Consider the following 108,108-nt stretch of genomic DNA (forward strand, 5'->3'; position numbering starts at 1 on the left):
AGTGTGCACAATATACTATGATATTCTTTAAAAAATGTACACACATATATATACACTGTGCAGGCATAAAACCTCTAAAAAGACATGGGAAACCATTAACATTATTTCCTAAAAGGAAGGAACCTGGGGTGCCTGGGGATAGGGTGGTCTGGAAGGGAGACCTAACTTTTCAGCATGCTTTTTTGTACCTTTTGAACTTTGTATCGAGTACAACATTTAACTTTTTTTCTAATTTAAAGAAAGAGAAAAGGAATACTCTGTTGCTTTTTCTTTAGTTTTATTTGAAGAGATCATCTGCATTTTTTTCTGTAATAAACTTAAAAGATATCCACCCATTGTTAGATTTATTTATTCTTTAGCAATTTAAGTATTAAAATCACAGTTTTTGTCTCAATCCTTAATAATACTATATTCATTATATTTCAGATGTTTAGCTTTCTCATGGAGAAAAAGAAATACAGGCATAAACCTATATACTATCCACCTGCTGGTCCTGCAACATGATTTTAATCAAGTGTTACTGATACTTGAACAATTTCTATGATGTCAGCAAAGATATCAACAAGAGTGATTATAAAGTAGGTAGCCTTATAAGTCAAGAGTTATGATCTTTGATCCACTGCTCAATCCATTTCAAGATCTGATCTACATTATTTTCTAGCTCTTCTGGTTTATTACTGGGCAGCTGATGCACGATTTCTTCCTTGTAGGATGCTGTGGCTTCTTCATAAAGAACTTGAAAAATCTCACACTGAATATTGTCTGTTAGTTTCTTCTCATTATAACCCCTAGAAGGCAGGGAGGTTAAGCAAACAAAAAGCAAAATAAATGGCATTAACTGGAGTTTTAGAAACATACCAGAAACTGGACACTTTTCAATACGTGAAAAATTACAAAAATGGTCTCTTCACCTAGAGAGGAGTGACTGGTACCTGTTTATATGACAGAGTTTCTTGACACTAGGGTTAAACTAAAGATCACGAGACCAGCATTTAGGTTTGTTTGAATTTTTCTGCCCACAATTTGTCAGCTACTCAGTAAATTCCCAATGAATTAGTAAATTAGCAAAACTCTCATAACCAAATATTCAATTCATATCAGCCAAAAAGTAGAAACAACCCAAATGTCCACAACCTGACAAATGTATTTAAAAATGATATATCCATACAACGGAATATTATTTGGCAATAAAAAGAAGTACTGGTATATGCTACAATACGAATGAACCTTGAAAACAAACTAATTGACAGGAGATAGGCATAAAAGTCCACATCCTGTATGATTTCATTTATATGAAATGTCTAGTATAAACAAATCCATAAAGATAGAAAGTAGACTATTGGTTGCCTAGGGCTGGGGAACTGAGGGTAAATGGGGAGTGACTACTACTGGGTATGGGGTTTCTTTTTGGGGTGACAAAAATTTTCTTTTTTTTTTTGAGACGGAGTCTCACTCTGTCACCCACGCTGGAGTGCACTGGAGTGATCTTGGCTCACTGCAACCTCCGCCTCCCGGGTTCAAGCAATTCTCCTGCTTCAGCCTCCTGAGTAGCTGGGATTACGGACATGCACCACCATGCCCAGCTAATTTTTGTATTCTTAGTAGAGATGGGGTTTCACCATGTTGGTCAGTCTGGTCTCGAGCTCCTGACCTCATAATCCGCCCAACTCAGCCTCCCAAAGTGCTGGAATTACAGGCGTGAGCCACCGTGCCTGCCCCCAAGATTCTCTAAAATTGGTTGTGGTAATGATTGTACAACTTTTTGATATGCAAAAAAAAAAAAAAAAAACAAATGAGCAACTGATATATATACTTACTATGTACCCACAAAACTGGAAAAAAACCCTGAATTATGTACTTTAAATGGGTGAATGTAAATTACATTTCAATAAAGAGGGTATTTTTGTTTTTTGGTTGCTTTTGAGACAGGCTCTTGCTTCGGCACCAGGCTGGAGTGCAGTGGTGCAATCACAGCTCACAGCGGCCTCAACCTCCCAGGCTCAAGCATTCCTCCCACCTCAGCCTCCAAAGTAGCTGGGACCACAGGTGCATGGCACCACACTTGGCTAAATTTTTAATTTTTTTTGTAGAGACCAGGATCTTGCTATGTTGCCCAGGCTGGTCTCAAACTCCTAGGCTCAAGCAATCACCTTGCCTCAGCCTCCCAAACTGCTGGGATTACAGGTGTGAGGTGTGAGCCATCCTGCCTCCCCCTCACCACCCAACCATGCCCAGCCTAAAGCTGTTACTTTTTTATAACCTTTTCAATAGTTGAAAATACTAACTAGCTCTCTCATAGTTTTTTTATACCTTAGTCATACCCTTGGCTATATATGTAAAACAGTAATTTTTAAATCAAAATTTTAAATTGTCTTGATTGAAAAAAAGCATATGTACCATATAGTCCCTATTACTTTTCTGCCCCAAAACTTTTAATGGCTTTTCACTGCCTAAAAAAAAGTTTTAGGTCTAGCCCCAATTTTACTTTTTCTATGTGTATATTTGCTGCCATACTAGTCTGTGCAAGGATTTACAAGTATCCCAAACAAGAGTGGTCAGAGTTGACTATAATCAGTGAAAATCACAAATTCTGACCGCGACCTTAAGCAAAATTCTGGAGCTTTCCTTTCTGAGATTGCCCTCTAATTTCTCTAGGATCCCCATATTCCCACAGCTTTGATAAAAAGACACTGGGGAAAAAAGACTTCCCTCAAAGTTTCTCTTTACTGGTTTTTCCGCATTAAATCTGATGCTCTATTTGTGGGTTTGACTCAGGTATCTGTTAAAGACTGTGAGATGCTGGTTTATTTTGCTAGTTTTTCATAAGCTTTCCTATTCCTGATGCAGGGATAATTTGAGTGGGTAGTGTTCAGTCAGTAAGCAAAGAATATGTTAGGGGCTTGGCTGTTTTCCTAGCAAAGGTTTACATCAAAAAAAAAAAAAAAAAGGCATGGCTAAACAGGGTCTCGCTCTGTCGCCCAGGCTGGAGTGCTGTGGCATGATCTCAGCTCACTGCAAGCTCTGCACAACCTCCCGCCACCCGCTGACTTAACACCATTCTCCTGCCTCAGCCTCCTGAGTAGCGCCCACCACCACGCCCAGCTAATTTTGTTTTGTATTTTTAGTAGAGATGGGATTTCACCATGTTAGCCAGGATGGTCTTGAACTCCTGACCTCGTGATCCACCCACCTTGGCCTCCCAAAGTGCTGGGATTACAGGCCTGAGCCACTGCGCGTGGCCGGCTAAATTGGATTTCTACACAGTACATTTTACTCAATCAGACTGTCAGTTGAGATATCAATTTACTCAAAAAGTACTGCCCATATTTTAAAGCAGTCATATTTTCAAACAAAACCCTTTATTAGCTGAGTGCTATGACTCACACCTATAACCCCAGCACTTTGGGAGGCCAAGGTGGGCAGACTGCTTGAGCCCAGGAGTTCAAGACCAACGTGGGCAACATGGCGAGACTCCATCTCTACAAAAAATATAAAAATTAGCCAGGCATGGTGGCATGTGCCTTGGTCTCAGGTAGGAGGCTGAGGCACAAGAATTGCTTGAACCAGGGAAGTGGAGGTTGCAGTGAGCCGAAATCACACCACTGCCCTCCAGCCTGGGTGACAGAGCAACACTCTGTCTCAAAACAACAAAAAACCCCAAAAAACAAAAATCCTTTATCATGGTACTACTGGCCAATTTCAGGAATCTGAATAAAAGTTAATATTATGCTTTAAGAATCGGATGTTTTTCCTTTCTTACCTTGTTTCAAGTCTTTCGTACAATACATTGGTATCTGTTCTCAGCACAAAAACTATATGAAACCAGCGTTCAGGGAAGAAATCACAACCATGGTAATCAACAATAACTCCACCTTCTCTCATTTGGTTATCTAACTCATCAACTACCTGCAAGAAAAATTAAAAAAATAAAATGCTTCTTAAGAAAACTGAAGTCAACTTTCCTATGAAATTCAACAAATGCATACTTTATGAAAAAGTCATACTTACTCTGTCTTCATCTAAGATGGGACAATCATACTCTTCATCATAGCCATCATACAACTGCTCTAAAAGAGATTGAGAATTCTTGTTGAAATAATATTTTCTAAGTAACTTTAAGTAATTTTCAATTAATTCTAGACTTTAGGAAAGGAAATGTATCATCAATTATTCTTTCAGATACAAGGGTGTGTACTAACAAAATAAATGTCATATAGACACCAAATATAAAGGAGTCATACTAACTGATAAATTGGAATTTTGTCTAGAGGGAAACTTGGATAGCAATATCTCTGAAACTGCTTTAAATATCAAAACTGAAACCAACTAAAAAGAGTGAATAGGCCGGGCGCGGTGGCTCAAGCCTGTAATCCCAGCACTTTGGGAGGCCGAGACGGGTGGATCACGAGGTCAGGAGATCGAGACCATCCGGGCTAACACGGTGAAACCCCGTCTCTACTAAAAAATACAAAAAACTAGCCGGGCGAGGTGGCGGGCGCCTGTGGTCCCAGCTGCTCGGGAGGCTGAGGCAGGAGAATGGCGTAAACCCGGGAGGCGGAGCTTGTAGTGAGCTGAGATCCGGCCACTGCACTCCAGCCTGGGAGACAGAGCGAGACTCCGTCTAAAAAAAAAAAAAAAAAAAAAAAAAAAAAAAAGAGTGAATAGCCAACTTCAGAATTTGTGGGGTTATTAGAAGAGGACTACACTATTTTTGTTGAACTACAGATTGGTGGAAAGAGGAAACACCTGAACAGATACAAACACACTCACATACATTTGAAAGCAGATTAATGTATCAAAAGCAGTAACAGGCCAGGTGTGGGGCTTCGTGCTTGTAATCCCAGCATTTTGGCAGTATGAGGTAGGAGGATCTCTTGAGTCCAGGAGTTCAAGACAGCCTGGGCAACATGTTGAGACCCTGTCTCTACAGGAAAAAAAAAAAAAAAAAAAAAAAATTAGCCAGGCATGGTGGTGCACACCTGTAGTCCCAGTTACTTGGGAGGCTGAAGTGGGAGGATTGCTTGAGGCGGAGGTTACAATGAGCTGAGATCACACCACTGTACTCCAGGCTGGCTGACAGAGCAAGACCCCGTCTCGAAAAAAAAAAAAAAAAAAAAAAAAGCAAGAAAAAAGCAATAACAGATTCTTGATTTCAGAACTGAACCCTCTGTCACTGAGCTCACATCCTCAACGGGGACTGAGAAGGGTCAGGACTCAGATGCTTCCGAACAGTATCTTTACTTCTAGATTTCCAGCATCCCAAACTGTCATTCCTCATAAGAGTTAGTCTTATTTCAGAAGGCAAAACAAAAATAACGTTCAAAGTTACAAGGGAGGCAAATTTAAATGTAATATAAGAACTTTCTGGCCGGGCGCGGTGGCTCAAGCCTGTAATCCCAGCACTTTGGGAGGCCGAGACGGGCGGATCACGAGGTCAGGCGATCAAGACCATCCTGGCTAACACTGTGAAACCCCGTCTCTACTAAAAAATACAAAAAACTAGCCGGGCGAGGTGGCGGGTGCCTGTAGTCCCAGCTACTCGGGAGGCTGAGGCAGGAGAATGGCGTCAACCTGGGAGGCGGAGCTTGCAGTGAGCTAAGATCCCGCCACTGCACTCCAGCCCGGGCGACAGAGCGAGACTCCGTCTCAAAAAAAAAAAAAAAAAAAAAAAAAAGAACTTTCCAATAAACCACAGCTGGCTTTCAAAGGAAGTTTTCTTTCAGGAGGTAAGACACACCATCTTACCCTTAGCCCCTGCCCCTAGGAGGTATTAATCTAAGGCAGGCTTAGATCATCCACTAACCATCTCTGAGAGCATGTTATATAGCAGTCTTCCCACCTCTTTCCCCTTAATATTTTGGTACAGGTTGAAATGAGGTTAAAGTGAACATAAATTCTGAAGGGACACACGAGTAGTCTGATGGTCACTGGGGGGCACAGAAGCAGCTGTAACTCCTTGTCTTGCCTGGAGGGTCTGTGGACTGATTCTGGGCACATAAACCACCTTTCTAGCACCCTAGTGTGGCCTCTGCCTCCTTGGGCTATTGCTCACCTACCAGAAACTCTATCAACCTAAACAATTAAATTGTCTTGGTGTGAAGAAAACTGGTTAACATTTTAGAAAACAATCTAAATCCTTACTTTATACTACAAACTCCAGATGGAGCTACAAAGGAATGATTCATTTGAGTTTGTTGAGTGGCAGAAGAAATAAAGATTGATCCAGTCATTTAAAATGTTGACTCTCTGTTCCTTGAGAAATAATAAAATTCTAAGAAAAGTAACAGAATGGGAGAAATAACAAAGGACTGAAATGTAGATAATATGACGACCTTAAAACCAAAATAACAATAAATTGCTCAATAAACAAGAAAATAATTCACACAAGATGGAAAAGTGGAAAAAATCAGTAAACACACATGAAAAGATATTGAACTTTCCTAGCTATTAAAGAGATGCAAATTAATATGAGTCTATATTTATGCCTGTTATATGTTCAATTCATTCAGAAATTTACAGTACCATTTAATTTCTAATTGGACAAAATTAGAAAATAATAAAAAATGCCAAATAAGAAAAGTTAAATCTTGATTTATCAACTTTATAAATTATGTAATTAATTTTGTAATAATTATGTAATTAAAATTAGGTAAATACATATTATAGTATTATAGTTAATATAGTTTAAAAATACTATGTAGTATAGACTAGACAGCAACATGAATGCTCACATACACAAGTGTAAAATATAAAAAGCAGAATTCAAAGTTGTCTTTACTAGGGACAAAGATTAGAAGAAAAACAAAAGATTTGGAGTAGTTTTCCATATACTATTTTTACAATATTGTATATTTTTTTAACAGTACCACAAAATCTAAGAATACCTATAGCTGATTCTGTACTATGTGGTAATCTTGAGTAGATAAACATGGAGGTTCCTTTATACTTTAAATCTTTGACTTTTAAAAGATGACTCTGGCCGGGCGCGGTGGCTTATGCCTGTAATTCACTTTTGTGAGGCTGAGGCGGGTGGATCACCCGAGGTCAAGAGTTGAGACCAGCCCAGCCAACATGGTGAAACCCCATCTCTACTAAAAATACAAAAGTTAGCCAGGTGTGTTGGCGGGCGCCTGTAATCCCAGCTATTTGGGAGGCTGAGGCAGAATTGCTTGAACCCGGGAGGCGGAGGTTGCAGTGAGCCGAAATCATGCCACTGCACTCCAGCCTGGGCGTCAAAGCAAGATTCTGTCTCAGAAAAAAAAAAAAAAAAAAAAAAGATGACTTGAACCAATATATGCTGTCTAAAATAGATGTGTTAACTTTCAGGATTAGTCTTTATTTATTTATTTATTTTTTTAGATGGAGTCTCGCTCTGCCGCCCAGGCTAGAGTACAGTGGCGCGATCTCCGCTCACTGCAAGCTCCGCCTCCCGGGTTCACGCCCTTCTCCTGCTTCAGTCTCCCGAGTAACTGGGACTACAGGTGCCCGCCAGTGCACCCGGCTATTTTTTTATATTTTTAGTAGAGACGGGGTTCCACAGTGTTAGTCAGGATGGTCTCAATCTCCTGACTTTGTGATCTGCCTTCCTCGGCCTCCCAAAGTAAAGTCTTTATTTTTATACGGGCAGGGTCTCAGTCTGTGGCCCAGGCTGGAGTGCAGTGGCACAATCACAGCTCACTGCAGCCTCGACCTCCTGGGCTCAAGTGATCCTCCCATCTCAGCCTCCCGTGTAGCTGGGACTACAGGTGTGTGCTGCCACACCTGGCTAATTGTTCCGTTCTTTGTAGAGGTGAATTTTTATATTTTTTATAGAGATGAGGTCTCCTTATGTTGCCCAAGCTGGTCTCGAACTCCTGGGCTCAAGTAATCCTTCTGCCTTGGCCTCCCAAAGTGCTGAGATTACAGGTGTGAGCCACCATGCCCAGCCAGGATTAAAGTCTTTATACTAACGCTGAAGTGCAGAATTTGTTAAATCATGTTAATATATCATTTATTTATTTATTTATTTATTTATTTATTTATTTATTTATTTATTTTTTTTTTATTATTTATTTTTTTTGAGACGGAGTCTTGCTCTGTCGCCCGGGCTAGAGTGCAGTGGCCGGATCTCAGCTCACTGCAAGCTCCGCCTCCCGGGTTTACGCCATTCTCCTGCCTCCGCCTCCGGAGTAGCTGGGACTACAGGTGCCCGCCACCTCGCCCGGCTAGTTTTTTTTTTTTTTTGTATTTTTAGTAGAGACGGGGTTTCACCGTGTTAGCCAGGATGGTCTCGATCTCCTGACCTCGTGATCCGCCCGTCTCGGCCTCCCAAAGTGCTGGGATTACAGGCTTGAGCCACCGCGCCCGGCCTCATTCATTTATTTTTGAGACAGTCTCGCTCTGTCGCCCAGGCTGGAGTGTAGTGGTGCAATCTTGGCTGACTGCAACCTCCGCCTCCTGGGCTCAAGTGATTCTCCTGCCTCAGCCTCAGCCTCCCAAGTAGCTGGAATTACAGGTGCGTGCCATCATGCTTGGCTAACTTTTTTTTTGTTTTTTTGAGACCGAGTCTTGCTCTTTCACCCAGGCTGGAGTGCAGTGGTGCCATCTGGGCTCACTACAAACTCCGCCTCCCGGGTTCACGCCGTTCTCCTGCCTCAGTCTCCCTAGTAGTTGGGACCACAGGCGCCCGCCACCATGCCTGGCTAATTATTTGTATTTTTAGTAGAGACGGGGTTTCACCGAGTTAGCCAGGATGGTCTTGATCTCCTGATCTTGTGATCCGCCTGCCTCAGCCTCTCAAAGTGCTGGGATTACAGGCGAGAGCCACCACGCCCAGCCAATTTTTAAAATAGAGACGGGGTTTCACCATTGTGACCAGGCTAGGTTCAAATTCCTGACCTCAAATGATCCACCCGCCTCAGCCTCCCAAAGTGTTGGGATTACAGGCGTGAGCTACTGCGCTCAGCCATGTTAATGTATTTTAATAAAATAGTGTAATCTAAACTTTTACTTTTTTATTTTTGAGACAAGGTTTCACTTTGTCACCCAGGCTGGAGTGCGGTGGCACGATTTCAGCTCACTGCAGCCTCAGTCTCCTGGGTTCAAGTGATCCTCCTGCCTCAGTTCCCCCCAGTATTTGGGACTACAGGTGTGTCCCACCATGTCTGGCTAATTTTTGTACTTTTTGTAGAGACACGGTCTCACCATGTTGCTCAGGCTGAATCAAACTCCTGAGTTCAAGCAATCTGCCCGCCTTGGCCTTCTAAAGTGCTGGGACTGCAGGCATGAGCCACCGCGCCCGGCTGTAATCCAAACTTGTAAACACTCATTCCAAAAAACATTTATCGAACACCATATACCAGTGACCTAAGGGATTATGAGCACATAATTTATAAAGTGAGCAAGTAGACAAACAATCTTTCCCTCGAAGAGTTTAAAATAAAATGGGAGAGGACAGACAAGGCACCTGGAAATATAATATTTTAATGTTACGGTTCATGGTGATATGGGAGCAATAAGGATGGGCACCTAACATAAACTTGGGATATTAAGGGAGGCTTCCTGGAGGAAGTGACCTCTAAGCATAGACTTGCAGTAGATACATAAAAAAAAAAAACACTAGGGAAAACTCTTCTAAATAAAGAAAACAAGATATTCAAAGGTAGAGACTAGGAAAGAGCAGGCCCTTTCAAGTGAGGGAAAGTCAGAACAATGAGAAAATAAGTGGTAAGGGGTCAGGTAAGCTGAGGTCAGATCAAAAAGGGCCTTGAAGGCTGCATGAAGGAGTTTAGACTTTATCCCAAGGCCAAGGAAAATCATTAAAGGATTTTCAGCATTAAATGACATGATGAATTCCAAATTCAAAAAAAAAACATTTTTTTTTTTTTTTAATGCAGAATGATTTGGAAGGAACCAAATCCAGAAGCAGGGACTTCTTATCAAGTCTACCACAGATTTTTAGGTAAGTGATGATTGTAGTCTGTACCAGAGAAATGAACGGATCCTAAATTTCATTTCAAATTTCAAAAAAAGAATAAATTTTATGCTACTTTAGAAAGTTTCGATTGGAAGCCAAATTTATACTTGCCTATACATAGGATCTTAAGCAAAGATCAAAAAGGTTGATTTGTTTAAATGACTGAGAAATTAGAAAATTAAATCAATTTTCTAAACAAAGTTTTGTGGTTAAAATTCCAGGTACAGATACATTACTTTCTTAAAAAAATCAACTGTGGGGCCAGAGTTAAAAGGCTTAGCATGGCGGTTTGTGCTTATAATCCCAGCACTTTCAGAGGTCAAGGTGGGGGGATCGCTTGAGCCTAGGAATTCGAGATCACCCTGGATAACACAGCAACACCTGACCTCTACCAAAAAAAAAAAAAATTAGCCCAGCATGGTGGTGCCAGCCTATAGTCCCAGCTACTCTGGAGGTTGAGGTGGGAGGACTGCTTGAGGTTGGAGTGAGCCGGGATTGCACCACTGTATTCCAGTTAGGGTGACATTGACTCCCTGTCTCAAAAAAAAAACTTTTTTTTTTTTTTTTAAATTTTGAGACAGAGTTTCACTCGTCGCCCAGGCTGGAGTGCAACGGCATGATCCTGGTTCACTGCAACCTCCATCTCCTGGGTTCAAGCGATTCTCCCGCCTCAGCCTCCCAAGTAGCTGGGATTACAGGCGCTCGCCACCAAGCCTGGCTAATTTTTGTATGTTTAGTGATGGGGTTTCACCATGTTGGCCAGGCTGGTCTCGAACTCATGACCTCAGGTGATTCGCCTGCCTCAGCCTCCCAAAGTGCTGGGTTTACAGGCGTGAGCCACTGCACCAGGCCCCACAAAAAATTTTTTTAAAGTTCATTCTTACCTTAAAAAACCTTCCCAGCTGCTGCTGTTTGTCAAACTGTAAAATCATGACATGTTTAACTGCCATCCTAAAACATATACACTCAAGTGAAAGCTGTTCTTTAATCATATTGGGATGCTAGTTATTTTGATACTGCTGCCAATACTTAAAATTTTTATTTTCGTATTTATTCTTTTGGAAACATATTCACCACATTTACCTCAACTCAACAAGAAGCTGGTAACTCTAAAGCAATTAGAACAAGACATTAACTGGTTTAAAGTGACTGGGCGCCTTTAAAATACCTGGTTTTTTTTTTTTTTTTTGAGGCGGAGTCTCGCTCTGTCCCCCGGACTGGAGTGCAGTGGCCAGATCTCAGCTCACTGCAAGCTCCGCCTCCCGGGTTTACGCCATTCTCCTGCCTCAGCCTCCCGAGTAGCTGGGACTACAGGCGCCCGCCACCTCGCCCGGCTAGTTTTTGTATTTTTAGTAGAGACGGGGTTTCACCATGTTAGCCAGGATGGTCTCGATCTCCTGACCTCGTGATCCGCCCGTCTCGGCCTCCCAAAGTGCTGGGATTACAGGCTTGAGCCACCGCGCCCGGCCAAATACCTGGTTTTTTATGCAAAAAGAAAAGGACAATTAATTCTGCATAGTGAAGTTAGAAAGCTAAAGATATGACATTGGAGTTGGGCTGCTAAGAAGTTGTAAGGAAGATAAGGGAACCTATAGATAAAGAGAACAGCATGCATACTCGAGGTGGAAAATTCCTAGTGTTTGAGAACAACAGGGTATGATGGCTACACTGAAGGGGACACAGGGGAATGACTGCAGGTGAACTGTGGCCATTTTATAAAGAATCTCCTGGGCTGGGCGCGGTGGCTCAAGCCTGTAATCCTAGCACTTTGGGAGGCCGAGACAGGTGGATCACGAGGTCAGGAGATCGAGACCATCCTGGCTAACATGGTGAAACCCCGTCTCTACTAAAAAAATACAAAAAAAAAAACCTAGCTGGGTGAAGTGGCGGGCGCCTGTAGTCCCAGCTACTCGGGAGACTGAGGCAGAAGAATGGCGTAAACCCAGGAGGCGGAGCTTGCAGTGAGCCGAGATCTGGCCACTGCACTCCAGCCTGGGCGACAGTGAGACCCCATCTCAAAAAAAAAAAAAAAAAAAAAAGAAGCTCCTATATTTCCTTAAGGAGGATAGACTATGTGAGTAAAAAACTCAAATCATGTCATTCTCCTTCCCTGCTTTTAAGAAAATGATAGTGTAGAAGAGGGAGGAAAGAGTTACTGAAGAGGTCAAATAAGAGATTCTAGGTAGGATTCTAGGCATAGCACCAGTGGTCTTGATGAAATAGGGGTACTGTAGGGATGTGCTGGAGAAACCATCAAGATTTAAAGGCCAAGTGGATCTTTGTGAGAGAGTGAATGTGTATTTATATGCTTGGGAGGTAGAAATCAGAGGAGTGGGCAAGTACAGTCAAGGATGCCGTCAAAGCATGTGCTTTAAACATACTTTAGAGGTGTAAACATCTGGGAACTATCCACATGGTTATGTCTAACAGGTGTCTAGAAACTGGGCTGTTTTAATTGTAAATTTAAGTCATCAGCACAAGGGAGTGAATAGTCCTGAATGAGTGAGATTACTAGTGGCAGGGGCAGAATCACAATATGGCTGCAATGAAATCACGGGGGAAATGAGTGGAAGGGGAAGGATCAGAGGCAAAGATGGGGAGAGAGCAGTGTCAGAGAGGCCAATAGAGGAGTTAGTTTCCAAGGCTTCCAGCGGGAGTTGATAAGGGGAGAGAAAAATGGGATTCAGAAAAGGATAGAACAGGGATCAACATTTTTTTTTTTCTGTAAAGGGCCAGATCATAAATACCTTACGCTTTGCAAGCTAGTCTTTAGCTCCGAAGTCATACAAAAACAACAGTAGCTTGCCAACCCCCAGGTTAGAGAGATATCAAGATTCTAAGTGTTCAAAGCCAAGCTATGCTTTACAGTTTCTACCGGAAATGGATCCAATGTCAATATACTACTTTGTCTAGACCTATGGGTATCCTGCAGTTAGGAATAGGCTGAAGACTGAAAAACTGCTGCCAGGAAAATTAAGGATGCTAGTAAGAGTATAAAAACGATTGTATATAGAAAAGGATGTCAAATAAGGAGGAGTCTTGAGACTGGGAGAATAGGGATAAGAGAAGCATTCTTATAGTCATACCACAGTAAGACTCATGGTTTTTGTTTTTGTTTTTGAGATGGAGTCTCGCTCTATCATCCAGGCTGGAGTGCAGTGGTGTGATCTTAGCTCACTGCAAGCTCTGTCTCCCAAGTAGCTGGGACTACAGGCACCCGCCACAATGCCCAGCTAATTTTTTCTATTTTTAGTAGAGACCGGGTTTCACTGTGTTAGCCAGGATGGTCTCAATCTCCTGACCTCGTGATCTGCCCGCCTCGGCCTCTCATAGTGCTGGGATTACAGGCTTGAGCCACCATGCCCTGCCCACAGTAAGACTCCTAATAGTTTTCTCTTTTTTTTTTTTTTTTGAGACGGAATCTGTCACCCAGGCTGGAGTACAGTGGCATGATCTCGGCTCACTGCAACCTCTGCCTCCCAGGTTCAAGTGATTCTCCTGCCTCAGCCTCCCGAGTAGCTGGGATTACAGGCGCCCTCAGCAACGCTGGACTGATTTTTTTTTTTTTTTTTTTTGAGATGGAGTCTCGCTCTGTCTTGCTTAGGCTGGAGTGCAGTGGTGTGATCTCAGGTCACTGCAGCCTCTGCCTCACAGGTTCAAGTGATTCTCCTGTCTCAGCCTCCCGAGTAGCTGGGATTACAGGGGCCCACCACCGTACCTGGCTAATTTTTTGTATTTTTAGTTGAGATGGGGTTTTACCATGTTGGACAGGCTGGTCTTGAACTCCTGACCTTTAGGTGATCCACCCACCTTGGCCTCCCAAAGTGCTGGGATTACAGGCGTGAGCCACCGTGCTAGGCCAAAGTGCTGGAATTTACAGGCATGAGCCACCATGCCCGGCCAGTTTTCTTAAACTTACTTCCCCATCTAATTTTTTTTTTGCCTTGGTTTTGGGAGTAAAGATGACCTCTCTCAATTACTAGTGCAATTCCACATGATCACTAGGATGATACTAAACTTTCAGAAATGTTTAAAACTAGGGTTTTCTTAAAGCTTTGTTTTTTTCTGACTTTAGTGAGCATCAGAATAAGCCTCATTTCTTTACAGCAAGGTTTCTCAACCTTGTTACTAATGACATTTTGAGTCTGGTAATTGTTATTAGGGGAGACAGGGAACTGTCCTGTGAACTATAGGATCTGTAGTAGAATCCTTGGTCACTAATCACTAGATGCTAGTAGTAAACCTGGCCATCACCTCCCCCTCTATGTGACAACTCAAAACATCTTCACACATTGCTATACCCCCAAAGGGCAAAAATTACCTAGTTGAGAATCACTGCATTATAGATGATTGCCTGGTTTCTCTTAAAATATATCACCACTTGAAGCAAAAATGAGGTTAGCTGCCTCAAAATATTTCCAGATATATTCAAACAAGATTTGGGTTAAAAAATCTGGTATGTCAAACTTTACAAAGTACCTCATCAGGACAGGCGCGATGGCTAACACGGGTAATCCCAGCACTTTTGGGAGGCCAAGGTGGGAGGATCACTTGAGCCTGGGAATTAGAGACCAGTCTGGGCAACACAGTGAGGCCTTGTGTCTGTAGTCTCAGCTACTGGGGAAGCTGAAGTGGGAGGATCACTTGAGCCCCAGAGACTGAGGTTGCAGTGAAGGGAAATTGTGCCATTGCACTCCAGCCTGGGCCACAGAGCAAGACCCTGTCTCAAACAAACAAACAAAAAAACCCCACAAAGTACCTCCATCAAACTCCATGTCAAGTCAGACCAGAAATCTTTTATCTGGCATTATAGGCAGGAAAAAAAAAACCCCACTTTTCCTTTAAGACTTAGATCCCATTTCATGAAATAATCTCACTAATACAAAGACAATGGTTGGGACTATATGCAACTGACTAAAATGGTGTTGAGTACTCGAGGTACACAGAGGCTCTTGTCTGTAATCCCAGCACTTTGGGAGGCTAAGGCAGAAGGATCACTTGAGCCAAGGAGTAAACCAGCCTAGGGAACAAGGCCAGACCCTGTCTCTGTAAAAAAAAATTTTAAATTAGCCAGGCAGGTGTGTGCCTGTAGTACCAGCTACTAGGGAGGCTGAGGCAGGATGATCACTTGAGCCCAGGAGTTCAAGGATGCAATGAGCTATGATCAGGCCACCACACTCCAGCCTGGGCAACAGAGCAAGACTGTCTTAACCAAATGAAATGGTGTGAGTACTGGTAGGAGAGGACCTAAAGACGAGGAAGACAAGTGCCTTACGCTGGATTGTCCTTGGTCTGGTGTCACCATTGCTCTCAATGCTATTAATGCTCTAATTAGTTTAGAAATGTTAAATTAAGTGAAAGTAACATGAGAATGCATGAATGAAATTGACTATTATGTGACTCAGAAATCACTTGCCAAAAATGGTGGTGTTCAACAATGAGGAACAAAACCAGATTTCATAGATATAAAACGTAAAGGCTGGGCTGGGCACAGTGGCTCGTACCTGTAATCCCAGCACTTTGGGAGGCCGAGGCGGGTGGATCACGAGGTCAGGAGATTGAGACCATCATGGCTAACATGGTGAAACCCCATCTCTACTAAAAATACAAAAAATTAGCTGGGTATGGTAGTAGGCACCTGTAGTCCCAGCTACTAGGGAGGCTGAGGCGGGAGAATGGCATGAACCCAGGAGGCAGAGCTTGCAGTGAGCTGAGATTGCGCCACTGCACTCCAGCCTGGGCAACAGGCGAGACTCTGTCTCAAAAAAAAAAGAAAGGCCAGGTGCGGTAGCTCACACCTGTAATACCAGCACTTTGAGAGGCCGAGGTGGGCAGATCACTTGAGGCCAGGAGTTCAAGACCAGCCTGGACAACATGGCAAAAGCCCATCTCTACTAAAAATATAAAAATGAGCCAGGTGTGGTAGTACACACCTGTAATTCCAGCTACTTGGGAGGCTGAGGTGTGAAGATCGCTGGAACCTGGGACATGGAGGTTGCAGTGAGCTGAGATTGTGCCACTGCACTCCAGCCTGGGCAACAGAATGAGATTCTGTCTCAGGAAATAAAATAAAATGAAATGGAAAATGAGTATTTGTATGATAGCAAATAAAGATCTAGGTTTCAGAAACTATAACCTTGATAAATTGATGTTCTTTTGGATAAAAAAAATTTTTTTTAATTAAAAAATATAAACTATAACCTAATTATCAGCCCTGGATCAAAAATGAACATGATACTGGCTTATAGTATCAGGAATATGAAAAACAAAGATGCTCAAAATTAACCTGCAAAAAGAGACACTGATAATTTTTTTTTTTAAAAGTGGAGACATACTGGGAGACACTAAGGGTCCTTAATATAACCAAAGGGACAGAAAAATGGGACCTAGGAAGTTGGACAATTGAGGAAGATAATCAAAGCAGGTTAAGAATTCACTATGAATAAAAATCCTGACCAACTGGTCTCTCTGAAGAGGAGTCATGGTTATACTTCAGCAACTGAGAGAACAGATCACAAGAGTGACGTACACCAGAGATCATACTATGATCTATATATCTGAAGACACTTGAGATGACATTCTAGTGGTCAATAGACTATAGTACTGCAAGTTGCTGCAACTGTCAACTGTTACTCCTCTTGGTGACAACAGGGAGAAAATTGCTTTTAAAAACAACTGCCAAAGCACCAACAATCAAAGTAATGAATGACAACTTTATTTTTCTTACACTTTTAAGGCTGATGAAAAACCTTCATTTCAATTGAAAAGTATAGTAACTATTTACTCATTAAATATTACTGAAGTTTTCTAAAACACAACTTGAAAACATCCAGCATGCATGTTTAATATCAGTACAATGAATTCAAGACCAAGTATACATGTTACATGCAGCAAGGCTAGATTACAAATTATCATAGTCATCATCATCATCATCGTCATCATCATCATCTTCACGTTTTCTTTTCAATGCATTTGATGATTCATTGGCAGTATTTTGTGATGACACCATATTAGTGGTAATAAGAATGTTTTTGGACCCAATTAATGATGGATTAATCAGAACATTCTGAACTGCTGAGGTTGCAGGAATTGAAGCTTTTACAGCTGGAGACTGCGAAGTAGGCATCTGTACTGTAAACCTTTGACCTGTGAGGGACATGGGAGTCCCTACTTTAGTTGAAACAGACATGGTCTGTGGGGTTGGTGTGCCTAGTGTGGGAGTACTTGGTCTGCTAGTAACTGAACCAACACTTAACCGCGGGACTGTTATTCTTCCCGCAGAAGTTGATGCCTTTTTCTGTAAAGATTTCAGCCTATAGTTTGGAGCTGTTAAGCAATATCTATCAGGTGGCAACCTAGGACCTGAATATGGCTTGATCAGTGGCAAAGGGGTTTGATTTCTTTGCCTTGCGATATCTAATAAAAAATCTCTTGGGGGAGGAGAGGTAAAAGACTGGTCAGCGCGGCACTGGATTGCCAATCGCACATCATCTGCATCAACGGTAGCTTTCTTAGCATGGCTTGAATAAATTTTTGCATCATCTAGAATTGTGGTCACATATCGGAAGGCAAACTCCAACATCTGATTTATAACTCTTGGCTCATATTCTGTAATCCCCATATCCTTCAGGATTTGTGCCATCATCTGTGCATCTTTCGGCATGCTCTTGGGAGAAGCCATCTTGCCAGACTCCATGATATCCGATGATCAGACTTTAGATCATTTGAAAAAAATATGTACATTAGATCAATCTGAAATAGTTACTTTAGTAGCAACTGTCAGGAACTTAAAAAAATTTTTAATCTATGTTAAACTGTAAAAAATTTTTAAAAATTTAAACCATATGTTTTCTTAATTTTAATGAGGCATACTTAAAGTCCCTTTAATTTATTGAGTTCCTACCATGTACAAATCATTGTCAACTATAAAAAGATGAAGACACAAATAAGGGAGTGATAAAAGATTAGGGGAAAACAGGGTAAAATAAATAAAAACATCTATCATCTTAGAAGATATGCAGTTGCATGCAAACCTCACACTAATCTAAGATACCATAGCATAGTCATGTACTACACCTGAGCTCAAAACAATCTCTTTCCAGTGAGACCAATACACTCACTGTGTTCATATATATGTTCAGCAGTACCAAACCTTTGTTTGCTCAACTTGAAAACATTCTCCTTATTCACAGTCTACCTCTCCGAAATCCAGTCTCTTCATAGGAGCCTTCCCAACTATTCACAAGAATTGCTAGCCATTTTCAAGGCGGAAGGGAAAATGCTCAAAATAACCAGGACATAGCATTAGACACTTAATATTTCTGTGGATTCCCTAAAAGAGTATATATTCTTTAATGGCAATCTCGGTTTTTTGTACCTTCTGACAATACCCAGCACTAACACTCCACTATCAGACTTAAAAAAAAACAAAACAAATCTAACACCAAAGTGTCCCTTACCTTCTCGAGCTAAATCACCAACATTAATGTATTTCAGTCCCGATTTTGACGCAAGTTCTTTGCCTAGTGTAGTTTTTCCAACCCCTGGTGTACCTGTAAGACAAGCCACAGAAAAACACTGTGAAATACTACTTATCACACTGTAGCCCACCTTGTGCCCTTCCTTTTTTTATTTTTGAGGCAGAGTCTCACCTGGCCTCTGCCCTTAAAGATCTTGACGACTGAAATGAAAAATTTCCTAATTAGCAATAATATGTTAAATTTTTTTTTTTTTTGAGACGGAATTTCGCTCTTGTTGCTCAGGCTGGAGTGCAGTGGTGCGATCTTGGCTCACTGCAATCTCCACCTCTCAGGATCAAGCGAGTCTCCTGCCTCAGTCTCCTGAGTAGCTGAAATTACAGGTGCCCACCACCAGGCCCAGCTAATTTTTGTTTTTTTTTTTTTTTTTTGAGACGGAGTCTCGCTCTGTCGCCCAGGCTGGAGTGCAGTGGCCAGATCTCAGCTCACTGCAAACTCCGCCTCCCAGGTTTACGCCATTCTCCTGCCTCAGCCTCCCGAGTAGCTGGGACTACGGGTGCCCGCCACCTTGCCCGGCTAGTTTTTTGTACTTTTTAGTAGAGACGGGGTTTCACCGTGTTAGCCAGGATGGTCTCTATCTCCTGACCTCATGATCCGCCCGTCTCAGCCTCCCAAAGTGCTGGGATTACAGGCTTGAGCCACCGCGCCCAGCCAATTTTTGTATTTTTAATAGAGACAGGGTTTCACCATATTGGCCATGCTGGTCTCAAACTCACGTCATCTGCCCGCCTAGGCCTCCTAAAGTGCTGGGATTACAGGCGTGAGCCACCATGCCTGGCCATATGTAAATTAGCATGTACTACGACCTAATAAAAATTTCCAAAGCTAACTGAATGTCAGAATATTACCCAGTGTATTGATTCTCCAGGGGTGGGGCTCAGCAAATTCTGATGCCAATTCAAAGTACCCGCTGCTACCATGGAACTGCTCAGAATAAAATTAACCACCTCGTGCTGGGCGCAGTGGCTCACGCCTGTAATCACTGCACTTTGGGAGGCCAAGGCAGGAAGATCAGGAGGTCGGGAGATCAAGACCCATCCTGGCCGACATAGTGAAACTCCATCTCTATGAAAATACAAAAATTAGCCGGGCGTGGTGGTGCATGCCTGTAATCCCAGCTACTCAGGAGGCTGAGGCAGGAGAATCCCTTGAACCAGGTGGTTGGAGGATGCTGTGAGCCGAGGTCACGCCACAGCACTCCAGCGTGGCGACAGAGACTCCGTCTCCAAAAAAAAAAAAAAAAAAATTAGCCACCTCGAATCAATTACAATAATTTATTTACCTTTTTCTTTTTTTAAAGTCAAGATAACTCTTTGTTACCCAGGCTGGAGTGCAGTGGAACTTGGCTCACTGGAGCCTCCACCTCCTGAGCTCAAGCAATCCTATCTCAGCCTGTTCAGTAGCTAGGACCATAGGTATGCACCAGCATGCCCTGGTTAATTTTTGTAGAGACAGGGTTTGGCTATGTTGCCTAAGCTAAGCTCAAATTCCTGAGCTCAAGCCATCCCCCCACCTCCACCTCCCAAAGTGCTGGGATTTACAGGCATGAGCCTGTAAATGCTTTAATTTACAGGCTCATTTGCTTGGCCTATTTGCTTTAATTTAAAAAGATTTAAAAACCATTCATGGCCAGGTGTGGTGGCTAACGCGTGTAATCCCAACAATTTAGGAGGACAAGGCGGGAGGATCACTTAAGCTCAGGAGTTCGACACCAGCCTGGCCAACATAATGAGACTCTGTCTCAAACAAAAACAAAAACAAAAACTGTTCATGCTAAAATGTAAGCAGTCTGAAAGACACCATATTACCTCTGACCCCCTGCACCCTTCCCTAGAGATAACCACTGTAAACCAGTTTCCTATACAGATAGGTATATATTCCCAAAAAAACCCTATTTATGTTTGCATATAAATGTACATGTACGTACATACTCTTTGTAATAAATACAACATATATTCCTTGTACATAAATGACAATACTATATACATTGTTCTTTACCTTCCCCTTCTGATACCTATTATAATTACATTTCAAGATCATCAAATTCATAATTTTCAGCTATTCAGGTTTAACATCCCTGAAATTAAACTTGAGCATAAACATAACAGGGATAATACAGTTCCCATATCTAGGAGAATAACAGTCATCCCAAGTCCACTATAATACACCAAGTCTGAAGTCTGGACTCAACATGTTTTCAATAAAATGCTCACATTTCATTGTCAAGACATTTTCAATAAAATGTTTTGACAATGACTTAATAACCAGGGCACTATGATCCACGCAAAAAGATGTAAAAATCTTCCGCTTAAGGAATCTAAAATGCTAAACATTATTTGTGGGGTGGTTAATCTGCATCTCTCAGAAACAGACATGTCTTGTGTGCTGCCAACAATCTTACGTTTGGGTGAATGATGTAACTGTACTGTTTCCACAGAGCCTTTTCTGTACGTTGCAATAAAATCTACATGCATTAGATTTTTCCACGAATGGCCTACAATTTAATAAACACTTTCAGGACTAAACGGCTAGCAAAAATATTCGTTAAAGTCGTTATGCAGCATTTTAGTTCTCTTTACTGATAACACGCACCCTGAGTATGGCTTCAAAGACCCACTCCTACGCGAGAAACGACCCGAAATGCTCACTAGATGCCCTCCTTTTAAGGGGCGGAGGGAGCCTCTGATGTAACTCAACAAAAGCATACAGTAATTTCGTCACGCCACAAACATCTGAACTCATTTACCGAAATCTAATCTGAGGCGTTTATCAGAAGCAAAGGAAAAAATAAAATACGGCCCACGGAGGCCTACGGAGTGAGGCACCCACCATTAATGGCACTACCGGGAAGCAGATATGGCCTTACGTTATTTCCCTGAAAACCTCAAAGCCTACCCTGCCAAAGAATTAACAACCCATTTTACAAACGAAATACCAGATTCAGAAAGACTAAGCAGGCCGCCAAGCAGGAGAGCTGGATCTGCCGACCTCTCTTCACCTCCCCCGGGAGCCTCAGGCCAACGGAATTAACGTTCCGCGTCCCCTCCCCCGCCTGCCGCAACGCCCGTGAGGGTCGGCTCCCGGGACGCTGACAACCGCCTCGTGGCCCTCTGCCGGCCTCCGAAGACGGCACTGAGAAGCTCCTACCTGGGCGCCCGATGCCCAGAACACTCCGCGCCCCTCGCCTGCCCCCGCCCAGCCCCTCCCGGCCGCGCGCCCTGACCGGTGAGCAGGATGTTCGGAAGCAACATGGTCCCCGCGGCGACGGCTCCGGGCGCCTAACTCACGTGCCCTTTGCTCTACGGGGAGGAGCCGGAAGGGGCGGGCGGCAGCAAAAGCCCATGGCCCCAAGGGCCTCGAGGCCTACCGCGGCGCCCCTAGCCTGTCCCGGCGACCCAGCCGCGGCCCACTGGTTACCTCACTTTCGATGACACATTTCCATCGCAAAGTTGGAGGGTGGGCATAACTCGGGTCGGTACTTCGGGTCAGGCAGTGCGCTGGATGTCTAAGTAACACACTCCTTCGGAGGTCCCCGCCCTTCGCTTGCGTCGCTGATGCGCCGACCAGTCTGGAAGGTCCCCGGGAGGCCGTACCTCCGAGAGGCTCTGCGTAAAGCCCGGGTAGGGCCAGGTGGCTGCCTTTTCACCTAGGGTAGACCTTGGTCGCCTCATCTGTTTGCCCAAAAGGGGATGCAGCTCCGGGAAAGTAAGGCCGCCGCGGCTGCGGCTATATTATGTGTATGTCTTAGAGACGCGAGTCTATCTGCCTTCGAGCTTTGCTGGGCTCTCGTCGCTCCTCCTCCCGACCCGCCCATCCCATCCGGGGATGAGAAGATTGAGGGTGCAAAGCCCTGTCCCGCAGCGGGGATTTGCGAGCTCAACCCGGCACCCCACTGATTATAGGATTACGTTGAACGAATATTTGAGTTTAGTATTCCCTGTTCACTGTGTGGGGTGGTGGTGGGTCGGCTAGGAATAGTCTTGAAGGTCTGCCTCTGACATCTCATTTCAGGAACCTGGCATCTTCAGGGACAGTTATTTGTTTTTTAGAGGAGGTAATTGTCAATCTTGTTTTCAAGGGTGAATAGAGCCCTGACCGTGACAATAGTCTTCTTTTCTTTTGGGGGGATCGGAGTCTCACTCTTGTCGCCCAGGCTGGAGTGCAACCTCCGCCTCCCGGGTTCAAGTGATTCTCCTGCCTTAGCCTCCCGAGTGGCAGGGATTACAGGCGCCCACCACCACGCCCGGCTAATTTTTGCATTTTTAGTAGAGATGGGGTTTCACCATGTTTTGGCCAGGCTGGTCTCGAACTCCTGACCTCAGGTGATCTTCCCGCCTTGGCCTCCCACAATGCTGGTATTACAGGCGTGAGCCACCGCGCCCAGTCCCCGCTCTGCATCTTTTATTTTGAGCTACAAACTATATTTACTCAGATAGATGTTTTTTTTCCACTTGTGTACCTTTTGAAACGTCACAGTCTCTAATCGTGAACGATTTGGGGCAGAGGGCTGAACAATGTGTTTTCTAGTGTGTTGGGGTGTTTATAGGCTATGTGTGCCTCCAAACTGTAAAATAGTCCAGTATACTTTCCGGTGTATAAGTTTGTAGGCCTTAAAATTTTCTTCTGGCTAACTTAAAATTGTTGAATTCACTAGTTTTGCATAAACGTTTAAGCATTTGAAAACACGGTTGAAAACCACAGTGTTACCGAGAAATGTTCTAATAACGTATTCAAATGAAAACAAAAATTTTACAGTAAGACTTAAATTCTTCGTCCACAGCAAGTGAATTCATGGTATTTTACTTTTTTGGGAAATATTGGAAATGAAGAACTGCAACTGTAATTTGAAATAAGGAAAACTTTGATTTTCAGTATAAAAATTGCTCAAATAAAATTGCCAATTTTAATGACGAAAGGTAAGTACATAGTATGTGTGGTTTTTTCTGTTTTTCCTCTGATACATCATTGAGTTGGTGTGAAAAACTCCGATAGTAACACCACAAGTAGATTATTTGATACAGTTATAGTCATTAAAAGTAAAATTATTTTAGAATTTTGATTTCTTGTATCACTTAAATTTACTGTTCCTTTTCACTAGTTCTTGAGCCTTTATTGTGTTGTTGATTATATCAGTATACATTTATTACTATAATTCTGCAATTAGAGTTTTTCTTCATTTGAGGGCTTCTTTTTTTCCCCCCTAGGTGAATTATAGTTTAATGTACTACAGGTCCTGAACTACGGATGGGAACTATTACAGTTTATAATGTCAAAAACTTTTCTTAGACCAAAGGTATCTTCCACAAAGGTATGATACACTAGAATGGCCATGTAATAATTGCCTTAAAATAAATTTTTATACATATTCTTAATAACTTATTACTGCTATCAAAGTAATAGAGCCCAGTATCTATTGTAATTAATGATTTAAGCAAGTATGGTAATAAGTTGTGAAACAAGTGTTCTCTAAAAGTACAACCTTAATTTTGAAAAAGTGTTTTACAGTCCCAGTCACAAAGGCTGAAAACATTTGAATGAAAGAACATAGAAGAGAGAAATATGAGTGGTAGTTGGTGTTATAGCTTAACCAAAAGCCCTACTTCTTAGAAGTAATGTGATTCAGTGTGTCAGTTCTCAGCAAGATAGGGGTTAAAGTGGAATGGGGGTCAGACAGTTTCATGCATGCAGGGTAGCTATTTCCCTAAGTGGTGGCTCTAAATTTTCTTGGATGTTAAGTAAATTACTTAACTTTGCTGTTTATCTTTCTCTTTTTTCTAGTATATGGGAGTCCACATTTATGTAAGAAATGAAATTATAAAATGTATAAATAATTTGCAAATCAGAATTGCTGTCAAAAGGTTTATAATGAAAGATATTTTCATACACTCAAAAATATAGAGGAAAGGGGCCAAAATTATAGTACCAGTCACAGTCTTTTGATGAGGACGAAATGAATCAGGTAGCTATGACTGAAATTTTTTCCAGTGGTCTTCCTTTTTTAATCCACTGCCAATAATATTCCTAACTCTCTGTCTTAAAAGAAGAGTGAAGTGTGACTTAGCATTTGTAAAGTATTTGTAAGCCCTAAATTGCCTCCTCTAAGCCTACTTTCAGCTCCAACTTCTGGTTCATTTTCTTCAAGAGAGGAACATTGTCTAATTAGTAGCTCACAACTATGGCTGAGTATTCTTGAAGGAAAACATAACTTGGTTTCTTTTTGTTAGCCAGGCAGTAGATTCTACAACCAGATCTGAAGCTATGTTTTTCTAGATTAATGCTATTAGAGTGTTAAGAAATCTAGTAAAACTTTCTAATTTCTAATTATTTGTAATAATTAACTAATAATTTCTAATTTTTAGCAAAAAAAAAAAACAACGGGTCTCACTCTGTTGCCCAGGCTGGAGTGCAGTGGGGTGACCATGGTTCACTGCAACCTTGACCTCCCAGGCTCAAGTGATTCTCCCACCTTAGCCCCCCAGGTAGCTGGGAATACAGGTGTGCGCCACCATGCCTGGCTAATTTTTTATTTTTTGTAGGGTTGGGGTCTCCCTGTGTTATGCTAGCTGTTCTGAAACTCCTGGGCTCAGCAATCCTACTGCCTGTATCTCTGAATATGCTGGAATTATAGGTGTGAGCCACTACACCCAACCATTACTAGGTGTTTCTGAGTGACAGTTCCCCCGTGAAAAGCCTGCCTCAATTATAAAAATATTAGTTGCTTCTTGCACTGAAGAAAAATAAAATCCAGTCATAATTACAGATTGCAACGTTATGATCCTTGGTCTATATCTTCACTAAGTCTTAAAGCTGATATGGATTATTTGGATATATGAAATGGTTCTTAGTTTGTGAATGTATTAACCTGGCCAAGGCAGATGTGTTACTCTTACTGCTATTTCTGTTAAATTATTATCATTTGTTTATTTTGTTTTGCTTTTTTTAATAGGTAATTTTAATATTTATGTTTCAATCCTACAGAGTTAAAAAAATCGTTCTAGTCTTTATGCTGGGAAGATTACAATTAATAAAAATAAGTTTATGTTCTTTACTCCTTTAAGGTCAAGTAGACAAGTATGCACTTGCACTTACTGCAAAGTAGAAAAACAACTATTACAGAGAGAGTTTTATTTAAAAAGAGTTAATTTGTAAGATTTTTAGGCCGTGTATGGTGGCTCATACCTGTAATCCCAGCTCTTTGGGAGGCTGAGGTGAGAGGATCGCTTGAGCCCAAGAACTGTTTGAGACCAGCCTGGGTAACATGGCAAAAACCCATCTCTACAAAAAGTACAAAAAAATAGTTGGGCATGGTGGTGCATGCCTATAGTCCCAGTTACTCAAGAGGCTGAGGCTAGAGGATTGCTTGAGCTGAGATTATACCACTGCACTCCAGCCTGGGTGACAAAGCCAGACCCTGTCTCAAAAAAAAATTTTATTTTTTTTTTAGTTTTAAAGGTTATAAATTTATGAGTATGCTGTTTCCAGAGTAGTTCAGTTATTTAGGGGAATAGATGGGAGAAAATGTGATTATATTTACATGATTTCTTTTTTTTTTCAGGTAACAGACTGGGTCGACCCATCATTTGATGATTTTCTAGAGTGTAGAGGCATCTCTACTATTACTGCCACGTCATTAGGCGTGAATAACTCAAGTCATAGAAGAAAAAATGGACCTTCCACATTAGAAAGTAGCAAATTTCCAGCGAGAAAAAGAGGAAATCTGTCTTCCTTAGAACAGATTTATGGTTTAGAAAATTCAAAAGAATCTCTGTCTGAAAATGAACCATGGGTGGATAAATATAAACCAGAAACTCAGGTACTGAAAAGCATGCAGACATCTACATAATTTAATTTCAGGGTGCATAAGGGTGGATGGGAAGCAGAGAGATGTACATTTTCAGATTTTTTACTTATAAGACTCTTTCTAAGTGTTAGAAAAAATTCTGGATTTTTTTATTTTCCAAGGCTCAGATTTTTCTCAATAGTTACTCTGAAGTTGTATTATTAGTTGTCTTAGATTTAATTTAATCCTGACACAGAATTGATCTTTTTTAAAATTTTTGTACTAAATGTAATACTCCGTTCTACTGTCTTCTCAAAATGTATTTCTGAATTTTAAAAAATGTTATAACAACAAACTTGCTAAAATTATCATACAGAGTTATCAACTTAAGAATGTAATTTTTCCATAATATAAAAATTCAAGTATAATCAAAAGGACCATTTTATTATATAGATTGTTACTGATTTGCTACTTCTTTTCATTAATAATGCTTAGGTTCATATGTGCTGATGTACCAAAAAAATCTTCAGTTAAGAAGTTTTGTTTTAAATTTGAAATTTTTGTTGTAGCATGAACTTGCTGTGCATAAAAAGAAAATTGAAGAAGTTGAAACCTGGTTAAAAGCTCAAGTCTTAGAAAGGCAGCCAAAACAGGTAAGAAATGTGTTTTTAAATATTTAACGTCAAGTATTTTTCTTACAGTGTGTTGTTAGAAGTTAAAGTTTTATGGTGATTTTGCTCAAAACAAGTCTAGATCTCCTCCAGTAGAAAGCTCCCTATTGGGGCGTGGTGACTCATGCCTGTAATCCTGGCACTTTGGGAGGCCAAGGCGGGAGGATCACTTGAGCCCAGGAGTTCGAGAGCAGCCTGGGCAACATAGGGAGACTCTGTCTCTACAGCTAATTAGCTGGGCATTGTGCATGCCACTGGTCTCAGCTACCTGGGAGGCTGAGGTGGGAGGATCGCCTGAGCCCAGGAGGTGGAAGCTGCAATGAGCTGTGATCACACTAGTACACTCTAGCCTGGGCAACAGAGCAATACCAAAAACCATAAAAAAAAAAAAAAAAGGCGATAAAAAAGCTTCCTGACTTTACTACTTCCAACTTGACTAAAAGACCCAGAGACTTTGAGTTTTCCCCTTTATTTGTAACTCTTTTTCTTTATGTCTTATTGTTAGCATAAAGAATCAGTAAACCAATTAGGGTACTAGTGTATTTAGCACATCGGATTATCTCAGGCTGAGGAAAGCAGGCAAATTACATACTAGTTTCTCTACTAAATATAGCCCAAAACAGTCATTATTTATTTTAGACTGATACTTTTTGTTTCACTTCCTTACTGCACAATTACCCTGAACCTCCAAGGTAAAATATTCTCTCCTTCCATCAGTCTCTCTTTTTAAATGTTTTTATTTTGAGATTTTTCAAGCACAAAAGAAAATAAAATAATAAAAATACTCATATATACAGAATATACTCATTGTTTCCCACTTAAGTATTTTAAAGTAAATTGTAAACATTGTGACATTTCAGTTAGACTTTTAGAGACTTCAGTATGTCTCTGTGTTTTAAAAAAAAAAAAATTATTTTCCTAATTAATTATGCATACCATTATTCTCTCTAACAAAATTAACCAGGATGCCCTAATGCTATCTAATGATCAATTCATATTCACGTTTCTGCATTTGTCCCCAAAATGTCTTTTGTAGCTGGTTTGTTTCAAACAGGATGTAATCAAGGATCGAACGTTGCATTTGGTTGTTATATCTCTTAGGCATTTTTTTTTCCCCTGAATCCAGTAATAGTTTACTAACCCTTTCTTTTTCTCCATGGCACTGACTTATGAAGGAGACCAGGCCGATTGACTTGTGGAAGTCTCACACTGCATTTGTTAGGTCGTTTCCTCCTAATGATGATTAACTTGTTCTTCTATCCTGCATGTCCTATAACCTAAAATTTTGAATCAAGGGCTTGATTAGACTCAAGTTGAACATTTTTGGAAGAATAAAGGTCATGGTGTATGTTGTATAGTGTGTCAAGTTGGAAAGTATTTGTGGTTCTCCTGCTAGCTTAAGTTTGGTCACTAAAGAGGTGACCGTCAAAAATCTTCATTGTAGAGTAACTTTCCCTCACAACTGGCACATAATCCATGGGGAGATACTGTGGCAGCATGTGAATGCCCAGTTCTCCATCAATCGTCCACCTAAGTGCTGTAGCTTCAATTTTCAACCCTTGCCTGAATCACTTATTTTATTAGGGTTGTAAAATAGTGATTTTCTTGTAGTTCTGTTATTTCTACAGTTATTACTGACATTTTTCTACAAAGAAAAGTTTGCCATCACTAGCTAGGGTTGTTTAGTTACCTTGAAATACATTTCCAACTAGAAAGGCAGGATGAGTTTTGTATCTTTTCCTTTTTAAAAAAATAGGCTTTTATTTTTGGAGCAGTTTTAGGTTCACAACCAAATTGAGTAGAAGGTACAGAGATATCCCACATATGCCCTGTCCCGACACATGCATAGCCTTTTCCCTTTACTAACCTTCCCCTACCAGAGTAGTACATTTGTTAAAATTGATGAACCTACATTGACACATGACTAATACCTAGAGTCCGTTGTTTACATTAGGTCTTTCCTTTAGTTTTCAACTTTGAGATGAAGGAGTTGGTGTTTTAGTTGCTTTGATGGTAACAGATCGTTCTCTTTTCTTTTTTTTTTTTTTTGAGATAGAGTCTCGCTTTGTCGCACAGGCTGGAGTGCAGTGGCGTGATCTTGACTCACTGCAGCCTCTGCCTCCTGGATTCAAGCATTTCTCCTACCTCAGCCTTTGGAGTAGCTGGAATTACAGGTGCGCACCACCACACCCAGCTAATTTTTGCATTTTTAATAGAGACAGGGTTTCACCATGTTGGCCAGGCTGGTCTCGAACTTCTGACTTCAGGTGATCTACCTGCCTTGGCTTCCCTAAGTGTTGGGATTGCAGGTGTGAGTCATCACACCCAGCCGATCCTTCTCTCTTGAACTAAGCTCCTTTCTCTCTGGCCTGTGGATCTGAACCTTTTGGTTTAGAGCTGAGATCATGAATTCAAGATGGATTTTAAGTGTCATCATTGGTATTCCTCTGATTCATAGAAATCTCATCTCTCTTCTCCAAATACAGATTTTTGGGCAGTCTATCTGACACACCTCTTACATCCAAGCTTTTCCTCATTGATTTGTTTTTGGTCAGCTCAGCTAATAGTTTTTATTTTTCAGTGTCCATTGTGTTTTCTCACTTAGCAATACTCTGTCAGTATAAACATTATCATGTCATAAACCTACGGTGGTGTTACTATCATTATTCTACCAGTTGGATAAACTTAGGTATATATGTACCTATACATATATATATATAGGTATTGGGAAAATTATTTTCTTTATGGTTTCAAAAGTTTTCCCCCTAAGCAGTTGGACTTTAATCATATACTCTATTTATTTGTTTATTAACTTTTTAGAGACAAGATCTTGCTAAAGATAGTTGCCTACACTGGATTGCAGAGGTGCTATCATAGCTCACTGCAGCCTTGAACTCCTGGACTCAAGCAGTCCTCCCACCTCAGCTTCCCGAGTAGCTGGGAACTACAAGCGTGTGCCATCACATCTGGCTAATTTTTAAAAACAATTTTGTAGAGATGGGGTCTTACGGTGTTGCCCATGCTGGTCTTGAATTCCTGGCCTCAAGTACACCTCCCACCTTGGCATCCCACAGTGCCAGAATTAATAGGCATGAGCCACACCATGCCTGGCCCAAATCACTTACCCTTTATTTTACAGAAGTTTCAGTGATGTCAGTAATTAGAAAACATTTTTATTCAGAAAAATTGGTAAGATCTAGATTTATCAATGGGCAAACTAAATTTACTTTTCAAAATTTATTTTAAGTACAATATACCAAATATTTGCAGAGTTTAATTTTTCAGGACAACTTCTTTCCTTCAGAATTCAGTAAAACTCTGTTACAGTGTAGACAAATGGGATTAACAAAAGTCTTCACGTTATAATGTGCTGATAAGAAACTACCTACTAGTTCTCTTACTGAAAGGGAAACTTGCTATGTGGCAATACCCACTCTGTCAGAAAACAGACACGTAAGTATATTATTACATGAGAAAAATGTATAGTACCTGTGCATAGGCTTCTTTTTCTTTGTAAAGAAGTGATCTGTCTGGTATTATAGTTATCATTATTCAAGGTAGTTATGTTCTGTAAAGTTGCTGAATTAGTAAATACTGAACCATTATTTCTAAGAAAAACACTAAATTAGGTTTCTGCAAACCTCTGGTTACAACATTTTTGTCAACCCATCAATATATAGCCTTGTTGTATATGTGTTTTTGTTTAAAGTTATTTAATGTTCAGTCATGCTTCAGTTAGTGATGGGGATGCATTCTGGGAAATACATCATTAGGTGATTTCATTGTTGTGAGAATATCGTAGAGTGTACTTACACAAACCTGTGGTATAGCCTATAGCCTGCTCTCCACATAGGCTATATTTTGCTCCTGTGCTACAAACTTGTATAGCATGTTACTGTATTAAATACTGTAGGCAGTTATAACACAGTGGGAACTATGTGTGTAAATAAATATACCTAAACCATACCATTACAAAGTACAGTAAAAAGGCCAGGCTCGGTGGCTCACGCCTATAATCCAGCACTTTGGGAGGTCAAGACGGGTGGATTACCTGAGGTAAGGAATTCAAGACCAGCCTGACCAACATGGTGAAACCCCATCTCTACTAAACATACAAAAATTAGCCAGGCATGGTGGTGTGTGCCTGTAGTCCCAGCTACATGGGAGGCACAAGAATCACTTGAAACCGGGTGGCGGAAGTTGCAGTGAGCTGAAGATAGTGCCACTGCACCCCAGCCTGGGCAACAGAACGAGACTGTGTCTCAAAAAAATAAAAAGAAAAATGTTTGGTAAAAACATGGTTATAAAAGATAAAAAATGTTATTATAGATTTATATAGGGAACTTACCATGAATGGAGCTTGGACTGGAAGATGGTTAAGTCAGTGAGTGTGAGTGGTTAGTGACAGTCTAAGACATTACTGCACACTACTATAGACTTTTATAAACATTGTACACTTAGGCTACACTAAACTTAAAAAGTTTTTTATTCAATAAACCTTCACTAGAAAAGTTCCACTCATGGAACTTTTTGTAAATGCCATGTTAAGGACATTATGTAACTTTTTTACTTAAGAAACTTTTAGATTCCTTCATAATAACACTTAGCTTAAAACACAAATAAATGGTACGGCTGTACAAAAATATTTTCTGTCTTTATATCTTTATTCTATAAACTTTTTTTGTATTAAAAAAATTTTAAGCTTCTTTTAAAATTAAAAATGAAGACACAAACACACATATTAGCCTAGGCCTACACAGGGTTAGGATCATTAATAGCACTGTCTTCCACCTCTACATCTTGTCCACTGGAAGGTTTTCAGAGGCAGCAACACGTAAGGAGCTGTCGTCTCTTATGACAACAGTGCCTTCTGCAGTACCTCCTGAAGGACTTGCCTGAGGCTGTTTTATAGTTAACTTTTTTTTTTTTTTTTTTTTTGAGATGGAGTCTCGCTCTGTCGCCCAGGCTGGAGTGCAGTGGCCGGATCTCAGCTCACTGCAAGCTCCACCTCCCGGGTTCACGCTGTTCTCCTGCCTCAGCCTCCCAAGTGGCTGGGACTACAGGCGCCTGCCACCTCGCCCGGCTAGTTTTTTTTGTATTTTTTTAGTAGAGACAGGGTTTCACTGTGTTCGCCAGGATGGTCTCGATCTCCTGACCTCGTGATCTACCCGTCTCGGCCTCCCAAAGTGCTGGGATTACAGGCTTGAGCCACCGCGCCCGGCCAACTTTTTTTTTTTTTTTTTGAGACAGAGTTTCACTCTTGTTGCCCAGGCTGGAGTGCAGTAGCTGGCGCAATTTCGGCTCACTGCAGCCTCCGCCTCCCTGGTTCAAGCGATTCTCTTGCCTCAGCCTCCTGAGTAGCTGGGATTACAGGAGTGCACCACCACGCCCGGGTAGTTCTTGTATTTTTAGTAGAGACGGGGTTTTACCATATTGGCCATGCTGGTCAACTCCTGACCTCAGATGATCCACCTGCTTCGGCCTCCCAAAGTGCTGGGATTATAGGCATGAGCCACCATGCCTGGCCAACTTTTTTTTTTTTTTATAAGAACAAGTAGATTCTAATAATAAAGATATGGCACTGTAAATACATAAACCAGTAACATAGTTGTTTATTATAACTGTGAAGCATTATATATTACACATAATGAGATATACTTGTTACATTTTTATACAGCACAGTAGGTGTGTGTACACCAGCATTACCACAAACGTGAATGATGTTTTGCATTATTATTACTAGGAATTTTTCAACTCCACTATAATTTTATGAGACTACTGTTTATATGTGGTCCATCATTGACTGAAAGTTGATTATCTGGCACCTGACTATATTGTTGATCCATATAATTTGAACTCATGGTGAACAGCACTATAACTCACGCACTGCCCTTTTCAAAAGTGGAACAGGCTGTCTTTGTCCAAGGTACATAGGTTCTTTTTTTTTTTTTTTTTTTTTGAGGCGGAGTCTCGCTCTGTCGCCCGGACTGGAGTGCAGTGGACTGGAGTGCAGTGGCCGGATCTCAGCTCACTGCAAGCTCCGCCTCCTGGGTTTACGCCATTCTCCTGCCTCAGCCTCCCGAGTAGCTGGGACTACAGGCGCCCGCCACCTCGCCCGGCTAGTTTTTGTATTTTTAGTAGAGACGGGGTTTCTATAGTCCCACTTGGTCAGGAGGCTGAGGTGGAAGAATCGCTTCAGCCTGGGAGGTGGAGGCTGCAATAAGCCAAGATTGTGCCACTGCACTCCATCCTGGGCATTAGAGTGAGATCCTGTCTCAAAAGAAAAAAGAAAAGAAAAGAAACGTATTTACCAGAGATAGGACTCTAATGAGAGACTAGAGATTGTTAATCCCAGTAACATTCCCTCATACTGTAAATTTGATTTAAAAAAAAAAAGTTAAAGCTACAGAAATATCAAAAGATTTCCTACATACTGTGGTAGGCTATAATTCTTGCTTATTTGTTTTTCTTTAATAAGAACCTATGGGCCGGGCGCGGTGGCTCAAGCCTGTAATCCCAGCACTTTGGGAGGCCGAGACGGGCAAATAACGAGGTCAGGAGATCGAGACCATCCTGGCCAACACGGTGAAACCCCGTCTCTACTGAAAATACAAAAAATTAGCCGGGCGTGGTGGCGGGCGCCTGTAGTCCCAGCTACTCGGGTGGCTGAGGCAGGAGAATGGCGTGAACCAAGGAGGTGGAGCTTGCAGTGAGCCAAGATTGCGCTGCTGCACTCCAACCTGGGTGACAGAGCAAGACTCCGTCTCAAAAAAAAAAAAATATATGAGTTCAAGTAACCTCTAAAAATCTTTGTTTTAGACATCACCTCCCTAATTTAGCCAAAGTGTGGTTGTTTTAATTTGGCTACTAAGTAGTCCTTGGGAGGGACATAATGCAAAAATTGAGAAATTATCAGAAGCAGAATTTAGAGTTGAAGAATTATGATTCTCTTATTTCCATATTTGCAGATGTTTTTGTATGGAAAATGGGGGAAAAAATTAAAAAAAGAAAAAATAAAGTTGGTTTATTCCAGCAAGCATTATTATGAAATTTTATCTGCTTGTATGAGACATTCAGCAAATATTTATAGAAGTAAATGATATTTAGAATGAAAAGTCAGAAATAATATTCTAGCATTCCAGTGATTTTGGTTTTTAATTAATAATTTGTATTTGATTTTAGGGTGGATCTATTTTATTAATAACAGGTCCTCCTGGATGTGGAAAGACAACGACCATAAAAGTACTATCGAAGGAGCATGGTATTCAAGTACAAGAGTGGATTAATCCAGTTTTACCAGATTTCCAAAAAGATGATTTCAGGGAGATATTTAATACTGGTAAGATTGGCTGTGAAGGTAGTGGAAGTAGTGGGAAAAACCTGTGCTTAAGGGAGCTTTCAGATAAACTTCTATGAGTGCATTTTTTCCCGTACTTCCCACTTTCAGAGGGATGGAATTTCACAGGCCAGATGCGATGGCTTTCACATGGGAGGCTGAGGCAGGAGGATTACTTCAGGCCAGGAGTTAAAGACCAGGCTGGGCAACATACAAAGGCCCTGTCTGCAAAAATAAAAAAATTAGCTAGGTATAGTGTTGTGCACCTGTAGTTCTAACTACTCAAGGGCTGAGGTGGGAGGTGGGAGGATCAGTTGAGCCTATGAGTTCAGGGTTGCAGTGTGCTATAATTGTGCCATCATGCTCTAGCCTGGGCAACAGAGTGAGACACTGTCTCAAAAAATAAATGAACAAAAGTTATTTCAGGAGAAGGAAAGAAAGCATGTCTCCAGTGGAAGAGAATGGAATTTTTTGAAGATTAAGTCTTAACTGTTTTGTTAACATGTTCCTTTTGCATTATTTATCTACTTTTTACTAAGATCTGGCTAGGAGGTTAGACAGTATTAACTAAGATATTTTATTTGTTAAATCAAGCCTTAAGATGTGTTAAAAAGAACTTGCCCCCCAAGAAGATAGCTTAGATCAGTAAATACCTGTTAGAACAATATCAAATGAAAGCAAAAGAACAGAGATGTCTTTGGAATTTGGAAGGAGGCCTTAAGATAACGATTTAAAAATTGATAATAGTAACAATCTTATTTATTTATTGAGTCAGAGTCTCACTCTGTCACCCAGTCTGGAGTGCAACCTCTACCTCCCAGACTCAAGCTATTCTCATGCCTCAGCCTCCTGAGTAGCTGGGATTACAGGCCACCGCAACCAGATAATTTTTGTATTTTTAGTAGAGATGGGGTTTTTGCCATGTTAGCCAGGCTGGTCTCGAACTCCTGACCTCAAGCAATCCACCCTCCTCTGCCTCCCAAAGTGCTGGGATTATAGGCGTGAGCCACCATGCCCAGCAGTAGTACCAGTTTAAAGATGTAATATGTTATAAGTTCATGCATATGCTTATGTACTTTAGCACTATCATTTTATCTTTCGTAGTTGTTCATATTGCAACTCTAGGTGGTGAAACTCGGGACAGCCAGATCTCCTGTGCCATTTTGAAGGGAAAGGTTTCTGTAGAAGGATAATTTTTTTTTTTTTTTTTTGGGACGGAGTCTCGCTCTGTTGCTAGGCTGGAGTGCAGTGGCGCGATCTTGGCTCACTGCAACCTCTGCTTCCCGGGTTCAAACAAGTCTCCTGCCTCAGCCTCCCAAGTAGCTGGGACTACAGACGAGTGCCACCACGCCCAGCTAATTTTTTTTTGTACTTTTAGCAGAGATGGGGTTTCACCATGTTGGCCAGAATGGTCTCGATCTCTTGACCTCGTGATCCGCCCGCCTCAGCCTCCCGAAGTGTTGGCATTACAGGCATGAGCCACCGTGCCCGGCCAACTTGTAGAAGGATAGTTTTATTTTAATGTGGAGTGTTCCTCAAAATCCCTTGTCTGGACTCTTCTTTAATACACTCCCTTGTGCTACTAGTATTCCTTCCTGCTGGTGCTTTTGCTGTTTTCTTTTCCTTATTATTATTATTATTATTATTAATTTTGTGACAAAGTCTTGCTCTGTCACCCAGGTTGGAGTGCAGTGATTTGGCTCACTGCAAGCTCTGCCTCCTGGGTTCAAACGATTCTCCTGCCTCAGCCTCCCAAGTAGCTGGGATTACAGGCACCCACCACTATGCCTGGCTTATTTTTGTATTTTTCAGTAGAGATGGGGTTTCACCATGTTGGTCAGGCTGTTTTCGAACCCCTGATTTCAGGTGATCCAACTGCCTTGGCCTCCCAAAATGCTGGGATTACAGGCGTGAGCCACCACACCCGGCCCATTATTATTATTATTTTCTTTTTAAGAGGCAAAGTCTCACTATATTGTCCAGAATGAACTTGAACTTCTTAAGCGCTTAAGGGATTCTCATGACCCAGCCTCTGGAGTAGCTGGGACTACAGACGTGTGTTCCTGCACCTGGCTTTTACTGCTTTCTAAATAGTAGCATTACTTTTGACAGTCTGATAAGCCTTAATTTAAACAGTCTTCAATATGAAACATGCCTTCAGAGAGCTTCCCTCATTCTCAAGTTCACTAATCAGTCATTCTGTTTTTGTTGTTAAACCTTTATCACTCCAGTCTGACCAACATGGTGAAACCCTGCCTCTACTAAAAATTCAACAATTAGCCAGGCATGGCGATGGGTTCCTGTAATCCCAGCTACTCAGGAGGCTGAGGCGGGAGAATCGCTTGAACCTGGGAGGCGGAGGTTGCAGTGACCCAAGATTGTGCCACTGCACTTCAGTCTGGGTGACAGAGTGAGATTCTGTCTCAAACAAACAAACAAACAAACCAAACCCTTATCACTGAAGGTAATTCATTTAATAGGCTTGAACTCCTTTAGAGATTCTTCATTGGGTAGGCCAAAGTCATAGATATTTTTACCGATTGTATGAATGTTATGCTGACGGCTGTGTTCTTAGGTCAGTTAACTCCATATTACACAGGGTCTCACTCTGTCACCCAGGCTGGACACAGTCTCGGCTCACTGCAACCTCTACCTCCTGGGCTCAAGCCATCCCCCACCCGCCTCAGCCCCGCAAGTAGCTGGGACTATAGGCACAAGCCTCCACGCCTGGCTAATTTTTGTATTTTTTTGTAGAGACAGGGTTTCACCATGTTGCCCAGGCTGCTCTTGCATTCCTGAGGTCAAGTGATCCACCCGCCTCAGCCTCCGAAAGTGCTGGGATTATAGACGTGAGCCACTGCACCTGGCTACGTGTTGACTCTTGTCTTTTGAAAGGAATATCCTATTTTAAATTTAAATGATTTTTCCTAATTAGGAAACAGTCTACAGTATTGTGAGATGCATCAAATGTGTGTGTCTGTGCATACAGTTGTTTAATATTAATGTATATAATTTGTTGAAAATAAAAGTGGTTATGTGTTTCCTTTCAGAATCAAGCTTCCATATGTTTCCCTATCAGTCTCAGATAGCAGTTTTCAAAGAGTTTCTACTAAGAGCGACGAAGTATAACAAGTTACAAATGCTTGGAGATGATCTGAGAACTGATAAGAAGATAATTCTGGTTGAAGTAAGGACAACTTTTAAAATCTGTTGTTTTTTTTTTTTTTTCAGATGGAGTCTTGCTCTGTCAGTGTCACCCAGGCTGGAGTGCAGTGGCGCGATCTTGGCTCACTGCAAGCTCCACCTCCCAGGTTTACACCATTCTCCTGCCTCAGCCTCCCCAGTAGCTGGGACTACAGGCACCCGCCACCATGCCCGGCTAATTTTTTGTATTTTTTAGTAGAGACGGAGTTTCACCATGTTAGCTAGGATGGTGTGGATCTCCTGATACCTCGTGATCCGCCCACCATGGCCTCCCAAAGTGCTGGGATTATAGGCATGAGCCATTGTGCTCAGCCTAAAATCTTTTTTTTTTTTTTTTTTTTGAGACAAGAGTCTTGCTTTAACCCCTAGGTTGGAGTGCAGTGGTGCAGTCTTGGCTCACTACAACCTCCGCCTCCTGGGTTGAAACAATTCTCATGCCTCAGCCTCCCCCGAGTAGCAGGGATTACAGGAACCTGCCACCATGCCGGCCTAATTTTTATATATTTAGTAGAGATGGAGTTTTGCCATGTTGGCCAGGCTGGTCTCGAACTCCTGACCTCAAGGTAATCTGCCTGCCTTGGCCTCCCGAGTGCTGGGATTACACATGTGAGCCACTGCACCCAGCCAACTTTTAAAATCTTGCTGTAGGTATTGAGTAAACAGTTGTGAGATATATCTTACATGATAATGTTAATTGTATAGTAGTGATATTGGTAAAATACAACACAAAGGCTTTGTAATAGAAACCTAAAGTCTTTTTTAGTAAACTTGAATGGAATAGCTGTAGGATAAGGAACGTTAAAATTTTAATGGTTTAAGTATAGAAAAACAAAAGAAAAGTTTGGAAAATTACTTCCTAGTGAAAATACTGTAACTGGAAAGCAACTGTAAGAAATTTGGTCTAAAAATTGGGATCCCCTTTGATGTATATTACTGTTTGGAGTATCATCTATTTCATGTTTCACTTCTATGAAAGTTCTGTTTAAAATACATTGTATAAATATATTTTTGCCTATCTCAATAAATCTGAAAAATAAATTTGCAATGGAATAAAACTATACTATTATTTATTTTTTATTTTCAATAGGATTTACCTAACCAGTTTTATCGGGATTCTCATACTTTACATGAAGTTCTAAGGTAGGTTTCAGTGAAGTATTCTAAAACTCCAAATTAAACGAGAAGTGGCTTAAATTTCAACATTGCTGTATTTTGTTATTTTAGGAAGTATGTGAGGATTGGTCGATGTCCTCTTATATTTGTAATCTCGGACAGTCTCAGTGGAGATAATAATCAAAGGTTATTGTTTCCCAAAGAAATTCAGGAAGAGTGTTCTATCTCAAATATTAGGTAAGAAAGAAATTTCTGCTTATAAAGGTCACATACGTATTATATTTTTAAATTAATCATTTAACTGCTGTCTTTCTTTATAAAACTTTTAGTTTCAACCCTGTGGCACCAACAATTATGATGAAATTTCTTAATCGAATAGTGACTATAGAAGCTAACAAGGTAAGTCTCTGATTAATTAAACCTTACTTGATAACTATAGAAAGCCCAGCTTAAATAGTATTATGTAAACTGAAGGAGTTGGAGACATGTATTATTTTAATTTTTTAGAATTAAAGCATTTTATTATACTCATAAGGCATGCATGTCGTTTTAGAAAATGTAGGAAATACTGATTTTAAAAATCTTTAATATTTTAGTATTTTTCTATTAAACTTTCACTTTCACATTGAGGTAAATTTTTGTTTTGCTTGGTTTACTGTTCTAAATTGTGTCTATCATCAAGAACATGTTTTCTGGCATGTAGGTGTGGTAGTTATCAGCAATTCAACTCTTCCTATTATCCTGCTGTCACTTTTTTATTTTGACATTTTTTAAAATTGTAGTGAAAAACATGTATCATAAAATTTATCATCTTAACCATTTTCAAAGATACGGTTCAGTATTGTAAAGTATATTTACATTCATATACAGCTGTTGTCACTTTTTTTTTTTTGAGACAGGGTCCTCACTCTGTTGCTCAGGCTGGGCTATAGTGGCATAATCATTGCTCACTGCAGCCTCGACCTCTTGGGCTCAAGTGTTCCTTCCACCTCAACCTCCCAAGCAACTGGGACTACAGGCTCGTACCACCATGCCTGGCTAATTTTTTTATTTTTATTTTTTAGAGACAGGGTCTCCCTGTATTGCCCAGGCTGGTCTTAAATTCCTGGCTCAAGTGATCCTCCCTCCTCAGCCTCTGAAAGTGCTGAGATTTCAGGCATGCGCCTATGTGCCCGGCCTCCTTTCACTTCTAGTACGTCATTTTTTTCTATATCTCAAATTTAAAGATGATGTTAAAAAAAACTGATGCACCTTCTGCTCTCGGCATCATGGTTCTAGGGAATCCTACTGGTATAAATCAACCAAATCTTGCATGAAACATAATTTTTGTTGCACTGCTAGGACCACAGGAACTGAGGGAAATCTGCAAGGGAGAGGTTGTTTTGAGGATTAAACACGTTAATGTAGAGCACCTAACTGAATAAATAATAGATATTAATAGTGAAAAATGTCCTGTAATATAGGAAGCAATTACTGTGATGAATTATTATGCCATTAGTGTTTTGAAAATATTTAATGGGTCAGGTGCGGTGGCTCTCACCTGTAATCCTAGCACTTTGGGAAGCCGAGGTGGGTGTATCACCTGAGGTCAGGCGTTCATGACCAGCCTGGCCAACAGGTGAAACCTCATCTGTAATAAAAATACAAAATTAGCTGGGTGTGGTGGCGGGTGCCTATAATCTTGGCTACTGAGGAAGCTGAGGCAGGAGAATCTCTTGAACCCAGGGGGTGGAGGTTGCAGTGAGCCGAGATTGCACTACTTCGCTCCTTCCTGGGCAACAAGAGCGAAACTCCATATCCCCCCCCCAAAATAAGAAAAAACAATTACCTGGTCATGGTGGTATGCTCCTGTAGTCCCAGCTACTCAGAAGCCTGAGGCAGGATGATCACTGGAGCCTAGGAGTTTGAGACTGCAGTGATCTAGATGACATGACTGTAGTCTGTCGTGGTCAGAGCTAGACCCTGTCTCTAAAAGAAAATCTACATTCTCTACTATAAGCGTGAGAACTGCAAATTGAGCCATGGTGCATGCCTGTAGTCCCAGCTACAAAGGCTGACAGCGGTGGGAGGATTGGTTGAGCCAGGGAGCTCAAGACCAGCCTAGGTGTGATATAGTAACACCTTGTGTCAAAACAAAAATTTTTTTTTTTTAGTGAATTGATTAGTTCAAGTGGCTCCGGTTTAAAAAAGAAGAAGAAATAATTGGTGTAATTGTGGCTTTTTCATCCTCACCAGACTGTATAATGTGTTGAAAACCTTAGTAAAGGAATTTTCATGTAAATTTCGTAAATTTGTCAGATTATTTTGTGTATATTTAGTTCTATCACATTGTATTGCATTTTGAGGGTTTTTGTGTGTGTGTGTACATATATATGTTACATATTTGTATGTTAGTGAGAGAGTAAAAACTTCAAAATACAACCTGGTCAAAGTGAAAAAGTAAAACAATACATTATTTAATATTTCCTGAAAGTATACCTTAAACTGTAATAAGTCATTGAAGCTTGTACCAATCATAGACCAGTGTTTAACATGGAGGCTTTTTAGTTTTTTTTTATTATTTTAAGATAATTTTTTTTTTTTTCTGGCTCTATAGCCCAGGCTAGAGTGCAGTGGCAAGATCATAGCTCACTGCAGCCTTCATCTCCAGGGCTCAAGTGATCCTCCCACTTCAGCCTCCTGAGTAGCAGGGAATACAGGCGCATGCCACCATGCCTAGCTAATTGTTTTGATTTTTTGTAGAGATGAGGTCTTACTACCTTGCCTAGGCTGGTCTCAAACTCCTGAGCTGAAGTGATCCTCCTACCTCAGCCTCCTAAATTGCTGAGATTATGGGAATGTGCCACCATTCCCAGCCCTTTTTAGTATTTAAGTTTAAAAGAATCTAATTTACTTTAATTAAGTTTAGAAAATAGGTTGGGATTTTTTGTTATTATTTTTAAGAAAATACTTTTTTAAAAATTTAATTTTCTTATTTTAGAATGGAGGAAAAATTACTGTCCCTGACAAAACTTCTCTAGAGTTGCTCTGCCAAGGATGTTCTGGTGATATCAGAAGTGCAATAAACAGCCTCCAGTTTTCTTCTTCAAAAGGTAACTATGGAAGATACAGTCATGTGGCATTATATAGGTGACTGACTTTCTCTTAATTCATTCAATGAAATCAAACATTTTAACTTATGTTTGGTCTATACCTATTTATCCTTCTTTATTATTGAGACAGTGGCTTAAAATTAAATATATACTCATGCATATATACCCTTCTATGAATATGTTGTAGTATATATCCTTGTTTCTGTTTGAGATAGTTTACCTTTCAAAGTTAATTTAGAACAAGATTTCCTGGATAAAAATTCTGCCTCTGCCACTTAGCAGTTATATAGTCCTATGCAGGTGACTCTATGTTTCTGTGCCTCTGTTTTCTCACCTTTCATGTGAACACTTAACTTCTTAGGGTTCTATGAAGAATATGTGAGGTGATACCTACAGAGTGCTTCTTACAGTGCTTGATTAATATTAAGTGCTCAATAAATGGCCAGCCATTAATCAGTTTAATAATACTTTTGAAATTATTATTATTTATTTTGAGACGGAGTCTCACTCTGCCGCCCAGGCTGGAGTGCATGGCGTGATCTCGGCTCACTGCAAGCTCTTCCTCCCGGTTTCACGCCATTCTGCCTCAGCCTCCTGAGTAGCTGGGACTACAGGCGCCTGCCACTGAGCCCGGCTAATTTTTTTGTATTTTAAATAGAGATGGGGTTTCACTGTCTTAGCCAGGATGGTTACGATCTCCTAACCTCAAGATCCGCCCTCCTCGGCCTCCCAAAGTGCTGGGATTACAGGCATGAGCCACCGTGCCCAGCCTGAAATTATTTTTATAATAATTTATGAGACATGTTTAATAAATTTATTTCCTGTTAATATTGAAACATGTAAATTTATGAGATGTTTAATAAATTTCCTGTTAATATGTAAAAAGATGTAGTAAAAAGATAGTTTCACTAATGGCAGTGAGTTACATTTTTACTGTAATGATCATGGTTTACTGTATAGTCCTCCTTCAGAAGGCAATTAGCAGACTACTTACTTAATGCTTAACATTGACAAATTGACATTAAAGAGTGGGCCAAGAACTATGTTAGCAATTATGTTTTTTTCATTTAATTCTCATATCAACCTAATGAGATAGACAGTACTTTGATTCAAATCCAGATCCTGTGCTCTTTCTGCTGTTCGAGGTAGCTTTTAAGTCATGCACTCTTGAGTTCTAAATAGGAGACTTAAAAATGAAACTTGGGGCAAGCATGGTGACTCATGCCTAAAGCCAAGGTGGGTGGATCACTTGAGCCTAGGAGTTTGAAACCAGCCTGGGCAACATAACAAGACCTTGTCTCTACAAAAAAATTAAGAAAAAAAATTATAAACCCGAGAAATTTGATCACATGCGTATTCATAAATTGGATACTCTCAACATCAGTAGAGAGGTTGTTAAACATACATTGCAGAACCAGACTGCCTGGATTCCAGTCATTCATCACTGATGACCTTGAGCCAATTACTTCACATTTTTGTATCTCATTTCATTAACTGACTAATAATAATTGGTCAGGTGCAGTGGCTCTCACCTGTTATCCCAACACTATAGGAGACTGAGGTAGAAGGAAGCTTCAACCTCAAGAGTCTGATACCAGCCCAACATAGCGAGACCGCATCTCTAATGAAAAAAATATATATATAGCCAGCATAGTTATGCATACCTGTAATCCCGACTGCTTGAGAGGCTGAGGTGGGAGGATCACTTGAGCCTGAAGGTTGAGATTTCAGTGAGCTATGATTGCGCCACTGTACTCCAGACTGGTTGATAGAGCCAGACCCTGTGTCAAAAAAAAAAAAGGCCAGGCATGGTGGCTCACACCTGTAATCCCAGCACTTGGGGAGGCTAAGTCGGGTGGTTGGGAGGTCGTGACCAGCCTGGCCAACATGGTGAAACGCCATCTCTGCTGAAAATAAAAAAATTTAGCCAGGCATATGCCTGTAATCCCAGCTGCTTGGGAGGCTGAAGCAGGAGAATTGCTTGAACCCAGGAGGCAGAGGGTGTGGTGAGCCGAGATCGCACCACTGCACTCCAGCCTGGGCAACAGAGTGAGACTCCATCTCAAAAAAAAAAAAAATTCTCCCTTCACCGGGTTGTTATGAAGATTAAATTCAAATGTATCACATGCCAGGAACAGTACCTTGCACATAACATGATGAGAAACCAAGGCGATGTGACAGTACAGGTTGAATATCCTTTATTTGAAATTTTTGGGAATAGAAGGATTGCAGATTTTTTTTTAGATTTTGGAATATTTGCATTATACCAATTGAAAATCCCTCGTCTGAAAATCTGAAATACAAAGTGCTCCAATGACCATTGCCTTTGAGCATCTTGTTGGCACTGCAGGTTTCATATTTTGGAGCATTTTGGAGTTTGAATTTTTGGATCAGGAATGTCAACCTATATTGGAGATTGTGCTTTTGTGCATGTGAAAGTTTGAAATCTGCATTATGAAATAACTTGCAGATAACATTTTATTCCATTTTAGTGTTAGTAACCCAAAGAAGATTCTGACTCGGTTAATGTCGTTTGTAATTTTTGTTTATTAGGAAAACATATTTTAATTAGAATATTTAGTGTAACTATATCTGAAGTGTTCTTAGTTTTAATTTTCATATTTTAATTTAAATATTGTCACTTGGGTGTATATTATTCAGGAGAAAACAACTTATGGCCAAGGAAAAAAGGAATGTCTTTAAAATCGGATGCTGTGCTGTCAAAATCAAAACGAAGAAAAAAACCTGATAGGGTTTTTGAAAATCAAGAGGTCCAAGCTATTGGTGGCAAAGATGTTTCTCTGTTTCTCTTCAGAGCTTTGGGGAAAATTCTGTATTGTAAAAGTAAGAAATTTTTACATTTTTTAAATCTGTTGGATATCACATAGTCTTAAAATGGAAATAAAATGTCACTTTTAAAAAAATGTCATGTATTTTGGTTCTGCTCTAAGAGTTAGAGCTAGGTCAGATACTGTTTGCCTAGGCCTAAGACATAGTAGGAAAATAGAATATTTTCTGACCATGAGCAGGATTAAAAGTAAAAACATGCTATTGCAGGCCATATCCATGTGTGTAAATCCTTATAGTTTGCAGAAGGTAAGAGAGCAGATCATCTAGACTTTTGTGGCAAGTATTGGTAGCCTAAAGCCCTCTTAACACTGGGGTCCAGCCAACAGAGCCTTAGACAAATTACCAGGTAGTTTAAAGTTTCTTTCAATCCTCTTGTGTTTCTCTACTTTACAAGCTTTCTGACTTCGCAACCAGAGATGTTTATTGCCTTTTCTGTCTTTTTTGATGACTGCTCCCTCTCGGTTCTTTCATTCCCTGTTGCCCATTTTAGTGTCCCAAATAGTCCCTCCTTTTGATACCAAATGCCTGTGCTCAGTCTGATGATGCTGAAGGAAAGAAATTGGGATTTCTGAATGGAAACCTCCATACCATCTGAGAAAAATGGGCATCACTTAGATGGCAGTGAAGACACTCCTCTGTCACTGGATCCTCTTATTTTGAACCTGAGTGACTATTCCCACCTGATTCTTTTCTTTCTCTCCTTTCTTTTCCTCCCCAACATAATGTTCATCGTCTCTTGCATTAGCAAATGGAATTCGTATTCTTTCATGTAGAGAGCAACATCTTCGTACATAGTAGATAAAAGAGTAAAGAACACTGTATTGAGATGAGAGATCAAGGGAAGAAAGCAATCCAAAGCTGGAAAAGGTGAAATGGGAGTGCATTAGGAAGTGGAATATTTTAAGTCTAGAAAAGCCATAATCTAAGCATCAGAATTCTTAATTTAGTTCTTGCTAATATGGATAAAATAGGTGCTTGCTTCCAGTTGTTTTTATTTATTATTTTTGAACAGTTTGCTTACTATGTTGGTATTGTATGTCTAAAATTTTCAGACTCTTCAAATGACTGGTGCTATATAATTATAAAGAAGGTATTATCTTTAATAATTTCAGCAATTTTTTATAGGAGCATCTTTAACAGAATTAGACTCACCTCGGTTGCCCTCTCATTTATCAGAATATGAACGGGATACATTACTTGTTGAACCTGAGGTAAGTTCTTTAATGACACTTAGTAGAGGTTACAAAGGATATATTATTTGTGTGCATATATATTTGACCATTGCATTTTTGCCAAATTTAAGTATATATGCTTGTTTTTATAGGAGATAGTAGAAATGTCACACATGCCTGGAGACTTATTTAATTTATATCTTCACCAAAACTACATAGATTTCTTCATGGATATTGATGATATTGTGAGAGCCAGTGAATTTCTAAGTTTTGCAGATATCCTCAGTGGTGACTGGAATGTAAGACCATTTGACTCAAAATGTTTATAAGTATTTCCTTAGAATTAAGAAAAGAAAGTTTACTTTTATCCCTAATTGCCTGACATTATTTTATGTGACTCTTCTTCATAACTATGCTAAAGTTAATGTATCCAACTCAGTGTTTATAATGAAGCTTCAGTAGCAAATCTGATTTTTCTGCTGATAATATAGTACCAATTGTTTCTAAAGTTATTTTCTTTGTGTGTGTGTGTGTGTGTGTAGACAGGGTCTCACTAGACCAGCTCAGGCTAGTCTCAAATTCCTGGGCTCAGACAGTCCTTTCGCCTGAGCCTCCCAAAGTGCTGGGTGCTGGGATTAACAACAAGCGTGAACCACCACTCCTATCTCTAAATTTTCTGGTTTTGTGGTTATGGGTTTTTTTTTTTTTTTTTTGGAGAAGAGGCTGTAGCTACAGCTATGTTACCCAGGCTGGTCTTGAACTACTGGGCTTAGGGGATCCTCTCCTCTCTGCCTTCCAAGTAGTTAGAAATACAAACACACACTACCATGCCCAGCTTATTTTCCTTTTTTTTTCCCGAGACAGTATCTTACTTTTTTGCCCATGCTGGAGTCCAGTGATACAAAGTGTTGCTCACTGCAACCTTGACCTTCTGGGCTCAAGCTTTCCTCCAACCTCAGGCACTCCCCCATCCAGTAGCTGGGACTACGGGCAAGCACCACTATCCCTAGCTGGTTTTTTTTTTTTTTTTTGGGTAGAGACAGGGTTTCACCATGTTATCCATACTGGTCTTGAGCTCCTGAGCTCAAGTGATCTGCCTGCCCTGGCCTCTCAAAGTGCTGGGATTACAGGCGTGAGCCACCATGCGTGGCCCCAGCTTATTTTCTGATTTTAAAATTAATACATACTCAAAATATGACAACCATTAAAAAGTAGATACAAGAGAAAGAACTGTACATGTTGCTACACTTTCTGCAAGTTTTAAAAATTTATTTCTTTTACATATTTTAAACTATTTACTATAAAATTTGTGTTTTGTTCTTAACGTCTTAACACTGCCCTTACCAGTGCAACAGCCACCAACCACATGTAGCTATTTAAATTTACTTAAAAATTCAGTTCCTCAGTCATACTAGCCACATCTCCAGTATTGCATGTGGCTGATGGCTACTTTATTGAACAGCCCAGATACAAAACATTTCCATCATTGCAGGAAGTTTTGTTGGACAACACTGTTTTGATATGCTAATGTTTCTGTGTGTTATAAATACTAAAATAAGGCCGGGCTCAGTGGGTCACACCTGTAAACCCAGCACTTAACGAGGCCGAGGCAGGTGGATCACTTGAGCTCATGAGTTCGAGACCAGCTGAGGCAACATGACGAAACCCTATCTCTTCAAAAAATGCCAAGAAGATTGCTTGAGTGTGGTGGTCCCAGCTACTCAGGAGGCTGAGGTGGGAGGATGGCTTGAGCCCGGGAGGCAGAGGTTGCAGTGAGTTGAGATCACACCGCTGCACTCCAGCCTGGGCAGCAATAGAGCTGGACCTTGTCTCAAAAAATTAAAACACTGAAATAGCAGTAATAAGTAAAATTAGAAAAGACACAGAAAAACCATTTATGATATAGAGCTTCATTACTCAGCAGTTGCATTTGCTTAACGTTTAAAATAATTGTTTCTTTTTTATTTTGAAATTTTCCAACCTATAAATAAATTAAAAGGATAGTACAGTGAACCAGGAGTGGTGATTCCTGCCACTAATTCCGCACTTTGGGAGTCCAAGGCAGGAAGATCACTTGAGGCCAGAAGTTTGAGAACAGCCTGGGAAACACAGCCAGACCCCATCTCTAGAAGAGATTTTAAAAATTAGCTGGGTGTGGTGGCATGCACCTGTAGTCCTAGCTACTTGGGAGGCTGAGGTGGGAGAATCACTTGAGCCCAGGAGTTTGAGGTTACAGTGAGCTGTGATCGTGCCACCGCACTCCAGACTGGGCAACAGACCGAGACCCTGTTTTAAATAATAATACAAAATAATGAAAAGAGTATAATTGATTTGTTTGTGACACCAAGGATAAATGCTTGAGGTAGTGGATACCCCATTTACCTTGATGTAATTATTACGCATTGTATCAAAATAACTCCTGTAACTCATAAATATATACAGCTACTAGGTACCCACACAAATTAAAAATTGAAAAAAATAATGATAGTTCAATGAATAGCTGCATATCCTTAACTTTTGTTTGGCAGTTTGCATATTTTGCCACTTTTTCTTTATCTCTCTATATATTTACATATTTGTTTCTGGCTGGATAATTGGCAAGTATTAATAATTGTGAACATCATGGCACTTAATACTTAAGCAACATAAGGACATTGTTCTGTTACAACTACCATAGCATTATCATACCCAACTGAAACTAAACTATAACTAGTTAATATAACTGGCCTCCCAAAGTGCTGGGATTACAGGCGTGAACCACTGTGCCCAGCTGCATAGTCATATTTTAGTTTCAATTATATTTTAATTATATTAACTAATTACATTAACTAATAAGTTATGTAATTAACTTTCCAAAGAAAGTTAACACTAATCTAGCAATATATTCTCCCTATTCAGATTTCCTCATTTGCCTCAAAAATGTATTCAAAGTTGTTTCCCCCGCCCCTGTCCAAGATCCACTCAGGGTTTACACATTTAATTTGATTGATATGTCCCAGTGGAATTTGCATTAGATAAATTTATAGTGCTGTTATTTATAAGGCTGTAGTGATGTTGAAGAAAGTGAACACATAGAAACTAAATACGGTTAGTATTTTATATGTATCAGGAATACCAGTAATGCTCTTTTATAAATCTATTTTCTTTCACATCTTGTCTCATTTGTTAGACACGCTCTTTACTCAGGGAATATAGCACATCTATAGCTACGAGAGGTGTGATACATTCCAACAAAGCCCGAGGATATGCTCATTGCCAAGGAGGAGGATCAAGTTTTCGACCCTTGCACAAACCTCAGTGGTTTCTAATATATAAAAAGGTAAAAAAAAAAAAAGAATTGTATACTTTGAATATGTGAACTTTATAGTATGTGAATTATAACTCAAAGCAGTTATTTTCTTTAAAACATAACAAAGGAAAAAATGTTTCATTTTTAATGAAATAGTTGCTAAGGTCCACAATTAGATTCTGAGTTTTTATTAAACATAAAAAGGTTACTCTTAAATGCTTGTACAATTTTTTAAGGGAAAAAAGACCATCAAAATTTGAAAACATATACATATTTTATTAGTTCAGTTTTATTGGAATCAAAGCATAGTTACATTTTATTTTTTATTTTTTTATTTTTTGAAACGGAGTTTCACTCTTTTTGCCCAGGCTGGAGTGCAATGGCACGATCTCGGCTCACTGCAACCTCTGCCTCCCGGGTTCAAGCAGTTCTCCTGCCTCAACCTCCCAAGTAGCTGGGATTACAGGTGCTAGCCACCACGCCCGGCTAATTTTTTGTATTTTTAGTAGAGACAGGGTTTCAGCATGTTGGCCAGGATGGTCTCGATCTCTTGACCTCGTGATCCTCCCACCTCGGCCTCTCAAAGTGCTGGGATTACAAACGTGAGCCACCGTGCCGGACCATATTTTATTATTTATTTATTTTTTTAATTGAGGCAGAGTCATGCTGTTGCCATCCTGGAGTGCAGTGGTGCCATCTCGGCTCATTGTAACCTCCGCCTCCTAGGTTCAAGCAATTCTCTCACCTCAACCTCCCGAGTAGCTAGGACTACAGGCATGTGCCTCCATGCCTAGCTAATTTTTGTATTTTTAGTAGAGACGGGGTTTCGCCATGTTGGCCAGGCTCTTCTTGAACTCCTGACCTCAAGTGGTCCACCTGCCTTGGCCTCTCAAAGTGCTAGGATTACAGGCGTGAGCCACTGTGCCTAGCTGCATAGTTATATTTTAGTTTCAATTAAAAACAAACTTTAGGGCCAGGCATGGTGGCTCACACCTGTAATCCCAGCACTGTGGAAGGCCAAAACAAGAGGGTCACTTGAGCCCAGGAGTTTGAGACCAGCCTGGGCAACATAGTGAGATCCCGTATCTATAAGAAAAAGAAAAAATTTGTAAATAAATAAACCCTAGTTCAACCTGAGAATGCTGACTGGAAAATTGAAATCCCTAGTATATAAAATTTCAGTTAGGCAGGCGGAATAAGTTTTTTTTTGTTTTTTGTTTTTGAGACTGAGCCTCGCTCTACGCTAAGCTGGAGTGCAGTGGCGCAATCTTGGCTCACTGCAGCCTCTGCCTCCCAGGTTAAAGCAATTCTTCTGCCTCAGCCTCCCTAGTAACTGGGACTAGAGGTGTGCGCCACCTTACCCAGCTAATTTTTGTATTTGTAGTAGAGACGAGGTTTCAGCATGTTAGCCAGGATGGTCTAGATCTCTTGACCTCATGATCCACATGCCTCGGCCCCCCAAAGTGCTGGGATTACAGGTGTGAGTCACCATGCCAGTGCCCAGCCAGGAGAAATAAGTTTTAAGTTCAAGAGATACATTATATAACATTGTGACTATTAATAACAATGTATCGGCCGGGCGCTGGTGGCTCAAGCCTGTAATCCCAGCACTTTGGGAGGCCGAGACGGGCGGATCACGAGGTCAGGAGATCGAGACCATCCTGGCTAACACGGTGAAACCCCGTCTCTACTAAAAAAATACAAAAAACTAGCCGGGCGACGTGGCGGGTGCCTTTAGTCCCAGCTACTCGGGAGGCTGAGGCAGGAGGATGGCATGAACCCAGGAGGCGGGGCTTGCAGTGAGCTGAGTTCCGGCCATTGCACTCCAGCCTGGGCGGCAGAGCGAGACTCCGTCTCAAAAATAAAATAAAATAAAATAACAATGTATCATGTATTTGAAAATCACCGCCGGGTGTGGTGGCTCATGCCTGTAATCCCAGCACTTTGAGAGGCCAAAGTGGGCATATCATAAGGTCAGAAGATCAAGACCATCCTGGCTAACACAGTGAAACCCTGTCTCTACTAAAAATACAAAAATTTAGTCGGACGTGGCAGCGGGCGCCTGTAATCCCAGCTACTCTGGAGGCTGAGGCAGGAGAATGGCGTGAACCCAGGAGGTGGAGCTTGCAGTGAGCTGACATCGCGCCACTGCACTCTAGCCTGGGAGACAGAGCAAGACTCCGTCTCAAAAAAAAAGAAAATCACTAAAACAGTAGATTTTAAGTGTTCTCACCACACACACAAAAATACATGTATGTAAGGTAATGCATATGTTAATTGGCTTGATTTAGCCATTCTACCATATATACATATTTCAGAACATCATATTGTATACTATAAATAGAGAGCTTGTCAATTTAAATTAATCAAAGAAAGGAGAGGAAATCTTGGCCTTGCCTCTATGTGGACAAGGTATTCACCTAATGTGTTCTTACTCTCCACAGCAAAAAATGTAGATGATTGAATTATTTAGAGGTAAAAAATGGGTGGCACACAAGTTGAAGACAAAATACACAACAAAGTTTTCAAAATGAATTGCCAATCTTTAAAAATCAGACTAATGATTACAAGATATGAATTTCGACTGGGCGCGGTGGCTCACGCCTGTAATCCCAGCACTTTTTGGAGGCCAAGGCGGGCAGAACACGAGGTCAGGAGTTCAAGACCAGCCTGACCAACATGGTGAAACCCCATCTCTACTAAAAGTACAAAAGTTAGCCGGGTGTAGTGATGCGCTCCTGTAATCCCAGCTACTCAGGAGGCTAAAGCAGGAGAATCGTGTGAACCCAGGAGGCAGAGGTTGCAGTGAGCCAAGATCATGCCACTGCACTGCACTCCATCCTGGGTGACATAATGAGACTCCGTCTCAGGGAAAAAAAAAAATTAGATACGAATTTCTAGCTTCAGAATTTCTGGAATCTCTTAGTAGGGAAAAAAAAAAAAAAAGGCCAGGTGCAGTGGCTCACACCTGTATTCCAAGCACTTTGGAAAGCTGATGTGGAAGGATCACTGGAGCCCAGGAGTTTGAGACCTGCCTGGGCAATATGGTAAAACCCCATCTCTATAAAAAAAAATAATTAGCTGGGTGTGGTGGCACACACCAGGAGTTTAAGACCAGCCTGGGCAACATAGTGAGATCCCAAATCTACAAGTAAAAAGAAAAACAAAATTTTTTTTTGTTTTTCCTACCTAGTGCCAGCTACTTGGGAGGCTGAATTGGAAGGATTGATTAAGCCTGGGAGGCAGAGTTTGCAGTGAACAATGATTGTGCCACTGCACTCCAGCTTGGGCAACAGAGGGAGACCCCCATCTCTCAAAAAAACAAAAGGAAAGTGAAGTATAACACTGGCTCGTATTTCTGCATGGCAGCAATCACCTCGCCATGTAGCATCTGCCCCTTTGAGATGAGAGTAGTAGGTCCCACTGTCCCCAGCTGGTTCATTCACTTATATTGCCTGCTTGAATTCTGTAATATCTGAATTCATGACCCCTGGACTGGGTCGTCTCTGAGATGTCTTCCGGTTCTAAAATCATACAGCTGAAAATTACCCTATAATTTATTACCTAGGACATTTTTTCCAACAGATTTCTTGGAGAATTTAATCATTTTTAAGCAATTTATATCTCATTGACTTGCTTTGTCTTTTTTTTTGAGACAGAGTCTCGCCCTGTCGCCCAGGCTGGAGTGCAGTGGCGTGATCTCGGCTCACTGCAAGCTCCACCTCCCAGGTTCAAGCAATTCTCCTGCCTCAGCCTCCCGAGTAACTGGGACTACAGGCGCATGCCACCACGCCCGGCTAATTTTTTATATTGTTGGTAGAGACAGAGTTTCACCATGTTAGCCAGGATGGTCTCAATTTCTTGACCTCGTGATCTGTCTGCCTCAGCCTCCCAAAGTGCTGGGATTACAGGTGTGAGCCACCGCGCCCGGCCTGCTTTGTCTTTTATGGCATATATATTAATTTTGCCTTGTAGCTACATATAAATTATCTAAGACTGTTAGCTTCTGGAAGGCAGGGATTATGCTTTTCTCTTGCTCAGCGTAACATTATGTTGACTACAGAAAACAAATTATTTCATTGAAAAATAATATTTTCATGTAATTTGTGATGTGTATGTGCTCATAAATAATTCCTTTGAGTTTTAAATTTGGTTTTCTTATACATTCAACGTCTTTTAAAAATTCTTGTTCATCGAATGTGAAATAGTTGTGTAGGTAAAATACTTTATTAGACAATGTTAGAAAAACTATAAAGGACTACTTAAATAAGCTATTAAAAGTATATTTGTGGTATATAAACCCACAAGTTAATATAAACTTATTGTGTACATTTATATAGTAAACTTAGTTTGTCTAGGAATACATATTTTTAATTTCATTTTTCCTTTCATCTTTTTTTTTCTTTTCTATACAGTATCGGGAAAATTGCCTGGCAGCAAAAGCACTTTTTCCTGATTTCTGCCTGCCAGCTTTATGCCTCCAAACTCAGCTATTGCCATACCTTGCTCTACTAACCATTCCAATGAGAAATCAAGGTAATAACATAAGTTTTTCTTTTCTTTTAAGAAGTAGGGTTTTTCATTAATTTATTTTATTTTTTTAGATGGAGTCTTGCTCTATCGCCCAGGCTGGAGTGCAGTGGTGTGATCTCAGCTCACTACAACCTCTGCCTCCTGGGTTCAAGCGATTCTCCTGCCTCAGCCTCCGGAGTAGCTGGGACCACAGGTGCGTGCCCCCACACCTGGCTAATTTTTGTATTTTTAGTAGAGACGGGGTTTCACCATATTAGCCAGGATGGTCTCGATCTCCTGACTTTGTGATCCACCTGCCTCGGCCCCCTAGAGTGCTGGGATTACAGGTATGAGCCACCGCACATGGCCAGAACTAGGGTTTTATATCAGTATCTTTTTGTGGGCTAACTTATTGCTATATGCAGTGAGATACTTTTTTTCCTTTTATTTTTTGATCCAGATAATTCTACATCCTTTATGTTTTTTTAAAAAAAGCATCAAACAGGCCAGCTGCGATGCCTCATGCCTGTAATCCCAGCACTTTGGAAGGTCAAGACAGGCAGATCCCTGGAGGTTAGGAGTTCGAGAGTAGCCTGGCCAACATGGCGAAACTCTGTCTCTACTAAAAGTACAAAAATTAGCCAGGTGCAGTGGCACGCACTTGTAATCCCAGCTACTCAGGAGACTGAGGCAGGAGAATCACCTCCAGGAGGTGGAGGCTGCAGTGAGCTGAGATCGCACACCTGCACTCCAGGCTGGGTGACAAAGTGAGGTCTGTCTCAAAAAAACAAAAAGCATCAAACGATATAGAAATATATAAAGGGCTGGACACAGTGGCTTATGCCTGTAATCCTAGCACTTTGGGAGGCCAAGACTGGGAAACTCCATTTCTGCTAAAAAAAAAAAAAAAAAAAAAAAAAAAATTAGCCGGGCGTGGTGGCACACGTCTGTAATCCCAGCTACTCGGGAGGCTGAGGCAGGAGAATCTTGAACCTGGGAGGCAGAGGTTGCAGTGAGTCGAGATCGGGCCGTTGCACTCCAGCCTGGGCGACAGAGCGAGACTCTGTCTTAAAAAAAAAAAAAGAACTTTCTAAAGTAAAAATTGAAAGTACTTCCCCTACAACCACAGGTGGCTTTGACAGATTTTAATGTAAACTCTTCCAGATACTCTTCTGTGAATGTAGAGACATGCAGAATGAGGCAAGCTTTGATTTGCTTATATCACTTATCGTGGATAGCCTTTCATGTCTTATAAGTTAATGTCAGAGCAGTAATGCTAAAGTGTATTGAAATCTAACTCATTTTTTCCAAATTTATAAACATTTTATTTAACCTTATGATGTATATTTTGGTTGATTTCAGTATTACAAAAATGCTTATTAATAGTATATTTTCATTATGTTTCTATGTTATGAAATTATAATGCCACAAACATTACTATGCCTATGGCAGTATACACCTGCACACGTTTTGAAAATGTTGGACATTCATAGGCAAAAATGGGATAACTTTTGGGCAGTGGTCGTGATTAATCTGTTGATCAGAATCCAGAGATTTCCGTTCTCCTTGCCAATTGCTTTAAGAGTACACTAGTTTTTGGCTGGGTGCGGTGGCTCACACCTGTGATCCCAGCACTTTGGGAGGCCGAGACGGGCAGATCACGAAGTCAGGAGATCGAGACCATCCTGGCTAACATGGTAAAACCCCATCTCTAGTAAAAATACAAAATAAATAAATAAATAAAATTAGCCGGGCCTGGTGGCGGGCGCCGGTAGTCCTAGTCCCAGCTACTTGGGAGGCTGAGGTAGGAGAATGGCGTGAACCTGGGAGGCAGAGCTTGCAGTGAGCGAAGATCGCGCAACAGAGCAAGTCTCCGGCTCGAAAAAAAAAAAAAAGAAAGAAACAAAAGATTACACTAGTTTTTATTTTATTTTATTTTATTTTATTTTATTTTATTTATTATTATTATTTTTTTGAGACGGAGTCTTTCTCTGTCGCCCTGGCTGGAGTGCAGTGGCCGGATCTCAGCTCACTGCAAGCTCCACCTCCCGGGTTTACGCCATTCTCCTGCCTCAGCCTCCGGAGTAGCTGGGACTACAGGCGCCCGCCACCTCGCCCGGCTAGTTTTTTGTATCTTTAGTAGAGACGGGGTTTCACCATGTTAGCCAGGATGGTCTCGATCTCCTGACCTCGTGATCCGCCCGTCTCGGCCTCCCAAAGTGCTGGGATTACAGGCTTGAGCCACCGCGCCCGGCCTAGTTTTTAAACTTTTTATTTATTTATTTTTTTTGAGACGGAGTTTCACTCTTGTTGCTGAGGGTAGAGTGCAATGGCATGATCTCGACTTGCCGCAACCTCCGCCTCCCAGGTTCAAGTGATTCTTCTGCCTCAGCCTCCAAAGTAGCCGGGATTACAGGCATGTGCCACAACACCTGGCCAGGCTGGTCTCGAACTCCTGGCCTTAAGTGATCTGCCCACCTCGGACTCCCAAAGTGCAGAATTACAGGCATGAGCCACCACACCCAACCACTAGTTTTTAAACTTTATTTTGAAATTTTAGGCCGGGCGCGGTGGCTCACGCCTGTAATCCCACTTTGGGAGGCCGAGGCGGGTGGATCCCCAGGTCAGGAGATCGGGACCATCCTGGTTGACACGGTGAAACCCTGTCTCTACTAAAAATATAAAAAATTAGCTGGGTGTGGTGGCGGGTGCCTGTAGTCCCAGCTACTCGAGAGGCTGAGGCAGGAAAATGGCAAGAACCCAGAAGGTGGAGCTTGCAGTGAGCCGAGATGACGCCACTGCACTCCAGCCTGGGCAACAGGGCGAGACTCCATATCAAAAAAAAAAAAGAAATTATTTTAAACGTAAAGATGCAAGAATAGTACAAAAAATTCTTGTGTATCCTTCACTAAGTTTCCTCATTGTTACGTTTTTTACCATATTTGCCTAATTATATTTTCTCTCTTTATAAGCATGCACATATATGTATTATTTTGCTAAACTAGTTTTGAGTAAATTGCAGGCATGATATCCCATTATTCTTAAAAACTTAAGTCTACCCTTGCTAAAAACAAGGACATTTTCCTGCATAACCACAGTATACACATCAAATAAGGAAATTAGCATTAATACCATTTATTTTATAGTCCCCATTCAAATTTTGCCAGTTGTCCTAATAATATCCTTTTTTAATTATTATTTTTAATTAATAGAGACAGGATCTTGCTATGTTGACCAGGTTGGTCTTGAACTCCTGACCTCAAGCAGTCCTCTGGCCTCATCCTCCCAAAGTGCTAGGATTATAGGCACAGGCCACCGCACCCAGCCCTAATAATATCCTTTGTAAAGTGATAACTCCCCATTTCTTGTCCAGAATCCAATGAAAGATAACCTCGTGCATTTAGTGATTCAAGTTTCCATGTGTTTTCAGTCTCCCTTCATCTGGAACAGTTTTTTAGTCTTTCTTTGTCCATGACATTTTAGAGGCATATAGGACAGTTATGGTGTATATTATCCCTCAGTTTGGGTTTGTCTGGTGATTCCTCATGACTGGATTCAGGATATGTATTTTTTTGGCAGAAATACTACAGAAGTGATCTTAAAAAAAATGGCAAGGAGAGGAAAGATATCTGGATTCTGACCAACAGATTCATCATGTCCACTGCATAAACGTTATTTTTGCCTATGAATACACAACATTTTAAACACTTTAAGTATCAGTACTCACAAAAGCTATAAGATAAAACACTTCATTGTATCAAAGTAGATATTTACTCTTTAATCCTTTCTTCTGATCACTAATAAGGTCAACTCTGTTTAAAATTTCTGTGCCAGGCATGGCGGCTCATGCCTATAATCCCAGCACTTTGGGTGGCCAAGGTGGGAAGATCGCTTGAGCCCAGGAGTTTGAGACCAGCCTAGGCAACACAGTGATACCTTGTCTCTAAAAAAAATTTAAAAATTAGCTGTGTGTGGTGGCTTGCACCTGTAGTCCCAGCTACTCGGGAGGCTGGAGTAGGGGAATCACTTGAGCCCGGGCAGTGAAGGGTGTAGTGAGCTGTGATCACCCCACTGCACTCTAGCCTGTCTAGCTTGGGTGACAGGGCGAGACCCTCTCCAAAAAAATAAAATTTCGGAGATGTTTTGGTAAGTTATATGGTAGATTACTAATATTTTTAATACAACACAAATTCTGTTTTCTCTTTTGAAGATTAGCACCACAGACAGGTGATCATTAATGAAATATGGCCCTTAAAATACACATCACAAAAGAGAAACTGATGGTAAAATTGCTGGTGAAGTTAACTTTTATCATTTATCCACTAATTAAAAATTCAGATTCGGAGATCACATCTCTAAGCTGTTCAAATCACAGAGCTATTTTTTAAAGATCCTGATTATAGGCAACAAAAGCAAAAATAAACAAATAGGATTACCTCAAATCTGGAAAGCCTCTGCACAGCGAAGGAAACAACAGAATGAAGAGCCAACCTACATAGTGGGAGAAAATATTTGTAAATTATACATCTGATTGGGGTTAATGATCAAAATATATAAGGAACTCAAAGAATGCAATAGTAAGAAAACAACCCAGTTAAAAAACAGGCAATTCCAGCCTGGGCAACATGGTGAAACCCTGTCTCTACAAAAAAATAGATAAAATTGGCCAGGCGCGGTGGCTTACGCCTGTAACCCCAGCACTTTGGTCGGCCAAGGTGCGTGGATCGCCTGAGGTCAGGAAATCGAGACCAGCCTGGCCAACATGGCAAAACCCCACCTGTACTGAAAATACAAAAAATTAGCTGGGCGCAGTGGCAGGTGTCTGTAATCCCAGCTACTCAGGAGGCTAAGGCAGGAGAATTGCTTGAACCTGGGAGGCGGAGGTTTCTGTGAGCCGAGATTGCACCATTGTACTCCAGTCTGGGCAACAAGAGCAAAATTCTGTTTTAAAAAAAAAAAAAAAAAATAGATAAAATTAGCCAGGTGTAGTGGCACACACCTGTAGTCCCAGCTATTTGGAGGCTGAGATGGGCGGATGGTTTGAGCCTGGGAAGGGAAGGTTGCAGTGAGCCGAGATCATGCCACTACATTCCAGCCTGGGGCACAGAGTGAGATGCTGTCTTAGAAGGCAAAGGACCAGATAGACATTTCTTAAAAGAAGACATACAGATGACCAATAGGTATATGAAAAACTGCTTAACATTAAGACTTAACACTAATGATCAGGGAAACACTTTAAAACCACAATGAGATTTCATATTACACCAATTAGAATGGCCGTTATCAAAAAGACAAATGATAACAAGTGTTGGCCAGGGTGTGGCAAAAAGGGAATCCTTACAGTTAGTAAGAATGTAAATTAGCACCGCTGTTTTGAGGAACAGTATAGAGGTTCCTTAAAAAACTGAAAATAGGCCAGGCACGGTGGCTCACGCCTATAATCCCAGCACTTTGGGAGGCCAAGGCGGGCAGATCACGAGGTCAGGAGTTTGAGAGCAGCCTGGCAACATAGTGAAACCCCGTCTCTACTGAAAATGCAAAACAAAACAAAAAAACAACTAAAAATAGGCTGGGCATGGTGACTCACACCTGTAATCCCAGCACTTTGGGAGGCCGAGGTGGGCGGATCACCTGAGGTTAGGAGTTCGAGACTAGCCTGACCAACATGGTGAAGCCCTGCCTCTACTAAAAATACAAAAATTAACCGGGCATGGTGGTGCATGCCTGTAATCCCAGCTACTTGGAAGGCTGAGGCAGGAGAATCACTTGAACCTGGGAGGCAGAGGTTGTGGTGAGCCAAGATCATGCCATTGCACTCCAGCCTGGCAACAAGAGCAAAACTCTTGTCTCAAAAAACAAACCCTAAAAATAGAACTACCATATGATCCAGCAGTCCCACTACTGGACATATATACAAAGAATATGAAGTCGAGGCCAGGCGCAGTGGTTCATGCCTATAATCCCAGCACTTTGGGAGGTGAGGCAGGCGGATCACTTGAGGCCAGGAGTTTGAGACCAGCCTGGCAAACATGGTGAAACCCCGTCTCTACCAGAAATATAAAAAATTAGCCAAGTGTGGTGGTACATTCCTGTAGTCCCAGCTACTCTGGAGGCTGAGGCAGAAGAATTGCTTGAATCCAGGTGTTGGAGGTTATAACAGTGAGCTGAGATCATGTCACTGTACTCCAGCCTAGGTGACAGAGCCAGACTCTGTCTCAAAAAAAAAAAAAAAAAAAATGGAGTCAATATGTTGAAGAGATATCTGTCCTCCCTCCCATGTTTTATTGCAGCATTATTCACAATAACCAAGGTATGGTGTCAGTCTAATTGTCCATTGGATGAAGAAAATGTGGTATATATACGCAATGAAATATTATTCAGCCATAAAAAAGAACAAAGTTTTGTCATTTGCAATAACATGGATGAACCTGGAAGACCTTATTTGAAATGAAATAAGCCAGGCACAGAAAGACAACTATCGCATATTCTTACTTATATAGGAGCTAAAAAAGTTGATCTCATAGTAGTAGAGCACACAATGGGATTACCATGGGCTTGGGTGATAGGGGAGATGTTGATCAAAGAATACAAAATTTTGTTACGTAGGAGGAATAAATTCAAGAGTTCTATTTTACGACATGGTGACTATAATTAGTAGTATTGTGTGTGTGTGTGTGTGTGTGTGTGTGGTTTTGTTCTTTTTTTGAGTCAGAGTGTCACTCTTGTCACCCAGGCTGGATTGTGGTGGTATGATCATGGCTCACTGCAGCCTAAACCTCCTTGGCCCAAGTGATCCTCCCACCTTAGCCTCCTGAGTAGCTGGTAACCATAGGTGCGCACCACCACACTTGGCTAATTTTTGGTTTTTTTTTTTTGTAAAGATGGAGTTTTGCCATGTTGCACAGGCTGGTCTTGAACTCCTGGGTTCAAGCAATCCTCCCACCTCAGCCTCCCAAAGTGCTGGGACTACAGGTGTGAGCCACCACACCCAACCAATATATTGTATTCTTGAAAAATGCTGAGAGTGAATGTAAAGTGTCTTTGCCACAAAAATAATAACTGTGAGGTAATATATATGTTAATTAGCTATAGTTCGTCATTCTACAATGTATGTATGAAAACATTTTGTTGCCCACAGTAAATATATACAATTTTGTTTGTTAATTAAAATACTCTGATTGTAGTAGCTTTTTTTTTTTTTTTTGAGATGGAGTCTTGCTGTATCTCCTAGGCTGGAGTGTAGTGGCACCATGTTGGCTCACTGCAACCTCTGCTTCCCGGGTTCAAGTGATTCTCCTACCTCAGCCTCCTGAGTAGGTTGGATTACAGGCACACACCACCACACACCACACCCAGCTAATTTTTGTATTTTTAGTAAAGATGGGGTTTTACTATGTTGGCCCAGGCTGGTCTCAAACTCCTGACCTCAGGTTATCCGCCTGCTTCGGCCTGTGTAGTAGAATTTTTAACAGGTAAGTATCTAAAGGTCCTCATAGTGTTAGATGTGCAAACTTTAAAAGGTTTATAAAAATTAGTGAAAGTAAGATGTTTTGGTTTTTCTTACAAGTTTTTATACTGTTTCTTCCGCTTTTATTTACTATGTCATTTTCAGCCATTATTTCTTTAAATATTTTTCTGCCTCTTTCTGTCCTTCTAGTCCTTCATTAGGTTATGTTCACTTGAAAGTGTTCCACATTTTTATGAGATTTTGTTCATATTTCTTCTGTTTTCTCTGTCAATCTATGTCCAAATCGTTTTTTTTTTTTTTTTTTTTTTTTTGAGACAGAGTCTCCCTCTGTTGCTCAGGCTGGAGTGCAGTAGCACCATCTCAGCTCACTGCAGTCTCCACCTCCTGGGTTCAAGCAGTTCTCCTGCCTCAACTCCCTGAGTAGCTGGGATTACAGGCACGTGCCACTATGTCCGGCTAATTTTCGTATTTTTAGTAGAGACAGGGTTTCACCATGTTGACCAGGCTGGCCTTGAACTCCTGACCTCAGATGATCTGCCTGCCTCAGCCGCCCAAAGTGCTGGGATTACAAGCATGAGCCACCACACCTGGCCTATGTCCAAGTTTGATGATACTTCTGGTTCAAATCTACTGTTGAGTCCCTTTAGTGAATTTTTCATTTTAGTTATTGTACTTTTTGACTCCAGAATTTTCATTTGGTTCTTTTTACAATTTTTGTCTTTTTGTTGATAACTCTTTTTCATGAGACACGGTCATTACAGCTTTCTTTACTACTTTAAGTATGATTTCCTTTTCTACTTTGAAAATATTTATAATGGCTTACTGAAGTATTTTTCTGTTGAATTTAATGTCTGAGCCCTCGCAAAGGCAGTTTCTTTTGCCCATATTTTTCTTGTGTGTAGGTCACACTTTCCCTTTTTGCATGTCATAATTTTTTGTTGAAAACTAGATGTTTTAGGGAATATATTGCAGCAATTTTGGAGAATATTGATTCTCCTCCTCTGGGGCTTGTTTTTATTGTTGTGTGTTTGTTTATTTGTTTAGTGACTTGGCTAAACTCATGTAATGAAATCTGTCTTTTGCAATATGAAGCCTTCCTCCCTCTTTCTTCAGAGAGCTCATCCTTGGCTGTGCCCACAGTTTACTTGGGATGATGGTGGTTTTAGCAGAGCTCACTTTGTGTCTTTCCCTGATATCTCTGTATAGCTCTCTGCTTCCTTTGGTATCACGCTGTTGGCTCCCCTAATTACTTTTTTTTTTTGGAAGGTGGGGGGAAGGGTCTCACTCTGTCACCCAGACTGGAGTGCAGTGGCAGGATGGCTCACTGCAACCTCCGCTTCCCGGGCTCGAGCAATTCTTATGCGTCAGCCTCCTGAGTAGCTGGGACTACAGGCGCATGCCATCATTCCCAGCTAATTTTTCTATTTTTAGTAGAGATGGCATTTCACCATGTTAGCCAAGCTGGTCTTGAACTCCTGACCTCAAGTGATCCACCCACCTTGGCCTCCCACAGTGCTGGGATTACAGACGTGAGCCTGACTACTCCCTAATTACTATCTAATTGCTGTGTTTTCGGCAGTGCTCTAGGACAAAAATTTCTCCACAGTCTGATCCAATTTAATTTGGGCAGTTGTAGGCTTTCAAGCCAGTTTCTGACAGTTGTTCTGAAACCAGGAGGGCTCTTCTTCGTTGTCTCTTTCCCTGGTTGTTTCTTATGAACTAGTTGGCTTATGTTTAGCTTGTTCTTACTTAAGAGGAGTTGGTTTCAGGGGTGCCCTTTAGGCTTGAATTTCCCCACACTATGTTTCAAATAAAGTCAGTTCCTTTGGGGAAAGCTTCGGAGCTTTTTCCTATGGACTGCCTCTCCTCTGGGCAAAATCTCTAAGCCAGTTATTCTGGGTGGGTGCCCAACTGCAGAGGTAGCCTCTGATTATTTTGGCTTGCCTCTCCCAGTGTGTATCATCTGCTGTATAACAAACTGGGGGTAAGGGAGACTGCAGTTGGGACAGGGGACAGTGCCTTTGGGTTAGAACCTCCTATCCTGTGAGTAGGGCTGGGTGGAGAAAGGAAGCCCCAATCACCCTGCTGCACTCCAGTAGGAAGGAGTCGTTAGTTCTTGGCTGCACCCACCTGGAATGAAATGTTCATCAAGCTGAGCCCTCTCAGCTCAGGATTGGGAATAGGAGGGAGAGAATGGGAGTGGCTCAGATGCCTCAGATTCTTCCTGTTTGATTTTCTTGAATAGATCTTTTCTCATTTGCTGTATGCTATTAGGACAATTTCCAGAGACTTTAAATGATTGATTTTTAAGAGTTTTCACCAATTTTGCTTATCTCTGGGAGTGGGTACACAAGAGCTTATGCTGTCATCCTGAAAGTTGACTATGTCATTCTTTTTCTTTATGAATTTTTAATTGTGATTAAGTATACAAAGCATAAAGTTTATCATCTTAACCATTTTGAATTTTACAGTGCAGTAGTGTTAAGTATATCCACCTTGTTCTGCAACCAGTTTGCGAAACTTTTGGTTCTTGCAAAACTGAAATTCTATAACTATTAGCATTAATTCCCCTTTTCCCTTCCCCCTGGCAGCCACCATTCTACTTTCTGTCTCTATGAATTTATGATTCTAAATACTTCATATAAGTAGAATCATACAATATTTGTTCTTTTGTGACTGGTTTCACTTAGAATGATGTTATCACAGTTCATTTGTGTTACAGCATGTGTCCTTTTTAAAGCTGAGTAATACTCAATTAGATGTATATACCACATTTGGTTATCCATTCATCTGTTGACGGACACTTGGGTTGCTTCCACCCATTGATGATTATTAATGCCGATATGAACATGGGCATACAAATATCTTTTGGAGACTCTGCTTTTAATTCTTTTGGGTATATACCCAGAAGTGGAATTGTGAGATCATACAGTAATTCTATTTTTAATTTTTTGAGGACCCACTATACTGGTTTCCACAGCAGCTACACCATTTTACATTCCCACAAGCAATGCACAAGGGTTCCATTTTCTCCACATCCTTACCCATACTTCTTGTTTTCTGGTTTTTTATAACAGTCATCCTTAATAGATGTAAATTGGTATCTCACTATGGCTTGGATTTGCATTTCTCTAAAGATCACAATAAACACATCTTTTCATGTGCTTATTGGCCATTTGTATATTTTCTTTGAAAAATTGTTTACAACTTTTAAAAAATCTGTTTCAGCTCAGATTTCTTTTATCCAAGATATTGGAAGGCTCCCTCTGAAGCGACACTTTGGAAGGTAAGCTGATCATCTCAATTTTCAAAAAGCTGATAATGAAATGTCTACTGAATATGTTCAGTACTGAACTGTTATCTGTAACATCCAAGAAAGACATACTGTACCTAGTAATTTATAAACATAATTATATTATAGACCCTTCCTTTTCTTAAATATAAAGCATATTTTCACCCACTTCCAATGGACTATACCAGATTAAATGGAATCAGGGAATCACAAAGGCAGAGGAATCTTTAAAATCCTCCAATTCAACAAATCTAGAAACCCCTTACCAGCTTCCTGTCGAGAGATGTTCTTAGCCTATGCTTGAAGACCTGCAATGACTAGGAACTGCCTCAGAAAGGAGCAGTGTCCTTGATATATTCTTATTTTAGAAAATTTAGACAAGCAAAAAATAGATGTGTGTGTGTATGTGTGTGTGTGTGTGTGTGTGTATATATATGATTCATTTTATTGGAAAGTAGCTTTTGTGCCATTATCAGTGATTAACACAAAACGTATACTTCAGTTTGACTTAGCTTATTTGTAAGATCGAATTAAGCACTCAGGAATTGTTTAAAGATTTTAAAAATGGCCGGGCGTGGTGGCTCATGCCTGTAATCCCAGCACTTTGAGAGCCCGAGGCAGGTGGATCACCTGAGATCAGGAGTTCAAGACCAGCTTGAACAACATGGTGAAACCCCATCTCTACTAAAAATACAAAATTTAGCCAGGTGTGGTGGCACATTCCTGTAATCCCAGCTACTCAGGAGGCTGAGGCAGGAGAATCGCTTCACCCTGGGAGGTCGAGGTTGCATTGAGCCAAGATTACACCATTGCACCCCAGCCTGGGCAACAAAAGCAAAAACCCATCTCAAAAAAAAAAAAGTTTTAAAAAACCTTGCTTACTGGATGCATGGACAAAAGTAAGTGATAGAAATGGCACCTCTGACTCCTCCTACCTTTTCTCCTATTTCTGGTCCCAAATGGAAAACTCTTGTGATATGAGCTTTTTCCCCCTCTCTACCCTCAAAGATTTATTAAGGCCTTTGTAGTGTTAATTTTTTTTCTGTATACTGGCTTAGCTATGCGGAGCCCATCTTTCCTATCACAGAAAGACCATGATGGATGGATCTTGAAGCATCGTCCCACTGGGATGGGATTGGGGCTTATACATTTCATAAACACTGCTTTTCTTCTCACATCCTTCTGAATGAAAGCAGGACCAGATCTCCTTGATGGCTCCTTTCCCCGACCCCCTAAGTTTATGGCATCAAAATAAAGACAAATAAAGACAAGTATCTTCTATTGTATTTTTGCTCCTGAGATGTATTGGGTTGCTGCAAAAGTAATTACTTTTACACAAGCCTAAACTGAATGAGAATCTTCACTATTTTATTATTGGTTCAACTACCTACTTGATGTGACTTGAGAGGCAGTATTTTCTTTTTTTTTTTTTTTTTTTTTTCTAGATGGAGTCTCGCTCTATCTCCCATGCTGGAGTGCAGTGGCGTGATCTTGGCTCACTGCAAGCTCTGCCTCCCAGGTTCTCGCCATTCTCCTGCCTCAGCCTCCCCAGTAGCTGGGACTACAGGCACCTGCTACCACGCCCGGCTAATTTTTTTTTTTTTTTTGTATTTTTAGTAGAGACGGGGTTTCACTGTGTAGGCCAAGATGATCTTGATCTCCTGACCTCATGATCCACCCACCTCGGCGTCCCAAAGTGCTGGGATTACAGGCGTGAGCCACTGCGTCTGGCCACGAGAGGCAGTATTTTCAATGGTATATATTACAGTGACTGGTACTATCTTTTATTTATGTAGACCATATTTAAAACCATCATGAATATATTTAGTATTTAGTATTTATTAAATATTAGTACTTAATATTTAATAGATGTTTAATTTCCTGTAATTCAACCTATACATTATTTTTGCCCATTTAGCTTCTTTTCAACTTTTACTATCCTAGCCTTGTAGATAAGTCATCATGCACTTCAAATACTATTTACTTAGGATGAATTCCTACAAATGAAATTGCTGGATCAATAGGTATATACCTTTTGGGGCTTTTCTTCTTTATTGCCAAATTGTTGGCAAGAAAATTTTTCCAATTTTATATCCACTTACAGTGTATCAATATGTTCTTTTCTCCTAACCCTTGCCACCACTGGGTTTTACAAGTATCTTTGCCAGTTTAGAAGATGGCAGTAGTAGGCCAGGCTCTCGCAGCACTTTGGGAGGCTGAGGTGTGTGAATCATCTAAGGTCAGGAGATCGAGACCAGCCTGGCCCAACATGGTGAAACCCCATCTCTACTAAAAATACAAAAACTAGCTGGGCGTGGTGGTGCCTGCCTGTAATCCCAGGTACTCCAGAGGCTAAGACAGGAGAATCGCTTGAACCTGGGAGGCAGAGGTTGCAGTAAACTGAGATTGTACCACTGCACTCCAGCTGGGGCGATGGAGCAAGACAGTCTCAATAAAAAAAAGAAAAAATCTTTACTGAAGACATTATTTCTTTTTATTTTTAGGTGTTTTCTTGTGGTTTGGATTGGTTTCTTTTTTTTTTTTTTTTTTTTCCTGAGGCAGAGTCTTGCTCTGTCGCCACCCAGGCTGGAGTTCAGTGTGGCACTAGCTTGGCTCACTGCAACCTCCGCCTCCTGGGTTCAGACAATTCTCCTGCCTCAGCCTCCTGAGTAGCTGGGATTACAGACGCGTGCCACCACAGCTGGCTAGTTTTTCTATTTTCAGTAGAGATGGGGTTTTGCCATGTTGTCCAGGCTGGTCTTGAACTCCTGGCCTCAAGTGATCTGCCTCCCTCAGCCTCCCACAGTGCTGATAGTACAGGCATGATCCACCGTGTTCAGCTCCTTTTTGTATTTTAAGCTGTAGGAACTTATTCACAGTTTGTCATTTACCTTGTAGTTTTGTTTTTGTAGTTAAAGGGACTAGCTGAACAGCATAATGTAGGTAAATGAAAGAAAGATGGCTTCATAATCATCACACTCATGGTGTAATTTAAAAATCTCCTCCTTTGGTTCTTGTTAATGCCTGCAATGAATGTGACAGATTGAAAATGGAAGCCCTGACTGACAGGGAACATGGAATGATAGAACCTGACAGCGGAGATGAAGCCCAGCTTAATGGAGGACTTTCTGCAGAGGAATCTCTGGGTGAACCCACTCAAGCCACTGCGCCGGAAACCTGGTCTCTTCATTTGAGTCAGAATAGTGCCAGTGAACTGCCTGCTAGCCAGCCCCAGCCCTTTTCAGCCCAAGGAGACATGGAAGAAAACATAATAATAGAAGACTATGAGAGTGATGGGACATAGAAGCCAGCCTGCTAATCTGATTCCTACTTCACAGATTCATTTTTCATTCAGTGGTACTTCACCAGAGTTAATATGCTTTTCTGATGAATTACACAACAGTTTGTTAATTTTTCATTCTTGTAGTATTTCATCACAAGAAACCTACTCTTCTGTCATCTTGAAGTAAATAGAAGATCAAGCCTTCAAATCTCTGAATTTTTTCTGTAGTATTTATTAAATCTGTGAGTGGTTTAAGGAGCAGTCAGTGTATATAAAGTGTGTTTCAACATTATGCCAAATATCAAAATGTGAAGGACTAATCCAGGATGCAAAAACGTTATGGGGGTTGTAAATATGAACTATACAACAGTTTAGGATGCAATTAAGAGTGTAAACTGTGTGCCTTATTTACACTTCATTGTCTTCAGCTTTCAGATATAGTTTTGATGTGTTGTACAGTGGATTATCTTAGATACTTTTTGGAAAGTATTTACATAATTTATATCACAATTAAAATGTTGAATTTCATTTTGTTTCTCCTGTCTTTTAACATTACCTAGCATGCACTGTCTGCCTTGGATCCTTAGGCACAGTGCACGACTCTCCCTCACCCCGTGTCAAACTTTTCAAAAGATAGGGAAGAGGATGGCAAAGTTGCGATGAGAACTGTAACTATCTTTCCAAAGGAGCCCCGTGTGTTTATTGCCGCGAGGTGCCGGCCGGTGGCACCGAGCAGCCTGGGTCCAGAGTGGGAGTCGGGCCGATGGAGCCGGGCGGGGCAGAGGTGGGCGGGCAAGGCTGGCCCCGCCCCCGCCCCCGCTCCCGGCCCGGGAGTCCGATACCGGTTTCAGAGTCCCGGGCGGCGTGCGCGCTCTTTCTGGCGACTGCGCAGGTAAGTGGGGCCGGGGTGGGGCCACGTGACCGGGAGAGGAGGGCCCGGCGGCCCCCAGCCCAGGTGTGCGGGGACCGAGGGGTGCCCGCGCTCGGCAGTGCTCAGCCTGCCATAGCCCGCGGGGGAGGCCGGAGCCAGGGATCCGGGGAGGCCCGCCTCCTGCCGGGTTTCGCTCTGCAGACGCAGGTGCGGCCGAGCCGCCGTCCTTCCGGGCGCGGGGCGGGACGCGCACCTTGGGGCGATCCCGGTGCTCCTGACTTGGGAGGTCTCCCGGCTTAGTTTCGGCCTCGTTGGGGCGGAATCTCCAAAGACAGTGGGTTTCAGCCAGAAACGCGAAGACGAACGCCCAGTCGGCGCGGGCAGAGCCGAGAACACAATGAGATTTGTGGGACCGGGCGCCCAGAGGCTGGCGCGGGGGGATACCCCACAGCGAAAAGGCTCGCTACCCCTGGCAGTCGTGGGTTAGTTAGAACCGCAGAGCTTTTCCTGATCCCTTGGAAGCGCAGAAGTATCCGAAATCTACCCCTTTCTTGGGTCCAGCAAAACTTTTAAGCCAGGTAAACCGGTGGTTCTGTTTGTGGAAAGGTGACCAGGCATGATTCCTGTGACACTTAGCTGGGGGAGCCATTTCTCCTGCCGCTGCCGCAGCTTTCCAAGATGAGTGTACGAGAGTGGAGTAAGAGTCCGGGGCCTGAGCGGGACAAAGACACACGCTGCCGCGGCCTGCGGGACCAGAACGGACTCTCAGTGACATCCTGAAAGACATTAGGGGTATCCAGATATTTAAGATGTAATGAAATACAGCTAACCATTCCCTTCTAAAAATCACATTAACTTGCTTTTCCACAACTCTGTAATAATTGCATATTTTTTATTTGAAAATGGATAAGGTGATTTGATTCAAATAAGCCACTTCACAGGTGAAGAGTTAAATCCATTACAGTGAATCTTATTTTTACCAGTGAGTTGAATTAAGCATAGTGTATCCTGTAAATGCTGTGTAAAACTTGCTAAAATCATTTGTTGTGCTTTCGCTTCTACATTTCTTAGGAATGTGTTTCAAAAACTAGAGTCGTAATAGCAGTTCTAGAACTTACATTTTTAGAGAAAGAAATAGAAAGGTACAAAAATAAATGATTGTTATAATATACAGAACCGCTTTGCACTGGGCACCCTGCTGGGGCCATCAGAGTTAATCCTCTAAGGTCAGAGTGCCCTATTAGAAGACCCTGGGGTTCCACCCCATTCTCTTGTCTCCAGTCTGTACATACTCTCTGGGTCTTGCTTGCCCCCTTACATCTCTTCCTGGATTTTTAACGCATCTGAAACACTCTTCAGTCTGCTGCTCCCCAAGGCTAAGCGGGAGGGGTGGAGAATGAAGCATAGACAGATAAAATGATCAGATGTCTGGGGTTTACTTCAGAGGACTCTTATCAGCAGAGGAAATAGTATAGGGAGTATAAATGAAACAAGTTTGGCCATAAATTGATAAATGTAGAAGCTGGATGTGGGTACACAAGGGTTCATAATGCTATTCTTTCTACTTTTTATTATATTTGAAAATTTCTATAATAAAAATTTTAAATACCTATCTATCATTTGACCTCTTCTCACTATCTCAGTGATCCACTGGATTATTTCAATGGCCTAGCCAGTCTTCCTGTTTTACCTCTTGCCTTCTGGAGTGTACTCTCAACACAGCATCCATAGTGATACTGTTAAAATAAGTCAAATCATGTCACTCCTCTATTCTGAGTGGCTCCATCAGATCCAGTGGCTCAGTGGCTTCTCATCTCACTCCCAGCAAAAGACAAAGTCCTTTCTTTCCAGTGGTTTTCAAGGCCCTACATGATTCCGATGGCCTCAGTTCTACTATTCACCTTCTTACCCACTTTGCTGCTGCCACAGTAGCCTCCATGCCTGAATATTTCTTGAACATACCAGTCACTCCTGCCTCAGGGCATTTGCGCTAGCTGTTCCATCTGCCCGAACACTTGTCCCTGATAATGGCCTGGCTTCCTCCTTCACCTTCAGTTCTACACTCAGATGTCCCTTTCTCTATGAAGATTTCCCTGGTCACTCAGTTTAAGATTGTAACATCCTGTCCCCATTGCAGTCTTTACCAGTTTCTCAACTTTGTTCTTTAGCATACTGTATATTTCATTTATCATCTGTCAATCCGCCCGGCACTCCCCCAGTTAAAGCATCATGAAGGCAAGGATTTCACTCTGGTTTGTCCACCAGTGTACCTTCAGCATGCCTGGTGCAAGGCAGGTTAAATGAAGGGTCTTTGTTTTCCAAAGTAAAATAAAATAAAGCCTTAGGAATTTCCAAATTGTTCAACAGTATAAAGATGGGGTTATCAGACCAGGTGCAGTGGCTAACGCTTGTAATCCCAGCACTTTGGGTGGCCAAGGCAGGAGGATCGCTTGAGCCCAGGAGTTCAAGACCAGCCTAGGCAACACAGTGATACTTAATGTCTATTAAAAATTTTAAAGAATTAGCAGTCGAGCGTGGTGGCTAATGCCTGTAATCCCAGCACTTTGGGAGGCTGAGGCGGGCGGATCACGAGGGCAGGAGATCAAGACCATCTTGGCTAACAGGGTGAAACCCCATCTCTACTAAAAATACAAAAAATTAGCCAGGCATGGTGGTGGGCACCTGTAGTCCCAGATACTCGCGAGGCTGAGGCAAGAGAATGGCGTGAACCCAGGAGGCGGAGCTTGCAGTGAGCCGAGATCGCGCCACTGCACTCCAGCCTGGGCGACAGAGCGAGTCTCAAAAAAAAAAAAAAAAAAAAAAAAAAGAATTAGCTGGGTATGGTGGCATGCGCCTGTAGTCCCAGCTACTCAGGAGGCTGAGGCAGCAGTGAGCTATGATTGTGCCCCTACTCTCCGGCCTGGGAAACAGAGTGAGACCCTGTCTTTAAAATATTAAATAAATAAGGCCGGACGCGGTGGCTCAAGCCTGTAATCCCAGCACTTTGGGAGGCCGAGACGGCCGGATCACGAGGTCAGGAGATCGAGACCATCCTGGCTAACACGGTGAAACCCCGTCTCTACTAAAAATACAAAAAACTAGCCGGGCGAGGTGGCGGCGCCTGTAGTCCCAGCTACTCGGGAGGCTGAGGCAGGAGAATGGCGTGAACCCGGAAGGCGGAGCTTGCAGTGAGCTGAGATCTGGCCACTGCACTCCAGTCTGGGTGACAGAGCGAGACTCCGTCTCAAAAAAAAAAAATAATAAATAAATAAATAAATAAATAAATAAATAAGTAATAAATAGGTAAAACAATAACAAAAAAGATGGGGTTATCCATTTTAATTTTGAGACCGTAGTATCAAGTACAATACCGTGTGCCCAGTTTAAGTCTTCAATAATGAGACTTGGCAGGGTGTGAATGAAAAAAAATTGTTTAATTCTTCAAGCAAAATACTTATAAACAATTTGAGAGAGCAATTCGGCATACCTTAACCCTAGTAGTTAATTTGCAAATGGTTTTCTTCTTCCTGTGTATGGGTGCAGAGCGCTGATTTCATGAATCAATAGGTTTAGTAAAAGTGCATTTTCTGCTTTATTTTTGAAGTGGATTAAATACCTTCTGAGATACTTGAGTCTCTCCTTGGGAACAGTAAATCACCTGAATTGCTCTGGAAAGAGTAATATTAATGGTCATGGCTGCCATTCTCTGTTGTGCCTTGGGGGAGCCTTAGCCTTTGGTGATTGTTGTCTCTGAGATTCACTTTTTTTACATCTAGTTTACATTGTTGATATTTGAGACTGGAAGAAGCAAGTCCTCTAAAATGACTTTGTTGATTTAGGAAGGGGAAGGGCTGTGCACTCCCTTTGTTTTAACAGACTGCCTCTCCTAGGCTATTCCAAGTGAAAATGAAGAATATTTGCTGACCCATCAAATTTCACTACACTCAAACTCTCAGTATTTTGATTTAGATGTTTGAGGAAATGACTCTACTTGGGAGTGTGTTCGTGTTCTGTTTTGTTAAAGTTTTGTCACTTTTGTTCTTTATTTTGTTTAAGAGGTCTCACAGATAAATTACATTTATAAATATTTCAGTTTTCATTTCTTTCCCCCCCCCCCCCCCCCCTTTTTAGAGACAGAGACTCACTGTGTCACCCAGGCTAGAGTGCACTGGTGCAGTCAGAGCTCACTGTAACCTCAAACTCCTGGGGTCAGGTGATTCTTTCCTCTACCTTAGCCTCCCAAGTAGCTGAGACTGGGCACAGCACCACGCACGGCTAATTTTTTAAAATTTTTTGGGTAGATACAGGTCTCACTATGTTGCCAGGCTGGTCTTCCACGTCTGGCCTTAAGTGATCCTCCTTCCTTGGCGTCTCAAAAGTGCTAAGATTATAGGCATGAGCCATCATGCCCAGCCTAACATTTTGAATCTTGATTGCATTTAAAATGGCATAGAATGATGACTGTATCCCTAAGTAATATAATTGTTTAAACTATAGAAAATCTATAGTGTTAAAATATACATATTACATATTTGTCTTTTTTTTTTTTTTTTTTTTTTGAGACAGGGTCTAGCCCTGTCACCCAGGCTGGAGTGCAGTGGCGCAATCTCGGCTCACGGCAACCTCTGCCTCCTGGGTTCAAGCGATCTATATCTCAGCCTCCTGAGTAGCTGGGATCACAGGTGCATGCTACCATGCCTGGCTAGTTTTTGTATTTTCAGTAGAGATAGTGTTTCACCATGTTGGTCAGGCTGGTGTCAAACTCCTGACCTGAAATGATCCGCCTGTCTTGGCCTCCCGAAGTGCTGGGATTACAGGCATGAGCCACCATGCCCAGTCTCATATTTATCATTTTTGTATATCATAATAATTAGATATGATCCTGTTGGTCTCCTAAATAGTTTTTGCTACTACGTGAATAAAATCAGCGTCATTGAGAGGATAAGTAACTAATCATAAGTGATAACTTTAAATTTGGCCACAGGTGTGAAAATCACAAATGTCATCAAATGATGGAAGATCCAGGAATCGGGACAGGCACTATGATGCGGTCCCAAGCGACCTGCCCTATCAAGATAGCACCATAAGAACCCATCCAACTCTTCACGACAGTGAGCGGGCAGTGAGCGCTGATCCCTTGCCACCACCCCCTCTCCCATTACAGCCACCATTTGGGCCAGACTTCTACTCAAGTGACACAGAGGAACCAGCTGTAGTGCCAGATCTCAAACCGGTAAGGCGCTTTGTCCCTGACTCCTGGAAGAACTTCTTCAGAGGGAAGAAAAAGGACCCCGAATGGGATAAGCCGGTGTCTGATATCAGATACATCTCCGATGGAGTAGAGTGTTCACCACCAGCCTCTCCAGCAAGACCAAACCACCATTCACCCCCCAACTCCTGCAAAGATCCCTACAGAGGGTCAGGAGGAACCTTTAGTTCCCGGAAAGAGGCTGACGCGGTGTTTCCCCAGGATCCCTATGGATCTCTAGACCGACAAACACAAACAGTTCGAACATACAGTGAGAAGGTGGAGGAGTATAACCTGAGGTATTCCTACATGAAGTCGTGGGCAGGTCTGTTGAGAATACTGGGGGTGGTGGAGCTGCTTTTGGGGGCCGGCGTCTTTGCTTGTGTCACAGCTTACATTCACAAGGACAGTGAGTGGTACAACTTGTTTGGATATTCACAACCGTATGGCATGGGAGGCGTTGGTGGACTGGGCAGTATGTATGGGGGCTATTACTACAGTGGCCCTAAGACCCCTTTTATACTTGTGGTTGCTGGATTAGCTTGGATCACCACCATTATTATTCTGGTTCTTGGAATGTCCATGTATTACCGGACCATTCTTCTGGACTCTAATTGGTGGCCCCTAACTGAATTTGGAATTAACGTTGCCTTGTTTATTTTGTATATGGCCGCAGCCATAGTCTATGTGAATGATACCAACCGAGGTGGCCTCTGCTACTATCCATTATTTAATACACCAGTGAACGCAGTGTTCTGCCGGGTAGAAGGAGGACAGATAGCTGCAATGATCTTCCTGTTTGTTACCATGATAGTTTATCTCATTAGTGCTTTGGTTTGCCTGAAGTTGTGGAGGCATGAGGCAGCTCGGAGACATAGAGAATATATGGAACAACAAGAGGTGAGTGATTTCATAATCCCTCATTTGTGTGTGTATGTTTGCTTTTTCTGTTATTTATTTGCTCCCTTGTTAAAAAAAAAGTATAGTGCTCAAAACAGAAAGCTTTCATAGAAATCTTTTCTTTCTCTCTTTCTTTTTTTTGATGGCCTGAGATTCAAAAGTCCTAGTGCAGTATCTGACATGCTTTGACTGGGATAACCCACTCTGGCGTTTGGCTGTTATATAACATTGCAAGTAGACACCAGATGTGTAATATATAGTTTGTTGGCTGCATTATTATGTCTGTCTGAAGCTTAAGGGAAAGACACAGCTACTGAATTTTTATAAAGAAGAAGAATATACTCAGTAAAATAAGTGTCTCATCATTAAAGTAAGTTTGAGAACAATCTTAATTCTTTAATATGGTAAAACTTAATAAAGACTCCTAAATTTCATTTAAATGTTATGATTTACTTTCTCCCAGTGAGTTGAATAAAGCCAAATAAGAATATGGTAAACCATGTTTAAATTTTTTAAGTATTGAGAGATTGAATTGTAATGAATATACTCTGTGAAAACTTGCCCAGTGGTTTTGATAATTTGTCTTTATTTGGGGAAGACGTATGGTCCAAAATGAGAATGGAAGTCCTACGTTGTTTTTATATTTCTATAACTTAATTGGATAATAATGAGAATAAATAATAATGAGAACAATAAGAATAAAATAATAATCACTGAAGGATGAGATTATATAAAAGCCCTACCTAAAATTATTTTGGTTGAACAGTAGCAAATGTTAGAGTATGTTCCACTGGCTACATTATTCTCTGAAGTAAGTTGATACTTTGCTTTCTTCCAAGGAGATGTGTGTAGTAGACTCTCCTATGCCACTGAAATTTTCAGTATTTACCTTAAATTTCTTTTGTAATTTTAAGTTAACTATATTATGAATTCTTACTTTTCCACTTTTCCTAAGACTTCTTAGATACTATACAGTTGCACATGGTATATATTGGGCAAAACTATAAATAAAAATTAAATCCTGTCCTTCGCACACACTGACATATGTATTTTGTTTTTAATATTTCGCTTGAATCTGATGCATAACAACAAATAGCCCTTTGGTTTTAAAATTTTTTTAATTTTCTTTTTTTCTTTAAAGATGAGTATTTGCCGTGTTGTCCAGGCTGGTCTCAAACTCCTGAACTCAAGTAATCCACCTGCCTTGGCATCCCAAAGTGCTGGGATTACAGGTGTGAGCCACCATGCCTGGCCCGTCTTTTGGTGTTTTTAATTTTCTTTTTTTTTTTTTTTTGAGACGGAGTCTCACTGTGTTGCCCAGGCTGGAGTGCAGTGGCACAATCTCGGCTCACTGTAACCTCCGCTTCCCAGGTTCAAGCAATCCTCCTGCCTCAGCCCCCCAGTAGCTGGGATTACAGGCACACGCCACCATGCCCAGCTAATTTTTGTATTTTAGTAGAGATGGGCTTTTGCCATATTGGCCAGGCTGGTCTTGAACTCCTGACCTCTGGTGGTCCATCCTCCTTGGCCTCCCAAAGTGCTGGGATTACAGGCGTGAGCCACCGCACCCAGCCTTAAATTTTCTGTTTACACCTAGTGGAATGGGAAACAAATCGTTTTGTTGTTGTTGATGATGGTTTATTTTGAGGGAGGGTCTCACTCTGTCACCCAGACTGCAATACGGTGGCACAATCATGGCTCACTGCAGCTTTGACCTCCCAGGCTCAAGCAATCTTCCTGCCTCAGCCTCCCAGGCAGCTGGGGCTACAGGCATACACCACCACACCTAGCTATTTTTTAATATTTTTTGTAGAGACAGGGTATCGCTATGTTACCCAGGCTGGTCTCGAACTTCTGGGCTCAAGCAACCCTCCTGCCTCAGCCTCCCAACGTGTTGAGATTATAAGTATGAGCCACTGTGCTTGGTGGAAAAAAATAGTTTTATAACAAGTACCTACATGTTATACAAAGAACTTTGACATGTGTCCATGTGATCTCTCTATATATATGTATTTTAATTTTTTTGTAGAGACAGGATCTCGCTGTGTTGCTCAGGCTGGTCTCAAACTCCTGGCATCAAGCACTCCTCTCCCCTCAGCCTCCCAAAGTGCTGGCATTACAGGCATAAACCACCTTGCCTAGCTTGATTGTCACAAAATAATTTATCTTGCTAGAACTCTACATAGATTCAAGTTATTTCTAAAAAGTTGTCTTAGCACGTTAAGCATATTTCTTACTTTTTTTTATGTAGCAAAGCTTCACATGTATTAAATTTTTGTTCTTAAAGTTAAAATTTATTTCTCAAATGTACATCTCTGTGTACAAAGTAAAAAATTTTAATTCTAATCAATATGAAATCCAGATAGTGAAACTCACATACTTCCTCATAATTTTATGCTAGTTGCATAAGTTATTAAATGTTAATATTTGAAAATTCTGTGTGAATAGAATGATCAACATAATACTTTTATTTCTTCTTCCTTTCTCAACAAAAACTTATGTGTATGAGACTTTTCTTTTTTTTTCTTTCTTTTTTTTTTTTTTTTTGAGACGGAGTCTCGCTCTGTCACCCAGGCTGGAGTACAGTGGCCAGATCTCAGCTCACTGCAAGCTCCGCCTCCCGGGTTTACGCCATTCTCCTGCCTCAGCCTCCCGAGTAGCTGGGACTACAGGCACCCGCCACCTCGCCCGGCTAGTTTTTTGTATTTTTAATAGAGACGGGGTTTCACTGTGTTAGCCAGGATGGTCTCGATCTCCTGACCTCGTGATCCGCCCGTCTCAGCCTCCCAAAGTGCTGGGATTACAGGCTTGAGCCACCGCGCCCGGCAGAGACTTTTCATAATGCCTAATTAGACTTCAGTCACCTGATGTTGAAAGTTGTGCCTGTCTGTATGTTGCTATAACTTCCTAAAGTTTAGAAGATGTAATAGCCTAGGGCTTTTTTCTATTAATTTAATAGAGTAATTGTCCTAACTCTTTAATCATGCAAAGTTATGGGAGGCAAGAATAAATAAAATCTGAGGGTAATTCAGAGTGTTTTATCTAACAGTTTCCACCATCCCCATATTCCCTACTCCTCTGTATGCCCCTGATTGACAGGGAATTACAGTTATCCCTCTTCTCAGTTCTCCACTGGCCCTTCAAAACCTAGGCAAAAAGAGGATGAGAAACACCCATCAAGTAGGGGATCGACCTCTTAAAATTGAGATTGAGCTATAAATGCAAATGGATGAAAATATTTGCAAAGTAGCCTCACATGCCTTTGAAAAACTATTTGAACTCTTTTTGTTCCAGATAAATGAGCCATCATTGTCATCAAAAAGGAAAATGGTAAGAATAAAGTTTACTTCACATTATACTTTAGATTTATTAATACTTTTCTCTTAGGTCTATTTATCTACATAGTAGTATCATACATCTGTGAAATGTAGCTATTGGCCAGCCGTGGTGGCTCCCACCTGTAATCCCAGCACTTTGGGAGGCTGAGGTGGGTGGAGCACTTGAGACCAGGATTTCAAGACCAGCCTGGCCAAAATGGTGAAACCATGTCTCCACCAAAAATACAAAAATTACCCGGGCATGGTGGCACGCACCTGTAATCCCAGCTACTCGGGAGGCTGAGGCATGAGAACCACTTGAATCTGGGAAGTGAAGGTTTCAGTAAGCCGAGATCACATCCTGGTACTCCAGCCTGGGTGACAGAGTGAGACTTTAAAAAAAAAGAAAAGGAAGTGTAGCAATTACATTGAGTTCATATTAGGACTTTGAGCTTTTTTCCAGATACTAAAAGGACCAAATTAAACAATCATTATCTATAGCTTCTTTTAATTTTGTTAGATGAAAATTTATGCAAGTTAACAAAGTTGATTCAGGAGAACCAACATAAACCAACATATGTTTGAAATTTAATTTTTTTTTTTTTTGAGACAGAGTCTCGCTCTGTCGCCCAGGCTGGAGTGCAGTGGTGCGATCTCGGCTCACTGCAAGCTCCGCTTCCCAGGTTCACACCATTCTCCTGCCTCAGCCTCCAGAGTAGCTGGGACTACAGGCGCCGCCACCACGCCCAGCTAATTTTTTGTATTTTTAGTAGAGACGGGGTTTCACCATGTTAGCCAGGATGGTCTCGATCTCCTGACCTCGTGATCCGCCCACTTCAGCCTCCCAAAGTGCTGGGATTACAGGCGTTAGCCACTGTGCCCGGCCGAAATTTAATTGTTTTTTAAATGAAAGTGATTCTCCCAACCTTTCTTCACTTGTGTTTAAAGTTCTGTGCTGTTCTTTGTATCCTTCTCCCCTTGCTTTCAGATGCCAATTTTTTTTACTACAGTCACAGGACAGTTACAAAATAAATTAATAATACTAATAATATATATATATATATATATATTTTTTTTTTTTTTTTTTTTTTTTTTTTTTTTTTGAGACGGAGTCTCACTGTCATCCAGGCTGGAGTGCAGTGGTGTGATCTCAGCTAACTGCAAGCTCCGCCTCCTGGATTCACACCATTCTCCTGCCTCAGCCTCCGGAGTAGCTGGGACTACAGGAGCCCGCCACCACGCCCTGCTAATTTTCTGTGTTTTTAGTAGAGACGAGGTTTCACCATGTTAGCCAGGATAGTCTCGATCTCCTGACCTCATGATCTGCCTACCTCAGCCTCCCAAAGTGCTGGGATTACAGGCGTGAGCCACCATACCCGGCCAATAATACTTTTTTTTAGAGATGCCAAATTTTGTAGTGTCGGGGAATTTCTGTTCTACAGTTTACCAACTGTGTGGCAGTAGAGAAATTATTTAACCTTTCTATGCCTTCATTTCTTCATCTGTGAGATTGCAATAGTAATAATTCCTACCTCGCAAGTTTGCTGAGAGGACTCAGTGAGATGCTGTTATCATTATTTACATATATGTAATTATTTTAATAATCATAATTTTACCATCATTGAAAATTTTACCTTCATTTTTTGAGATACTAGACATTATTTCTTAGCAAGGAGTTGAGAATTCAATCTTTGGATTTGTTTCTCTGAAAAGAGAGCATATTTACTTGGTTGAAAATTCAAAAGGGTCTATAATACAAAATCATCTCATTTCTATACCCCAGCTTCCCTGTTCCCCTGCCTGTGTTGCTTGCTCTCCCTTCCCTTTTACACAAATGGTAGCATGCTACACACATTCCAGCCCTTGTTTGTTTCACTTAACAGTACATTTCTAAGATGTTTCCTTAATAATATGTAAAGAGTTTCTGTATTTTTTTTATAACTGTATAGTATTGCATTATGTGGTGTATCATAACTTATTTAACCATGATAAGCATTTAGGTTGTTTCCAGTCTTTCACTTTTTTTTTTTTTTGAGACGGAGTCTCGCTCTATCACCCAGGCTGGAGTACAGTGGCTCAATCTCGGCTCTCTGCAATCCACCTCCCAGGTTCAAGCGATTCTCCTGCCTCAGCCTCCCAAGTAGTTGGGACTATAGGCACCCGCCACCACACCCAGCTAATTTTTGTATTTTTAATAAAGATGAGGTTTCACCATATTGGCCAGGTTGGTCTTCGAACTCCTAATCTCAGATGATCCACCTACCTTGACCTCTCAAAGTGCTGAGATTACAGGCATGAGCCACCACACCTGGCCCAGTCTTTCACTATTAAAAACAACACTACAGTGAATAACCTTATACATGCAAATACATAGTGGTACGTACTTCATTCCATATATGTACAAGTACACTTGACAGATAAATCCTGAGAAGTGAATTCCTGCATCAAAAGGATGTATCTTTATTTTGATTACCAAATGATCCAATAGAGGTTTTACCAATTTCCACTTCCAGCAGTGCTACAGGTTTCTTCACACCCTGACTAATACAGTTTGTTAGAAAATGTGTTGACAAGTAGCTGGGACTACAGGCATGCACCACCATGCCTGGCTAATTTTGTATTTTCAGTAGAGATGGGGTTCCACCATGTTGGCCAGTCTGGTCTCAAACTCCTGATCTCAAGTGATCTGCCTGTCTTGGCCTCCCAAAGTGCTGGGATTATAGGCATGAGCTACCATGCCCAGCCCAGAGTACAAACATTAAAAAGTGTGTTTCAAACATCCTTGGGTTGGAAGAGAAGGATCTGTTTGCTTTAGGAGGTTAAAAGTCTACACTTTGTAGATGTTGACTGCTCGGCACTAGGCTGGACAGGGCTGTCTCACTGGGCTGCATTGTGGCAATGATGTGGAAATGGAGGTCATTTTTGGCCAGGGTGGAATTTATGGTCTACCTGGGCATTCCCTCTAGGTAGGATTAGTACATAGTCAACCTGAATGGCCTGGATCAGTTGGAGGAAGTTGCCCCAAATGATAGGGTGGTCAGGGTCATTATTTGGTAAGCATGTACCTGATGCAGGCTCCATAGGTGGGGCAGGATTAGGAACATCTGCCAGACAGTTCTAGGGTACCTCTTTCCGGGTACCTCTTCCAGCTGCCCTGGAAGGTTGGTGCTCAGAATGTCCAGGGTGTATTGTAGGCTCCCAGATACTGAGAGGTCCCAGAATAATCGGGAATAACCTTAGCAGATACGAGAACTCCCATTCCTAGGACTCCACTGGATGTCATATCAATCCAGTTAACTTCTAGTCTTTTAAGATATGGGAGCTGAAGCCAAAGAGCATCCTTTTAGAGGTGTCTTTTCCTGGAGATGGATCACTGTGGATACTCAAAAAGAAGACCTCTGTAAGAGGGAACTTCATGACTTCATCAACAAATTTCTATTGGACTTACCAATGAGAAACTTTGTCAAAAATATCAGGACCAGGTGTGGTGGCACGCACCTGTAGTCCCACTTACTCAGGAGGCTGGGGTGGGAGGATGGCTTGAGCCTGGCAGGCAGAGATTGCAGTGAGCTGATATCACACCAACGTACCCCAGCCTGGGTGACAGAGTGAGACCCTGACTCAGAAAAAAAAAAAAAAAGAAAGAAAGAAAGAAAATATCAGGGCCTCCAGCTTTTCACTGGGTGTAATTCTCACCTGCGTCCTTCCTAGTTCATAGCAGGAAAGAATTGGCAGACTAGCATGACAAAGAGGAAATGAACTTTATTTTATTTATATAATTTTTTTGGAGGGGGAGACAGGTTCTTCCTTGTCACCCAGGCTGAGGGCAGCCTCAAACTCCTGGGCTCAAACAATCCTCTCACCGTAACCTCCCAAGCAGCTGGGACTACAGGCATGCATCACCATGCCAGTTAATTTCTAAATAATTTTTAGTAAAGAAGAGGTCTCACTATGTTGCCTGGGCTGGTCTTAAGTGATCCTCCCGCCTCGGCCTCCCAAAGCACTGTGATTACAGGTGTGAGCCACCTTGCCCAGCCAGCAAGTGAACTTTAGAATCAGACAATCTAAATTTGAAGGCCGGGCGCGGTGGCTCAAGCCTGTAATCCCAGCACTTTGGGAGGCCGAGACGGGCGGATCACGAGGTCAGGAGATCGAGACCATCCTGGCTAAGACGGTGAAACCCCGTCTCTACTAAAAATACAAAAACTAGCCAGGCGAGGTGGCGGGCGCCTGTAGTCCCAGCTACTCGGGAGGCTGAGGCAGGAGAATGGCGTAAACCCGGGAGGCGGAGCTTGCAGTGAGCTGAGATCTGGCCACTGCACTCCAGTCCGGGCGACAGAGCGAGACTCCGCCTCAAAAAAAAAAAATAAATAAATAAATAAATAAATAAATTTGAGTACTAGGTCAGCTACAGCTACTTACTAGCTCTGTGATCCTGGGGAAATTGCTTGCTTTCTCTGAACTTCAGGTTCCCGTCTGTTGTTTGGTCTAATACTAGGGGGTGCCTTCTTTTTTTTGTTTTAATTAATGTAATTTTTTAAAAGCAAGTAAGATCACTTTTAAAAGAAATAATAGAAAGAAGATAAGATCACATAGAGACAGCAACAAATTCTGAAAGCTGTGCTTTAAGTGCTGTGCAGGTTTATATTATAAGCTAGAAAAGCCAGAATCTAATGTGGGCATGGAACATGATGGTATGGGTTTGAGGTCAGGGGCCTGTGCATTACTGTATTACACACTCAAAGGGAGAGAGAATCAAGAATTGGAGAAATAAATGCATACTGAAACACATAGCTAGTTCTCCCTATTTCTTTTCCCCTTTTTGTTTGTTTGTTTGTTTGTTTGAGATGGAGTCTCGCTGTCACCAGGCTGGAGTGCTGTGGCGTGATCTCAGCTCACTGCAACCTCCAACTCCCTGGTTCAAGCGATTGTCCTGCCTCAGCCTCCCTTCGTTCTCTCTATTTCTAACCTGACAGATATTCATTCAGCCCATTTTTAAGTTGAAAAGTTAATAATTATATTCATAACATTACTTAGACTAGTTTTTGCTAGAAGCAAAGAATGGTCATGTTACTCTGGGGCACTGGGCTGGGCCATTTTCCCCTTTCCTTTGACATGTCTGTCATCAAGAGTACTGTCTAAGAGTGGCCTTTCCCATTCTGGAGCCTAATGCAGCCTTCCCATAAAAGCCTAATGAGGATTTAATTCTTTGTCTCATATGTGGTTTTAGATTTCTTCCCAATAGAGAACAGGTGCTGTTGCTCACGCCTATAATCCCAGCACTTGGGGAAGCCAAAGGAGGTGGATCTCTTGAGGCCAGGAGTTTGGGACCAGCCTGGCCAACATGGTGAAACCCCATCTCTACTAAGAATACAAAAATTAGCCAGGCATGGTGGTGCATACCTATAATCCCAGCTACTCAGGAGGCTGAGGCAGGAGAATGGCTTGAACCTGGGAGGCAGAGGTGGCAGTGAGCCGAGATCGTGCCACTGCACTTCAGCCTGGGCAACAGAGCGAGACTCTGTCTCAAAAAAAAAAGTTTTTTCCCAATAAGAGTTTTCCAAACTGATGATCAGGAAAGTTCATCCAAAAAGAGCAGAAGAAAAAGTTAAGACCATAAAAATAAAAAAAATTTAGGCCAGCCATGGTGGCTCACTCCTGTAATCCCAGCATTTTTGGAAGCCAAGGTGGGTGGATCACCAGGGGTCAGGAGTTTGAGACCAGCCTGGGCAACATGACAAAATCCCATATCTACTAAAAATGCAAAAAAATAGCCGGGTATGGTCGCGCAAGCCTGTAATCCCAGCTATTTGGGAGACTGAGGCAGGAGAATGACTTGAACCCAGGAGGCGGAGGTTGCAGTGAGCCGAGGTCGAGATCATTACCACTGCACTCCAGCCTGGGCAATAGCACGAGACTCTGTCTCAAAAATTAATTAATTAATTAAAATAAATTTAAAGCAGATGAAATGTCTATATGGAAATATTCTGATTTCTTCAGGGTCTCTTTCTATATTAAAAGGTAAGTCTTAGAATGAGGGATGGGCAAGTAAGAAAAATGATTAGTTCTTCCTTGAAAAAATGTTATGTAGAAAACAAATTAATAATGGACCCTCCGCCCAAAGCAACTTTGACCAGGAGATCTGAGATTGATGCTGGGGCTGCTGCTGAGATCCAGAGGATCAACAAGCTCATAGCAGCTTCCTCAGTGCCATGAGATCTGGATTGTTAAACATTTAGGAGTTAAACCATGTGTCTATATGGGGGTCAAAAAAAAAGAAAACAGAAGTTAAAGAGAACTAGAAATTCATTTATTCAAGCCAAAAAAGCTCCCCCTAATGTTTAATACCATTATTCATTTTTAAGACTAAACATATAGGAATTCATTAGGATGAAGAAATGGCATCCTAATCAGCAAGAAATACAGCAGAATAAATACTAACTTCGAAATGTGTTCCCTAAAAATATCCTGGCTTAATTTCATTTCCTCAGGGTACTCTGCTTGCCACTCATGTTTTTGCAGATTTGGGGACCGAGTGGTGAGGCACGCTTTCTGCGTCTAGGTGATCTGGCTTCTCTCCCACCTAGAGCCATGGTTGAACAGCTTTTCCTTTTCATAACCTTCCCCTAGGGCTGGTAAGCAGCCTCCACACCTAATCCAATCTAAAGGGTGTGCTATTTAAATAGTGAGTTAAGTGCTAGTGGTTTTTAGAATGAGCTAATGTTAAACCAAAGCCAGTTTCAGGGTAAGGAAATCAGGAAACAAAGGATTTTTAAAGCTTCCTGGCAAGATGAAGATTAAGGTTTTAAAATCCTGTTTTGTTTTTTATTTCCAGTGAAGTAGGGGCCCTCCCAAGCCTCTCTCAGTTTAGTTCAGCAAGCATTTCTCGAAGGCTTAAGGGGTCAGTAGAGGGGAGGGAGGTTACTGCTCCAAAGAGGAATCGTGTTCCCAAGCACGATCTTACTTTCCAGTAGCAGTATGGCATTGCTTGCCCTGTCCATCACAAGCTTGTTTCTAGTGTGCTACTAGAACTTCTGGCAACTTTAGGGTATGAACAATATACATTTAAGTAAACAGGTTTCTTTATGTTATTCATTTAAAGTGTCAATGAACCAGGCCAGGCACTGTGGCTCACACCTGTAAGCTTAGCACTTTGGGAGGCCAAGGAGGGAGGATAGGTTGAGCCCAGGAGTTCGAGGCTGCAGTGAGCTATGATCTGACCACTTCACTCCAGCTGGGGTGGCAGAGCGAGACTGTCTCAAAAAAAAAAAAAAAAGTATCAATGAACTAAATAGTTCTGGGTTTTTTGTTTTTCGTATGTTTGTTTTTTTGAGACAGGGTCTCACTCTGTCACCCAGGCTGAGTGGAGTGGCATGATCACAATTCACTGCAGCCTTGACCTCCTGGGTTTAAGTGATCCTCCCACCTCAGACTCCCAGGTAGCCTGCACCACAGGTGCATGCCACCACGCCCAGTTAATTTTTTATTTTTTGGCCAGGCATGATGGCTCATGCCTGTAATCCCATACTTTGGGAGGCTGAGGTGGGTGGATTACCTGAGCTCAGAAGTTCGAGACCAGACTGGGAAACATGGTGAAACCCCATCTCTACTAAAATACAAAAAAACTAGCCAGGCATGGTGGTGTACACCTGTAGTCCCAGTTATTTGGGAGGCTGAGGCAGGAGAATTGCTTAAACCTGGAGGCGGAGGTTGCAGTGAGCCGAGATCGTGCCACTGCACTCCAACCTGTGCAACAGAACGAGACTCTGTCTCAAGAAAAAATTATATATATATATATATATATATATATATATATATATATATATATATATTTTGTAGAGACAGGATCTCCCTATGTTTGTTTTTTTTTTTGTTTGTTTGTTTGTTTGTTTGTTTTTTTGAGACGGAGTCTCGCTCTGTCGCCCAGGCTGAAGTGCAGTGGCCAGATCTCAGCTCACTGCAAGCTCCGCCCCCCGGGTTTACGTCATTCTACTGCCTCAGCCTCCCAAGTAGCTGGGACTACAGGCGCCCGCCACCTTGCCCGGCTAGGATCTCCCTATGTTGCCCAGGCTGGTCTCAAACATCTGGGTTCAAGCAATCCTCCTGCCTTGGCCTCCCAAAGTGCTAGGATTACAGGAATGAGCCACTGCACCTGGCCTAGTTCTGGGTATTTATTTATTTATTTATTTATTTATTTATTTTTGAGACAGAGTCTCGCTCTGTCACCCAGGCTGGGGTACAGTGGTGCGATCTCAGCTCCTTGCCACCTCTGCCTCCCAGGTTCAAGCGATTCTCCTGCCTCAGCCTCCTGAGTAGCTGGAATTACAGGTGCCCACCACCACGCCCGGCTAATGTTTGTATTTTTAGTACAAACAGAGTTTCACCATGTTGGCCAGGCAGATCTTGAATGCCTGACATTAAATGATCCACCCCCCTCGGCCTCCCAAACTGCTGGGATTACAGGCATGAGCCACCTCACCCAGCCCAGTTCTGAGTTTTAATTGTGGCTTTTCTACTTAATAGTTACGTGACCTTGGAGAATTGACTTGACCTCTCTGAACCTCACTTCTGTTTTTGATTTTTTTTTAAGAGACAGGGTCTTGCTCTGATGCCCAGGTTGGAGTGCAGTGGACCATTCACAGCGCCCTGCAGCCTCGAACTCCTGACCTCAAGTGATCCTCCCACCTCAGCCTCCCAAAACATTAGGCTTACACGTGTAAGCCACTGCACCTGGCCTCAACCTCACTTATTTTCTTTCTTTTTTTTTTTTTTTAAGACAGAGTCTTGCTTTGTTGCCCAGGCTGGAGTGCAATGGCACGATCTCGGCTCACTGCAAGCTCCGCCTACCGGGTTCACGCCGTTCTCCTGCCTCAGCCTCTCGAATAGCTGGGACTACAGGCGCCCACCACCACACCCGGCTAATTTTTTCTATTTTTAGTAGAGACAGGGTTTCACTGTGTTAGCCAGGATGGTCTCGATCTCCTGACCTTGTGATTCCCCCGCCTCGGCCTCCCAAAGTGCTAGGATTACAGGTGTGAGCCACTGGGCCCGGCACTTCTTTATGTATAAAATGGAAACACCTCTTCTAGCATCCACCAATTTCATCAACTTTGTTGGTGTTCTAGGCACTGTCCAATGGAGTCCCTGAAAGTTTTTTCTCAACCCCAAAGCTGAGCATCCATTTTTGCCCTTTCTAGGGTAGAATCCACTGGATCTTCCAATCCTATCTCCTTTCTGTCTGAGACTTCCTCTCTAGGCCATTTCACCTTGTGTTCTCTTTCTCTCTTTTGAACACATAATTTTTACTAAAAGGGCCTCTAAGAGCTCTGCTGTTTAGAAACCAGCGTGACTTGGCACAGTGGCTCACGCTTGTAATCCCGGCACTTTGGGTGGCCGAGGTGGGCGGATCGCCTGAGGTCAGGAGTTCGAGACCAGCCTGACCAATGTGGTAAAACCCCATCTCTACTAAAAATACAAAAAACTAGCCAGGCGTAGTGGCTTGCGCTTATAGTCCCAGAATTCCTTGGGAGGTGGAGGTTGCAGTGAGCCGAGATTGTGCCACTGCATTCCAACCTGGGCAACAGAGCGAAACTCTTATTTCAAAAAAAAAAAAGGCCAGGCATGGTGGCTCATGCCTGTAATCCCAGCACTTTGGGAGGCCGAGGCAGGCGGATCATGAGGTCAGGAGTTCAAGACCAGCCTGGCCAATATGGTGAAACCCTGTCTCTACTAAAAATACAAAAATTAGCTGGGCGTGGTGGCATGCACCTGTACTCCCAGCTACTCAGGAGGCTGAGGCAGAAGAATTGCTTGAACCTAGGAGGCAGGGCTGCAGTGAGCCAAGATCGTGCCACTGCACTCCAGCCTGGGTGACAGAGTGAGACTCCATCTCAGAAAAAAAAAAAAACCAGCATGGCGCAAACCACCATCTCTTGCATCTAGGATTCTTATAGCCCTTTTCAGGCAATCACAGGTTAGGACCACTTGGGCAAATTGAAGACATCTTCTGCCTTTCCTCTGCGGTCCCAGCAACATCCTCCTTACATTTAAAAATCTAGCCTAGGCATGGTGGCTCGTGCCTGTCATCCCAACACTTTGGGAGCCTGAGGCGGCAGGAGTTGAAGACCAGCCTTGGCAACATAGCAAGACCCCTGTCTCTAAAAAAAAAAAAAAAAAAATTTAAGCCTACTCACAGTGGCTCATACCTGTAATCCTAGCACTCTGGGAGGCCAAGGCAGGCAGATCATTTGAGCCCACAAGTTTGAGACCAGCCTGGGCAACATGGCAAGACCTAATCACTACAAAAAATTTAAAAATTAGCCAGATTATCCAGCATGGTGCTGCACGCCTGTGGTCCCAGCTACTTGGAAGGCTGAGGTGGGAGGATCGCTTGAGCCCAGGGGTTTGAGGCTGCAATGAGTCATGATCAAGTCAGTGCACCGCAGCCTGGATGACAGAGCAAGACCTTGTCTCAAAAAAAAAAAAAAAAAAAAAATTTTTAAATAAAATAAAGATACTATCCTGGGTGTGGTGGCTCCACCTGTAATACCAGCACTTTGGGAGGCCAAGGTGGGCAGATCACCTGAGGCCAGGAGTTTGAGACCAGCCTGGCCAGCATGACAAAACCCTGTTTCTACTAAAAGTACAAAAATTGCTGGGCACGGTGGCTCACGCCTGTAATCCCAGCACTTTGGGAGGCTGAGACGGGCGGATCCCGAGGTCAGGAGATCGAGACCATCCTGGCTAATGCGGTGATACCCCATCTCTACTAAAAATACAAAAAATTAGCCAGGCATGGTAGCGGGCACCTGTAGTCCCAGCTACTCGGGAGGCTGAGGCTGGAGAATGGCGTGAACCCAGGAGGCGGAGCTTGCAGTGAGTCGAGATTGCGCCACTGCACTCCAGTCTGGGCGACAGAGCGAGACTCCATCTCAAAGAAAAAACTATATATACAAAAATTAGCTGGGCGTGGTGGCACACACCTGTATGTAACCCCAGCTACTTGGGAGACTGAGGCACAAGAATTGCTTGAACCAGGAGGCGGTGGCTGCGGTGAGCTGAGATCATGCCACTGTACTCCAGCGTGAGCAACAGAGCGAGACTCCATCTCAAAAAAAAAAAAAGAAAAGAAAGATACTAAAAAATGAAAATACTATAAAAATACTGAAGATCAGGAAGCGTTTCTTTCTGATAGTGAATTTGTTTGCTTCCGTCTTCATATAACAAAAACAGTGTAACTCATTTCCTTTTCTGTTTTTTTGATTTTTGATTTTTTTTTTTTTTTTTTTTTTTTTTTTTTTTGAGAGGGAGTCTCGCTCTGTCGCCCAGACTAGAGTGCAGTGGCACAATCTCAGCTTACTGCAACCTCCACCTCCCAGATTCAGGCAATTCTCCTGCCTCAGCCTCCCGAGTAGCTGGGATTACAGGCAGGCACTACCATGCCTGGCTAAGTTTTGTATTTTTAGTAGAGACGGGATTTCACCATACTGGCCAGTCTGGTCTCGAACACCTGACCTCGTGATCTGCCGGCCTCAGCCTCCCAAAGTGCTGGGATTCCAGGCGTGAGCCACCGCGCCCGGCCAACTCATTTCCTTTTCTAATCCACTCAGTGGTTACTTACAATTAAATCATCCCAAATTGCCAGTATCATTACTTTTTCTTTCTATTTAAGTAGCCTTGTTCCATTTTTAATCCTTGAGTTTTTTTGAATTACGTTTTTTATTTTTTTATGGTTAGTTGGGGTGTAAATTCCAAATAGGTAAGTTCTTAAGACTGCGTGTCTGGCATTGCATCATCTACCTTTGACATGTACACAATTGGGGCTGGAGTGTGTTTTACCTACTGTGTATTACCATATCCTAAATGTGATTCCCTTAGCTATTATAGAAACATTCAGAACAACTTTGTGACTTTAAAACATGTAATTGTGATGTGAAATGTTAACTCTTATTTCCACTTTCTGCCTCCTGTCTTGCTTCCCATTTTCTTCTTCTGTTTTTTTGAGCCAGTCTCACTCTATCGCCCAGGTTGGAGTGCAGTACTGCAATCACAGCTCGCTGTAACCTCTACCTCCTGGACTCAAGCAATCCTCCCACCTCAGCCTCCAACCCTCCCAAGTAGCTACTAGTGGACTACAGGCACACACCACTGCACCTGCCAGATTTTTTTTTTTTTTTTGGACAGAGTCTCAGTCTGTCGCCCAAGCTAGAGTGCAGTGGTACAATCTTGGCTCACTGCAACCTCCGCCTCCTGGGCCCAAGCAATTCTCCTGCCTCAGCCTCCCGAGGAGCTGGGATTACAGGTACCCGCCACCACGCCCAGCTGATTTTTGTATTTTTAGTAGAGACAGGGTTTCACCGTGTTGGCCAGGCTGGTTTCGAACTCCAGACCTCAAGTGTTCCACCCACCTCAGTTTCCCAAAGTGCTGGGATTACAAGCGTGAGCCACTGTGCCTGGCCTTAAACTTTTTATAGAGACAGGGTCTTGCCATGTTGGCCAGGCTGGTCTTGAACTCCTGACCTCATGTGATCCTCCCGCTTTGGCCTCCAGAAGTGCTGGGATTATAGGTTTGAGACACCCCACCTGTTCTTCCTCCCCATTCAGAGGGTTTTTTTCTACCTATATTTATTAATAAATCCTCTTTTTCTCCCTAACTGCAGTGTGAAATGGCCACCAGTGGTGACAAACAAAGAGACTCAGAAGTTAATTTCAAGGAATTGAGAACAGCAAAAATGAAACCTGAACTACTGAGTGGACACATCCCCCCAGGCCACATTCCTAAACCTATCGTGATGCCCGACTATGTGGCGTGAGTATCAGTCTGAATTCTTCCGCAAGGTAGAAGTTGAGGGGCCCCATTTGGTCCTTTCATTTTCCAGTTTATCTCCAAGTTAATACTCTGTGCTTGAAATCATGTATGTAAATAGTTGTTACCTGAGAGGTAATGTATTGAATTGAAGGTACGATATGATCACTAAGGAATAAGCTAAGCTGATTTCCCATTCAGCTTCTCTTAGTGAAACGATTATATCTTTGGTTTATGTTTTTCCCCCAGAAAATACCCTGTGATTCAGACAGATGATGAGCGAGAACGCTATAAAGCTGTGTTCCAAGACCAGTTTTCAGAGTACAAAGAGCTGTCTGCAGAAGTTCAGGCCGTCCTGAGGAAGTTCGATGAGCTGGATGCAGTGATGAGCAGATTGCCCCATCATTCGGAAAGCCGACAGGTTAGTGTGTGCAGCTGCCTAGGAGGAGCACTGAAATCTAGAGGATGAATACAATCTGGCTTTTTTTTTTTTTTTCTGTGAGACAGAGTATTGTTCTGTTGCCAGGCTGGAGTGCAGTGGCACAATCTTGGCTTGCTGCAACCTCCATCTCCCGGGTTCAAGTGATTCTCCTGCCTCAGCCTCCCGAGTAGTTGGGATTACAGGCATGTGCCACCACACCCAGCTAATTTTTTTGTATTTTTAGTGGAGATGTGGTTTCGCCATGTTGGCCAGGATGGTCTCAACTCCTGGCCTCAAATAATCCACACACCTTGGCCTCCCAGAGTGCTGGGATTACAGGCATGAGCCACTGCATTCAGCATAAAATCTGGCTTTTTTTTTTTTTTTTTTTTTGAGATGAGTCTCGCTCTGTCACCCAGACTGGAGCGCAGTGCCGTGATCTCAGCTCACTGCAAGCTCCACCTCCTGGGTTCATGCCATTCTCTTGCCTCAGCCTCCCAAGTAGCTGGGACTACAGGCCCCCGCCACCACGCCCAGCTAATTTTTTTGTATTTTTGGTAGAGACGGGGTTTCACCATGTTAGCTAGGATGGTCTCGATCTCCTAATCTTGGGATCCATCCGCCTCGGCCTCCCAAAATGCTGGGATTACAGGCATGAGCCACCACGCCCAAAATCTGGCTTTTAAAAAAGTGTATAACCATTTACATCTGCTTTCTGTGTCTAGGAAAGCATTTGAGATCCTCAAGGTGTCTAGTGAAGATGACAATTCAAATTATGTAACTTAATATCTTTTGTCTTCAATTATTAAACAGTATTTTTTCTTTTTGTTTTTTCACTCTGTGCTTACCCATATTTTATTTTCTTAAGTAAAATATAAATTTGCCTAAGATACATACCAAGTCAGGCAGGGTCCCAAAGGAGACAGACAGCACATTCAAACTAGGATAATTCACAAAGGTTTATTCAGAAAGTGAGTGTAGGGAAGCCACCAGGGGCATCGCATTCCCCTGCTAAGCCAGAGCCCAGCAGTTAGCGCAAAGGCAGAGCAGCCATTGAGTAAGAGTAGAGAGCAGAAATGGCCAGGCACAGTGGCTTACGCCTGTAATCCCGACACTTGAGAGGCCAAGGCAGGCAGATTGCTTGAACCCAGGCATGCAAGACCCTAGACAACATGGTGAAACCCCATCTCTACAAAAAATATAAAAATTAGCCAGGCGTGATGGCATGCACCTGTAGACCCAGCTACTCAGGAGGCTGAGGTGCGAAGATTGCCTGAACCCAGGAGATTGAGATTGCAGTGAGCTGTGATTTTGCCACTACACTGCAGCCTGGGGGACAGAGTGAGACCATGTCTCAAAAACAAAAAACGAAACAAAACAAAAGAGCAGATATGAGATACGCTACAAATGTGAGCTGCTGGGCACACACATCAGAGTGGTAGCTGTGATTATGACATAGAGGAAAACCAGGAGTAGAAATGGTGGTTACAGGGGACTTAAGCTTTTTTGTAGTGCTCTTCCTCACCCCCCACATTTTTCACATTTTGAAATAGGAGTATTGAAATAGGAATGCCTTATAATCTGTGCCATTTTTAAATTTTTATTTATTTATTTTTTGAGATGGAATTTTGCTCTTGTTGCCTAGGCTGGAATGCCATGGCATGATCTCAGTTCACTGCAACCTCCGCCTCCCAGGTTCAAGCTATTCTCCCACCTCAGCCTCCTAAGTAGCTGGGATTACAGGCATGTGCCACCATGCCCAGCTAATTTTGTATTTTTAGTAGAGATGGGGTTTCACCATGTTGGTCAGGCTGGTCTCGAACTCCTGACCTTATGATCTGCCCGCCTCAGCCTCCCAAAGTGCTGGGATTACAGGCGTGAGTCACCGCACCTGGCCACCTGTGCCATTTTTAAATCAGATGTACTCTTTTTTTTTTTTTTTTTGAGACGGAGTCTTGCTCTGTTGCTCTGTCACCCAGACTGGAGTGCAGTGGCGCAATCTCGGCTCACTGTCACATTTCCCTCCCAGGTTACATGATTCTCCTACCTCAGCTTCCCAAGTAAATGGGACTATAGGTGCATGCCCAGCTAATGTTTGTATTTTTAGTAGAGGCAGGGTTTCCCCATTTTGGGCAGGCTGGTCTTGAACTCCTGACCTCAGGTGATCCGCCCACCTCGGCCTCCCAAAGTATTGGTATTACAGGCGTGAGCCCCTGCATCTGGCCCAGATGTACTCTTTTTAATTGAGATCTCATTCACATATAATAAATCTACCCTTTTAAAGTGTACAATTCAGTGAATTTTAGTATAGTTACAGAGTTGTGCAATCAGCACCACTCAAATTCCAGAACAGTTTAATCACCCCAAAAAGAAATCCTATATTGGCGGGGGGCAGTGGCTCATGCCTGTAATCCCAGCACTTTGGGATGCTGAGGCAGGCAGATCACTTGAGGTCAGGAATTTGAGACCAGCCTGGCCAACATGGTGAAACGCTGTCTCTACTAAAAATACAGAAATTAGTTGGGCACATTGGCGGGCTGAGTAATCTCAGCTACTTGCAAGACTGAGGCAGGAGAATCACTTGAACCCAGGAGGTAGAGGTTGTCCAGCCAGGGCAACAGAGCGAGACCCTGTCTCAAAAAAAAAAAGAAAAGAAAAGAAAAAAAAAAAGAAACTGTTACCCATTAGCAGTTATTTCCCATTCTCAGCTCTGTCCAACCATTGACAACCACTAATCTACTTTCTGTCTGAATGGATTTGCCTAGTTTGAACATTTCATATAAATCCTTTGTGTCTGGCTTCTTCGTTTTGCATAATGTTTTCAAGGTTCATCCATATTTTAGCATAAGTCAATACTTATTCCTTTCTGTGGTGGAATAATATTCTGCTATATGGATATACCACATTTTGTTTATCCGTTTATCAAGAGATAGATATTTGGTCATTTCCAAATGTCTATATAGACATTTCCACTATTGGCTGTTATGAATAATGCTGGTAGGAATATTTGTGTAATATTCTCTTTTTAAAAGAGGCTGTATTAATCTATTACATGTATAATTAGATTTTAAAAACACAGCTTTGTAAAAACTAAATGTTGGTCTGGCTGTGGTAGCACATGGCTGTAGTCCCAGCTACTCAGGAGGCTGAGGCAGAAGTCACGTGAACCCAGGAGGCGGAGGTTGCAGTGAGCTGAGATCGTGCCACTGTACTCCAGCCTGGGCGACAGAACCAAAACAAAACCAAAAAAACTAAATGTCAAATTTATGTATGGGAACACACACACACACACACACACACACATACATATATATATATATAATTTTTTTACCTGAGAAGTTGGGTATCTTTGCTTTGACCACAGACTGTTAAGTGTACATTTAAATCACTTATCATTATGAGTTAACTAAGCCAAATGTGTATTGCAGTGACATTTTCCTAACCCTGGAGCAATGGAATGGTGTTGGCTAAGAGACACCAGTACAGGAAGCAAGAGAAATTCAGCAAATATTGAGGTTCAATGTCAGTACCATTTGGAAAATAAGCAAGGCCCACGGGTCTAAGAAGGGTGACCTAGTTTAGAGGCCGTCAAAGGAGTGCCGGAAGGCATGAGGCCCCAGGAATCTGGATCAGCACAGGTTGGGAGGAGCAGGCTTGTTTGGAGAAATAATGCAGAAAATTCTGACCTGCAAGTCTGGGTGTGATGGCTCACACTTGTAATCCTAGCACTTTGGGAGGCTGAGGTGGGCGGATCACCTGAGGTTGGGAGTTCGAGACCAGCCTGACCAACATCGTGAAACCCCGTCCCTACTAAAAATACAAAAATTAGCCAGGCATGGTGGCACGTGCCTGTAATTCCAGCTACTGGGGAGGCAGAGACAAGAGAATTGCTTGAACCCGGGAGTCGTAGGTTGCAGTGATCTGAGATCGCGCCACTGCACTCCAGCCTGGGCGACAGAGCAAGACTTCGTCTCAAAAAAAAAAAAAAAAGAAATCCTGTCTCAACTAAAAATACAAAACTAGCCAGGTGTGGTGGCACATTCCTGTAATCCCAGCTACTCGGGAGGCTGAGGCGGGAGAATCACTTGAACCTGGAGGCAGAGATTGCAGTACACCAAGATCGCACCATTGCACTCTAGCCTGGGCAATAAGAGCGAAACTCCGTTTAAAAAAAAAAAAAAAAAAGTCGGGGTGCGGTGGCTCACGCCTGTAATCCCAGCACTTTGGGAGGCTGAGTCGGGCAGATCATTAGGTCAGGAGATCGAGACCAGCCTGGCCAACATAGTGAAACCCTGTCCCTACTAAAAATACAAAAAATTAGCCAGGTGTGGTGGCGGGCACCTGTAATCCCAGCTGCTCGGGAGGCTGAGGCAGGAGAATGGCTTGAACCTGGGAGGCAGAGGTTGCAGTGAGACGAGATTATGCCATTGCACTCCAGCCTGGGTGACAGAGCGAGACTCCGTCTCACCAAAAAAAAAAAAAGAAGAAAATCTTAACCTGTAATCTTTGAGCCAACACCCAGTGGTATCTGGTTTGTGTGCTTTAAAATGGACAAGGGCTGCAGCACGTGGTCTGCAGTTGGGAAATCAAGAGGGTCCTGATGACAGTACAGGCTAAGACCAAGTCTTCCCATGATGTTTCCACCCAGTATCACCAACAGCCATTACCTGTGATTTTTAACAAGACAGGGCTTGTAAGTAACCCAATGGCAGGCCCGCGGTTGTTATTATCAGTGTATCCTCCAGTCCTTATCTAAAGTAGAAATATTAACCGTATTACAGAAGTTAGCTTCTCCTTGGCCACAGGCTGAGCTTTGTCCTGGGCAGGAGTCCACAGGCTCATTCATTTTCCCACCATGTCCCCATGGAAGCATGTGAGGCATTTCAAAGTCCAGTGGGCCTGTTTGGAGGCAGGTTCTCTCACAGACATGGTTGTGCACCCCTGAAAAATAGTCACATGACTTTTCTGAGCCCATAAAATAGAAATATTGCCCCAAACAATCCCTCTGGTCCTTACCACTCCTTAAATTCAGTGACAGACTCTAGACGGATGTTACAGCTCATCTCTGCCTGCATCTCCAGAACAGCAGTGCTAACCCCAGCAGTAAGTTTATTCCTTGTCCAGGATCTGTTATTACAGATTGCAATTAAATCACCAGGTTTATCTTCACTGCTGGCAAGCATTCAAAACACAAACATACTCATGATCTCAGTCTGTAAAAGAGATTGAAGAATTAAAATTATTCGGGCAAGGGGGCTCGTGGCTGTAATGCCCACTCTTTGGGAGTCAAGGCAGGAAGATTGCTTGAAGCCAGGAGTTCAAGATGAGCTTGGGCAATATAGCAAGACCACGTCTACTCATAAAAAAATAAAAATTAGCAGCCGGGCATGGTGGCTCACACCTGTAATCCCAGCACTTCGGGAGGCTGAGGTGGGTGAATCACAAGGTCAGGAGTTCAAGACGAGCCTGGCCAACGTGGTGAAACCCCATCTCTACTAAAAATACGAAAAATTAGCTGGGCGTAGTGGTGGGCACCTGTAATCCCAGCTACTTAGGAGGCTGAGGCAGGAAAATCGCTTGAACCCAGGAGGGGAAGGTTGCAGTGAGCCAAGATCGCACCACTACACTTCAGCCTGGGCGACAGAATGAGACTCTATCTCAAAAATAAATAAAAAATAAATAAATAAATAAATAAAAATAAAAATTAGCCAGGCCTGGTGATGTGCCGTATAATCCCAGCTACTTGGGAGGCTGAGACAGGAGGATCACTTGAACCCAAGAAGTTTTGGTTATAGTAAGCTATTGCACCACTGCACTCCAGCTTGGGCAACAGAGCAAGACACTGTCTCAAAAAAAAAAAAAAAAGAAAGAAAGAAAATATACTGGGAAAAGGATATGGATCAGTGATGGAAAAGGTTCTCAGGGCAAGCTTTTATTTTATTATTATTTTATTTATTTATTTATTTTTGAGAGGGAGTCTCACTCTGTTGCCCAGGCTGGAATGCAGTGGCGTGATCTTGGCTCACTGCAACCTCCGCCTCCTGGGTTCAAGTGATTCTACTGTCTTGGCCTCCTGAGTGGCTGAGATTACAGGTGTGAGCCACCATGCCTGGCTAATTTTTGTATTTTTAGTAGAGAGGGGGTTTTGCCATGTTGGCCAGGCTGGTCTCGAATTCCTGATCTCAGGTGATCCACCCACCTCAGCCTCCCAAAGTGCTGGGATTACAGGTGTAGGACAAGCTTTTAGAACTATAAATTATTGGCTTGGCACAGTGGCTCACACCTGTAATCCCAGTACTTTGGGAGGCCGAGGTGGGCAGATCACTTGAGGCCAGGAGTTCGAGACCATCCTAGGAAACATGGCAAAACCCCATCTCTACTAAAAATACAAAAATTAGCTGGGCATGGTGACGCACACCTGTAGTTCCAGCTACTTGGGAGGCTGAGGCTCAATAATAGCTTGAGCCAGAGACGTGGGAGGTTGCAGTGAGCTGAGATCATGCCACTGTACTCCAGCCTGGGTGACAGAGGAAGACTGTCTTGAAAAAAAAAAAAACCTATAAATTATTATATTTATTTATTTATTAGGTTTGCTTTGTCGGACAATCTCTATGCATAGGTGTGCATGGATGAATGAGGGCATTGCTGTAGTAATCTGTTCCCTTTGGATAGACCGTTCAATTCCTTAACAAAGTTCATATTTATTATAAAACTTTAGAAAAAAGTTGCAAGAAGCCTTATATTAGCTATTTTCAAAAGTTACATGCTGTCAAACTGCTTAACCCCAACACCTAATAACTCGAAAAAGAACTTTCCAAAGGGGATGAACTTTCCAAAAAGGATGTACATAATCATAACTAATGTGGTTATTATGTGGCAAGCACTTTATAAGGATCATTTCAAATAAGTGAACCTTCTTACAACCCTTTGAGGTCATTATGGTTTTATTTCCATTTTACCAATAAGGAAATGGAGCTTGCCAGCCGTGTGACCCTGGGCAAGCTATGTATCCTCCCTAAGGGCCTGGGGCTTGGGACTGGTTGCATGTGGTCAGGGCCCTTCTCTCTTTTATTGCCTGGGCCTAGCAGATAGTAAGCCGTCAAATATTTGCCTGTGAAATGAATTTTTGTGTGTCACTGTTTTCATTATTTTCTTAGTTAAAATTGTTTTTTGTTCTAATTCTCAGTGTGCTTTGAGATATGATTCGAGTAAATGCAAATGTTTTAACTTAAGTATACAATATATTATTTTCAGGAACATGAGAGAATTTCAAGAATCCATGAAGAGTTTAAGAAAAAAAAGAATGTGAGTAAAACAGTTTTCTTCTTCAAACTGTATTCTTACCCAGGTACATACATGGTAATTGACAGACTCTAGATTCTGTTAGCTAAAATAGTTCCTTTTTGTTATTACGTGAGATGCTCCTTTTAAGGGAAAATGGCTGCTGGATGCCATTTCTTGTCATGTCTGTTCAGAATACATTTTGCTGTGTCCTGATTTAGCAACCTAGGGAAATGAGCATTGATCGGGAATTCTCCACCTGTTCCTTCAAAAAGATGAACTGATTTTACATCTTTCCAGCTCTAACTTAATCTCAAAATCAGTAGAGGTGGCTGGACACTGGCTCAGGACTGTAATCTCAGCACTTTGGGAGGCCAAGGCGAGTGGAACGCCTGAGCCCAGGAGTTTGAGACCAGCCTGGGCAACATGGAGAATCCTTGTCTCTACAAAAAAAATACAAACATTAGCCGGTAATGGTGGCACACACCTGCAGCCCCAGCTACTTGGGAGGCTGAAGTGGGAGGATCACTTGAGCCTGGGAGGCAGAGGTTGCACTGGGAGACAGAGTACGCCACTCCACTCTAGCCTCGGCAACAGAATGAAACCCTGTCTCAAAAAGAAAAAAAATCAGTCAAGGCGGTAGAGACCACTTATTAATATTTTCTATACTTATTACTTTTTTTTAAAGAGATGGGGTCTTGGCATGTTGCCTAAGCTGGCCTCAGACACCTGGGCTCAAGCAATCCTTCTACCTCAGCCTCCTGAGTTGCTGGGACTATAGGCACATGCCACTGTACCTGGCTTCATTCACTTTTTTATGTACATCAGATAGTAAAATGAAAGGTGCCTCAGCTCTTTGTACTTCTGTTTGATTTTGCTGTGAATCTAAAACTGCTCTAAAAAAAAAAGTACATTTAAAAAGTGTGTAAAGAGCTTAACTGTTACTCTGAGTTCGGAATCTGCTGTAGAGACTTTTGTTGTGTATGATCATTTCCTGTGACAATGTATGTTTCTGTGTTTTTTCACTGAGGAAGCCAAGAGCCAAAATAATACTTATATTTCTTTTACAGGATCCTACATTTCTGGAAAAAAAAGAACGCTGTGATTACCTAAAGAATAAACTTTCTCACATAAAGCAAAGAATTCAAGAATATGATAAAGTAATGAATTGGGATGTACAAGGTTATTCTTAAACCTTATTTGAAACCAGTTTTTATTTTATTTTATTTTAAGATGACCTCTTGCTCTTCACCCAGGCTGGAGTGCAGTGGCATGATCTCGGCTCACTGCAACCTCCACCTCCCGGGTTCAGGCAATTCTCCTGCCTTAGCCTCCCCAGTAGCTGGGATTACAGGCATGCGCCACCACGCCCAGCTAATTTTTGTGTTTTTAGTAGAGACAGGGTTTCACCATGTTGGCCAGGCTGGGGAACTACTTTTTTTTTTTTTAATAACAAGTTTACTATTTATTTACTGCCTTTTTGATGCTAGCGTCTGTGGTAGATAAGCAAGTGCTTCCCGAATCAGCTTCCAGTTGATTTAACCAGTATGCAACATTAACGATTTTACTCAAACATTTTTAAACAAATTCAGATGTACTAAGGGCATTTACTAAGAATGGAAAAAATCCTTTGTTCATCTGTGACCAATTTCATATTCGTCTATCGCATTTAAATGTGTCGTCATTTCAGAGATTGTATCCCGGCGGTGCGATGGGCAAGTGGACTATCAATTCTGGTGCTACTTTTTCCTTTTTCACTCAGGCAGGTTCCTAGGATTTTTCTAGGACAAATTTCTCTTCCTAGAGAAATTCCTAGGGGATTTCTAAAGGATTTTTCTAAGGGAAAATGGGTGACATCTTTCAGAGGTGTCATTTATTCCCTTGAAAGGTATTTGAATCCCAGATCAACATTTTCAGACATCCCGATCTTGGGCAAATTGCGTAATCTCTCTGTGCCTGTTTCCTCTTCTGTAAAATGTGGCTAATAATAGTCCCTTCCTCACAGAGTTGTTAGAATTAAAGGAGTTACTAATATGGTAATAACTATATTAGTGTTTGTGAAATCTACAGAAGTGTTTGTGAAATGAATAAATTATAAAGAATGAGTCTCAAGAAAAGGTCCTTAATGAGCAAGCCCAACTTACTTAACCAAAAGCCTAAGTGTCTGGTGCCTTTCTCTTTTGTGGTGTTAACTCATGGCCTTAGCCTGATGCTTCCCTGTGTCTCTGTGGCCCCTGGGGTTCCACATGGCCTCCCTGTCTTTCTTCAGTGTGACTGTGCATCTCTCCATCTCCCCATAGTCCAGCCTGCCCTGGACACATTGAATTGTATGAATTGTATGAATATTGCTTTTCTTTTCTTTTCTTTCCTTTTTTTTGAGACGGAGTCTCGCTCTGTCGCCCAGGCTGGAGTGCAGTGGCATGATCTCAGCTCACTGCAAGCTCTGCCTCCTGGGTTCCTGCCATTCTCCTGCCTCAGCTTCCTGAGTAGCTGGGACTACAGGCGCCCACCACCACGCCCAGCTAATTTTTAGTAGAGATGGGGTTTCAACGTGTTAGCCAGGATGGTCTCGATCTCCTGACCTCATGATCTGCCCGCCTCAGACTCCCAAAGTGCTGGGATTACAGGCGTGAGCCACCGCACCCAGCTGTTATTCCTTTTCTATCCCCTTGGGACATACGTGCTACAGTCCCACGATGTAGCATTTCCTTGGAAACTTCCTTTGAATTTTTGAATTTTTGGGATGCTTCCTCTTCTCTTCCCTTCCATTCTCTTTTCTCTTCTCTTTCTCTTTTCTTTTCGACGGAGTTTCGCTCTTGTTGCCCAGGCTGAAGTAAGTGGTATGATCTCGGCTCACTGCAACCTCTGCCTCCTGGGTTCAAGCAATTCTTCTGCCTCTGCCTCCCAAGTAGCTGGGATTGCAGGCACCCACCACCATGCCCAGCTAATTTTTTGTATTTTTAGTAGAGACAGCGTTTCACCATGTTGGCCAGGCTGGTCTCGAGCTCCTGACCTCAGATGGTCCACCCACCTTGGCCTCCCGAAGTGCTGGGATTCAGGTGTGAGCCACCACGCCCAGCAGGGATGCTTCATCTTTCTAAGAATTATCTTGGCTTTGGACTTTATTCATGAGAAATGTTTTATTTCTGTTAGTATGAACAATAGACCGCCTTAACAAAGCTTTTTTTTTTTAAACAAAATCGTTCTTGTTGGATTTTATTCATCAGTATCTATCATGTAGATAAATTCCCAGGTGTAGCATTACAGCTCCTGACTAATATAGCTGCCATTCAAACAATTAATGTTCAAAGAGTTTTCTGAAGTGAGGAAACCAAAGAAAAGCATGTGGAAAAGCAGAAGCTTAGAAAGTTGTGGTCACTAAATACACTCCCTAGTTTTTATTTGTCAGTGAAATCTTTACGCATTCATTGTTAATATTTTAATTCTGTGGCTTCCCAACCTGTGCTGTGTCTGAGGGGGTAGCACCTAGGGAAGCATGAGGCCCCTTATGGGACCCCCCCAAATGGATGAACTTCACTTTCCCTTTTATGTATTGAGCCCTGTGTTAACATTTCACTTAAGAAGAGCACTAGTGCTTTAAAAAAAAAAAAAAAGAGGTAAAATATTAACATATTGATAGACTGTAGAGTTAGATTCCTGTCAAAGTGTTAAGGAAATTGAATTTTGTGAAACTTGTAAAATAAAGTTTATAAATGTAAATGCTAATCTTTGAAAAACCAATGTAGTAACACTGATTTGTAAATGCTGTGGTCAATCCCTTAGGTGTGTTAAAGTTTCAGTCACCTGTCGTGTGTGTGCCCTTTTGTGTTTGCCTTTCTAGCATTCCTGTGTTCACTGTGCATGTTCCTGAAAATATTTTCACTTGTCAGATAATAAACTGGAAAGTCATTGAAAACCTGTAGGTCACAGTGCTTAGGTGACTCACTGTTTCCCTTCCCCCATTATTTGCAACAATTCAAAGTCCAGGCCACTGTATTAGTTTCCTCGGGCTGCCATGACAACGTACTACAAACTGAGTCACTCAAAACAACCGAAATGTGTTGTCTCACAGACCTGCAGTCTTAGAAGTCTGGAAGCAAGGTGTCAGCTGGGACATGCTCCCTCGAAAACCTGTAGGGGAGTCCTCTTCTAGTTTCTGGTGGTTTGCTGGCCATGTTTGACATTCCTTGGCTTGTAGATGCATCTCTCCAATCCTCCATTCTCTCGTGGCCTTCTCCCTGTCTTGGCCATACCAGTCATATTGAATGAGAGGCCCACCTTCTCCAGCACGACCTCCTGTCAACTCATTACATTTGCTAGGATGCTCTTTCCAAATAAGGTCACATTCTGAGATACTGGAGGTTAGGAACTTCAGCGTTGTCTTTTTGAGAGGCCACAGTTAAGCCTGTAATAGCTACCTTTGGCAAGTTACAAGATTCAGAAGGAAAAGTACTTCCCTGTACATTTTCTTTCTTCCATATGATTTTTTCTTTGATTTTTTGAGACGGAGTCTCACTCTGTCGCCCTGGCTGGAGTGCAGTAGTATGATCAGCTCACTGCAACCTCTGCCTCCTTGGTTCAAGCGATTCTCCTGCCTCAGCCTCCCAAGTAGCTGGGATTACGGGCACCCACTGCCACACCCAGCTAAATTCTATATTTTTAGTAGAGACGGGGTTTCATCTTATGTTGACCAGGCTGTTCTTGAACTCCTGACCTCAAGTGATCTGCCCGTCTCGGCCTCCCAAAGCAGTCCCCCTGCCTCAGCCTTTCAAAGTGCTGGGATTACAGGTATGAACCACCGCACCCAGCCCTTCCATATTATTTTAACATGTATTCTAATTTGAAAATTAACATGAGGATATGTCAGTAAATCTAAAACTTGAAAAAAGTATTTGCCAGTTATGTGTCAAATGCTTTTATTGTGCCAGATGTGTTAGCATTAAAGATACAGAAATCAGTGAAATAGGTGGAGACTTTGGGGGTGGTAGTGAAGTACATATCAGAAATTGTTTCTGATATTGAGATGCATCGAAGTTTGAAAGATACAACACAGGGAAAGTCTGCAATTTTTTCTGACCATTTTTTTTTTAACTATTATAATTTTTAAAAATAATGAGTATAAAAGCTTAGAAAATAGAAAACAAAAGTCCCACCAGTATCAATTCTACTCCCTGGCAGTATGTACTTTTTGGAGTATACCCTCCCAGACCTTTGTGATGTGTATAATTACTTTATTTTTTTACAAAAATGGCTTTAGACATTTTATTTTATTTTTGAGATGAAGTATTGCTCTGTCACCCAGGCTGGAGTGCAATGGTATGATCTTGGCTCACTGCAACCTCCACATTCTGACTTCAAGTGACCCTCCCACCTCAGCCTCCTGACTAGTGGGGACTACAGACGCACACCACCCTGCGCAGCTAATTTTCGTATTTTTAATAGAGATGCGGTTTTGCCATGTTGGCCAGGCTGATCTTGAACTCCTGACCTCAAGTGATCCACTCACCTTGGCCTCCCAAAGTGCTGGGATTACAGACATGAGCCACCACACCTGGCTGTAAAATCACTTTAAAATTGTCTACTTTAATGCTTTCAATGGGTTTTTTGGGGATTTTTGTTGTTGTTGTTTTGATATGGAGTCTTGCTCTGTTGCCCAGGCTGGAGTGTAGTGGTGCTATCTCCACTCACCACAACCTCCACCTCCTGGGTTCAAGTGATTCTCCTGCCTCAGCCTCCTGAGTAGCTGGGATTACAGGCACATGCCACCATGCCCAGCTGATTTTGTATTTTTAGTAGAGACAGGGTTTCGCCATGCTGGCCAGGCTGGCCAGGCTGGTCTTGAACTCCTGACCTCAAGTGATCTACCTGCCTTGGCCTCCCAAAGTGCTGGGATTACAGGCGTGAACCACCGTGCCCGACTGCTTTCAATGGGTTTTTAAAGGAGGTTATGACAGATCTGCTCCAGCATGTAATAGACCACCTGTCCTATAATAGACCAACAAACTGGGGGTAGGCAGAAGGTAGGAGGGATGGTTTAGCCCCGCAGAAGGAGAAGAAGGTGAACTTCTGACCTCATCACAACCAAGACTCCATTTCTTACTATGTGACCTTGACAAATTAACATCTCCAGCCATCAGCCTCCTTAACTGTGACGTGGCGATAATAATACCTGATGAAATTGTTGTGAAAATTAAATAATGTAAAACACCACAAAGGTCCTTGCTCAATAAGTGGTGGCTAGATACTCAAAATATACTTTCCATTGTGTAAAATAATAAGGTGGCTATAGACTCTCAAAGTGACTATTGTTTTGAATAATAATTTATAAAAAGCTTTTTTTAAAAGTATATAGGTAATATATTTATTATAGAAAACTGATCAGGTCGGGGCGGTGGGTCATGCCTGTAACCCCAACCCTTTAGGAGGCTGAGGTGGGTGGATCACTTGAAGCCAGGAGTTTGAGACCATCCTGGCCAACATGGTGAAACCCCGTCTCTATTGAAAATACAAAAATTAGACTGGGCGCGGTGGCTCAAGCCTGTAATCCCTGCACTTTGGGAGGCCGAGACGGGCGGATCATGAGGTCAGGAGATCGAGACCATCCTGGCTAACACGGTGAAACCCCGTCTCTACTAAAAAAATACAAAAATCTAGCCAGGCGAGGTGGCAGGCGCCTGTAGTCCCAGCTACTCCGGAGGCTGAGGCAGAAGAATGGCGTGAACCCGGGACGCGGAGCTTGCAGTGAGCTGAGATCCGGCCACTGCACTCCAGCCTGGGCGACAGAGCGAGACTCTGTCTCAAAAAAAAAAAAAAAACTTAATTCTGTTTACCCTGTAATTTGTTTAATAGATAACCCCACCACTTAAAGGTTATGGAGGAACTGAAGTTATTGCAAGATATTACACCCATAATAGGCATTTACCAAGACAGTTTGAACTGTAAGTGGTATACAAGGTGTTGATCTTTTTGCACAAAGCACCCTTTTATGCTATCAATAAACAATAAATATCTGTAATAATCAGTTATGGGGAAATTTGGGTAGGAGGATTTATCAGTTGAGGTTCTTAGTTATAAACCACAGAAACCAAAGTTGGTTGATTTAAGAAGAGGAATGTAAAGCTGGGCGCGGTGACTCATGCCTGTAATCCCAGCACTTTGGGACCCCGAGGCAGGCGGATCACGAGGTCAGATCGAGACCATCCTGGCCAACATGGTGAAACCCCGTCTCTACTAAAAAATACAAAAAATTAGCCGAGCATGGTGGTGGCGGGCGCTTGCAGTCCCAGCTACTGGGGAGGCTGAGGCAGGAGAATGGTGTGAACCCGGGAGGCGGAGCTTGCAGTGAGCCGAGATCGTGCCACTGCACTCCAGCCTGGGCGACAGAGCAAGACTCCGTCTCAAAAAAAAAGAAAAAGGAATGTATTTATTTATTTATTTAATCTTTTGGGATAGAGTCTCACTCTGTCACCCAGGCTGGAGTGCAGTGGTGTGATCTTGGCTCACTGCAGCCTTTGCCTCCCAGGTTCAAGCGATTCTGCTCCCTCAGCCTCCCAAGTAGCTGGGACTACAGGCATGTGCCACCATGTCCGGTTAATTTTTGTATTTTTAATAGAGACAGGGTTTCACCATGTTGGCCAGGCTGCTCTTGAACTCCTGGCCTCAAGTGATCCGCCAGCCTCAGACTCCCAAAGTGCTGGGATTACAGGCCTGAGCCACTGCATCCAGGCAAGAGGAATTTATTAACACACATCATAGAGCTTACAGAATTGCTGGGAGAGCTGGAGTTCTGAGTTGGGGACTATGCAGCAGGCGCAATGTCCAAAATCATACCTAAAAGGCCCTCTGATGAAAACAGCTCCCCTGCTCCTGCTACCCAGTATGCCAAGTGCTTCACCAAGCCTCCCTGTCTCCCTCGGATGCTGGAAGCCCTCAGGACTCAGCTTCCGAGTGATCCAATGTGAGACATGGCTTGGTGGGACAGAGGTCAGGTGCTATGCTCCGGTTGCAAGGGAGGCTCAGGGAGCAAGGGCCTTTATAGTGTCAGTTTCTGGGCGGGGCTTCCCATCGGCTTCATCAGTAGGGAACTCCCCAAAAGTATGACGGGATTTCTATGCTGACAGCTGAAAAGAATAACCAATATCTCCTACAGAATACTAGTTGTCCTAACTGTGAGTGTTGGGGATTATCTTACTCATTTATGAATGGGTCAGATATATAAATGACAGCCACTGCCAGAACATCCCCAAATTGAAAGCTTCCAGGGCTGAGAGGAAAGGCAGAAAGGGTCCCCCCTGATGTCATAGATACAGAAGATCTGTTTCTGGCCTCCAGCTTTGAGATTCAGAAAACGTTATCACCTCAAAAGCATTGCAATACAGTAATTTCTCAGCCTCTCCAGTTTAGGAGAGGCTGTAATCCCAGCACTTTGGAAGGCTGAGGCAGGCAGATCACTTGAGCTCAGGAGCTCAAGAACAGCCTGCACAACATAGTGAAACTCCCTGTCAACAACAACAACAACAAATTAGCCAGACGTGATGGACACACATGTAGTCCCAGCTACCTGGGGATCTGAGGTGGAGGATCGCTTGAGCCCGGGAGGTTGAGGCTGTGATGAGCCATTCATGCCACTGCACTCCATCCTGGGTGACAAAGCAAGATGCTGTCTCAAAAATTTAAAAAATCTTCCTATTATATGCTCTTATACACCTGTACTTCTCATTAAAATGAGTACAATTGTTTGCCAAAATACATGCACAAGAATGTTCATAGTAGCTGTACTCATGATAACCCCAAATGGGCAATAAGCCAGATGTCCATCAATAGCAGAGTGGTAGAAAGGATAAATAAATTCTGGTAAAGCCACATTGTGGAATGCTACAGAGCAATAAAAAAGAATGAACTGCAGTTAAATGTAAACTATGACATCATGTTTTGTCTTAAACATAATCTGGTTAGAACAAAAGTTAGACACATGCATTTTGGCTGGGCTCAGTGGCTCACACCTGTAATCCCAATGCTTTGGGAGGCAAGGGAGGAGGATTGCTTGAGACCAAGAGTTTGAAACCAGCCTGAGCAACATAGCCAGACCTGTCTCTACAAAAATAAAATAAAACAGTTAGCTGGGTGTGGTGGCGCCTTGTCTGCTACTGCGGAGGCTGAGCTACTGGGGAGCTACTGGGGAGTCCTAGCTACTGGGGAGGCTGAGGCAAGAGGATCACTTGAGCCCAGTAGTTTAAGGTTGCAGTTAGCCAAGATTGTGCCACCGCACTCCAGCCTGGGTGACACAGCCAGACCATCTCAGAAAAACATAAACAAAAACAACGAAAAAAGAGAAAGTGTTCCATTTATATAAAACCCCATGTAGGTAAAATTAAGTGATAGTGATTTGCGTCAGAATAGAGGTTGCTTTGGAAGAGCAAGTATGAACTGGAAAGCGGCATGAGGGAGCCTCTAGGGCTCTACACTGCTTTGGATGGAAGTTACATGGATGCATACTTTTTTATTTTTATTTTTTGAGAGGGGTGTCTCACTCTTTTGTGCAGGCTGGGAGTGCAGTGGTGCCATTATGGTTCACTGCAGCCTCAACCTCCTGGGCTCAAGTGATCCTTCTGCCTCAGCCTCCCAAGTAGCTGGGACCACAGGTGCATGCCACCATGCCCAGCTACAGGATGCATACATATGAAACATGGTAGAACTCTATCCTTGAGATGC

At 42.2% G+C, this 108,108-nt stretch overlaps 4 protein-coding genes across 16 annotated transcripts; 2 read left to right on the forward strand and 2 right to left on the reverse strand.

The window, feature by feature from the left end:
- Positions 1-260: 260 nt before the first annotated feature.
- Positions 261-21,834, reverse strand: AK6 (adenylate kinase 6). Its single transcript, XM_010380233.2, has 5 exons — positions 21,716-21,834; positions 18,415-18,507; positions 4,009-4,067; positions 3,761-3,906; positions 261-788 (listed from the first exon to the last, which is right to left on the reverse strand). The coding sequence occupies exons 1-5, from the start codon at positions 21,741-21,743 to the stop codon at positions 596-598; spliced, it is 519 nt and encodes a 172-aa protein (XP_010378535.1). The 5' UTR covers positions 21,744-21,834; the 3' UTR covers positions 261-595.
- Positions 16,656-22,040, reverse strand: TAF9 (TATA-box binding protein associated factor 9). Of its 6 annotated transcripts, none has more exons than XM_010380231.2 (3): positions 21,910-22,040; positions 18,415-18,507; positions 16,656-17,668 (listed from the first exon to the last, which is right to left on the reverse strand). In XM_010380231.2, exon 3 carries the CDS (start codon positions 17,649-17,651, stop codon positions 16,857-16,859), a length of 795 nt encoding a protein of 264 aa, XP_010378533.1. In that variant the 5' UTR covers positions 17,652-17,668; positions 18,415-18,507; positions 21,910-22,040; the 3' UTR covers positions 16,656-16,856. The 6 variants fall into 6 exon arrangements, with proteins under 6 accessions (XP_010378533.1, XP_010378529.1, XP_010378530.1 ...); XM_010380227.2 differs by lacking the exon at positions 21,910-22,040 and adding an exon at positions 21,716-21,834; XM_010380228.2 differs by lacking the exon at positions 21,910-22,040 and adding an exon at positions 21,640-21,743.
- Positions 22,041-22,072: 32 nt separating this feature from the next.
- Positions 22,073-68,080, forward strand: RAD17 (RAD17 checkpoint clamp loader component). 6 transcript variants are annotated; one of them, XM_030927197.1, is made up of 19 exons: positions 22,073-22,197; positions 23,273-23,408; positions 23,697-23,800; positions 24,271-24,451; positions 26,048-26,305; positions 26,842-26,925; positions 34,126-34,282; positions 37,330-37,466; positions 38,571-38,623; positions 38,708-38,833; positions 38,926-38,995; positions 41,577-41,688; positions 44,350-44,532; positions 45,664-45,749; positions 45,863-46,009; positions 48,880-49,029; positions 53,415-53,535; positions 64,208-64,265; positions 67,314-68,080. In XM_030927197.1, exons 4-19 carry the CDS (start codon positions 24,443-24,445, stop codon positions 67,573-67,575), a joined length of 2,013 nt encoding a protein of 670 aa, XP_030783057.1. In that variant the 5' UTR covers positions 22,073-22,197; positions 23,273-23,408; positions 23,697-23,800; positions 24,271-24,442; the 3' UTR covers positions 67,576-68,080. The 6 variants fall into 6 exon arrangements, with proteins under 6 accessions (XP_030783057.1, XP_010378527.2, XP_010378528.2 ...); XM_010380225.2 differs by lacking the exon at positions 24,271-24,451; XM_030927194.1 differs by lacking the exons at positions 22,073-22,197; positions 24,271-24,451 and adding an exon at positions 22,246-22,546.
- A 302-nt stretch (positions 68,081-68,382) lies between these two features.
- MARVELD2 (MARVEL domain containing 2) lies at positions 68,383-100,867 on the forward strand. 3 transcript variants are annotated; one of them, XM_010380234.2, is made up of 7 exons: positions 68,383-68,446; positions 73,410-74,573; positions 77,868-77,903; positions 90,550-90,698; positions 90,945-91,116; positions 98,371-98,421; positions 99,468-99,981. In XM_010380234.2, exons 2-7 carry the CDS (start codon positions 73,425-73,427, stop codon positions 99,588-99,590), a joined length of 1,680 nt encoding a protein of 559 aa, XP_010378536.2. In that variant the 5' UTR covers positions 68,383-68,446; positions 73,410-73,424; the 3' UTR covers positions 99,591-99,981. The 3 variants fall into 3 exon arrangements, with proteins under 3 accessions (XP_010378536.2, XP_010378537.2, XP_030783889.1); XM_030928029.1 differs by lacking the exon at positions 68,383-68,446 and adding an exon at positions 68,661-69,003 and having other exon boundaries at positions 99,468-99,676; XM_010380235.2 differs by lacking the exon at positions 77,868-77,903 and having other exon boundaries at positions 99,468-100,867.
- Positions 100,868-108,108: the final 7,241 nt, after the last annotated feature.

The sequence above is a fragment of the Rhinopithecus roxellana genome, chromosome 3, assembly GCF_007565055.1.
Source record: "Rhinopithecus roxellana isolate Shanxi Qingling chromosome 3, ASM756505v1, whole genome shotgun sequence".
Lineage (NCBI taxonomy): Eukaryota > Metazoa > Chordata > Mammalia > Primates > Cercopithecidae > Rhinopithecus > Rhinopithecus roxellana.

Bases quoted from the DNA above. Each gene is read 5' to 3' on its own strand.
- RAD17 (XM_010380225.2), top strand. From the start codon at position 23,759: ATGTCAAAAACTTTTCTTAGACCAAAGGTATCTTCCACAAAG. The intron at 26,926-34,125 runs GTAAGAAATGTG...ATTTGATTTTAG, and splicing joins TAGAAAGGCAGCCAAAACAG to GGTGGATCTATTTTATTAAT. The intron at 37,467-38,570 runs GTAAGGACAACT...TATTTTCAATAG, and splicing joins AGAAGATAATTCTGGTTGAA to GATTTACCTAACCAGTTTTA.
- TAF9 (XM_010380231.2), bottom strand. From the start codon at position 17,651: ATGGAGTCTGGCAAGATGGCTTCTCCCAAGAGCATGCCGAAAGATGCA.
- AK6 (XM_010380233.2), bottom strand. From the start codon at position 21,743: ATGTTGCTTCCGAACATCCTGCTCACCG. The intron at 4,068-18,414 runs GTAAGGGACACT...AATCTCTTTTAG, and splicing joins TGGTGATTTAGCTCGAGAAG to AGCAGTTGTATGATGGCTAT. The intron at 3,907-4,008 runs GTAAGTATGACT...TTTTTCTTGCAG, and splicing joins CCATCTTAGATGAAGACAGA to GTAGTTGATGAGTTAGATAA.
- MARVELD2 (XM_010380234.2), top strand. From the start codon at position 73,425: ATGTCATCAAATGATGGAAGATCCAGGAATCGGGACAGGCACTATGAT. The intron at 74,574-77,867 runs GTGAGTGATTTC...TTTTTGTTCCAG, and splicing joins AATATATGGAACAACAAGAG to ATAAATGAGCCATCATTGTC. The intron at 91,117-98,370 runs GTTAGTGTGTGC...TATTATTTTCAG, and splicing joins ATCATTCGGAAAGCCGACAG to GAACATGAGAGAATTTCAAG.